The 112,122-nt window shown below is 38.3% G+C and overlaps 4 protein-coding genes and 3 long non-coding RNA genes across 12 annotated transcripts; 3 read left to right on the top strand and 4 right to left on the bottom strand.

Moving 5' to 3' along the window:
• The first annotated feature begins 1,407 nt into the window (after positions 1-1,407).
• Positions 1,408-93,214, top strand: LOC144638891 (uncharacterized). 2 transcript variants are annotated; one of them, XR_013568032.1, is made up of 6 exons: positions 1,408-1,444; positions 1,569-1,639; positions 7,692-7,762; positions 12,392-12,449; positions 21,488-24,756; positions 93,006-93,214. It is a non-coding gene; the product is annotated as an uncharacterized LOC144638891 (long non-coding RNA). The 2 variants fall into 2 exon arrangements; XR_013568033.1 differs by lacking the exon at positions 93,006-93,214 and adding an exon at positions 25,012-27,813.
• On the bottom strand, positions 31,941-109,089 carry LOC144638872 (uncharacterized). 2 transcript variants are annotated; one of them, XR_013568018.1, is made up of 5 exons: positions 50,605-50,830; positions 48,772-48,880; positions 44,409-44,519; positions 41,793-41,900; positions 32,990-33,123 (listed from the first exon to the last, which is right to left on the bottom strand). XR_013568018.1 is itself a non-coding variant. In XM_078498167.1 (3 exons), exons 1-3 carry the CDS (start codon positions 108,856-108,858, stop codon positions 32,780-32,782), a joined length of 462 nt encoding a protein of 153 aa, XP_078354293.1. In that variant the 5' UTR covers positions 108,859-109,089; the 3' UTR covers positions 31,941-32,779. The 2 variants fall into 2 exon arrangements, 1 of the variants encoding a protein (XP_078354293.1); XM_078498167.1 differs by lacking the exons at positions 41,793-41,900; positions 44,409-44,519; positions 48,772-48,880; positions 50,605-50,830 and adding exons at positions 106,864-106,964; positions 108,842-109,089 and having other exon boundaries at positions 31,941-33,123.
• LOC144638814 (tetratricopeptide repeat protein 28-like) lies at positions 51,682-59,333 on the bottom strand. 3 transcript variants are annotated; one of them, XM_078498086.1, is made up of 5 exons: positions 59,195-59,333; positions 58,031-58,096; positions 56,556-56,702; positions 53,028-55,806; positions 51,682-52,488 (listed from the first exon to the last, which is right to left on the bottom strand). In XM_078498086.1, exons 4-5 carry the CDS (start codon positions 55,793-55,795, stop codon positions 52,485-52,487), a joined length of 2,772 nt encoding a protein of 923 aa, XP_078354212.1. In that variant the 5' UTR covers positions 55,796-55,806; positions 56,556-56,702; positions 58,031-58,096; positions 59,195-59,333; the 3' UTR covers positions 51,682-52,484. The 3 variants fall into 3 exon arrangements, with proteins under 3 accessions (XP_078354212.1, XP_078354210.1, XP_078354211.1); XM_078498084.1 differs by lacking the exon at positions 51,682-52,488 and adding an exon at positions 52,775-52,806; XM_078498085.1 differs by lacking the exons at positions 51,682-52,488; positions 58,031-58,096 and adding an exon at positions 52,775-52,806 and having other exon boundaries at positions 56,556-56,621.
• On the bottom strand, positions 60,584-62,322 carry LOC144638870 (tetratricopeptide repeat protein 28-like). Of its 2 annotated transcripts, none has more exons than XM_078498165.1 (2): positions 61,786-62,322; positions 60,584-61,312 (listed from the first exon to the last, which is right to left on the bottom strand). In XM_078498165.1, the coding sequence occupies exon 1, from the start codon at positions 62,311-62,313 to the stop codon at positions 61,786-61,788; it is 528 nt and encodes a 175-aa protein (XP_078354291.1). In that variant the 5' UTR covers positions 62,314-62,322; the 3' UTR covers positions 60,584-61,312. The 2 variants fall into 2 exon arrangements, with proteins under 2 accessions (XP_078354291.1, XP_078354290.1); XM_078498164.1 differs by having other exon boundaries at positions 61,790-62,322.
• LOC144639019 (uncharacterized) lies at positions 72,150-88,180 on the top strand. Its single transcript, XR_013568053.1, has 5 exons — positions 72,150-72,153; positions 72,695-72,746; positions 72,860-72,940; positions 74,855-74,929; positions 87,192-88,180. It is a non-coding gene; the product is annotated as an uncharacterized LOC144639019 (long non-coding RNA).
• On the top strand, positions 83,412-86,228 carry LOC144638883 (uncharacterized). Its single transcript, XR_013568025.1, has 2 exons — positions 83,412-83,704; positions 85,149-86,228. It is a non-coding gene; the product is annotated as an uncharacterized LOC144638883 (long non-coding RNA).
• On the bottom strand, positions 100,384-101,462 carry LOC144638874 (uncharacterized). The gene is made up of 2 exons (XM_078498171.1): positions 101,407-101,462; positions 100,384-101,228 (listed from the first exon to the last, which is right to left on the bottom strand). Exon 2 carries the CDS (start codon positions 101,181-101,183, stop codon positions 100,764-100,766), a length of 420 nt encoding a protein of 139 aa, XP_078354297.1. The 5' UTR covers positions 101,184-101,228; positions 101,407-101,462; the 3' UTR covers positions 100,384-100,763.
• Positions 109,090-112,122: the final 3,033 nt, after the last annotated feature.

Raw genomic sequence — 112,122 nt, 5'->3', positions numbered from 1 at the left:
ATTTATGCACCTATCAATGTTAAGCCCGAGGGGGGGGGGGGGTCGGGCTAACCACGGGAATTTGATCGTGAGGTAGATCCCCAGGGTAGGGATTTTGATCGTACGTGATGGCCCCAGGGTAGGGATTTTGGTCATATATGAAGGTTTGAAGGGACATCTGACCACCTTTCATGGGGATTTTGACCAATTATTTTGTCCCGGGGGTGGGGAATTTGACATTTTTTTATAGAAAATGTCAAAATCCCCACCCCTTGCCCGACCCCCCCCCCCTCGGGCTTAACATTGATAGGTGCATTAGCTCAGTACGTAAGCACTATGTCTGTTTAATATTATGTTTTAAACGCATGTGTTTTCATTTCGCTATAATCATTTATTTATTGTACCGTTATGCAGAGGCGTCTGTCAATTTTGAATACAAAATAAAGAAGGCAAATAAAGGCCGAAAAATGATGTCATTGCAAAAATTAAGTTTTGGTTTATAACAAGAAAACTGAATCAGAACAATATTTCGGCTCTATTATAGAGTCATCAAGGTCTCCTTTAGGTTCTTTAGGATTGCACGTGAAGAAAAGAAAGCACCGTCACACAATGTTGGCGATCTAGACCGTTAAAGCAAAATAAATGATGTCTTTTAGAGGTCGGGATATAAAGCTTGAGCTAGGCCCTAATTCAAATTTTCCAGAGAAGCATCCTCTCCCCACCATTTATATGGGAGTTCCCCCAGGGTTTAATATATTTTAAATGGGAGTTCCCCCCGGGGGGGGTACTCCCTATAATGGCCTATACGGGGAGGCTCCGCCCGAAAGGGGTACCTTTTTCAGACTTCAGGTATATAAAAGGGTAGGATTTTCACGAGTTTAAGTATATGAAAGGGTATGGAAATCTGTCAATTGGCTATTAAAAAAGGCCTTTAATTAAAATACTTCGAACAGACGCAATTTATGGCTGTATTATTTTAATTTATTAAGCGCTACATAAAAATGACAAGAAAACGTCCTATTTTAAGTCCACGCCATGTCTCTTAGGTATATAAAAGGGGTACCTTTTTTCAGTTAAAGGTATACGAAAGGGGTACAATTTCTGTCAAAAATGGTATATAAAAGGGTAAGGGGTAAGAACTTTGGGCGGAGCCTCCCCGTATAAAACTTTTTTGAGTACCCCCCCCCCGGGAGTTCCCCCGAGGTTTAATCGGTTAGCCGGACGCCGTATGCTAGCAATAACAATAAAATTTTTCAAAGAAACTGAACTTCGATTTTAGTTTCCTCGTGAATCGTGAAATGGCTATTTAATTCTGGTGAAACGTGGACCCCCTTTTACCCCCATTACTAACTGGCCCCCATCCACTCGCGTGTGTCACGCGCGAGGTGTAACGAATTTACCAGCATTCTTTGCAAGGACAATTCTGCCATTTTGGATAAGCGCTGGAAAAACACAGGGTTTAAAAGTTAGTAATTATTTTAGAGGGGTTTCTTATTCTGTTTCCGTCATATAACCGTGAAAATGAAAAAATGATTTACTATTTATCATTGCTTATCATTTACTATATTCGCTGATTTCTTCACAAACAGATGGGGAGCAGAGTGATCTGTGCATGTGCAAGAACTCAAGTGTTGCAGAGTTTTAGTAGTTCGGAGTGTAGGTAAGCTTTTATTAGGAAATTCAGTTCCACATTTAATCTATTTATGGTTTTGTGTGTAATAATACCGGTAAGTGTTTCTTTTCATATTGAGTGGTTTCCAGTGTAACTAAGGTCGAACTTCACATGAGTCGAACCTAAATGCAAATGACCAAAAACAATAGCTTTTACTAATTTGCATTAGGTTCGTCTCGTGTGAAGTTCGACGTTTGGCCTGGCCCTAAGCAACCTTAACATTTTTATCGACTATTTTGCTTGTTTAAAAGCAAAATGGAAAGATATAGTGGGGAAGCTTGTCACTCTCTTACCGAATTCCGCACATAGTTGTTAACTCTCAAGGGACTGTTTTAATTTCTCAAGGGAATATTTTATTTTCTTAAGGGATTACTTTCCGCTGTGGGTGATCAAAGCGTCTCACTCAATAGTAGTGCGTCAACACTTTCGATCTCGTAGAAAAAAACGTGACTTGTCAAATTTACAAACGTTGTTCCTGGGCCAAACGTCAAACTTCACATGAGTCGAACCTAATGCAAATGACCAAAAACAATAGCTTTTACTGATTTGCATTAGGTTCGTCTCATGTGAAGTTTGACGTTTGGCCTGGGCCTTATATAACAATTTAAAAACCTGACTAGCCCAAATCATACATGAAATAACCAATTGAGAATGTTAGTGGTTCAGTGCATGAAGGCAACGCAGTTTTAAACGATTTTTAAAAGAACGCAAATTTGTACTGGTACAAGTCTTTCACACACTAAAGCGTTGCTAATAATTAACCTAAGGCATCTAATTTCGTGACAATTGATTATTTTCTGCTGAGTCGCACAATTCAGAATTGCAACATCATTCAATGCAGGTGTGAAGTGATATTTACAAGTGTTTTTGTAGCCTGTTGTGAAACTACTTCCGGTGAAGCAGTAAAAGTTGAAAATTTTTGCTTCTGTTAGAAGTTTTTCTAATGGCGATGCATTAAAATGCATTGCCATTAGAAAAATAAACAGCAACTTTTTTACTGGAAATGTAGCCGTTAGAAATGGCATGTGTAGCTGTAAGGTAAAAAATAATGCGAGGAGAAGCGGCTTTTGGCAATATCCAAACAAAAATTTACTTCTCAATGTGGGGTAGAGATTGCGTGACGAGACAAAAGGTAACTCTGTCCTGCGTAACCTTTATTGGGAACCCAGCATTAAGCCGAGTTGAAATCTTTTTAACTCGAAAGGAAACAACTATTTTGATTAAAGGCCAACGACAAAGTTTACTATTTTTAACCAAGCCACAGTATATGAGTCGCAAAGCACCCAGCCGTCGCGACTGACAAATACAGCATTTCCTTAGCGAAGATAAAGAAAAATGCTTGAACTGAAGTACAAAGAAACTATTACAATAGTTAAAATTCTTTAAAAGACGTTTGAATTCTTCCATGATATGTTCGAACAACAATGCCCAGGATAAACCTTCTATTCATACTTCATGCAAAATAGTTGGTATCTCGAAGAGATCTTTGACTTTTTGTTGAAGTCGCCATGTTGAAGTGGCGGCGGGTGGGGGGGGGGGGCAGTTGGTGGGGTGTTGTTGTCTCTGGGAATTTTTCTGTTTGAATATACGAGGGTATGGATAGGGGTTCTGCAACCTCAGTTAGGGAGGGTTTATCATTAAAGGACCGAGAGCAAAATCAGCACATTGAGTTTTGGCCAAATTGAACATTGTCACAAACAACTCCAAATTTCGCACGCAAGTTCGTTTACGTGTGCTCAACACTGCCCTGTATTTAATTTTGCTAGTCTTTCCTTCCTTTTTGAAAAAATAACACATGCAAAAAGACAAGGTTTTTGCTGGCGGCATATTAAGGAATTTTCTTTGACAAACGATAAACAAAGGAACCCTTTTGTTCCTTAAAACAATGAAACCAGCAAACGTTTTAAGGATCAAACTATAACTCAAACAACTCTAACCCTAAGGTTAGGGTTAACGTTCCAAGTTAGGGTTTAAGCGCTTAACCCTAAGGCAAAAGCGAACCCCGAGGCTCAGGGCTGGGGTTAGCATTTCAAGTTAGGGTTACAAAATCAAGTTAGGGTTAGCGTTTCAAGTTAGGCTAAAGATCTTAGTCAGCCTTAACCCTAAGATCGCACTTTTCTTGCCGTAAGCTTTCACTCCAGTTTGCTTGCAGTTAGCTTTCACTGCAGTCTGCTTGTGGTTAGCAGTTTTTTGTTGTTTGGGGCAACACTATTTTGATAGGTTTTCTCGATAAAGCGCCTGCACAACACTCAACTTCTGTGACACGTGCACCGTTGATCTTATTTAAGGAACGCCAAGTAAATGGCATGGCGAGCAAAATCACATTGTGCTGGTTTTCCAATTACATCTTGCTTTTGCTTTCAGTAAAGCGCTGTTCGCTCTCCCATCTCCAATCCTTACATTATTACATCACACAATCTACAAGACCCTGCGCGCGTAATAAAGACAAAATCGCACGCATGTTTTGACCGATCCATACGTGCATATTTAATGAGGTAGTGAATACAAATTTGCGATGGGAGGTAGCGCTCCGGGCACTCACAAATATCTTATAATTCTAAAACCAGGTCACTTCTCGGCAACTTTGTCGCGGCAGCATCCAAGCGGACACTGCAAAACTCGCGTTGACAAAGTTCCCGGCAAGAAACTCTCGTTTTAGGCTTATTCTGCCTGGCTCAAAACTACCTTGGTTTGTGCAACGTTGTTCTGGAGCGCTAAACAGCGCTGTTGTACGAAACAAAGGCAGGAACATCCCTCAGTTCTTCGAGCGATGCTGTTAACTTACGGGTATTCAGACTTAATGATGTCCTTCAACCACCTGGCAGCCGCACTTACGCTAAAACTAACCAAAGGCTTTGATTTTCAGGAACAAACGGCCATTTTTTTCTCTTTCCTCTCAGATCACATGACATCTATCACATGACATTGCGTCACAATGAAATGTCCAGTCCTTTTCTTAAAGCGAATCCTCAACATGGCAGCATAGAAACTAAAAACATGGCTCTGACACATTTTTCAACCTCCCCGGACAGTTAAATAACACTAGAAGGAAAGATTTACATGCGATGTGTGGAAAAACTCATACTGCTGGCTGATTGTGGAGAACGTAAGCTTTGGAAAATGCCTTTGTTCTTTGCATACGTAATTTCTGAACAACGAAGCTAGATCCAGCCAATTTGAATACAGATCAATGTTTAGCACACGTAAACGAACTTGCGTGCGAAATTTGGAGTTGTTTGTGACAATGTTCAATTTGGCCAAAACTTGATGTGTTGTTTTTGCTCTCGGTCCTTCAATTTATGTAGAGAGGGAGCTATGTTGATTTTAGATTTTTTCCCTTGCATTTTTTGGAAGCCCCCCCATATTATTTGGTGTGTTTTTTCATGGCCCCCCTCATTGCATTACCCACCACCGTGGGCAAAATACCATGCCCCCCTCCAACCACCTCCACCCATGCAAAAAACCCTGAAGATTAAAACAAGACGTTTTTAGTCCTTAAACACATAGTGACAATTGTTTTATCAGCAAAATTACTAATTATTTAACTAATTATTTGCCGAGATGACTTTCAGCCCGGTATTACATGAGCCCGGTTAGCCGGGCTGGCCCGGTTTGCCGAGATGACTTTCAGCCCGGTTTCAGCTAAATGATCAGAGCACGAATGATCTTGATCACCTTCTTCCGGCAATTTGGTGGTTAAATTTTAGCACTTATGCAGCTGGATGGGTTACTTTACCTGTACATCTTATTTAGAAGGAGTAGCATTGATTTTTTCGTCGGATATTGTGCTCGGAAGAGCCAGCCCGCTTAGCCGGGCTGGCCCGGTGAACGCAATTACATGGAAAATTTTCAGCCCGGCAAGTCGAGATCCCGGCATTGCGATACCGGGATCTCGGCAAACCGGGCTGGCCCGGTTGTCATGTAATCGCGAAGTTGATTTTTGTTGTGTTTAACAGACGTGCCGAGATCTCGGCAAACCGAGTCAGCCCGGCTAACCGGGCCAGCCCGGCTCATGTAATCAGGCCCTCAGTTGTAACATTCACCATGCATTCACAAACCATTAATTTTTCGGGGCAGCCTTGCTTTTTAGTCCGTTGATGTCCTGCCTTACTGGACTTGGGATTGCTTTTTGCTGTACTGGGAACGGATTCATTTCACCAAATTAAACAAACTGGAAGAACTTCTTCTCAACTTCGCGAATTTCAAACGAACTTCGGAAACCGTTCGTGAAAAGTTTTGTGAAACACAATGTAAAAAAAGAAGAAAAAAGAAGGAAAAAAATCAGTCTGCACGGTCTGCAGTCTGCATGGTCTGCGTTTTATACCGACCGCGTTGAAAACCACCACTGCGCATCCGCAAGCTCACTGTCAGCCCGGGCTCAAATTGAAAACGCGATTACATGAGGTTTTTCAGCCCGTTTGCCCGGGCTGAGATTTGCAGCCCGGTTTTTGAGCTGTAATTCGGCCCGGGATACTTTCTTCATGTAATCACAGACGTATTTTTAAGAAAATTTGTTTTGGAAGCTGGACTGAAATCTCAGCCTCAGCAGAGTGCGTTCATTTGATGATTTTTTTGTCAGTTCTTGCACGTCTAGCATCTTTTAAGTCACTGTTATTTTCATTAGTTGCAATTTCATGTTATAAACATTTGAATTAAATCCATAGAATTCTTTATTTGAACAAAATGCAGTCTCTTTGGTTCCAAAACACTTATGAACTAGAGGACCTTGAGCTAAAATTAGCCTTTCTTCAACGTTCCTTATAAATATTCAGACCAAAATTTGGGAGACACAGCTTTTATTAAATTAAGTCAGAAATACAGTAAAAAGAAATACACTTTTGTTCTGTTTAATTCCTTGTCATCAGGTGGGTAATAGGCCCAGGAGGAATCCCATTTGAAAGAAAGGGGGATGCTCGTCGTCTCAGTTAGGGGTGTAAATTTCGGATTTTGGTCTCTCTTATGTTATTCCAGGCAAAATGCCGGTACTTTTAGCCATCAAGGTCTCGTTTAGGGTTGCTCACAAAAAAATATAAAAAAATGTATCAGTTTTAAAATGCTCTAAACTGATATCTTTAAGGGGTAAAAAAAACATGAGTAACGGTCAGATTGGTCTCCTTTAGGGGTTTCATTCAAAATTTTCGACGAGCATTCCTATCTGTTTGAAATGGGAGTCCCTCCTGGGGGATAGGGGGGACACTTGTGTTCTACTAGACATTTTTTCCCCTTTTAGATTTATGTCCTGATGCATGACTTACTTGACTTATGGCCATAAGCCCTAAGTGGGCAAAGGGCCGGATCCTGATGCATGGCCGAAGGGTAATTTCATTGCCAAGTGTGACCATCATAATTATAGCCTGGTTATTTGAACACTATTTTGGACTTGGGGATGGGAATTTTCACGAGCAAAGCTTGTCAAGTTCAACTATTCTTGGGTTGCCTGAGTGTTGCCTTTTTGGGGGAGGAGGGGGTTTTGAAGTTTTGTTTTGATCAGTACATATTTACATACCCTTGGTACAATTTGGTATTTTCTTTTGTTTTGGTTTATGGCAATGAATATAAGACAAAGGAAAGTACCAGTTCTACATCTTTATTTAATTTAAACGGTAAAGTCGTGAGACATCACATCAACTTCTATATAATTGTAACAACGATAATATTGAATGCAGAACAGTGATACATGTATCTAACAATAAATTATTATTCACCGAAGTGGAGGTGAATAGTGTTGGATATTTACCGAGCCCGAAGCGGCCACTAAATATCTACCACGTTCACCAACACTGAGGTGAATAATTGTTTTTAATTAGTATATACCACACAAGTTGAATAACTAGCAGACCAAAACATCACTTACGGTAAATGAAGTGACACGCGAATGCAGTTTGTTTCTCTTTTTTAGTGGGGTCAAATCCAGTGCAAATAGGACTTTCTAAATCGAGTTAAAAGGAGAGTTGAGTTACAGTAAGTGAGGTTAAGTTACCACCTGGTTCATTGGTACTATATCCTTTAAAAAGAATTTGTTTTGTTTATTTCATTTCAGATTCCACTGTTAAAAGCATGATTATTGCTGTTGAGCTTGCAACAAAGAGGGCAGCATTATCAGTTTCTCAGGTATGGATATCATTTAACATTAATTTTATTAAAGTCCAACCCTCCAAGTTAAGACCATATCAGTCGCCATGGCGACTAAATTGGAACTGAAGTCGTCAGCCTGGTGACTAAAATTGAGAAAAGGGATTGAAAGAGTGAGCCTGATTTAGCGACTAAAATTTTTCACTGGCGACCAAACTTGAGCAGTTGGTGGCCAAAGGGCCACTTAGGAAAAAAAAAATGAAGGGTTTATATACTGTATGTTTTCCAAAAAAATGGTGGCTTACTACATTTCCACCTAAATTTAAAGTTTTTGTTAAATTTCATTTTGCAGTGTACATTATTTACACTGTGCGTGTACACTTAATTTTTATTGCGGATTTCATTGAAATGCGAACTCTGAAATCAAAATCCAACTAACGAATGCGTTTTTCGCTGCCGTCAATCATAATTACGGCGACAGCAAACGAACCATGAAAAACAAAAACAAAATGGATCGAAATCCACCAATCACAACTGAGAGTTGTGATCTTTTGACCTGGTTGAAGTGAGCTTCTGTTTCCTGAGAGGTCCGCTAAGTTGATTGACGGCAGCAAAAAGCGTAAACCGTTGGTTGAGGATCGAATGTCAGAGTTCACATTTCAGTGAAAACCGCAATAATAGCAAAGTAATTATTTATTATGATCGACAAAGGAGAATGCATTCCTAACTTTGTGTGGTGTCCTGTACACATACTGGGTGTCCTGCATATGTCACCAGGGGAGATTTTGGAGTTAGTAAAAATGCATCACTTTCATGTTATCGGTAAAGGTAAAAGGTAAAGCCTGCTGTCGAGCCAAGTGGCTCATCAGGCTGGAGCTTATCCCGGTTTCTGTAGCATAAAGCGGCTAGGAGTATTGCTACTCCCCCCTGGATGGGATGCTAGTCCATCGCAGGGCTACCCCCCAGCAGTAAATTCGCCGGTACCCATTTATACACCTGGGTGGAGAGAGGCACTATGAGAGTAAAGTGTTTTGCCTAAGAATCCAACACAATGACCCCGGCCAGGTCTCGAACCCGGACCGCTCGATCTGGAGTCCGGCGCACTAACCATTAGGCCGCCGCGCCTCCCATACTTTCATGTTATCAACCTCGTTTAAATGCATATACACACATGGAATCACAGCACATGACATCGCACACATCAAATTGACAAATTAAATTTTACTTACTCTCATTTCAAACTAGTCTTAATGTTGAAAATGGTTTATCAAAGTCTTAGGAATGTATGTGCGATATCTGGTGAATACATCACAACAGGAAATTGTCATTTGTAATGCTGTTTTGGTGAGTCATGTTAAAGAAAGCGCGTCCTCACTCCTGATCAGTCATTGTAAACAGCAGACAACTCGGTATTCTTGGTTTTCATGTTACGTCATAAAATTCTGAAATCAAAATTCACTAGGCCTGCTAAATTTTCGTTGTCATTAGGCGAAAGATAAACTAAAAATAAATATTTTTGCAAATTTCCAGATCGATAGTGTCATTCGTTTTTAAAACAGAGCATTTTGAATATTTGAGTTCTCCGTCGTATGTGACATCAAGCTGAGTGCCGTGACAAAGCTGTTTTGTTTGAAAAAAGGCCTTTCCTTTCCATTTTGTGCAGAATGAACATTTCAGATATAATCAGTGGTGATTATGTGGAAGTGTACTAGCTCTTTAGCCAAGGATGGCCGCTGTTGTAAACAGAATTGAGTTCCAGATGGTTTCTCTGACATCACGGCGGCCATTACTGTGTCCCTCGGCAGGACACAGTTATGGCGGCTCCATACTTAGCTTTATAAATTTGCATGGAAAGGTTCAGAAAATAACTCGCGAACGGTACACCGCACAGACCCGAAACTTGGAGAAAGTGTTTATCTATTTATCATCTATAATATTTGAAATTCATAGCTTCTGTAGTTGAATGGTTTTGAATTTTTTTTTTTTTTTGATTGCGTGACAGTGAAAACCAGCAATAGATTTCTTTCGTGGCACACTTGCAGCCCATATAAACAATTTGGTATATAGGTTTTGAGGCATACTTGCCACCGAGTTAAACCACTCGGTAGATTTATTTTGGAACCACAGGCTGTGATGCAGCGGCAATTGTGCCACAAAATAAATCTACTGAGATGCTTAGCTCAGCGGCATGTGTGCCACACTGTAAATCATTATTCTATTGAATCAATTGTTTTCAGTCTTGGCGGCTCCGCTCAGTTGTGCCATTTCATCATGTGTGATTTTGACACATGCCAAGCCTGTACATTGTATGTCAATTGTGTAAAGCGTAAGGATTAAGGCACACAAGAAGGTAGCTCTGAAAAGATTTGTTGTTTGTGACAGACATTTTGGCAGCCTGAGCAAAGTCACCAGTCCTTTAGAGTTAATTCAAAAGTTGTTCAAGTCAGTTTACGGTGTTATAAACCTGACCCCCCAGTCCTTTATTTGAAACTGATTGGCCTGTCTTCCCAGGGGGGTACTCCGCCTTGTAAATGATGGGGATGATCGAATGGAGGCAAAACTCAGGACCCAAAAAAATCCCTTAGTCTTCCGACATTACCCAAAAAAAATCCCTGGACCAAAAATAACCCTGAAAAAAATCCCTTGTCAAATTACCCCTAAATTGCCAGAAGGGGCAAAAACGCTCGAGTTTGATTATTCATTATACTATAAATACGCCAAGGCACTTTAGTTTGTTCTTAATACCTAAAAAAATCCCCTATTTGAATCAAGTCACCCAAAAAAATACTTGCCAAATTTTCCAACCCAAAAAAATCCCGGAATCGAAAATTTCAAACCCAAAAAAATCCTTCGATCATCCCCGTCATTTACAAGCCGGAGTACCCCCCTGGGCCTGTCTTATCATTGTGCTATATGCTGCAAGACTCATATACAGTTCTTGAACACTGATTGATCAGTTATTAAAGCAACTTTTGATCCATCTGTTGTTATAAATAATTAAGTTGTTGTGTTTGAGGGCCAGTAAATTCGCCCGTACCCATATAACAGTATGAAAGTACTTACACGCAGTGCTGACAAATCGGTAAACTATCAATTTTTAAATTGGCAAATTCAATATTCAATCCCCAATAATTCAAAAACCCCGTAACTCAAGCTGCCTTTCGTTTCCCTTCAGAGTTCAAATCGCCAGGGTTCCACGCTAAACCCTTTGTTTCTATAGTTGTGCTCAATGTCACGCTTAACATGTGATTTAACATGCTAAAACACTCAAAAACATGCTAGAATTTCAACACTAGGAACTCATTACACAAAGTAATTAAAAAACTTTAGCAAAGGAAAAAGAAGCTCTGAGTGTGTGGAGGCAAGCGTGGCCGAGTGGTTTGGGGCGCTGGTGTTATAAACCGAAGGTCCCCGGTTCAAGACCTGCCCCTGCCACTAGCTGGACTTGTTTCTCGGTTGTCCCGAGTTCAAATCCTCGACCACGCTTTGTATATAGCTAACTGGTCTGCCTCCTGCCAGTTGGGATTTTTAACCTTGTTATGTTCATTTAAAATTATTTGTTATTTTTACACGTATTTGTGCTACATTTTCTTGTGTGTGTACATGGTATGATTTTGTCCCTGCTACATGTACAGGTTGTGGGAGGCGCGGTGGCCTAATGGTTAGCGCGCTCGACTCCGAGTCGAACGGCCCGGGTTTGAAGCCTGGCCGGGGCGCTGCATTGTGTTCTTGGGCAAGACACTTTACTCTCAGTGCCTCTCTCCACCCAGGTGTACCGGCGAATTTACTGCTGGCGGGTAACCCTGGGATGGACTAGCATCCCATCCAGGGGGGAGTAGCAATACTCCTAGTCGCTTAATGCTACGGAAACCGGGATAAGCTCCGGCTGTATGAGCCTCATGGCTCGGACACAGAGTCTTTACCTTTTTTTTTTACCTTTACTGTCCATCTGCAGAGTGGTATACAAAAGCTTTGGTAGTTTCCTTTGTTTTGTTGTATGGAAATATATGATGATGTATATAAGAAAATAAGAGACCAGATTGTACCCCTAGCCTGCAAATACAGCCGCCTCTCATTCGCGTCCCGCGTTGCGGGACGCGAATTGTACCCCCAACCTGGGTAAAATTGAACCACAATAGTGATGTAATCCCTGGGGTGGGGATTACTCCCATATATGAGCTATAGGTATGTGGCGCCGTGAAGGGTATGGCTTTGAAGCAGTTTAGTCTTGGAAATGGGTATAGAAATCGGAGAGTTTTGGTCTAGAATATGGTATCATTTGCCAGAAAACTGATCAGTGGTTTCAGGAATTACAGCAAGTGACCACTTTTAATTTATTCACATTCTTTTGTGCAGATTTAATCCAATCAAAAGCCGTGGATAGCTTGCAGTTGACTTCTGATTGGATTAAATCTGCACGAAAGAATGTGAATAAATTAAAAGTGGTCACACATTTGGGCGCCTTGCTGTAAGTTCAAAATTGGAATAGAAACTCAGAATGGAAAGAGACTTACCTAAATGTAGAGAAAATCTTCTTGGGAATGTTGTTAACAATTAATATTTTCCATTTATAACAATCTATGGTCAGTGTAGAACAACTTGACATTAAAGAAATTAAATAATTGAAATCCTTAATTTTATTTATGTAGTTTCTTTCTTTCGTTTCAGATTCCGGCATTGTTGCCAGGAGCATGATTGCTGTGATTTAAGCTTGAAACACAGTCAGGTCAGTGATATCAGTTGCTCAGGTATATATGGAAATCTTTTAACTTTTTATTTATAATAAAATTAATACTGCATGCATGTTTGTTATGGTGGCTCACTAAATTTCCATGTGTAGTACATAAAGTTTGTTTTTGTGCTCTGAGTGCAGGGCCAAAAACATTGCTGGTTTTCATTGTCACACAATCAAAAAATAAATTCGAAATCATTCAACTACAGAAGCTACATGTATGAATTTCAAATATTATAGCCGATAAATAGGTTAACAATTTCTCCAAGTTTCAGGTCTGTCTTTTGTACCATTCGCGAGTTATTTTCCTAACTCTTTCACACAAATTTATTAAGCTTAGTATGGAGACACCATATTTGTGTCCTTCCAAGGGACACAAATATGGTTAAAGAGAAAACCATCTGGTACTCAATTTTGTTTACAACAGCGACAATCAGACTTTCGCTCATAAGCTACTACACTTTTGTACACTTTCACATAAACACAACTTATAATATCTGGAATGTTCAATCTGCTGAAAATGTAAAAACTGTTTTTTAAACAAAACAGCAAACAAGGCACAGAGCTTGATGTCACATACGATGGAGAGTTCAAATATTCAAAATGCTTTGTTTAAAAACAAATGACACTATGATAATCGTTATGGAAATTTGCAAAAATATATATTTTTAGTCTATCTTACGCCTTATAACAATGAAAATTTAGCAGGCCTAGTAAATTTTGATTTCAGGATTTTATGACGTAACATGAAAACCAAGACTATTTACACCCTGGAAGAACATCAACTCTATTACTTTTTTAATAATTTCAGAGGGCATTTAGTTAAGGAATGAAAAACAGTAAGCGATATCTTTAACACTGCCATTGCGAGTCGGCGTTAATTTCTGATTGAAAACTAGGTTTAAAAGTTTACAAAACTCAGCAGAAAACTGCAAAATTACTCAAAACAATCTTTGCTTGAAAAGGAAATTTCAAAATTCTATTAGTAGCAAAGAAATAGGTGCCATTAGAAGTGTTTGAACTGGCAGTTTCGGAATATGCCTGAAATTCAACTGAGTGAGTTTCGCTTGACGAAGACAAACTTACATTCACTTCGCGACCTGAATTCTTCTTTAGTTTCTGTAATTCCTCTTCAACTAGCTGAGAACACTGAGAATTTGCTTCCCCATTCTGTCCTTCAACTATTTTGTCATAAGATGATAAAGCTCAAAAACAGTTTGCAATGCAGATAGAAGTGTTGCGACTCTTATGCCAGCTTTTGCCAGCCAGCAAGAAAACGGGTTGTCCTAAAACCCGGAATGCCGGAAATCCGGATAAGAAAGCCTGGAATCCTAAAACCCGGAATGACCTTTTTTGTGTACGTCTTTTCAAGATAAATACGTGGAAATATGTTATTTTTTTGGGAAATTGGAAGTTTGTTACGAGTTTCCAATTACGTTGCGAGTTAGCGAATCAAATTGTCAATTTCGATACCTGAAGTTCCCAACTTCGGCCCGATTTAGCTAGCTGAGGAGAAACAAAACATGTTGTTTCAAAGTCATGGGCAGGAGCCCATTACTAGTAATGGGCTCCTGGTCATGGCGATATCCGAACTCAGTGATTTTAAAGGATACAAGTTGCAGCGGGAATATTCCAGCGATTCTTGCGGCTCAAGTTGCAAAACACTTGTTTGAACAAATAGTCGACGTCAATAAAAACATTACATTGTTTTTAACTTGTGCAGATTAAAACCTTCTGTAGTTATGTTTTCAATAAGGGCTTTGCTACGCTTAATCGTTGGGAAAAAGCCATAAAAATAAAAATATAAAAGGCTCACAAACTTTAAATCAATGTTTAGCGAGCCGCAAACATGCATGTTGGCGTGACAAATTAGTCGTCCCTGTCGTTTCGCTTCGGCTTCGATTAAAATCAACTTTATGTAAAGATGGGTAAACCATACATCCAGTTTCACCCGGCTATCAAACGCAAAAGACTTAAAAATTTAGATTATACCTCGCAAAAAGCGTAAAAAATATATTTTTGTACAAAAACGGAAAATTTGTATACCTGGCACGAAATTGGATAGAAAATTTTGGTGGAGTTTTTTCTGTATCTCGACTAGCTCGACTTCCTTTACATTAAGTTATTCTGTACGTTATTAGTCCTGTTTTAGTAACATTCCGGTTGATCTGTAAGTACTCAACTATACTCGATTCACTCTCAACCACAATAAAGTCTATTAGACCATCAAAACTCTTCTCACATCATCTTGATTGAACCCTACCACATGATAAAAGGTTTTCTCAATTCTACACAACTACTAACATCACATCTTTACTCTTATCATCTCGAGTAAACTTTTTACTCTTATCTCTCAAGTCAAATATACCACATAACAACTTTTCTCAACTCGTCTCAACTCTACTACACCATTACAACTTTTTTCAACTCGACGCAATACGTGAATACCCAACTGTTGTACCCTTAGCTACTCTGCTGGACACCACTTGAATCTGTTTTACTATCATGTACTCTACTCCCGCATCTACGTACATGTACGCCACTTGACTGAACTCATCTCTACTAGTAAGATTACACTCTGTTCTACTCTACTCTACTAACAATATTCTAGTCGTCTCTACTTTACGATTCTCGATTGAACTGGTCTCTACTCTCAACACTTCTTTATTCGTCTCCGCCACGCTACTGTACGTTAATATAAGCTTATGTGACTGTTCTCGTCTCTATTCCACTCGACTCAACTGTACTCTACTGTACTGTACTCTACTTTGCTCTAGTCTACTATACTTGATTCGAGTCTACTATACTATTACGCTACTTTACTCTACTCTACTCTAGTATAATATACTTTATTCGAGTCTACTCTTCCGGACGCTTCTTTACGCGACTCAACTCTACTCTGCTATATTTGATTCGAGTTTACTCTACTGTAGGCTACTCGACTCAACTAAACTCGACTCGACTCTACTGGTCTCGACTCTACTCTGTACTCTACTTGACTTGACTCGACTCTACTCCCCTTGACTCAACTCTACCCTTCTCCACCCTACTCTTCTCGACTGTACTCGACTCGACTACGGCCCTACGTTTTCATTCTAAACTTTACGATTTACAGCCCTACGTTTTAATTCTTAACTCTAAACTTCTCGGGCCCTACGTTTTAATTCTAAACTTTACGCTTTTACGGCTCTACCTTTTCATTCTAAACTTTACGCTTTTACGGACCTACGTTTTCATTCTTAACTGTAAATTTCTACGGCTCTATGTTTTTATTCCTGAACTTTACGCTTTTACGGCTCTACCTTTTCATTCTAAACTTTACGCTTTTACGGCCCTACGTTTTCATTCTCAACTCTCCATTTCTACGGCCCCACGTTTTCATTCTAAACCTTACGCTTTTACGGCTCTACCTTTTCATTCTAAACTTAACGCTTTTACGGCCCTGCGTTTTCATTCTTAACTGTACATTTCTACCGCTCTACGTTTTCATTCCAAACTTTACGCTTTTACGGCTCTACCTTTTCAATCTAAACTTTACGCTTTTACGGACCTACGTTTTCATTCTAAAGTGTACATTTCTACGGCTCTACGTTTTTATTCTAAACTTAACGTTTTTACGGCCATACGTTTTCATTCTAAACTTAACGCTTTTACGGCTCTACCTTTTCATTCTAAACTGTACATTTCTACGGATCTACGTTTTTATTCTAAACTTAACGCTTTTACGGCCATACGTTTTCATTCTAAAGTGTACATTTCTACGGAACTACGTTTTTATTCTAAACTTAACGCTTTTACGGCTCTACGTTTTCATTCTTAACTGTACATTTCTACGGAACTACGTTTTTATTCTAAACTTAACGCTTTTACGGCTCTACGTTTTCATTCTAAACTGTACATTTCTACGGATCTACGTTTTTATTCTAATCTTAACGTTTTTACGGCCCTGCGTTTTCATTCTAAACTGTACATTTCTACGGATCTACGTTTTTATTCTAATCTTAACGGTTTTACGGCCCTACGTTTTCATTCTAAACTGTACATTTCTACGGCTCTACGTTTTGATTCAAAACTTGTCGTTTTTACGGTCCTACGTTTTCATTCTAAACTGTACATTTCTACGGCTGTACGTTTTTATTCTAAACTTAACGCTTTTACGGCCATAGGTTTTCAATCTAAACTGTACATTTCTACGGCTCTACGTTTTTATTCTAAACTTAACGCTTTTACGGCCCTGCGTTTTCATTCTAAACTGTACATTTCTACGGCTCTACGTTTTTATTCTAAACTTAACGCTTTTACGGCCATACGTTTTCATTCTAAACTGTACATTTCTACGGATCTACGTTTTTATTCCAAACTTAACGCTTTTACGGCCATACATTTTCATTCTAAACTGTACATTTCTACGGATCTACGTTTTTATTCTAAACCTAACGCTTTTACGGCCATACGTTTTCATTCTAAACTGTACATTTCTACGGATCTACGTTTTTATTCTAAACCTAACGCTTTTACGGCCATACGTTTTCATTATTTCTACGGATCTACGTTTTTATTCTAAACTTAACGCTTTTACGGCCATACGTTTTCATTCTAAACTGTACATTTCTACGGATCTACATTTTTATTCTAAACTTAACGCTTTTACGGCCCTGCGTTTTCATTCTAAACTGTACATTTCTACGGATCTACGTTTTTATTCTAAACTTAACGCTTTTACGGCCATGCGTTTTCATTCTAAACTGTACATTTCTACGGATCTACGTTTTTATTCTAAACTTAACGCTTTTACGGCCATGCGTTTTCATTCTAAACTGTACATTTCTACGGATCTACATTTTTATTTTAAACTTAACGCTTTTACGGCCATGCGTTTTCATTCTAAACTGTACATTTCTACGGCTGTACGTTTTTATTCTAAACTTAACGCTTTTACGGCCATGCGTTTTCATTCTTAACTGTACATTTCTACGGCTCTACGTTTTTATTCTAAACTTTACGCTTTTACGGCCCTGCGTTTTCATTCTAAACTGTACATTTCTACGGCTCTTCGTTTTTTTTCTAAACTTAACGCTTTTACGGCCCTACGTTTTCATTCTAAACTGTACATTTCTACGGCTCTACGTTTTTATTCTAAACTTAACGCTTTTACGGCCCTGCGTTTTCATTCTAAACTGTACATTTCTACGGCTCTACGTTTTTATTCTAAACTTAACGCTTTTACGGCTCTACGTTTTCATTCTAAACTGTACATTTCTACGGCTGTTCGTTTTTATTCTAAACTTGACGTTTTTACGGCCCTGCGTTTCATTCTTAACTGTACATTTTTACGGATCTACGTTTTTATTCTAAACTTAACGCTTTTACGGCCCTACTTTTTCATTCTAAACTTTACACTTCTAAAGCCCTACTTTTTCATTCTAAACTTTACACTTCCACGGCCCTACGTTTTCATTCTAAACTTTACACTTCTAAGGCTCTACGTTTTCATTTTAAACTTTGCACTTCTACGGCCCTACGTTTTCATTCTAGACTTTACACTTCTACGGCTCTACGTTTTCGTTCTAAACTTTAGTGCATTTCATTCTTAACTCTACACTTCTACCGCCCTACGTTTTAATTCTTAACTTAACACTTTACACTTCTACGTCCCTACGCCGGTTTTCCTTCTAAACTTTACTCTTTTACGGCCCTACGAGTCGTGTCGAGTCGAGTCGAGTCGAGATGGAGTAGAGTAGAGTGGTGTACAGTACAGTAGTATAGAGTAGTGTCGAGTAGAGTAGAGTCGAGAAGAGAAGCGTATAGTAGAGTGGAGTAGAGTAGAGTGGTGTAGAGTACAGTAGTATAACGTAAAGTGGAGTAGAGTCGAGTCGAGTTGAGTCGAGTCGAGTCGAGGTGGAGTAGAGTAGAGTGGTGTAGTGTACAGTTGTATAGAGTAGAGTCGAGTGGAGTCGAGTAGAGTAGAGGTGAAGTAGAGTAGAGTACAATGGTGTAGAGTACAGCAGTATAAAGTAGAGAGGAGTAGAGTAGAATAGAGTAGAGCAGTGAAGTAAAGAATGTAGCGGAGAAGATTGTAGCAGAGAAGAGTGGTGGTAATAGATCCTTATAATTCTCTCTGTGGACTAGTATTCCTATATCCCTTTTATATAGGCTTTGATTGGCCGGTCGAGTTAGTCGAGGCAAAAAAAACTCCACCAAAATATCGTATCCAATTTTGGGACACATTTGAAAATTTGACCAAATATCTGCCTGCATAAAATTCATTTATCGGCAAATTACTTGCGTGATCGCTGGTGCGAAACATTGTCTGACACTTCAACTGAATTATTGCTTCCATCATCAAGCGACGAATATCGACGGTATTTGATTGATACCCATTTTCGAAAGGACGCGTTCATGCTTAGATGCAATAGACGGTATGTGAATGTAATGCTTCCACTCACTATCAGTCAGAATATTGATCAGAAGGTTGTTATTGCTTGTTCGTCAAACAAATATTGTGCAACTTGAGCCACAAGAATCACTGGAATATTCCCGCCGCAACTTGTTTCCTTGTTCCTTTAATATCATTGAGTTCAGATATCGCCATGACTTTGAAACAATATGTTTTGCTTCTCCTCAACTAGCTAAATTGCGAAGTTCAGTCGGGCCGAAGTTGGGAACCGGAACTTTGTATCGAAATTGACAATTTGAGTCGCTAACTCGCAACGTAATTGAAAACTCGTAACAAACTTCCAATTTCCCAAAAAATAACATATTTCCACGTATTTATCTTGAAAAGACGTACACAAAAAAGGTCATTCCGGGTTTTAGGATTCCGGGCTTTCTTATCCGGATTTCCGGCATTCCGGTTTTCCGGGTTTCCGGCATTCCGGGTTTTAGGACAACCCCAAGAAAACAGTGCGAATATTTGAATGGTTTTTAGTTCCGATTGGCTGGCTCCGTTATTTTCTTGTTTCTGATTTGTCTATGGCAGCAGGCTAATTGAGCCCACCGAATTCTCCATTTTAGCCCGCAAATTACGCCACAATGCCCGATGAAATGATTATAACAATTTATTGCTTTTACTTGGTTTCAGATTTTGTTTCACATTAGAACTTTTGCTTCAACATCAAACATTTAATTACATGTATGCTATTGCCTGACAGTTTGTGAAAAGAAGATTGTCTTTCTTTAATTGCATTTTGATAAAATAAAGCTCATCATCATCATCATCATTGCCTATAGCCACCTTTAGATTGAAATATATTACAGCAATAATTATGATAAGCATAGGCGTACGAGGCGGGGGGCGAGGGGGGCTGCAGCCCCTCCAGTGCCAAAATTTTTCGGGCAAAATGGTTAGAATTCGGGCAACAAGCCTAGGAAAAAATAGAAAATAAGCCGACAAATCTCAACATTATGTTCAAAACGAGTTACATCAACAGAAAAAGTATTGGAAATATACCGAACTTTGTGGTTCAAAAGTTATCTGCTTTTGTTTCCTCTCGAACATTGATCATGTTCGATTTTTCTCGCAAATTCTGCGTGATCCCTCAGTTTGTTTCAGTTTCAATTATTTTGAAGTGAGTGAAAAATTGGCGAGGGCGACCAGAAGTTAGGATTTTCCATAGCTTGAGTGTTTGCGCACGGTGAATCCAGTGTAAGACCTTGAAACAAAGTCGTTACAAATGCGATGAAGCTAATGCTTTTGACTCAAATGTAAGTTCTAAGGACTAGTTCAAAACTTTCGACGAAATGTTTTAACTCATTTATCTCTGAATTTCTCACACGCTTTTGTATTTCTCTCAAGTGGAGGAAAAACAATGTAAAATTGGCTCCCCAAAAATACCTTAATTTTTTTTTTAACTAGAGTGAATAAATAAAATATTTCCGAAGAAAAATGATTCAGTACATTGACATCTTCGGGCAATGCCACGAAATTAATTAAGAACTATCATTTCCCTTAACCAAGTAGGCAAAGTTTGTACACAATTATTTCAATGAGCGTTTTGTTGTCCGTTTTATATGCCTCTTAATTCGGCTTTCAACGCATGTCATTTTTTTTTTTCGGGCAGTTAGGTCTCCCCTAGGTCTGAAGGTGCCCGTACGCCTATGATGATAAGGCAAGAAGATCTCCAAGAAACCACCAGGCTTATAGGGAGGGCCACCTCGGTTAGCAATATGTTAGTAGTTTAGTTGTAATTTTGCCCAGGGGAGGGGGAACTCCGGCTTTTAAATGACGGGGATGATCGAAGGATTTTTTTGAGTTTGAAATTTTTGATTCTGGTATTTTTTTGGGTTGGAAATTTTGGCAAGTATTTTTGGGTGACTTGATTTAAATACATGTAGGGGATTTTTGGGGTATTAAAAACGAACTGAAGTGCCTTGGCGTATTTATAGTGCGATAAACAAACAAACACAAGCGTTTAATTTTTTGTGATTTTCTTTGTGTTATATTATTGCCCCAATTTAGGGGTAATTTGACAAGGGATTTTGGGGGGGGGGGTTAATTTTTCATCCAGGGATTTTTTTGGGGTTATGTTGGAAGCCTTTTTTTGGGTCCTAAAATTTGCCTCCATTCGATCATCCCATTCAGTTACAAGCTAGAGTACCCCCCCCCCCCTCTGGGAATTTGGCCTGGTGCACGATGTCACAGTGTATTAACTTGATCACATGAGGACTGTAGTAAGCCACCTTAAATTCATGTCTATTCAATTCATACTATTGATAATTTTGGGTTCTAGTAATGCTAGTATACTGAACTCTGGATGGTGAAACTTTTGGATAGAGTCTTGCCCAACATTATCAAGTTGCCCTAAAGCCGAGTTAAATTTACATTAAACGCTTTACAGCAATTTGCGCTTAAAACGCTGAAAATTTCATTAACCTGGTTTTAATAAATCCAGCCAGAATTATACAGTCAGGTATTTGTCGTGAACAAAAAATTCTCTGTTTAAGCCCTGCTTAGGCTAACAGTTGCTTATTTATATGCACTAGGCACAAGATAATCATTTTGTCTGAATTTATTATTTCTTCTTTACAAACAGGTGGAGGCAAGCTGTCTCAGGACAAGGAGATGATTATCATCCATTAGAATAATTTATTCCAGTTGATGAATTTATTGCAATCCAGGATCCAGGTAAACACTTGTGTTCTTATGCATTGATCAAATCCAAACTTAACCTGGTTCCTTCAAGAACATCCCTGCAGAGCATTGTAGCCCAGGAAACAGTCAGGGTTTTTTAAAGATCAGGGAAATTTCAGGGGTATTACTGGTATTGATCCAAAAAAATTGGAAAATCCATAGAAAGGTAAAATTATTATTAAAATTTCCTTTTTTTTTCTTCACAGTAACAGCTTACTTTACTCTCTGAACGACTGTAATATCATTTGACTGACAAACCAATACACATTCAAAAACCAGCTGACTCCAGATGTACTGCAACACAATAACATGACCACAACCAATGCTATTGCCTTGTGGACGTACTTTCTTCATGTGCTTGACAAAGCTATTACTGACACACATTTGACTAAACCTTAACTGAAATACTCTGAACTACTGTAACATCATTTGACTGACAAACCACTACACATTCACATTCAACAACTAACTGACTCCAGATGTACTGCAATACAATAACATGCCCACAACCAATACTATTGACTTGCACACATGGTACTTTCGTCATGTGCTTGACAAAGACACAAATTTGACTGAAACTTAACTGGAATATTACTTTTAACAACTGTAACATCATTAACTTACACATTCAACAACTAGCTGACTCCAGATGTACTATGTACAACACAATAACATGACCACAACCAATGCTATTGCCTTGTGTACGTACTTTCTTCATGTGCTTGACAAAGCTATTACTGACACAAATTTGACTAAACCTTAAGTGGAATACTCTGAACTACTGTAACATCATTTGACTGACAAACCACTACACATTCAACAACCAGCTGACTCCAGATGTACTTCAACACAATAACATGACCACAACAAATGCCATTGACAGTGGCACTTTCTTCATGTGCTTGACAAACCTTTTACTGACACAAATTTGACTAAACCTTAACTGAAATAAATCTCTCTATGACTTTTCTATCACTCTATGATTTCTTCTCACTTCTTTCACCACACTGCCCCCCCCCCCCACCCCCTCCACCCAGCCCTTCTTTGCCCAGGTTAAGAAAGTTTGGATTTGGTCATTGCATTGCATGATGTAAACCAAGTTCTGCTTTTGACCATGCAAGACCACAGACATGCTTTGTAATATGAATTTTTTTTTTTGAAATATAACTGTCAGCTTATCAAAATTTTCAAACATTTTGAAAGTGGATGCATTATGTTCATATCTGTTTGTATTCTGAGTCATACCTAATTATCATTTACTGTATTTCCTCTGTTAACCTTCATAGGGGCTTCACTGTATTAAAAGAGTTCTAAATTTGATACCGAGGGGACAACCTCGTTCCCAGGGTCTCTGGGAACGAGGTTGCCGAGGGGAAACTTTTCAGAGGGTTCCGCATGACTGTATTAGGGGAAAAATTGATAGGGTTAAAAATGGATTGGCATCAGGGTTTGGGAGACCCTGGTAGTTTGCAAGTTCGCTGCCCATACCCCTCTCCCCCACCCCCAGGAGCAACTCTCAGATAAAATCCAAACAAGAATTGATAGGGAAAAAAAAATAGGCTGGCATGGGGGTTTGGGAGACCTTAGTAGGTTGCAAGTTCGCTGCCCATACCCCTCTCCCCCACCCCACGGGCACCCCTCAGATAAAATCCAAACAAGAATTGATAAGGAAAAAAAATAGGCTGGCATGGGGGTTGGGAAGACCTTAGAAGATTGCAATTTTGCTGCTAATAACCCCCCCACCCCCCCCCCGCCAACCCACCGGTGCCCCCACATCAAATGCAAACAAGAATTGATAGGGATGAAAAATAGATTGGTATAGGGGTACGAATAAAAAATAGATTGGCATGGGGGTTGGGCAGAGCTAAGTAGATTGCAGGTTCGCTGCAAAGGTTAATACACCCAACCCTCTCTCTCTGTCTCTCTCACCCCCACTGCTAGTGATAGTGATAAAAAATAGATCAGCATGGTGGCAGTGATGAAAAATTTTGATTAGCATGGGGGGGGATGAAAAAAAGATTAGCAGCCCTCTCCTCTCCTCCCCTCTGGCATCCCCCAGATCAAATCCAAACAAGAATTGATAGAGATGAAAAATAGATTGGCATGGTGGTACCGATGATTAGCTTGGGGGCGGGGATGCAAAATAGATTAGCAGCCCTCTCCTCTCCTCCCCTTTGGCATCCCCCAGATCAAATCCAAACAAGAATTGATAGCGATGAAAAATAGATTGGCATGGTGGTACCGATGATTAGCTTGGGGGCGGGGATGAAAAATAGATTAGCATGGGGGAGGGATTAAAATAGACTAGCAACCCTCTCCTCTCCTCCCCTTTGGCATCCCCCAGATCAAATCCAGACAAGAATTGATAGCGATGAAAAATAGATTGGCATGGGGGTTGGGAAGACCTTAGTAGATTGCAAGCTTGCTGCTTATACACCCCCCCCCCCTTCACACCCCATGGAACCCCCCCAGATCAAATCCAAATGAGAATTGATTAAGGGATAAAATAAGTAGATTGGCATGGGTGTAGGGATGAAAAATAGAATGGCGTGGGGGCTAGGGAGACCAAAGTAAATTGCAATTCCCCTCCCCGTCTTCCCGCACCCCCAGATCAAATCCAAAGAAGAATTGATAGGAAAATTGATTGGCATAGGGACTGGGGAGACCTTGGCAGGTTGCAATTTCTCTCCTTATACCCCTCTCGCCCCCACTGGCACCCAGCAGATTAAATCCAAACAAGAATTGGTAAGCATAAAAAAATAGGTTGACATGGGATGAGGGATGTAAAACAGTTTGGCATGGAGGTTAGGACTACCTTAATATAAAGCAATACCCCTCCCCCCCCCCCTCACCCCTACTGGTGCTCCCCAGATCAAATCCTAAGGAGAATTGATAGGGATGAAAAATAGATTGGCGTGGAGGTTAGGGAGACCTTATTAGGTTGCAAGTTCGGTGCCCACACCCCTCTTCCCCTCCCCCACTGGCACCTGAGATCAAATCCAAATAAGAATTGATAGGGATGAAAAATAGGTTGACATGGAATGAAGGATGAAAAATAGTTTGGAAGGGGGGCTGGGACGACCTTAGTATATGGCAATACTCCTCTCCCCCCACCCCCACGGGCGCTCCCCAGATCAAATCCAAAGAAGAATTGATAGGGATGAAAAATAGGTTGACATGGGATGAGAAATAGTTTGGCATGGGGGTTGGGACGACCTTAGTATATGCCAATACTCCTCTCCCCCCACCCCCACGGGCGCTCCCCAGATCAAATCCAAATAAGAATTGATAGGGATGAAAAATAGATTGGCAATGGGGGTTGGGACGACCTTATCAGGTTGCAAGTTCGGTGCTCATACCCCTCTTCCCCTCCCCTCTGGCACCTGAGATCAAATCCAAATAAGAATTGATAGGGATGAAAAATAGTTTGACATGGGGGTTGGGACAACCTTAGTATATAACAAGTTAGCTGCCAATACATCCACCCTCCCCCACTCCCCTCCTTCTTGCCACCTAGACTGCTAGTCTGTAGATACAGTGAAATTGGATGGGTTGTTTGTTGTGGGGCTTAATAGAGGTGGAGGCTACATTGAGGAAATACAGTAATTATGGTTTAAAAAGAACTAAAAAGTAGATAAAATTTTCGTTTGTTGTCTTTTGTTATTTATTTTCGAGCAACTTCTTCATCATTAATTACTTTGAAAAGAGAATATAAATTTGTTCTAATTAAGATAAAGATGACAGCAAAAAAAAATACCTTTTAGGTTGTTTTGAATTGAAATGAAAACTATGCAGTTCAGTTCCTTACATAAATTATTTCAAACATTACTGTCAGAAGGTCAAGAATATTGCTTGGCAAATTTACATGTAAAACCGAGCAGACTGCATGTCAATTAAGCATCTGGCTGTTTATGTCTGCCTATCGATTTTTTTCTCTAGACAACTTAAATATAAGTGAAGGTTTGACCTTTATGCACTACAAATTACAGTTCTTAGCAATTCTTAGTTGCTTAAAATTTTTATTCCAAAAATAATGTTTGCTATCTTTTTCTGTGTACATAATTCATGTTACTCTGTAGTCCTATCCACTTTCGAAATTGATTTTTTTTTCATGTGCGTCTTATGTCTGTTTGGCTATATGCATGTCTGTGGTTCTTGTAGTTACTATACAGTGGCCCATGTGTACAAATATCACTTCTAAATTCCTTAACACTTATACCTTCAGCTTGAGTTTCAAAAAGTTTTGAAATTTTTCCCAAAGAATGCAAATTCAGGAGCAAGGTACTTTTGAACAATTTTGCTAGAACTTCTAAAATAAGTTTTTGTTTCTTTAGTGTTTTGATTCTACTTTCGGTTCAAAGTTCTATTTTTTAATGTTTCACTAAATTCTCATTACATGTACTTCAAAATGTGCTTTATTGACTAACTCGTGCAGAAAATAAATGTGTCTTTTCTCTGCGCTACATGTTTTCAATAGTTTTTAAGGGAGGTTTTTTTTCGAGCCAAGAATGTCAAATCTTTAATACTTCAAAGAAATTTTCGTTTTTATTCCTGCTAAATTCTCATTACTCAATTAAATGAATTATTGATGAACTTATGCCAAAAGAAAGCACAGAAAAGCAAACAAAACAACCAAGTTTGTTTTTCAACAGAGGAATTTTTATAGAGATTTAGTTTAAATCTGTTAAATTACCAGTATTTTTTGGTAACTTTAGCTGAAGGTATCTGTGTATGATTTAAAGAATTGATATTTGTTGTCTTTATTCGATTTAGCTAAAATTTAAATTATTATTTAATAAATTCTCAAGAACTAACCAGAAACTTCAAGAGAATATTTATGTCTAATTTTGGCTTAAGTTTTGTAAATTATATTCCCATAACGAACATGGGCCATTGTACAAAAGCAATGTCTGTTATATCTCTTAAACACAAAGTCGCATTATAAAAGGTGTTGCCTTCTCTAGTCTTGTATACAGTTAATTCTTTAGTTAATATTTTCAGATTGGCTGGAAAATTTAAAAAAAAAAAGACAATTCTTTGCATCTTGAAAATTACTATCAACAAACATTTCCGCTTTTGTCATGTAGGCTTTTTGGTAACACCATTTTGTTGTGTGCTTTTGTGTTTATTACCTCATTTTATTGTTGTATTTATAAGCTACAAAATGTGCTTAGCTGCTCAGATTGAAAATTGTTTTTTTTCGGATTATTTGTTTCTGTATTTTTTTACCGATTCAAGCGTCAAAATGTCAAACAGAATTAGCATTTGAAGATAAGATATCAAAAATGCAATTTTAATATTAAATTTCGTGCGCGTTTTTTCTTTGAATTAGCATTTCTTCGCACGATTTTTTTTTCAAAGAGAAACAGTGAATTGTACAGCGCAAATTTATATCTTTTTCAAGCATGCAGTGTTAGGCTATAGTCCCTGAAAAAGCTGCTTATATTTTCTCAATTTAAATCGACGATCCTAATTTGGTAGTTTTATTCTATGCGTTATCATTTCAATCGATTCTCTTGCCATGTGCGTTCAGCCAAATTTAGCGTGACATGGCGTTGTGTGACAGTTGAAAATTTGAATCCGGGAAGGGCAGTTATATTAAAACTTTACTTCAATCTTGAGCAACTTAGTACAGTTTGTAACTTGTAAATACAACAGCAAAACACGGTAGAGGTAACGTGAAGCTTTTAAAACAGACATTGCTTATTTTAATTGTTGTATTTTTAAAAGCAGAACTTGGTTTGTAGTCCTGTTATATGGTGTAATCTTTCATGCAACTAGTCTCGCAATATTCTCGGAGGCGGTGTGACAAGTGTGTTCCTTGAAACATTGCGCTGTGTAACATGCCGCGCAGAAGACAAAATTGTTACGAGACAGTTCGCTTTAGCGGTTGAAGAAAGTTGAGTTAAGTTTTTCTTTCTGCAGCCGTTGAAGCGTCTTGTTTTGTAAGGGTTTAACTCTTGCGCGGCATGTTACACGGTTTAATGTTTCATTTAACTTGTCACGCCGTTTTCGAGAAAATTGGGGGACAAGTTGCGTGACAGATAACACTGTATAGCAGGACTTTGTCATGAACACAAGTGTTTACCTGGTTTGTTAGGGTGGATTGCTGGTAAAAACGACAACACAAAAACTGCCTCTTTGTCTCTTTATTTTCGCTTTATTGTGTTAAAAAAAATAAAAATCTAGCCGATCTTGTCCCTGCTTATCGGGTTGTTTTCACTCTGCTCTGAGCTAAAGTGTTTCTTCTGTTCCTCATTAATATTCCAACTTTAAAATCCTGGTCTGTTTATCTGATCCGCCATCTTTGATGTCGGCACTTGACGCACTTTAATGATATGGCCGTTTGCTCCCAAGTGGAGATAGCATAATGAGGGAGGTGAGAGTTTGCTCTCCATGCCTTCTCGGTTTCACCCAACTACGTCATAATACCACACATTTGAATTTGGAATATTCATTAGTTTTGAGAGCCGCAATTAAAATGCAAATAAAATTAAAGCCAAAATTATAAATTTCAAGATGTGTGTTTTCAACAAATGTATCTCAAAATTTCCGTTGGAAGACCGGAAAAACCGAAGCGCTAATAGTACAAACCATGTTCAGCACATTTCCATGGACGCCAAGAAAGAATCGAACGCAGAAAACCACTAATCTGACTCCCCGACCAAACCTCCTGCCGACTGTCATCCCACAAACTTCACCAAAAGAACACAAGTCATTTGAAACTCTCCCTTCAAAGCTGATACAAGTTTAGGAGCTGTCTAATTTTGCGGTTTCGAAAGCTAATCGAAGAATTTGTCGAAATAAATCGAAGGTAAATGTTTTGAGCGCAAATTTCAAGCGAAAGAGTTTTTGAGTAAATCTTAGTTAAATATTCAAGATTCAAATGGTATTAAAATGCAACCACGATGGAATTTGGTTTTGAATAGCATCGAACGACGAAGCATACTCGGGAACCGAGGGCAGCTAGTCGGGCAAGACGAAGTTAACCGAGCGGGAAAATCGGCGCGAAGTCTATTTCATGCCGATCTTGCCGCTCGGTTTATATCGTGTCGCTCCGATTAAATGCCGCTTGGTTCCCGAGGATGATAACGAAATTTCAAAAACAAGTTTTAGAAATAAATAAAGAAAAGGGTTTTCTTCGTTAAATTTTGTTTTTGAGTCAACATAAACAATTCGCCTATAAAAGTTTCGTTTCGTTATAAAATTTCGGTGTTTTAGAAATCGAATTAAATATATGCTCTTCGTTTTAGATTGAATTTAAAGCTTTATTGTTTAGGTAAAAACATCGCGAAAGCGACGGGCGATTTTTGTCCGTTTGAACGACCTAGAATCGAGTAAAGTTCGTTTTGAAATCAGTAATTTTTAATCAGTGATAATCAAGTTTAAAAATAAAAGTTTTTTTTTCACGAATTTGTAGTTAAAATGTTTTGCGCCCAAACTTCGAATAGAGAATTTAAAAGTTAACCTTTAATTAAATATTCGAGATCCGAATGACCTTTGAATTCTACCACGGTGGAATTTTAATGTAAACTTGAGTTACCATAAAGGTAATTTGCAAATTTGGTTTTGAATAGCATCGAACGACGAAGCGTACTCGGGAACCGAGGGCAGTTAATCGGGGCGCGAAGTAGACCGAGCGGCAAAATCGGCGCGAAGAATATTTCGTGCCGATCTTGACGCTCGGTTTACATCGTCTCGCCCCGATTAACTGCCGCTTGATTCCCGAGGTTCAAAGAAATGAAAGAAGTACCGAAATAAATGAAAAAGTTTGTTTTGGAAGACAACAATGGAACGGACCACAGTGGAATGGACCACGGAAAATTAGCCTGTGAAATTAAATTGAAATAGTTGCTAATATGTTTTCGAGAATTGTTTTGCAAATCAAGATGAGCAATTGACCAAAGAAATAAAACGACAAAAAAAAAGCAATATTTCGAGGTTTAACTTGAAGATTTGGAAGACAAGATAAACAATTGGCCTAGTAAATAAATATATTCTAGATTTGGTCGCAAAATATCGTTTTCGAGGTTTAGTTTGGAAGTCCGGATGAACAATTGGCTACTTAATTCCGAATTCAAAAGCGAAAATCGAAATACATATTTAATAACGAGGCTAAATTTCTGAACATTTCTTTCCAAAAGTTGCCTCCTTCGCAGCTGTCACGCTGGATCGTCACGCAACACCTGGGAAAAGTGTTGTGTGACAACTCACATAACATATGCGCGGGAGACTTCAGATTAACCGATTTTTATGTTAATCTGAAAATAAAATAAATTGTAATTTCAAAGAAACGATTTTTTATTTTGAGCTCGGAAAAATGTTAATCGATTTTGGTCGATAATTTTGCGTTTATTTTTGATTTTATGCTCAAGAAAGAAGAACCCTAAACAGGTATCAGCTCGTTCAGGAGATTCCCAGATGACTATCAGCTCAATCTAGTGTTGCTTGTGAAATTCCAGTCAAGCCAGATTAGCGACATCCCTTGTTCTAGACTAACTCCAAAATCCAGGAAATGCACCGCCCATGACCTGCACAAAAGCATTACTGTTTTACGTCCTCAACAACAGAAGATTTTAAGAAACATTGATTGAAAACAAACATCTTTGAAAGCCAATTAGAATAAAGGCGTGGTATTCTGACGTAGTTAAGTAAAGCCGAAAAGACATGAAAAGCGAACTCTCACCTCCCCTCATGATGCCTCCTCCACTTGAGAGCAAACGACCAAATCATCAAAGTGTCCAAGTGCCTCCATCAAAAATAAACGGATCAGATAAACTCACCAGGATTTCTCAGTTGGAATATTGCAGAGGAACATCAGAAACACCCAGCTCAGAGCAAGAGTTTCCACAACCCTGCAGGGACGTTGATCGGCTAGATGAAAATCTGACCATTTGTTTTGTGTGCGGGTGTGTGGGCCATCTCAGTTTCTGAAAATAATCTAAAATATAACAAGTTCAGTGGAAAATATAAAATCCACAAAGAAAAAATAGACAAGCTCATTAGCACAGTAAGAACAGAAAATACCTACCGAACTTAATTGAAAACCTATGCCCCTGTACTAACTTAGAAAGAAATTAAAAAATACTAACTTTGCCTTTATAATAATTAGACCTACCAAACCTTGCCTTAAAGACACTTCTTGGAGAAGCGTAGGATTACAAGCAAATTTTGTTCTGTGTTCTCGAAAGAGAAATAGCTAAGATTGCATAAAATAAACATCGAAATGCTAACAAAAATAAATTCTTCATTAGTTTCTTACTAAGATACTGAGAGACTTGTATGCAAGGCTATCTTGACTCAAACAGTCTATTCTACACCCCTAAATTGTTGTCTTTTAAATGCTCGACCTTTAAGTAGTTTCATGTGAAAATAAACCATTTTGCCCATTTTTAACTGAATTAAGGATTGCTTACTTTTGTGCTAATGAGCTTGTGTAGCACCTTTAAACAAAAAAGACGTTTAAAACAAACAGAAAAATATCTAAGTTTGTTTAAAAATAACATTTTGTACGAGATAAATTAAATTGAATTGGCAAAATCCTAGAGATTGGTCCTGAAAAAAAAAATTCTTAATCAGACAATTGAATTAATTGGAATAGTTTTGAAGCTGAAAAAGTGTTTTATAAATCGTCTTTTGTGTTTAAAGGTAACAAAAAATATTGTAGTCTCAAGTGCCATCGTACTATTGAATGATTTGATCCCAAAAAAATCTCGAATTTTTTTAGTGTAAAAAATGTACAAATTAAAATGAATATGGCCCCACCCAGAAAACTGAGTTGAAATCAGTGAGAAATGAATTGGCAGAAAAGGAAATAAGTCAAAAAACAAAAACAAGAAGGCCTAGAGCATGATGAACATTGAGACTACAAAGTTCCTTACCTTGAAAAAGAAATATATATTTCTGTAAATACAGGTATCCTATTGAGCAGTTAATCTCCAAAACCAAAAGCTATTTTGTAATTTTTGAATTTTTGATTATGTCAAGAAAAGTCAATGTTGCCAATTTTGATCAAAGTTAGCCAAAACTAATGCTGTTCAGTTTCAAATCATGTTCAGAGACCCAGAATAAAATTAGAATACAATTTAAAACTGCTCAATAAGAACCTTGTAAGAAGTATGAAATGTTGAACTGAGTTTTCATTAGCAAATAAGTGGCTTTGGAAAGATGAAATTTCCCCTAGCATTCAATTTTTTTTGGAATTAATTTAAATCAAATGGTCTTCAATAAAAGTTGTATGAAAGTTTTTTTAGTCCTAATGATAAAAATAATATAAAATTTGCTTTTGGCAAATAATGTTCTCAGTTTGACATTAATAAAGAGACAGTTTTTGTTTTAATTTAGACAATTGTTGCGTAGAGATTAATTTTTACATTAAAGCCACTTATTTGCAAATGAATGGCACACACCACACACCCTGGCCAGTGAAATACTCTGTTTATATTACCAACTACATGTGCATCAAAGCTAAACATTTAAATTGATTTTTTAAGCCCAGGACTTAGCTCTTTGTAATAAAATAAACAAATGATTGATTAATTGATAAATTGATTGATTGCTAGATTGATAATTAATTTGTTGATAAATTGATTGACTGATAAAGTGATTGATTGATTGATTGATAAAATGATCGATAATAAATTTGTTAATAAATTGATAGATTGATTGATAAAATGATTGATTGATTGAATGATAAATTGATTGATGATTGATTGATAAATTTGTTGATAAATGGATTGATTGTTTGATAAATTTATTGATTGATAAAATGATTGATTGATTCAAAATGCAGTTCAGAGTTCTGTTCCCAAATACCCAGAAATAGATTACTGTTATAACTGTACGCCTATGATACCTTTAAAAATTGAAGTGTCATTTGTAGCAACAGGATTTTTCCCCAATTTGCTTATGACCCAAATAATTAAATAATCTGTATCACTTTGTGCACTTGTAACTTGGTAATAAACAGTGAGTACTGAAAACAAATGTTTACCACGAGGCATGAGAAACAAATTTGGTGTAATTTGGCACAAGACAGCATCGCTGTTAAATCATTTACTTTTAAAATGGTTATTTCGCTAAAACAAATCAAAGTCAAAAATAATATTGAAGTATGCGCATGATTTCATGGTAAACACTTGTTGATGATTCATTATCTCAATATACAAACTATATTTACAGTTTAGCTTTAGTGTCAGTTCCTGAAAATCCCAGGCTTGCTTTCCACAGTGCTTGTTCCTTGGTGTTCTGTCCTTGATCCTCTGTCCTGTGGTGTGGGTCCATGATCCCTGGTCCACAGTCCTGAGTCCATGATCCTTGGTCCATGGTCCAGAGTCCACAATCCTTTGGTCCACTGTCTGGAGTCCACGATCCCTGGTCCATGGCCTGAGTCCACGATCCTTGCTCCATGGTCCTGAGTCCATGATCCATGGTCTACGATCCTTGGTCCACGGTCCTGAGTCCACGATCCTTGGTCCACGGTCCTGAGTCCACGACCCTGAGTCCATGATCCTTGGTCCACGGTCCTGAGTCCACAGTCTGAGTGAGAAAAAGAATCCAGCAATCAATTACTCAATTTATTGCAAATGAGCAGGTGTGGTTATGAGAACTGCGTGGCTGTTAGTGGGGGTTCAACTTTACTGTCTATGATTTACATTATGTTTGTACAGTCAACTCCCACCTTGAGGATACTTATTCTGAAAACCCTGTTTAGTTTAAATCATGCATGGTAAATAAGAATTACCCCAAAATATCTCCCTGCTATACAGACTTCCTCTTTTATGGACACCAAGTGTGGTCCTGAAGGTGTCTGTTATAGTGGGAGTTGACTGTTCTTTATGAAGGAGTTAAATATGAGCGGGAGATCTGTATGGGCATTTACACTGGCGAGCCGAAAGGCGAGCCATTGTAAATGGCCATATACAGATCAGACGCAAATAATTTTTTCTACTTGTGAAATGAAAACAGTAAATTGAATGCAAAGTATTGTTATGCGATTCGGTAGAGATCTGTATCAAAAAAATAATGAACACTAATTAGCTAAGCAGGAGATTATATCAAAAGTTAATTTGATTGTTTGATTTGTATCTGGGTTTACAATTGTGTACATGTGATCTGAATACTGTGCTCCGATTGGTTTGCACCCTCACAAATAGTTAATGAATTTTACAAGCTATTTATATTGTCTCCATGGTGCCTAACGATGTGCAGGTAATTTAAATTAAGTTTTTGTTTTAAGTGATAATCCCAACCTTGTTCAAAACGATGTTCAAGTGGTCAAAAAGTCTATTATTACCTGTATTCCCTTATTAGATGTACCTATCATTAGGGGTCTCTTCATATGAGTTCAGTAACCAAGCTGGCCCAGTTTAGTTAGTGAGATGATTTTTGTCCTAGAACTGTTCATGTAGGAAATTTCAGCCCAGTTACTGAGATAAAAAAATTTGACAGGATTATTCAGGCCTAAAGTTAAAGTGCTACTGCGATGAAATTCACCTGTTTCCTTTGTGACCGTTTTAAAATATTATCAAGAACTCTATATGAGAAGAAAATTGCCGTTTACAGTTTTCAAATATCTCTTTTCTTTCCAAAGATATTCAAGTTTTTAAAATATGCAAATATAACCAGGCATAACTAATCAATGATCAATGACATCAATTGGTAATCAATGAGTAATTGATGGGTAATCAGTTGATTAGTCATTGATTATTGGCGATGATCAATGAGTAATCCATGACTAATCGAAGCCCAAAATTCTGTGGCCTATCGATTACTTATTGATGACATCGATTACTCATTGATATATTTGTTTACCTATTGATGTCATTGGTTACTCATCGATGACCAATCGATTACTCATCAACTATTGTACGGCACACAAAAGACACATTCCTTGCTTTCTTGTACCATTTTTTTGTTTGTGATTTTTTTAATCTATGTTAGTCATATTTTGCTTTATAACTTCACAAAAGGTCAAATAACTTTCCGGCATGTCAAGACGTGAAGGGCTAATCACAAATACAGATGATATTTCAAAGACTATTTCCTGTTACGTAGCCAGGGCGACAAGCAACATGTTTTTAATCAGAGATGCACAAGATCGTCTTTTACTGACATTATACTTCCAAACATTCATTTAGATGTCGCTAAAAAGTTTTTTTATTATCATGGTGCATCCATTTTTAATTGTCTTCCGACAAACATAAAGACTATGCAGCCAAAGGAACGTTTCCAAGCTATCTCTGGTTTTTATTCTTAGGTTATTTTAGATCATTTTTAATTCGTAATTTATTTATTTTTATGAGAACACTAGTACTTCTTTTAAACTTTTAAACTTTTTTTTAGCATTTTAGCGGTATCTTTTAAAAGTAGCTTTTATAGATAGATAGATATTTTATACATACTCTCTTTAACTTTAATTTTGTTTTATTTTACATAGGGCCCCCGTTGATACCAGTCCTGCGACTGAAGGGGTCACCCTGTTAAAATATCGATTATTATTATTATTATTATTATTATTATTATTATTATTATTATTATTATTATTATTATTATTATTACTTTACCCAACTCTTAATTTAATAACAAAACAACTGAACAGGAAAACCAACCAGTCTGAAAATGAAACTAACAAGTACGGAGACAAGAATCAACTGTGTGGTTAACTTATAGATTTTGTTCCGTGGATGTTTGTCAGCAAAGTAGACCTGCTTCGGCTTAGGGAGACAGCCGTCATAAGTACTTACATTATCCAGGCATAACTAATCGATGACATCAATGACATCAATGAAATCAATGATTAATCAATGAGTAATCGATGGGTAATCAGTTGATTAGTCATTGATTATTGCCGATGATCAATGAGTAATTGATGACTAATCGATAGGCCACAAAATTTTTGGTCATCGATTAGTCATCGATTGCATCGATCAGTCATCGATTGCATCGATTAGTCATTGATTGCATTGATTACTCATCGATATAGTCTCGTGATTGAAAACCGGAACTTGTAAAAGTATTTCATACTCAAGCTTGTACACACCATAACAATCTAACAGTATCATGGTTACACGTGAAAAAAGTACAGAAAGTAAATAGAGATTACTTCATGGAAAGTCCGCGCGTACGATTTTTATTCACGAGTTGATACGTATCAGAAAACTCACTCGTTCGCTACGCTCACTCGTTCGTTTTCTGACACTACTCAACTCGTGAATAAAAATCGTACAAAGCATTTTCCATGCTGTAATATGTTTATTTCATAGGTACTGAGATTTTCTTTTCCGTGCTACTGAGTAGACAAATTTATTTGCACAAATAAATGACACTGTAAAACCATTCAAGTGCTCAACAACTGAGTAAATCAAAGATCTGCAGCATTCAAAATTTTTAAGTTAAGTCAAATGTCTGTTAATAAAGGAAGCCATGCCAATAACAAAGTTAAGTCAAGAAGATAAATCACAATTTATTTCAGTCAATTTATTTTCCGTCGGTCGCAAACATTTTTCGGCGGTACGGTTCTGACATCGCTGCAGTCTGATCCCGTTCTAGTTTTTGTTTGTCTTTCATTGAACTCCAAGTAATCGACTCCGCTTGCCGTTTTCAGTAGCTTACTCCCTAGCACATTTCACGATGTTCTTGGCACCCACAGAGTCCGAAGTGAAGAGTGTTGTTTAGCCAGAGCGTGTTTAGAAGTGCCTCGGGACTACACATACCGAGCAAACCCTTCTCGCACAATATTCGCTTGTCAAAGCTACCGACGCTTTCGTTTTTTTTTCTTTTCGTTGCTTTTTTAGCTGCTTTTGTTTAGACTGTAGAACTTTCCTGGTTTTCTCAAACACCAAGTCGTTAATGTCCTAACAATAGAATGTCCTAACAATAGAAGAGGCCCAGGGCTATGGAAGTTCAACAACTCTCTTTTGGACGATGAAGAATATGTTAACTTAATAAGAGGAAGCTATTTTTCTATTAGTGGAAAATACGCTGGACAAGAAGACAAAAGGCTGAAATGGGAACTAGTTAAATTGGAACTGAGAGGCCTTACAATCCCTTATTCCAAAAACAAGGCGAAAAATCTTCGTAAAAAAGAAAAGGATCTTCAAACGAGACTGAGTGATTTAGATCAACTCATTTCTAATAGTGTCGACAGTGCCCAGGTTAATTATCTGGAAGTGGAATATTTCAAGTTAAAACATGAACTTTGTCTAATCTACGAAAATAAGGGAAAGGGCTCAATCGTTCGCTCAAAAACAAAATGGACCGAACAGGGTGAAAAACCGACAAAATACTTCTTCAACTTAGAGAGACGGAATTATAACCATAAAAAGATCAGGGAGTTAAAGTATCCGGATGGTACTTTAGTGACCAAAGAGGACGAAATACTAAAGGAAATTGAAATATTTTACAATGATCTCTATACTTCTTCTACTAGTGTAGAAAATGCGTTATTCCAATCTTTCATCGCAAATTTAGAATTACCCAAACTTGAGGACTCGGTGAGTAGTGAATTAGAAGGTGAGATCACTCTAAGGGAGTGTAAAGATATTCTGTGCACATTTAGTAGCGGGAAATCACCAGGCGAAGATGGATTTACCTGGGAGTTTTATAATTGTTTTTTTGATCTACTTGGTCAAGATCTTGTCGACTGTTTTAATGCTTCGTATAGAGCAGGTGAAATGTCACTCTCCCAACGGAGAGGCGTAATAACACTTATACCGAAAGAAGATTCGGACCTTTCTACACTTGCTAACTGGCGGCCGATAACGTTATTAAACCTAGACTATAAAATTGCATCAAAAATTATTGCCAGGAGACTAGAAAAAGTTCTAGCTCTTCTAGTCAATCCTGACCAAACAGGCTTCATTAAAGGAAGATATATTGGACAAAACATTAGGTTAATTAATGACATCCTTGAGCAAACAAAGCTTCAGAACATTCCTGGTATATTATTACAGCTTGATTTTAGAAAGGCTTTTGACACAATTGAATGGGAATTTATACAAAGAACAATTGCACTGTTTAATTTTGGGGAATCCATTCAACGTTGGATCTCCATCTTTTACTCTAACACAGAAAGTGCAGTCTTGAACAATGGCTTCTGTACAAATTATTTTTCTCTCTCAAGAGGAGTAAGACAAGGTTGCCCTTTATCCCCATATCTGTTTGTTTTGGCAGTAGAACTGTTGGCGTGCAAGATCAGACAAGATAAAGGAATACAAGGTATAAAAGTTTTTGGTAAGGAGCTAAAATTAAGCCAGTTTGCTGATGACACCACCCTCCTTAACAGTAATTGTAATTCGGTAAAACAAGCAATCGCTGTGCTAGATAATTTTGGCGATATCTCCGGCTTGAAACTGAACCCGTCGAAAACCAAAGCTTTGTGGCTGGGATCATGGAGACATAGAAAAGACAAACCCTTTGGATTTCAATGGCCTGAAAAACCAATCCGTGTGTTGGGTACTTTTATTTCTTACAACGAGAAAGAAAATGAAAAATCCAATTTTACGTTAAAACTGCAAAAATTGAAGACCATCTTTGACATTTGGAACTGCCGGAATCTTACACTATTTGGGAGATGTCTTATAACGAAAAGCCTTGGCATCTCGCAACTGGTACATACAATTTCTAGCCTTGATGTCCCTCGAGAATACCTTGGGGCGGTAAATTCAACCATTTTTAAATTCATTTGGAAAAATAAAAAGGACAAACTTAAGCGTAAATTGATGATCTTAGATTATGACCAAGGTGGTCTGAGGGCTCCTAGTATAGATGTCTTAGCAAAATCATTAAAGCTAGCTTGGATTTCCAGACTTCTAGACGATGATCCAACCCGCAGGGAATCTTGGAAGTCAATTCCTAGTTACTTTTTGGAAAAATGCGGCGGCTTAAATTTTATATTACGATGCAACTACAACAAACACTTCCTAAAGCAGATCGATCTGCCCCAGTTCTACAAATTAATTCTCTTGTATTTTCTGGAAATCAAGGAATCCTTTCCAAACCAGTCCGGTCAGGAATTAATTCTATTCAATAACAAAGATATTCTAATCAACAGTCGCACTATTTTTTATAGGGACTGGTTTAATCGAGGCATTTATCTCGTGCGAGACCTTCTAAAATCAGATGGAAAATTCCTTTCTTACACAGAATTTGTTCAGAAATATGATCTTAGATGCAACTTTCTCATTTATTTTCAAGTAGTTTCTGCAATTCCCAGGCATCTTGTAGAACGTGCGATGTCATACCCCGTAGACAGAGCAGGTTTGTTGTCTAGCACTATGTTTCACCTCTCCCCAGAGACCTCCATCAACTTAACCAAAATGAAAAACAAAGATTACTATCGGCTCCTCGTAAATAAAGAACAAATTGAACCGAAGGCTACCTCCAAATGGGAAAGAGACTTGCAAATTGGTCAAGCATCTCTACAACCTTTTTTTAGTCGCGTAAGAAACGTATGTAGAGATAATAAGCTTAGGGAATTTTATTTCAAACTCTTACACAGAATAGTAGTCACCAAAAAGGAATTATTTCTCTTTGGTGTGGCAGAGGACGCAAAGTGTCCATACTGTGATTTGAATGACTCCATAATTCACACTTTCTACAACTGTAATTGGAGCCAATTATTCTTCGCAGAGGTTATAAAATGGTTTAATAAAGAAAATGCCACCTCTCTTACCCTCTCTCCAACTGAATTAATTTTTGGTAAGGACAAGGATAACATAAACAAAGAAATAGATATCATTAGAAAGTTAAACTTCACCTTTTTATATGCAAAATATTATGTATACAATCAGAAATTATTGAATGGAAAGCTGTCATTAAATGAATTCTTAGCCAATGTAAAATTTAAATACATCTTCGAAAAATTTAATTGTAGTTAAAGCGAATTATTTGAAATAAGAGTGTACTGTAGGATGAGTAATAGCGTGTATTAATATTGATGATGTATTTATGTATTGTAATTTCCAATTTAAGATCTAGTGTGCTAATAACTATATTATACTTGTAAGTTTTCTTTCTTTTTTTCATTTATTGTACTTATTTATTTTTACGTTATTCTGTGTGTATTTTTTTTTCTATTGAAATGAATAAAAAAAAAAAAAATAAAAAATAAAAAATAAAAAAAAAAAGTCGTTGATTATGCTTACAGAATAGCTCTTTTTCTTCAGATGTCTTTCGAAGCTAGCCACTAAACTTCGAAGAGAAGTCGGCTCGTATTTATTTCCATCTTTGGTGCGGACGGCAATGATGAATTGGCTGATGTATTCATTCAGCTCAACAGCCGGAATATCTTCTATTTTTCTGTCTTCGTTCTTCGTTATCAAAAATCTTTCAAGCAATTTTACATCTCGTTCAGTTTTTTGAGCGGTGTTTTTGTTTTCCTGTTCTAAAATGAATTCTTCAACTGAAGAAACAGAAGCAAACCTTCCCTCGGTCATTTTTCAAAGCGCGGGTTTTCTTGTCGGCAATGGCTGTGGGATGACGTTTCCTTCAATACATTCATTCATCACCAGTGAAAATTCGTCGTTCGCGTTGCTAATTCGACGAACGATATTTTTTCACAGTGAAATTTTGTCGTTCGTGCTCCTGATTGGCTAAGCTCTGAATCAGTACGATTTTTACTCCCTACGATTTTCATGAGTAAATCTCAGTACCTATGAAATAAAAGTGCTTGCAGCTGTTCCGGTGCGTAATGTAAGTGCGTATGACGGCTGTCTCCCTAAGCCGCGAAGCAGTTTTACTTTGCTGACAAACATCCACCGAACAAAATCTATAACCACGTAGTCGATTCTTGTCTCCGTACTTGTTAGTTTCATTTCCAGACTGGTTGGTTTTCCTGTTCAATTGTTTTGTTATTAAATAAAGAGTTGGGTAAAGTGAAATCTTGAAATATCATCTGTATTTGTGATTAGCCCTTCATGTCTTGATATGTCAGAAGGTTATTTGACCTTTTCTGAGGACGTAATTTCGTCAACAAGAATGCCAGTTATAAAGCAAATATGACTAACATAGATAAAAAATCACAAAAAAAGGTACAAGAAAGCAAGGAATGTGTCTTGTGTGCAGTATGATATTTGATGAGTAATCGATGGGTCATCGATGAGTAATCAATTACATCAATGAGTGCGTATGATTAGTTATGCCTGGATATAAAGATAGTGATATCTCAGCCAATTTGTATCGGCACTCTCTGATTTTTTGCAGTAACACTTTGCTAGTTGTGATTCACAATATGAACTTAACAATTTGGTTGCCATGGCAACAAACTAGGTTCCAGATCCCTCAATGCTATTAAGGCTTTTCTGGCCAATTCTGGCATTTCTTTTCGATAGTTGCCGATGATACTTCCCATGCATGCTCTGGCAAGCATATGAATGGATTAAGCAGGCGTCTTGGCTGGGTTTCAGTTTTCCGAACTGAAAAATTCTAAAACATTAAAAGCAAATTGGTGGGGACTGAAAATGAGATAGTTGCCATGGTAACATAATTTTATTAAGTGTGTAAGTGTATCACCTGCAGAACTATTAGTCTGCCAAGTTGAATTGGTCTCTGCAGAAAAATGACTGAGAAAACTCAATTTTTGTACTTGCAATAAAATTGGGTTGAGTAGATGATGTTATCACTCCTCTAATTTGCATATTTTATGATTTTTTAAGCTTAAATATCTCTGGAACTAAAAAAGATATTGGAAAACGGAAAACGCCATTTTGAATCTTTCGTTAAATACTCTATGAAATACCTAGTAAAATAATATTTCAGGAGGTGAAAATTTGATCATAGTTTTAATAGAACTACTGAAAAGTGTAGATGATATTTTTTGTTGCTGTACATAATTAAGTCTGAAAACTCTTGAATGACTGAAAGAGGACTGGTCTAGGAAATTGTGGAAACATGCAGTTATAATAATCTAGTAATGGTCACCCTTTCATGGAAAAGATTGCATGTTTGAAAACAAATTGCCATCTCAGTAACCAGTATGAAGTGTTCATATAGCAAAATTTCTATCACGGTAATGGAGACCTTGGCCGTAAAAACCGAGATCTCAGCAACCAGGCTAGCATGCCTGCTCGTCGAAATTTTTACAAACGATATAGTGGTAAGGCGCGATCTAAGAAACCAGGCCAGCTCTGTTTACCAGGCTCATATGAAGAAGCATTTAGTATGTATTTACCACATTAATAATGGGACCATCAAAAAAATACACTCACCATGTCTATCTGAAGTCTGGTTTTAATCCTTCATGTGGTTTTGTCTGTCTTGGTCTGTCCCCTTTCTAATGTTCTGCTCTTGTCAGGAATAATCACGGTATTAGGTTCCTAAAAATAAAGGACACAGTGTTAAGTCTAAGTCTAAGTTTTAACCACCTGGCTTTGTTACACATGAACATTGCAGTTAAAAATCATTTTCAGGGTTAAGGGATTTCAAATTACATGTACACCGAAACAAGTCGAGCCAGTCTTGATTAAAAATTCCTGTAGCCTTTTTCATGAAACATGTTTACTAATTTAATTGTTCCCTGTAGTCAATGCAGTTCTGTACACAGTGCTAAAAATTAACTTCAGTGCTTGGTCGCCATAAAGGCCAGCATCCCCAAATTCTTAGAAGAGAAAAAAAGTGACTTTGTTTTTATGTAAGTGTCTCCTCTTGAAATTAATTTATAGGGTATGAGAATTTTACGGACTGCCTTGAAATTTGGTCTGAAGATTCCCAAGACATTTAGCAAAAATAAAATTATAACCGTGTGATGGATTTCTATTTTTTGAAATAGATCTCACGCCATGGCTCTTCTCGTTACACGTACATGGGTAAATTTTTTAAACCAAAATTGACAGATAAATTGCGAAGCAACCAATTGGAATATTGCTTAAGCCTCTAGACTGCAAAACAGTCGTTTTTTTCTCTTCAAAGACCGAGTGGAATCGCAAAAGATGCAACTGTTTGCAGTCTATAAAGCCTTACACGGTTTTGAAGATTAACTCCTTGTGACTAATATTATGCAGAAGTCCGAATTCGATACCTGATAAATTCACTAGAAGCGACACCAGTCATTTTGGGTTTCTGGGCCGTTCTTTCCGTGCAGTTAAATAGAATTGGAGCGAAATAATTTTTATCAGATAGTACAGTGTATTAGCTTTATATTGATATATAGTTTACGGTGGCTGAGTGTAAAGGAGCGCGCTTACAATTTTTTGGCTAAGGACACCCATGAAGGTATATGGTAACCTTTTAAAAAACACTGTCCTTTAAATTAAGCTTTAAGTGTAAATAACTCAAAAATGAGACCAGTGACCCTCATTTTTTCGACTCTTTTGCTTGTTTACAAGCGAAAGTAGGAGAATAGCAGTTATGTGGTGCAAAATTTGGAACCACATTCTTGTTTACTCTCAAGGGACTTTTTTAATTTCTCAAGGGACTGTTTTAATTTCTCAAGGGATTACTTTCCGCTGTGGGTGATCACTTGCGATCTCGTGGAAAAAACGTGACTTGTCACATTTACAAACGTTATATAACAATTTTAAAAGTGACATGTCAGCTTTCTTATCTCAACGCACGTGTCTGAAAGGCGATCTATAAAAAGCGTCGCACAAACAATGGATTGCGTAACTAACGCTAAAACACGAATAAATAATCACTAGCACTTACATCGTTTAAAAATTACAAACGTCAAAAATAAACCATACCAAAAAACTCGCTCTTTTCAAAGATATTATTGAAGTTAAAACAAATGCAAGAGATGGGGGCTTCTTTTAGCTTAGGAGCGGTTAAAAATTAGGCCAAATTTGGCCGCTACAAGCGCCATTCTATTTCCTCATCAGCCTAGGTCGTTAGGGACGTGACCTCGTGTTGACAGCAATGTTGCATGAATCGGCTTTACAACATGCGATCGTATCTACGCAGTTTGAGTGGAATTTCAGTCAAAGACAGCAAAATTCTTTCGTATTTCATATTCAAATATAATTCGAAAGCATTCACTGTATATATGGCTTTTGTTTTTAAACAAAAGCCATATAAATTTGTTTACGCCGCAATTATATGCGCAATGTTTTCTCCGACAGTAGTCGGAAATATCCATATTTTTTTCGTGCTTTTTCGTGTAGCAATCGTAACGATACGGCCTTGAACACATTGAACAGCGGTCTACCTATAACAATTCAAATATGGCGTCGCAAAAACAAAGCGTCAAACGCATATTTTGCTGTTTCATTTGCTAATTTCGCTGCCGTAATCGACTGCCTCGAAAGGTCCTTGCAATTTTAAAGTATAGAATTGTCAGTTCTCGGTGAAATTTGCACTGTTTTTTTGTGTAATGTTGAGGAATATGTGTATAAATACCCGGCGCGGACAAGCCATTTTTGACAAAATCACATGGCTGCATTTTCTCCGCGAAGATAGGAAATTGTTAAACTAAACTACAAAGCAACTGTAATGATAAGTTCGAAGAACAATGCACAGGATAAACCTCCGACTCATACTTCATGCAAAAAAGTCGGTATCTCGAAGAGACTTTGATTTATTACTGAATAATGATCAGCATGTCAAGATAAAACTTTTTGGAAAGTTAAAAAATTTCTCTGGAGCGGTTTCAGAGCCACCATAAATGTTCGAAAATTGAAAATTGGGCAGTTGTTTGATACCATTTTTGTAGAAGTAACTGATAATTATTTGTGGCACCGACCCATCAAAGTATGAGAGCTGGAAAGTGGAAATTGTTGTGAGCCTCCTTAAGCTTTGTTATGCTTCTTGTTAATGTTATTCTTTTGTATCATATTACTATGTCTACATGAATGTATCTAAAGCAACACGATAATAAATTAAATACTTACCACTTTCATCAAATGCGTAGCCTTAATCCTCCATCTGGTTTGGTGCATGTTGTTGGTCTCTTGTCTTCCAGTGTATATTTATATGTCCTCTTCTTGTCAGGAATGCAGGTCCTTGAAGATAAAAATAATGCATAGTCTAATTAGTACAGGTGTATGTTCAATACTTTGACCGTAATAAGTATTAATTTTGTTATTTGTAAGCTGCCTGTGGGAGCAGTATAGTGCGGCAGCTCTGATAACTTTGTAATTTTACTGGTCCTCTAGTGTAGCAGTTGCTGTTGTTTTGGGGCTAGGGACATTGTTCCTGTTGTTTGTTTTATTGTTCTCTTTTCTCCTGTAGTGTAGGAGCTCTTGTAAGCTTGTAATTCTACTGGTCCTCTAGTGTAGCAGTTGCTGTTGTTTTGGGGGCTAGCTAGGGGCATTGTTTCTGTTGTTTGTTTTATTGTTCTCTTGTAGTGTAGTGAGTCATACATGTGAGACCCTGTGAGAGCTGCTACCCAACCCTCCCTCCACCCAGCTGTATGAATCAAGACTGGTTGGACAGTGTAGGAAAGTGGGTGCAGGTAGGTACAAATTATAATAGGCCTTATGCACGATAACGTCATAAGCTCAAAATTCACCACCAATTAGCCTTGTTTACGCAAATTATTCGCAACCTTTCGCCACGTTTATGCAGTTTTCATGAGGGTATTCTTTTCATCTTTGCTGCTTTGGGAATTTTTTCATGATAATATTTACAAGTTTGAACTTTGAAAGCGGGGCTTGGTGGTGAAACTAACCGGGTTCAATGACGTAAACATGCATATTTCAAAGGGCCTTTAATTAAAATATTTCGAGCAGATGCAATTTATGGCTGTATTATTTCAATTTATTAATCGCTACATGAAAATGACAAGAAAACGTCATTTTTTAAGTCTCTTTCAGGTATATGAAAGGGGTACCTTTTTTCAGTAAAACGTATATGAAAGGGGTACAATTTCTGTCAAAATGGTACAGTATTGTGAAAAAGTAATGCAAACGAAATGCGCGAATTTCGTTCTTTGTTCTCCCGAACTTTCGCGCGAAAGTTCGCGAAAAAATTCGTTGCGAACTTCGCGACATTTCACGACATTTCGCGCGAACTTTCGCTGGAACAAAGAACGATATTTTCTAGAACTTTCGCTGCCTCACCGATAATTCGCGAAATTTCGCTAGGTGAGACAATAAATTTCGCTAGACTTTCAACAATAGTTCGCTTTTCTACGTGCAGACTCCGCTACGGGATCGTTCGGTCGGATGGTCATGTAACATACACGAAAGATATCTTTGTTGTGCTCGCAAATGCATGCCGAATTTAAGTAAAAATGGTACGTATTGATCATTAAGCGAATAAAGCACGCAACTAACATAATAAAGGGTACTCACGTGGCATTTGCGAAAGGTTTTTACGCAATTTCGCTGGCTTGGCTCGATTTGACATACAGTGCTGTCGATGTATACATATTTCATCTATAAGCCGAGCGATCATCGATAAAGAAAATTAACAAGCATTTGTTATTAATTCTTGTTCATTACCTTTTATTTAAATGGCGGCTCCTAAAAAGCCATTTGGTTTAGTGAAGAAAAGTTAAGAATGAAGTTTTCATTCGTCTTTCCTTCGCTATTTACTGGTAGGCTGGAACTGCGGTCATCCATCGGCTCGCTCTGGAATATTATTTTGTCGGCGTGCGTGATCGTCTTTTGAGCGGTCGAGATCATTCAAAATCTTGCATGTATTGAACAATTTCCTCGCAATCTCTTCCACAAGTAAATTTCTGCCTGAGACTGTTTCTTTTCCTTCAGCTTTTTAAAAGTTTTATGCAGAATCACCGCTAACGTGACACTTCAAGAGAAGAAAGAAAGAATCGATTGTTTTGACTTGCTTTGGCGACGTCAGAAACTGACCAATCAGAAGCGGCTGTTCTCACGCGCTTGGCAAACATTGTAACACGATCTATCAGAAAGCGGCTGGCCACTGGCTAGATGTAATATTTTTGTTCAAAACTACAAACTTTTAATACCACGACTTCTTTGCTAAAAGAAACCACTTCGAAAGTTTGATTGAATTCAGAATACTCGACAAATACCGACAACAGCATGGCGTTTCGTGTTGATAACATCTAAAGTTCATCCGCTTTATCTGCTCACTGGCGACTTGTGAAATATTTTGCAACGAACTGAACAGTATTCATCCCGTATTCTCTGGCAATTTTGCAGTTGTTTTGAACGGTCTCTACCTCAGCAACAACTTTCATCGGAAGATTTAGTTGTTTGAAAACTAGTAGCTTTTGGTATGATGATCGATAACCACTAATTCTTCAGAAGAATGCGTGATTGTTTGAGATGGGATTCTAAACTCAGGTGAATTTTTTGTCACGCGTATGTACAGATCTAAATAAATTCACCATTTATTAGTAATTTCTTTTTTGTTGTTTTTTCGATTGCATACATGTAGTTGTGATTTAACAAATATGTTGATTTGCTGCACGTGGATTGTTTTGTAGTTTGAAGGAAAAACTGGGTCTCGGCTTATAGCCGAGTGTTTTGGGTTTATTTTTTGTCAGACTCGAACTGGTTTTGAAAACCGAAAGTTTAGGGTCTCGGCTTAATATAGCCAGGGTCGGCTTATAGCCGAATAAATACGGTAGTAGCAATAAACACAATTTCGCGCGGGGACAAGCACTACAGTGGGAAACATTGTGTGTTTTTACACGACATTCATATCGTTCTCGGTAGTTTTTCTCGCGAATGTGAACTTTTCGTCATGAAACTTCAATGTTTTTGTCATTTGGGAAGAAGTTTATATTTACGTTTTCTTCGTGCACTAACGAGGTAAGTTTAAAGAACAATTTTACGATGCAATTAAGAATTTATATCTGTAAACACGCTTTCTCTGTGTTTCAGGCCGGCACAAGAGAACGATTGAGAGGGAAGATTCACATTTACATCATAGCGAACTTTGCTCAAAAAGACTCGAAACTTCGCGGGAAAGTTCACGAATTATCGCACGAAAGTTCGCGACAAATTACCGCACACAGCGGAAAACTGCGCGAAAGTTCACGCAAATCGAAACAATAGACGTCGCGAAAATTCGGCGAAATGTCGCGAATTGTCGAAGAGATTTCGTTTCAAGCGAAATTTCCTCGAAAAGCCACGAAAAGCGCGAATTTCGTCGAAATTCGTTTGCATTACTTTTTCACAATACTGTATATAAAAGGGTAAGGGGTATGAGCTCGAGGCGAGGCCTCCCCGTACAAAACTTTTTTGGGTACCCCCCGGGTCACTTGAAGCATGTCTTTCCGCTGTGTTCAAGAAAGCACAAGATAAACGCAATTACTCACAAGGCAAATGGCCGACCGCTTCGCTTTTTTATTGACCTTCACAGCAAATACATTTGCTGGATTATCAAACTCTTATTCTACATGAAGTTTTTACCCTGTTGCGGGTAGCAGTTTCCAAGAATCTTGAAAACGTGGTTTCTTTCGAAGAAAGTGCCGCGATGTTTTTTTTTTAATGCCCAGACTCCTCTCTACGTTTCAAAGCTTGGCTACTAAGCATTCATCATTCACGTACGATTTGGACGAATTACAAGTGTTTCAAGAGTGTTTAGAAGAGATAATCTCGAAAAAATGATATCAAGAGAGCATTCAAGTTTAAGATATTGTGAACTTAAACTAAAAAGGAGGTATGACAAGTGAAATTTCGCTTTCGTAAGACTTAATTTATATTAAACATTGCAACAACCGCCATGTCAGTGTTTTGAAACCGTGTTAAAGGCCCTTAGCTTGTTTGTTTACCAATAGAACTTCACTTGAACTTCAAACTTTATTGTCTGTATTTTTCCCCCAAAATTTGAGCTTCCAAATTGGGGGTGCGGCTTATCTACGGGTGCGGCTTATACATGGAACTTTACGGTAACTAAAAGTAATTACAGACTACCTCTATTGAGGCCTTCCAAGGGGTAGTCATGTCACAATATCCCGTGTGTCTGAGAAGCGATGTCGCCCTATTGTAGATAGATACACTTGGGATAGATAACTTTATTTTAAATGATTGGATAGAACACAGTTGCTAGTTTACAGGTTCTCCATGAAATGCATTGTGTGGCTGTCACATTTTAGTGCTGTAATGATGTCGCTTTTCACTTTTAAAAATCAATGTTCCTGTGTCCCAGTATTCAGGACCTGTCGCTTGTCGCTTTAACCCCTTAGAAGGCCTCTCTATTGAACGACCCTAGCCAAAGAGGCTGTCTAGGGTCCAGTCTAGGGTTCTAGTTTACACAAGTAATTTTATGTGACAATTATTATCACACATGTAATAATGACAACACAAAAAATAAACTCACCATGTTCATGTGACAACGTCTGGTTTTAATCCTTCATGTGGTTCTGTCTGTCTTGGTCTGTTCTCTCTCTGATGATTGTCCTCATCTGGTCAGGAATATAATCTGACTCCTGAAGATCAAATTAAAAAAACAGTCACAAGTCTTATTAGGTCCATTTACAAAACAAAAAAATATTGGCATGGCTCAGGTAAAAATGGTGTACGCAACCCTCCAAGTTTATATTTTTCCTTAGTGGCCATTTGGCCACCAACTGCTCAAGTTTGGTCGCCAATGAAAAATTTTAGTCGCTAAATTAGGCTCACGCTTCCAATCCTTCTTTTCAATTTTAGTTGCCAGCCTGGCGACTTCGGTTCCAAGTTACATGTAGTCGCCAGCTCCAAACTTTTAGTCACCATGGCGACTAAAATGGTCTTAACTTGGAGGGTTGGTACGGGTACCAAAAAAATTGGTTCCACACGGGTAAATTTTATCATGTAGATGACTTTTCCCCACCAAAACAAACATTTTACCTGTGCTTGGACCTTGTCAAGAGTACAGTCCCATGCAGCATGGATAATTTTTATTTTTTTTTTACTTTAATGCTTCAGAAGACTTTCACTACAATACAATACATTCTTATAACCCTACATAATTTATATATTTACATTACACAGTACATTATATTATATTACACAAACATATTACATTACTTACGTTATACGTTACAAAAGTAATTACAGTACACGTTAAACACCTACCGGTAATCTCCAAAAAACTTAATAATCTTAAACATTATATTAAAGAGAGTTGATAATTGGCTTCCACTTTTCAATGTGAGTTTTTAGTTTGTTATTTTTTAGGGCAATGAATCGCTCAATTGATTCAATGTATTTTATTTTTATGATAACATGAGGCAAAAGGGGTAGAATATTCTTGAGCCGGTTAGAGTAAATGACCTGTTTACCAATAATAATATGATTTAGAAGGGTCCAATTGAGATTCTTTTGAGCTAGGCTGAAAATGATATCGTAATCATTTAAAAAATCAATATTTATGTCTATGGATTTTAGCCAAAGAACAATGGACTTCCAAAAGGCTATGCTATGTTTGCAATAACAAAAAAGATGCTTGAGAGATTCCTCAGACGTGTGACAGAGAGTACAAAGAGGAGAGCTGACTATTTTCATTTTGTATAGATATTTGTTGGTGCACAGTATCTGATTGAGCATGGATAAAATTGGTATGGTAAATAACAAAGATCGTAAAATTTAAGCTCGGTAATAATTAATGAAGATGAAGTGTTCAGCATGACACAAGCATGGGACAAAGAATAATTCTGAGTCCCCGATGGGAATCGAACCCATGGCCTCCCAGATACCGGTCGGGCGTTCTAAACAACTGAGCTTCAAGAGACTCGTTGTGAGCTGGGCCATTTACTAGGTTGATAAGTGACATGTGCCCTGCATACTGCAGTGATCAGCAGTATGCAGCAGCATCCTAGCAGTATGCAGGACGTGTGTCACTTATCAACCTAGTAAAAGGGGGGGGGGCTTATAAGCGAGAGAGCTTATAACCGGAATTTAACGGTATGTGTTTTAATTCATTTGAATTTGGAACACACTTCATTGTTAAGTAGTTTTGACCTTTGCTTAAGAGTTTTGCAAAAAGGTGTCAGACTTGTCGCGTTTTTATACGAGCACGTGTTGAATTAACCAGAAGCTTACAGATATTTAGTGTCATATTTATTCAAGCTTACAGTTAGTTCTTTTTTGTACCTAAGCATAAATTAAGTTCCCGAGAATCATTTCTTTAGTGCACTTAAACTATCTAAAGTAATAAACGCTGTTAACTCACCAAAAAAAAGCTTAAAGGTTGACGCCGTGAGCTTCATGCTATGACACCAAGCAGACGTCGTCTGGACACCAAGTAAAGCTTCCAAAACAGAGCGCCTTGCAAGCCGTTTTCTCCAAACTAAACGTCCCAGGCGTTTAAAACTCACCAATTAAAGGACTATTTAAGACATGAAACCTGTATTCCACAATTGATAAATCACTGATAAATGGTCGGCCATCTTTCTTTCCTGCTTGCCTCGGCGCCAGTGTTGCACGCGGACATCGGTCGGTTTGGGGGGTGGGGGGAGAGGGGGGAGGGGAATGCATATTGTTCGGGGTGGAGGCGGGTTGAAACTGTTTGACTATCTACGAATTTTTTTTTTTTTTTTTTACATTTGTTTATTCATGGAGCGATTGCTCGGCGTTTCTTACTTTTCCTCCCAATTAACTTGGCGCTAAATTTAGCTCGCTACTCATGGCTTCATAATTTGAGCTAAAATGGGGACTTCTCAAATACTTATTTGCGCTGAAAGGGGTGCAACTGACAGAGTCTGATTCGGCTAATATCGACATTTGAATTATGCCAATTAGAGAACAATAGGGGACTTCCACGAAAACTGACCTTATTGGAGGTAGAATCTATCGTTTAAATACTGAAATATTCGGATGCAAATAATAGCCGATCTAGAATAGGTGTGAACTTGACACTTTTACTCAATTAACAGAAGCTAACAGGCGTTCACACTCTCTCTAATACATACACATTTTACGGCAAATCCCCCTTTTATAATTTAGAAGAGTTATTTAGGCTTGAGTGAAAACTAAGCTGGCCAATCTTGTAGGTGTAGAAATGGTGTGACTTTGACGGTTGCGCACAAGAAGGGTTGTGACTACATGTGCAAGTGTCAAAGTCACACCTCTTTTAGATCGGCTAATATTTGCTACCCAACTTAAAAGAGAAAAGCTAACTAGTTATTCGAGAACACTTCTATTTCTTGTTATATTTGTGATATTTATTTTAAACTTTTTAAAAGTAGTCAATTGCTTTAATACACACATGAACAAAAATAATAATAATTAAGATTTATATAACGCGAACTTCTATATAAATATTCAGTTGCGCTTTACAATGAGTTACACCGAATAAGAATTGAAATAAAAACTAACTTAAGAAAACTATTTACACTCTTTAAAAACTATGTACACTATGCTATTTAAAAACTAATCGGATTAAAACTGAATGAAGAACGATTTAAAAGCTAAATTAAAAAAATGAGTTTTAACGGCAGTTTTGAAATCGTCAAGTGTCTTTGTATTGCGAATAACAGCTGGCAGTTTATTCCATTCCATTGATGCAGCTGACTGGTATGCACGATCGCCGAGCGTAGATCGGTACTTAGTACTAGGTGCTACAAGTAACGGAGCCTTATTTGATGTTAGGAGTTAGCTACATGTAGTTATATATATTGCTAGTTTAATTATGTTAACATTGTATTACAGTTTAGGAAGGTCAAGTCTCTCCGTTTGTTAGTGTACACACGCTTTCTCTCATGTGTCGCATGCTTTAATCAACGTTAGTAGTCTCAATTTTGAGCTAAACCTTAACTGAGTAAACTGCATCGAGAAGTCTTAAGAAAAACAGTTTTTCTCAGAAACATCTCGTCATGCGCACAGCTATACTAGAGCAGATGTGCATTCATGATGGGTGCTTAAGAGATACTTTTTAACAATTATCCAGCGAAATCGTACGCAACATCGCCTGATACTTATATCATTTTTGCTTAATTCACTGAGGCAAACGAGCAAACTTAATCGTCAAGTTATAATTATTGTGTTTACAACAAACAGTTGAGTCAAATCGGTTTCGTGTTTAGGTCTTCACTTGATGCAGCACTGATCAAATTACCTAAAAGAGAAAACAAAATACAAATCAATAATAAATAAATAAATTCGAAATCGCGAAATCTCGCATTCTCGAACCGGTTTTCGGTTCTCAACTTAATTAAACTCAACTCAACTTTATTTGTCCTAAAGGCTCGAGAAATCGTAGCCTGCGTAGCTGGCGGTTTTGTAGGTGTTAACGGGCGCGCGAGCAAGCGGCGAAGTCGCAAGAGGCCCCTTGCGGTTACACCGCTTGCTCGCGCGCACATTAACCCCAACAAAACAGCCAGCTACGCAGGCTAGATAAATTAGGATTCTACTGTATCTCAACCACTAAGGAGACCTTTACACGGAAAGCAAAAAAGGATTTAAGACCCATCAATTAAAGTGCTGAATAGAAATTTTATCTCTCATGAAAAAAGTGGAACCTGTGTAAATAACTTAATAAATCTGTTGTTAAATTAAGACTTTCAAGCTCTACTATATAAGTAGCAACTCTAAACAAGAAATAAAAGGTTGTTACTTGTCAGAAAAAAAATTGTTCTTTTCTTTTTTGAAACTTACTTTGTTTTTCCAAAATCAAAGGTAACGTTATCACCCATCAGCATAAAAGGTGCCCACTGTCTCACTTCAGAATAGCCGTTACATCTCATCCACTTCATGGCCTCGTGAAGAGATTCACTGGCGCTATCCCCACCAACAAGGTGCTCGTAGAAACGATTCATGAACTGCTCTGTTGCACTGTCTTCTAGAGCCCACAGTGCCACTAACACTGAACGCGCACCAGATCCTAAGAATGCTCGAGCGATTCCAACAGCTCCCTCGGCTCTAATCTGTCCACGTCCACTGTGACAACAGCTTAGTACTACCAGTTTAGCACGCAGTTGAACTTTTGAAATATCAGACATTGTCAATAAGTAGTCTTCTTCTCGTGGGATCCTGTTAAGAGTACGAAGAGGGGAAAGGGCAATCTCTCCTCTTTCTGCATCACCGTGTGCAGCAAAATGTATCAGACTCACTGAATTTATCACTTGAAGTACTGCTTGCTTAGTTGCCTGCTTTCCTAGCAACGGCTTGACACCAAGCTTTTCTCCTATCATGTTCGCTTCGCTTTCTGCACAAGGCAGTCGTGAAATGAATTTAAGACGTCCCTTGTAGCGCACCTTACCAACATCAGGATTTCCCACTATCAGAGCACCAGTCTTACTGTGATAGTCTGCTGGGCTGTCCTGAATGAGCTTGAGAGTCGTCAATGAAGGAACGACGCGGATCCTGAAATTCTCTGATAAGTAATTTCCACATTCATCAGGTAACGCGGCAAATGGAATGTTGTATAAAGAGCGTTCAGGAACAATGATGATTTCAGGACCATCTATTAAGTCCGCCGCAGGAGCGATGATCAATTTATGACACAGAGAAAGATTTCGTTTGAGGGTATCCTGGTTATCTTTTACATCATTTCCAATTCGCGACGCTTTACGGATATCTTCCTCACAAGGTTTCCGTTGAAAATCGTTCAAAGATCGGTCTTCGCATTGTTCGTCTGGTAAAATAACTAAACTTCTGAAGCGTTCGTTAGAAAAAAACTCGTCCAAATTTTCGATCAATCCCTCTTGAGCAATGATTTCTTTTCCATCCACTTTTCGAAAACGCCCGTCTGTTTGTCCTTTCAAAGGAATCCATAAATATACATCGCCGTGAGAAAAATAAAAAATGTATAGGCAAGTAGACCTTAGTTCTTTGTCCATGACGTTTTCAATGCCAACACATGATTGAGGATTTGCTGAGATTGGATTCTCCATGGAGTACTGAGCTGACATTAAATCTGCCAGAGCTCTGGCCCGACGAAGCTCTGATACGTACAGAGCTTTGTTAGGATTTCCAGCGGAACAGAAGTATTTAGTGAGTACCGTGTAGGCATAAGCTTTTTCGTGAGAAAAAGATATCTTAAATTGATCGTTGTCTCCTAGAAAACCTCGCAAATCCTCGCATTTCTGAATACTTGGACGGAGATACAATAGAGCTTCCTCAATCTTTCCTGCTCGAAGCATTATCCATCCAAGGTCGCCAAGCAATTTAGATTGTTTGCTAATGTCTCCAATTTCTTCGCTTATTGCAAGCGCTCTCTTATAATATTCTTCCGCGTCGCCATATTCACCAAGAAGTTTAAAAACATTCCCAAGATAACTATAGTTTGTAGCTTCTTCGTGTTTGCTGCCAGTCTTTTTACTGATCGTAATTGCTTTCTCTAGATATTCTCTAGATTTCTCATAGTCACCAATTGATTGAAACAGACTTCCAAGGTCTGTGTATACACTGGCTTCTTCGTTTTTGTTACCAACTGTTTTACTGAGGGCAAGTGCTTTCTGAAGATATTCGTTAGCCTCGGCATATTTACCAAGAAAGAGGAACAAAGCCCCGAGGTCTCGACAAACAGCTCCTTCCAATTTTTGGCTATCAATTTCTCTGCTGATAGCAAATGCTTTCTCGTAATATTCTTTAGCTTTGACATACTCACCAACACATTGAAACACGTCTCCAAGGTTTCTGTAACATCTGGATTCCCTTTCTTTGTCGCCGATTTCTTGTTCGATCGCAAGTGCTTCCTCAAGATACTCTTTCGCCTTCTCGTATTGTCCAAGGAATTTTAGTACGGTTCCGAGGCTTACACAAGAGGAGGCCGTTCCATTTCTGTTACCAATTTCTTTACAGATCATAAGTGCTCTCTCGCGATATTCCTTCGCCTTCTCATATTCTCCAACTGACTGATACACCGCCCCAAGGTTTCCGTAACAGATAGCTTCTCCGATTTTGTCACCAATTTCCTTATTGATTGCAAGCGCTTTCATGTGATATTCCTTCGCCTTCTCATATTCTCCAATTGACAGATACACTGCCCCAAGGTTTTCGTAACAGAGAGCTTCTCCAATTTCGTCCCCAATTTCTGTACTGATTAGTAGTGCTTTCTCACTGTGTTCTTTTGCTTCTACGTACTTACTCTGATGAAAATACGATTCCGCTAGCATTCGGCTTACCGTACATTCTTCGACCCTGTCACCGCATTCTCGGAGAATGGGGAGAATGTTTGTAGCGTATTTTATTACATTTGTGTAATCATCGATGGACAAGTACGCCATTGACATTGCCCAATATATCGCCTTGTAAAGCAATTTAAATGTTTTCTCTTCTGTTATGAGTGGTGTGTTGTCGAGGATGAACAAACATTCTTTGCATAACTCGATGGCTTTTGGAACTCGACAGGTGTTGATAAGGAAATCGGCAACAATGAGGCCGATGGAGATGGTTTGTATAATTTCAACTATGTTTTCCATGTCGTGCAACTCTGTCAAAATAAGAAGGGAAGGAAATTCATTTAAGTTTAAATAGCCCGTTTATAACACAGAAAGAAAAATTGTCTTATTATACAACTGATATTTATTGCGTTTCTTACCATTGCTGGTAAAGCTAAGTGCACTGAATTTCAAAATAATCGTAAGGGCAGTTCGTATTCTATTTGGAACAGACAATCTAAAAGTTTGTTTGAATTCTCAAAACTACCCTTAACAAAACATTTACAGAACGACTGTCTACTGTGAATTAAATAGAGCATTTTTCAGTAATCGCTTTGTGAACAGGTTTTTAAACATTCCCTTGACAAAGGATTTATTGTACTATTTTTCATTCTCTCTTTTCAGAAAAGTCAAACTTAAGATAGACCTACTAAAGGCAAACATATTTTTTCTTCTTTAATTTACACCACTTTTATTTTCTAGCCGCTCATAAGTTTAGATTGAAATCTGGCCAGTTGTACTCTTGTGCAAGTATGTTTTCATATACGTGCAAAATTCCAGCCGTTTTTAAAGAAGCTACGTCACGGTCATTTTGTGGATTCTTGGCATAAACTGTTCTGACATTAGTGGTAGGCAACTAAACCCGTGATAAACATTATCTTTGAACATGTGAAGGAAGATATAACCTTAGCTTGAGGAGAGAAAACAAACCACAGCTATATAAATATCGATTTTTTTAAGACGCGCAGAAACAACTTGAACTGTTTAGCCTAGATGCAAATCAAATTAAGTTTGTACTCACCACTTCCCTTGTGCCGTGTGGAAAGAATACAAAAGTAACAGCGGCAGTTAACAACAGGAACTTTGTCTGCACCGGTTTATTTATGACATCTGGCTTGTCTAGAATGCTGCCATATTTTCACTTGCTAGATAATCCTTGATCTCATCACTACAGAGTAGTTGCGAAAAATATAATAAATGTTAAGGAACGCTACAAATTGCTTTCTATTTCATCATATCTGAAAAGCGTTTCAGCCTGAATTTTTTCTATCATACAAAACGAGTGGGTTGAAAAATTTGTAAGCCTGGGCCTATGGGCCTATAGGCTGGCTATGAACCTGTATTTGGTCTCCACTTTGGAGAAGAGACGATGATGGGCATATTGGCTTTTGTTGATTGGCAGATATGGTCTCGATGTCAAAAGTGATTGATGTCTACACAGCTATTAGAGTGAGTTTGTTAAAATTTTTGTCTTTCTAGCTCCGACCCTAAATACTGGGTATCGAGAGATTAGCTGCAAGAGATGACACATAAGCCGCAATTTTTTTTCTTGTTTTTGCCTTATGCTTGCGCTTGTGCTTGCGTCGCTAGTGAAAACCAGGCTTAAACCAACAGGTCCTTTCAGAGAAGTATTACGTTAATATAATATAGCATTATCTTTTCATCTTAAGAACTCTGGAATTTCACGGTGAAACAACACGAAAAAATTATTTTCCGGTTCTTCTACCTTCAAAACATAAAATCGTCAGAAAGTGAAATCAGGACTGTCACGTTCTCAGCCTCAATAATTGTTCGTCTTTAATCATAAAAAAGGAGTGCCATTTATATTGTCTTATTATTTAAGTAAAATTGTCTCGTTCAACAACAGCAACAAATAAAATAATATATGCTACCGCACGTTTAGTGAATGTTGCTATGAGGTAACCATATAAACTAGAATTGTGACCTTTATTCACTGTGAAATGTATATTGTGTGGACAATTACAACTGACAGCAAGATATTCGTTTGCTAACAGGAATCTTTAATCTCTTCAAAGTCACGATGCCGCATGTATTGGACACTTCTTACCTATCTTTCAATTTCGACTGGAATCTTTTTAACATACAACAGTATTGAGGAACGAAATCTGAATTGGTTTAAAATCTCTGTTACTCGTCAGAATTTTAGAACATATTTGGCTAAACTCAAGAGTTAATAAGAAAATTAGTCTTGTGCTCACTTTGCAAAATCACCGGCGGGGCAGATTACATTCATGCATCTCTTATTCAGAAAGTGAAATGTTTACCACTTTTTACAAAGAAAAATGTCATTTTATCGTGAAATTATTCCGGCTCAGTCTAACATCGTTATTGATAACCGATTAGATTTCTTATTCTTGTTTTTCTTTTGGGGTAAAGTCAATAATAACACACTCGATTGTAATGTGTTTCAGATTTATTCAAGAGTAGCTGTATGAACCCTTGCTTAGGTGCAAATCAATTTAAGTTTGTACTGACCACTTCCCTTGTGCCGTGAGGAAAGAATGCAAAAGTAACAGCGACAGTTAACAACAGGAACTTTGTCTGCAAGATAACCAAAAAAACCCGCACCGGTTTATTTATGACATCTTTGACCCACGCTTTATATCAGGGACGTATCGTAGCCAACTTTTTAAAAATTGTAGGCCTGGTCAATGGGCCCTGAAGGGTCGCTTTTCGAAGGGTTTGCGGCGGAAGAAGTTTTTTTGGTTCAAGACCCTCGAAAATGCTTTCTCCTTCACCTTCTGTGGATGTTGTGCGTACTTCATAGCACCGATATTGTAACATTTCATACGAAGGAATTGCGCCAGTTTTCACTCATTACAAAATAAACGCACGTGTCTGTTAACGATGCATGTCATTTTACGTTTGTCTATCACCTGGATTTCACAGCGGTCAAACGCAAAAGTTGACGTCACATCCGGTCTTCGCCGCCTCGAACTTTTAACTCAAAAGTGGGCAAGCTTTTGTAAGAAAATGTTAAGAAATAGTACGGTGAAAGAACAGTTCAAGCTGGGACACTCAGTGAAGATGAATTATCAAATTTCCAATCCATAACGGCGTATAAACCTTAACTTTCCAGGGACGGCGTTAACTTTTGGCTTTAAAGCGAAAGTTTTCGGAGAGGAAAATTTTGGCGGGAATTACACAGGAACTGCGCACGCGCGCTGCGTTTGACCGCTGTGTGCACCTGGATAGTCTTAAGGGTTCCCGAGTTTGCACTTGGGGTCAAGATGAGTCTTGATCCCATCCCGAAAGGGTAGTTGCGAAATATATAACGCTAAGGTACGTAACAAATTGCTTTCTATTTCATCTTGAAAGCGTTTCAGCCAAAATTATTTCTATCATACATCTTAAAAATACGAGTGGGTTGAAAAATTGGTAAGCCAGAACTACGGGTCTATAGGCTGGCTACGCCTCTGAAGTCAGGCAGGAAACTTAGAATGCTACAGTTTTAGATAATTCCTTTTATTATAACACTACTGCCTGTCTAAATTACACCAAACTATATGATATGGCGAGATATACTCTTGTGCGTTCCAATAGACAGAATAGATACACAAAGTGAACAGGAACGGTTACACCGATTCAATACTGAGAAAATTAATGACAAACTCTCGTGAAACACAACAAAACACCTACCTTTGCGAGGTCCTGCGAGATGCGTATTTCTAATAGTTACAAACGCTAGATCGGTTCCTGTCTTCTTATAAATGGAATAAACTTCGCCAATTAATTTGGATCAAAGCTTGGGTTAAATTTCCTGTACGCACCGCTCTAAGAGAAGTTCAAATCGAAATGATAAAATCCACGTTAGCCTGCGTCTTTTAAATTAAAATTGTGAACTTCCTTCAAAACTAACAATGACGCAAGTTGAATTATGAAATTTTCCAACAATGACATCACTTTTCAATTTCGACTAGAGTCGTTTCAATACACTGTGACAATAAAAGTATCAAATTTAAGAAAATTTAAGCTATGCTATTTAACTTCTTCAGCACAGCGACTACACACTAGCAGAAATTTCCACAAGTCCATAACTTAATCTCGTCACTGAGTTTGTGTCATTCAGGCGAGTTTGAGCAGTTTGACGTAGTGCTATTTTTGCATATTATATTATCTGTCATTGCTACACTTAGTCTCACATATCTCACTTTCCCCTGTGTTTCAGTTTTCTTCGCATTAATTCAAGTCACGACACAAAATCTTGTTTATGACACAATCTTTTATCAGTTTATGATAATCCTTCCCTTGCATTTTCAAGGTCCTTCACTGCGGAAGGAGGAAAAGAGAAAAGATGAAGCAACGTCATCTTTGTCCGTTTATTTTTTTGACCACGTGACTGACTCTTGTCACTTTTGGCAGAGGGGCGTAGCCAGCTTTTTGAATAGTTGTAGGCATGGTCAATCGTCCAGTAAGGGCCGCTTTCCGAGGAGACTTGGGGCGGTGGAGGTCCGCCGAGGAAGTTTTATTTTGGATCAAGACTCTCGAAAATGCTTTCTCCTTCACTTTCTGCTCTAGCTATGTGTATTTTACCATGGATAGTAAAAGGACATGATTTTACAGCACCGAAATTATAACATTTCATAGGAAGGAATTGCGCCAGTTTTTACTCATTCATTTTTGCATATTATATTATCTGTCATTGCTACACTTAGTCTTACATATCTCACTTTCCCCTGTGTTTCAGTTTTCTTCCCATTAATTCAAGTCACGACACAGAATCTTGTTTATGACACAATATTTTATCAGTTTATGATAATCTTTCCCTTGCGTTTGTAGATATCTGGGGACATGCTTTTTATACTTCTTTGAATCCCTTCCCCTAAATATTTTGATATCAATAAGCTAAAAAAATAGCAATCTTCAACAATAGCTGGACTTTAAGTTACAAAACAATTTGCAACCTTACTCCTCCCTCCTTACTTTAAGCCAGTGTGTCGCATTTGGATCCCGGGGGGAGAGGGGTGGTGGAAACGACAAACGATGATGCAAAGGTCTGCTTGGAGGTGTCCTTTTATGAACGTGACTAAGCCTTGGTACTTGTGGTCTCAACTTTGAGGAGGAGCCGATGATGGGATTGTTGCCCTTTGCTGATCAGCAGATATCGACTCGATGTCAAAAGTGATTACTATGTCTACACAGCTAGTATTAGAGCGACTTTGTTATTATTTTCGTTTGTCTGACTCTGAGCCTAAATACATGGTGTTGTAATAAGACTGAGATGAGACAAAACCCGCAATTTTCCTCTTGTCTTTGCTTTCGTTTTCAAACCATGTCAGGTGTATTCACTGTTAGGTGTATTCAGCTGTACTCATTTCCAAAAAGAAATATAAATGCAGACCCAAAATTTGTTCAAAAAAAATTCTTTATTATTTCATCAGTACTCATTACAGTTGTTTTCTAAGGAAGTGCTTACATTGCTACAGTTGCTCAGTGGTCGCGTACGGTCACCTATAAGAGGTTTCCACTAATGACACTAAATTTATTTGACAAGAAAAATTTTATTATTTTGGAAAAGCTGTCGCCTAGGGGAGGTGGTCGAACAAAGAGGGCCGAGTCTATTAAAGAAAATAAAAAGATCCATGCAACATATCTCTTAAAGTCGTTCCTGCCCGAGGCATTTTCAAAAACGTGCAAAAGGCGATCGTCAAGTTACAATTATAGTGTTTACAACTCAACACTAGCGAGTAGTCTCTCAGCTGGGTCAAATCAGTTTCGTGTTTTAGTTCTCACTTGATGGAGCACTGATCAAGTCACCTAAAAGAGAAGACAACAACAACAAGAAAAAAGTTATTACGATTACGCGAACTAAAAGTCATTTCCCTTTCTTAGTCGAAGAATGCAATTTTTCCCTCCGATTTCTCGCACTATGCAATTTTCTGTTCTCTTAGAGGTTAGAGAAATCAGGGTTGTACTGTATCTTAAACACTGGGGACCAAAACAAGGATTTAAAAGGACTTGCGATATATACCTATTCAAAAATTACAACGGGGACTTCCCTGAATTTTATAAAGTTTAACTTTCCGTTGTTGACTCAGCATAGATTGTACACTAATAGTTTTGAATGATAAACTTATATGAAATACATCAATAGCTACAAAAAAATAAAACCTGAAATATTATACAACATAACCTAATCTGGGAAGCTCAACCTCTATGAGTGGAGCCCAATAACGGATTTTTTTCTTTTAATTGTTAGTAATTCTTATTTTCTTATATCTTTTTGAAACTTACTTTGATTTTCCAAAATCAAATGTGACGTCATCGCCAATCAGCATAAAAGGTGCCCACTGTCTCACTTCAGAATAGCCGTTACATCTCATCCACTTCATGGCCTCATGAAGAGATTCACTGGCGCTATCCCCACCAACAAGGTGCTCATAGAAACGACTCGCACTGTCTTCTAGAGCCCACAGTGCCACCAACACTGAGCGCGCACCAGATCCTAAGAATGCTCGAGCGATTCCAACAACTCCCTCGGTTCTAATCTGTCCACGCCCACTATGACAACAGCTTAGTACTACCAGCTTAGCTCGCAGTTGAACTTTTGAAATGTCAGACATTGTCAATAAGTAGTCTTCTTCTCGTGGGATCCTGTTAGGAGTACTAAGAGCCGGAGCAAGAGCAATTTCTCCTCTTTCTGCATCACCGTGTGCAGCGAAATGTATCAGACTCACTGAATTGATCACTTGAAGTACTGCTTGCTTACTTGCTTGTGGTCCCAGGAACGGCTTGACACCAAGCTTTTCTCCTATCATGTTTGCTTCGCTTTCATCCATGTCCAATATACCCGAACTGTGTCGGGTCGACAACGGTGGTGTCGACCCGACACGGATCGGCGGGTCGCCAACGTCGTGACGATCCGTGACGATCCGTACGGATCGTAACCACCCGTCAACCGGAGAGCTGAACGGAAGTTAATTTTAGTCACCGGAAGTGACTTTGTCATGAGACTTGCCCCTGAATAATTTCGGCGGTTGGTGACGATACGACACGATCCGACACGGATCGCCGGGTCGTCAAAACTGGTGACGATCCGAGTCGGGTCGACGACCCGTCACCGGAAGTGATTTTGTCTTCAGACTAACCCCTGAATAATTTCGGCGGATCGCGACGATCCGACACGGATCGCCCGTCGTCAAAACTGGTGGCGATCCGTGTCGGGTCGTAACGACCCGTCATCACAAAGTAAAGTCGACCCATCACACGTCGCGAGACACCAAAAACCCGTAAAACGGTGAAGCGAATGCACGACAATAGAACGGACACTAAACAATATCACGAATGAACCAAGCAAATGACTATATATATACCTCGTTCTCAAAAAAAAGGGGTCGCAAACACTCGTATAAGTGCGTAATAGTTTCGAAATAGTCGCGAGAGACTTTGCTTAAATACAGGGAGGATATGAAGAAGGGTAGAAATAGTCCCGGGAAATAGTCCGACTCTCCTCGACTTGATCGAGTCGTGACGACTCGTCTAGCAAACAGCCGACCCGACTTTACAAGAATTCTATTGGCGAGAGACTTATCGTAACATACAAGTAAGGTTACGAAAATCCAAACAAGCAAATCTAGGCATAGCTAGGTATGATACAAGCCCAACTGCGTGTATTACTCGTTCTATAAACGTGTGTAGATACTAATTGGTACGTTTTAAACGAAACGCGCGATATTCGGTCTGATTCTTTCGACCCACACTCGAAGTATCAACCAACAACATAAATCATGAATGCAAAGCACAAAAACCGGCGAGCAAACCCGGGCGTGACACAAACCATGCTATGCATTACTCGTTCTATAAACGTGTGCAGATAATCGGTACGTTTTTAGCGAAACGCGGAATATTCGGTTGGTCTGGTCCACGCTCGAAGTATCAACCACCAACATTAATCGGGGGGGGGGGACAGGGGGGGTCTGAACCTCCCGCCTCCCGTACCTTTAACTCCCGCTTCCCGTACCTTCTACTCCCTGCCTCCCGCCCCTTTTCTTAGCTGTTCTCTCCTGTCTGCTCCATGTCTATTGCGAAATATAATGAAATGTTACGAGATTTCACTCGTTTTCTCCCGGTTCCCGCCACCTTAAGAATCCCGGTTCCCGCCCTCCCTCCTCCCGCTTCCCGCCCCTTTTCTCCCGGGCTCCCGCCCCCCTGTCCCCCTCCACTTAATCATGAACGTCAAGCACAAGCGTGTGCAGATAATCGGTACGCAGTTCAGCGAAACGCGGGGTACCAACATGCCATGTATTACTCGTTCTATAAACGGGCGGCAGACGATCAGTACTTTTTAAGCAAAACGCGGAAATCGGTCTGATTCTTTAGGCTCACGCTCGAAGTATCAACCAACATTAACATCACGCATGAATGTAATGCATAAAAAGCCGCAAGACACTTCATTAAAGAAACGTCTTCTCACCTTTTAATATGCCAATCATTGTATTAATTTACAACAAACTGTCGGCTTCTTTACCATTTATACCACTATCCTCTGTCCTTTTAAATTTTATTGTTTAGAAACTCTTTTGAGAGTTTCTCATCGCACCTTTTAAACAAATTCGCGTCACGATTCGAGTTGAGTCGAATCGAGCTGCCGATTTTTTGTAATCACACTGATAACTGACTTTTCCTTATTTTACACAAATAGGCCATTCGCACTTGCGGACAAGTTTGGTAACAATAAATCCAAAGCCCAAAAAAGAAAGCCCGATTAAATGAACAATAAGTTTTAATTGTCAGGGGTTATATTTTAGTCGACATAACAAAACGTAACTTAACGAATTAAAACATACACAACAGGTTCCAGTTTCAATAATGAGCGCACATTTCATTGCTTTTCTCATTGTGTACATTAGGTCATCCCAATAAAATGTTTCGTTTCCCATCGCCCGACCGACCCATTTTTTTTCGAAAAGTAAAAAAAAAAATTCCAGGTACACTATTCAAAGAAGCAAGTACTTCAATTTACAAGCACACGATCTTGTTTTATTAACACAATTGGTATGATGTCATGTCTTTGTCTTTGTCTTCTTCGAGTTGACTTTGTAATCAGGCTTTCTTAAGTAGCAGCCCGGCCTTTTCTGGAACCCAGATCCCTTCAAGTGTTCATTCATTATTTCGATGGGAAACGAAATATTTTATTGGGATGGCCTTAGTTTATTGATTGCATTCAGTTAGGACATATCTTCTTAAAGAAGTCAGTTTTTAACAAGTTATTCGGTTTCTTCCAGTTTCCTTTCAATGTGAATCAAATTTGATTAAATTTGCCACAGAAAATCAATAAAGGATATATTACAAAACGGATTAAATTGCATTATTTAAATAGCTTAACCTTAAAGTGACTTAGCTTTTTTGTAAGAATATCGTGAAATGACTTCCGGTTGGCGGGTCGACTCGACCGGTGTCGGATCGACCCGATCGAGTCGATCCGCCGCGTTTCTACCCCCCTTCATGGCGTTATATTGAACTTTTTCTAAGTCTCTCGCGAAATGACATCCGGTTGACGGGTCGACTCCACCCGTGTCGGATCGACCGGATCGTGTCGATCCGCCAACATTTCTACCCCCCTTTCATCACGTTATGGTGAACTTTTTCTAAGTCTCTCGCGAATTGATATCCGGTTGACGGGTCGACTCGAACTGTGTCGGATCGACCGGATCGTGTCGATCCGCCGACATTTCTACCCCCCTTTCATCACGTTATGGTGAACTTTTTCTAAGTCTCTCGCGAATTGATATCCGGTTGACGGGTCGACTCGAACTGTGTCGGATCGACCGGATCGTGTCGATCCGCCAACATTTCTACCCCCCTTTCATCACGTTATGGTGAACTTTTTCTAAGTCTCTCGCGAAATGACATCCGGTTGTCGGGTCGACTCGAACTGTGTCGGATCGACTGGATCGTGTCGATCCGCCAACATTTCTACCCCCTTTCATCACGTTATGGTGAACTTTTTCTAAGTCTCTCGCGAATTGATATCCGGTTGACGGGTCGACTCGAACTGTGTCGGATCGACCGGATCGTGTCGATCCGCCGACATTTCTACCCCCCTTTCATCACGTTATGGTGAACTTTTTCTAAGTCTCTCGCGAAATGACATCCGGTTGACGGGTCGACTCCACCCGTGTCGGATCGACCGGATCGTGTCGATCCGCCGACATTTCTACCCCCCTTTCAACACGTTATGGTGAACTTTTTCTAAGTGTCTCGCGAAATGACATCCGGTTGACGGGTCGACTCCACCCGTCACGGATCGACCGGATCGTGTCGATCCGCCGACATTTCTACCCCCCCTTTCATCACGTTATGGTGAACTTTTTCTAAGTCTCTCGCGAAATGACATCCGGTTGACGGGACGACTCGAACTGTGTCGGATCGACGCAAAGTTGGCGACCCGACACAGTTCGAGTGTATTGGACAACCCTCTTCGCTTTCGGCACAAGGCAGTCGTGAAATGAACTTAAGACGACCCTTGTAGCGCACCCTACCAACATCAGGATTCCCCACTATCAGTGCACCAGTCTGACTGTGATAGTCTGCTGGACTGTCCTGAATAAGCCTGAGAGTCGTCAAAGAAGGAACGACGCGGATCCTGAAAGTCTCTGATAAGTATTTTCCACATTCATCAGGTAACGCGGCAAATGGAATGTTGTATAAAGACCGTTCAGGAACAATGATGATTTCAGGACCCTCTATTAAGTCCGCCACAGGAGCGATGAGCAATTTGTGACACCGAGTAAGATTCCATTTGAGGGTTTCTTGGTTATCTTTATCATCATTTTCAATTCGCGACACTTTACGGATATCTTCCTCAAAAGGATTTTGTTGAATATCGTTCAAAGATCTGTCTTCGCAATGCTCCCCTGGTAAAATGTCAAAACTTCTGAACCGTTCGCTAGCAAAAAATGCGTCCAAACTCTCGATCAATCTCTCCCGAACAATCATTTCTTCTCCGTTCACAGTTCGGAAATGCACGGCTGTTCTTGTTTTAAAAATCCACAAAAATATACGCTGAACAAAATAAGAGAAGTATATGAGGCAAGTACACATACTTTCTTTGTCCATAACACTTTTAATGCCAACCCATGATTGAGGATTTGCTGAGATTGGGTTCTCCACGGAGTAATGAGCTGATATTAAATCTGCCAGTGCTCTGGCCCGACGAAGCTCTGAAACGTACAACGCTTTATTGTGATTTCCAGTGAAACAGAGAAATGCAGTGACTGTCCAGTAGGGATAAGCATGTTCGTGAGAAAAAGATATCTTTAATTGATCGTTGTCCCGAAGAGAGACTCGCAAGTCCTCGCATTTCTGAATACATAGAAGGAGATACGACAAAGCGTCCTGAAACTTTCTTGCTAGAACCATAACCCGTCCAAGATTGTGAAGGCATGTAGATTGTGTCTTAACGTCTCCAACCTCTTCGCTTATTACAAGCGCCCTCTTATGATACTCTTCCGCCTTGACATATTCACCTAGGTGTTGAAAAAGAGCTCCAAGCATTTCATAAATTGAGGCTTGGCTGTGTTTGTTCCCAAGTTTTTTAGTGATTGTTAGTGCCTCCTCTAGATATTCTTTAGCTTTCTCGTAGTCACCAATTAATCGAAACATAGTTCCCAGGCCTGCATAAACACCGGCTTCTCCGTGTTGGTCACCATTTTCTTTACTGAGAGCAAGTGCTTTCTGAAGATATTCATTAGCCTTTGCATATTTACCAAGAGACAGGTGTTAAAGAACAAAAATCGGAACTTTGGTAATACAGGTACAAAACGCGCGAAAATAATGTGGAACGTGATCAATAATATTTATGTAAATTGAGTTTTAAAAATAGAGTTGTAACGTTGTCGGTATCTTTAGAATTTTCTTTGATTGGTTTCGCATTGGAAAAAGCAATTAACTTGTTCTACGGATTGACCAATCATATCCTTTCACTGACGTATCGGTAACACATTAGGTTATTTTTCCTAGGTTGTTTATTCGATACAATAATTTCTGGTATTGTATTAAAAGATTTCGTAAGTTGTTTTTACCGTTAGTTCTGTTTTCTTATTTCAAAATACGCCTGTTTTCCGAAGCGAAACCATACCAAACCATAACAAACCATAACAAACTTAATGACTTATTCTTTTTATTATCTTCGGTTTCTAAAGATTGTACATCGATATTTACACAAGTGATTGTTCTTTTATGTTGAATATTGTTAAATAGTACAATACAACTTGGAATTTATTTGTACACCAGGAACTTCTGGTAACACCTTAAACTGGACCTAAACTCGTAAACAACTTAGTATTAAAATATGTATTTGGGCGTAACTATGCTAATCCGAAGAACGCCCCTTCTTCTCCGAAATCTACCTTAGAGTTGTTGTTGGTTTGTTTACATTAGTAACATGTTTAAGTTTGGATTTTTCGTACAACCTTGTAACTTAAGTTAACGACATTCTGTGAAATCATTCTTTGTAAATTTTACCTTGCTCGCGCGGTTTTAATTGGACCAATTAGGGTGTGCACGTTAGTTAAAATTACAGAAAACCAAGTCAAAATTCGCACCTTTTAATGTTTTGGAAAGAAGACCTTCCCGTCCTGACACCTTCTCGTGGCGTGTTTTGCGAATGTCATGACATAGGATTTAATCAGTAATTTTGACATTTTGGATGAGTGATTGACAGCTAAGCTGGTCCCGTAAATACGCGCGTGCAAGAATTATCGCTCAGAACAGAGAGAATTGTGAAATACTGTGAGAGTACATTATAGTAACCAGAATAAAGACAAGTTAAAAACGAAGCTGCTGATTCATTGCTGAAGCCGTTTAAAGAAGAAGCTAGTTCCCCCGAAAACGTGCTTTAGCACAGGAACACATTCCCGAGGTTTACACAAGCAGCTCTTTCCCAATTTCTGTCACCAATTTCTCTTTTGATCACAGTTGCTTTCTCAAAACATTCTTTAGCCTTGATATACTCGCCAACACCCTGAAACACGATTCCAAGGTTTCCGTATGAGCAGGCTTCTCCATCTCTGTCGCCGATTTCTTTATCGATCGCAAGTGCTACCTCAAAATACTCTTTCGCCTTCTCGTATTCTCCAAGTGATATAAGTACGGTTCCAAGATTTACATAAGAGGATGCTTCTCCTTTTCTGTTACCAATTTCCTTATTGATCTTGAGTGCTTGCTCGTGATAGTCTTTTGCCTTCTCACATTCACCAAAAAAATGAAAGACAGTTCCGAGGTTTTTATAACAACGGGCTTCCCCGTTTCTGTCCCCCATTTCCTTTTTTATTCTAAGTGCTTTCTCGTGATATTCTTTCGACTTCCGATATTCTCCAACAAATTGAAACACATTCCCAAGGTTTTCGTATGCAACAGCTTGTCCATTTCTGTCACCAGTTTCTTTTCTGATGGCAAGTGCTTTCATGTGATATTCTTTCGCCTTCTCATATTCTCCAACTGACCGATACACCTCCCCAAGATTTCCGTAACAGGAGGCTTCTCCATTTTTGTCACCAATTTCTGTACTGATTAGTAATGCTTTCTCACTGTGCTCTTTTGCTTCTTTGTACTTACTCTGATTATTATGCAATGTCGCTAGTATTATGCTAATGCTACCTTCTCCGAGCCTGTTGCCGATTTCTCGGAGAATAGGGAGAATTTTTGTGCCGTATTTCATTACATTTGTCCAATCATCGATATGACAGTACGCCAGTAGCATTTTCAAATATATCTCCTCGCTAATTAATTTCTTCTTTTCTTTTATGAGTGGTGTGTTGTCGAGGATGAACAAACATTCTTTGCATAACTCGATGGCTTTTAGAACTCGACCGGTGTTGATAAGGAAATCGGCAACAATGAGGCCGATATAGATGGTTTGTATAATTTCAGCTATGTTGTCCATGTCGTGCAATTCTGTCAGAATAAGAAGAGAACGAAATTCATTTAAGTTTAAATAGTCGGTTTCTGTCTGTATTACGTTCACTGAAATAAAAATCGTTTAATTATAACACTGATTGCGTTTCTCACGGCATTGCTGGTAAAGTGCACTGAATTTCATAATGATCCCAAGAGCAGTTCGTGTCCTTATTTGGAAAGGGCAGGAGACGAGCTAAAAGTTTGTTTTTTAAACTACTCTTAACAAAACGTTTACAGAACGACTGTCTGCTGTGAATTAAATATTTTTCAGTAACTGCTTTGTGAACAGATTTTATGAACATTCCGTTGACAAAGCATTTATTGTACCATTTTTCATCCTCTCTTTTTCAGAAAAGTCAGACTAAAGACAAACCAACGAACGCCGAACGCCGAAAACTTTTCTACTAAAGGCAAGCATACAATCTTTTCTTTAATTTACACCACTTTTTCTAGCTGCTCAAAAGTTTTGTGTAAAATTAAATCTGGCCAGTTGTTCTCTTGTGCAAGTATGTATTCACAGACGTGTAAAATTCCTGTTTTTAAGATTTGTAACAATTTTCCAACCACCCCTGATCACGAAACGCAAATTTGGTACCGTCTAGCCCGCGACGTCTGCGCATGTCTTCTTAATAATTAACTATGACTTGGTATGTTATCAACTTTCGAACCTTTCTTCCGTCTTGTGTTGTTGATATAGGGAAATAAGATGACTGGACCAAGAGGTCCCCTCAGAGAAGTATTACGTTTATATCAGACATTATTATCTTGAGGACTCTGAAATTGCATAGTAAAACGACACGTAAAATTCTTCTTTCGTGTTTCTTCTTTCAAAAAATAAAATAGTCGGAAAGTGAAATCAGGACTGTCACGTTCTCAGCCTCAATAGTTGTTCGTCTTTAATCACGAGAAAGGAATAACATTTTTGTTGTCTAATTCTTTAAATACAATTGTCTCGTATAAAAGCAACAAATGATTAAAAAACCCTTTACGTTACCTCAGGTTAAGTCAATGCTGCTACCTTTTCAGTCTCGCATGAGTCCTTTATTAGGACTTTATATGCAAGGTAACCATATAAACTAATATACAATTGTGACTTTTATTTACTGTGAAATGTGTATCGTGTGTAAACCCACAACTAAAAGCAAGTCAAGATGGTGCATGTATTGGACACTTAATTCTTACCTATCTTTCAATTTTGACTTGAATCTTTCTAACATACAACAGTATTGAGGAACGAAATCTTAGTTGGTTTTGTGTCTCTGTTATTCGTCAGAATTTTGAAACATATTCGGCTTAGCTCAGGTCAAAAGAAAATTAGTCTTGAATTCCCTTTGCAAAATGACAGGGGCGGGCAAATTACATTCATCTGATCTCATCTCCAGAAAGTGAAATTCTTACAAAGCAAAATGTCATTTGATCGTGAAATTATTCGCAGTCTAACATCGTTATTGATTACTATTTAGATTTCTCATCCTTTGTTTTTAAAAAAGTAAATAATAACATACTCAACCGCACGATGTTTCAGATTTATTCAAGAGTAGTATGAACCCTTGCCTAGGTGCAAATCAAATTAAGTTTGTACTCACCACTTCCCGTGTGGAAAGAATACAAAAGTAACAGCGGCAGTTAGCGACAGGAACTTTGTCTGTAAGAAAACCAAAAATCGCACCGGTTTATTTATGACATCTTTGGCCCACGTTTTAACCAATTTTACTGAAATGAGAAGTCTAATTTTTCCCGTTCATTCATGATATTTTATAAGATCAGGCAGGCAAAGGAGAATGTTTCAAAATTAAACCACAGAAGTTGGTGATTTCCAATTTTAGAAAATTCCTTAACAAATATTGTAGAACTTGTGGCTTTTAGACTTAACTCAGTCTCGGTTGGGTCAAAATTAGACCAAACCATATGATATGGGGAGCTTTACTCTTGTGCAGTTCAGTAGACAGAATGGATACAGAAACTGAACAGGAACGATTTTACGAATTACCAATACTGAGAGAAAATTAATGACAGACTCAGTAGAACATAATGAAACACGTACCATTGCGAGGTCCTGCGAGATACGTATTTGAAATAGTTACAAAACGCTAGATCGGTTCCTGTCTTCTTATAACGGGAATCTACTTCGCCAATTACTTTCGATCAAAACTTGGATTAAATTTTCTGTACTGACGTACCGCTCTGTAATAAGGCAAAATCAAAATGACAAAATCCGCATTAGCCTGTGTCTTTTAAATTAAAAATGTGAGCTTCCTTCAAAACTAACAATGACGCAAGCAATTATTCAATTTTCCAACCATGACATCACCTTTCAATTTCGACTGGAGTCTTTTCAATAAACTGTGACAATATATAAAGATATCAAATTTAAGGGAAGTCAAGCTAGTCTATTTCACATCTTCAGCACAGTGACTACACACTTACGGCAATTTCCTCGAGTCCGTATCGTTTTTTTTGTCACTGAGTTTGTGTCATTCAGGCGAGTTTGAGCAGTTTGACGTAGCGCTATTTTTGCATATTATATTATCTGTCATTGCTACACTTAATCTCACATATCTCACTTTCCTCTGTGTTTCAGTTTTCTTCGCATTAATTCAAGTCACGGCACAAAATCTTGTTCATGACACAATCTTTTATCAGTTTATGATAATCCTACCCTTGCTTTTGCCATGTTCTTCTCAATTACGGGGGAATGAGTAAGGCGCCGCAGGGAAAGGGGGAAGGGGCGAGGGTGTTTGCGATTAGATAGATGCGTACATGCATTTTTTTACCTCCTTGAATCCCTTTCCCTTTCCCTGATATCAAGGCCAATGAAGCGAATTTGCGTACTATGGGGCTGGAGTGGTATGAACGACAACAAATAATGCAACGTTTCTGACCACGTGGGTCTTGGCGATTTTGGTTTCAACTTAGGTGAGGAGGAATGATGGGCATATTGTCCCTTGTTGACTGGCAGATTTTGAAAGTTGTTGCCATATTAACCTCTAGAGAACTCACTCAAGACCTAAAGGACTGATTTTGGACCATTTTGGTCAAGAGAATTAAAAAAAAATTATATAGGCATAAAATTCATTTATCGCCGCCTTCGTGATCGCCTTGAGCGAATGATGTTTTGAAAAAACCAGGTCCACCTACGGCACTGAAATCGGCTGAAAACAGCTGTCCGCTTTCACTGGTCGCGAACTCGCGTGCGCCGCGCGCGCGAGCTTTGTGAAAGTTCCCAGCATTCTTTGCAAGGACAGTTTTGCCGCCATCTTGGGGGCGCTTGCGTTAAATCGCTTACTCCAAGGTTAGGAATTTAGCTTGGTTCTTTATTCCTGTTGTCATCCTTTAATCGTAAAAATTATTTACTATTTATCGTTACGTTTCATTTTTCTATATTCGCTGTTATTTCACCAACAGCTGGAGAGCTAGAGCTGTGTTCAAGTGTCCATGTGCAAGAAGTGTTCCCTGTCGGCGCGTGTTTGGCAACTCGGAGTGCAGGTAAGCTTTTATGAAGGAAATCTAGATCTAAATTTACTTTATTTAGAGAGCTGACTGTGTTAATAAGGGTTTCTTTCTCTTGTTGAGTGTTTTCCAGGGTAACTTGCCATGTTTGAGAAGTGTCTTTCGAGGCCGCCATAATTGTTGTCTGTTTACTAAGGGGGTAGGGGATAGGGTGCGTTGGGGGGGGGGGGTCCTTTGGGAATTTGTGTGTAGGAGTGTAAAGGGATCTGATAGGGTTTCTGAAATGTCAGTTATCAGTGGAATTTTTTACGATTTGTCAGCTGACCATCTCTGAGCCATGAGTAAATTTGGTAGCCTGCGATGTAGCCAGACATGTCACAAAATTCTTTACTTACGGTCGCCTTGTTTGAAATCCCGTTTTAACAACCATACAAACTCTGTATTTTTACATTCTCGTAAGCGGACATTCCCGTAAGCGGCCGCGGACACTTTCAGAGATTAAGTCTTAGACTTTTTCTTTGTTTTTAAACTCTCGTAAGCGGACACCCCAAAGAAAATCCTATTAACAACCTCTGTATCTTGTGTTTATCAATCAACTGCACATCGCCGTTCGTCACAATGATTTTAAAGTAATTACAGTACCATATTTCAGTGCTAGTTTTGTTGTCATCCACGTCTGTCCGGTTATTGTTAGCAGGGCAAGCTTCCTTAAGCGGCCATTTATCCCCTACACCTCTAGTGGCCGCTTACAAGAACCATTCTCATAAGAGCCAAGTTCCAGTTACGGACACTTTTTTCGCTTCCCGAGGGTGTTCGCTTACGAGAGCTTCGACTGTACAATTATTGTCCATCTGGACAATTATTGTGATACAGTTTTAAAAAAGCAAGTCTGGGATAGGGATGTAGGGATTTTCGGATTCTACAGTAGTCTAGTATAGGGTTACAAACTAGTGGTAACCACAGGTTAGAAAGTGCGGGCCTTGACGCACTTAGAAAAGGTACTGGTACGAGAGTGCGTAATTTTAGATGGCAGTGTCGATAAATAAATGATAAAATGGACAAAAGACAATTATCCCGAGTAACGCATCAAGCAAGGAATGCATGTTTTTATCGTTTTGGGAAGTGTAATCGAGCACGCGGTGTGAATTAAGATGTGATTTTTCTCAGTCGGTAAACTCGCTATGTTGTGCTCGCCTTTTATTAACGTGGCGCGATTAATGATAAATCACTGGACAAAAGACAATTATTATTCCGAGTAACGCGTCACATTTAATTGCCTTGAACCGGCCGCGAACCAGTCAGCGTTGTTTTTTGATTGACAGTTTTTTGAAGTGTAGACGAGCACGTGGTGTGAATTGAGATGTGATTTTCCTCGGTCGATAAACTCGCTATGTTGTCAGTGTTATAACGAATTTCTCGAGAATAACCGTTGTTGGAATCATTCGCTTTGCCGTGGTTTATGTGTGATACAATCAGAGCAAATTTTCTCAAAAGCAACACCTGTAATACAAGTCTGCAAATTGTAATGTTTGCAATCTTCCATGTGACGGGAGCCTAGATCTTGTGTGACAATCGTTCTTGGAGAACAGATTTTTCTCTTCCGGTGTTACGACAAACTGTCGTGATTGACACATTTTTCGCATCCCGATCGTTCTTAGTGGAAGAACTAAATTTTCAACTTCCGTTTTCTGATTGCCTTTTATTAACGTGGCGCGCACGCGTAAAACGCAATCCGCTGGTCACTGTCAAGATTAGGGTTGCGGGCCTCTCTTGGGCTCGCAAAAAGGTAAGGGTTGTAGAGTCCCAGCTGCACATCACCACCCAAAAAATAATACAGAGAACCCCTCCCCCCTCTGGTATAATCATCTAAGGTCAGTGTAGAGCAACTTGACATAATAAGAAATTATCATAAGCAATCCTTAATTATTTGTTTTATTTCTTTTATTTCAGATTCTGGCATTGTTCCAAGAGCATGATTGCTGTTAAGCTTGAAACAAAGTCAGCTCAGTGATCTCAGTTTCTCAGGTATGAAAATCTTTTACCATTTTATTTAAAATAGATACTGCATGCATGTTTGTATTGGTGGCCTACTACATTTCCATGTGCAGTACATAAAGTTTGTTTTTCTACCATGATTGTTTGTGTGGTGTCAATAAAAATAATAAAGTTCTTCCACATGGACTGGTGCAAGAAGTCACCGCAGTATATTAACTAATGCTCACATGAAAACTGTAGTAAGCCACCTTAAGAGGGACCTGCTCTTAGGATCACCTGTACATATGCAAGATAAATAAAATCGATTTTTTCATACTTTGTTAGGATAAACTCTTTTACTAACTTGTTTCAAAAATGTATCTTTGAGATTGTTTCGATTTTTATTTTTTTTCGTCGAGACGACTCTTCGGATTTGGCCGCTCGAAGCGCCAAATTCGGCTCTAAATTACCACTTTTTTCGAAGGCGAGCATAAAAAAAATAATCCGTAGCAGCAAAAGCTGGTACATAGTATTAAAATATCATCTTTCAACAGTTATTTAACGCTCTCAGATCCGAATAAAATTTAAATCTGAATTTTTATCAAATTTTCAAAATTATATGCTTCGGCCATGTTGCATCACGCTTAAATTTAGGTCAACTTCGTGAGCCAAAAAGTCAATCTGGTACATGGATAAGGCTGTCAAAACTATTTTTCTGAATAAAGGTATCACTTCATCTTCAATTTTATCCAAAAACTAGCCTGGGTAAATAAAACGGAAAAAATCGAGAGCTGCTGGAAAACTTGACACTTGAGCTAATTACTTGACATTTTGACCTTTCATGTTGCGATTGTTATCGCACAGATTGATCTAGAAAGTTCGACTTTGGGTCTTATTCCCCGTCAAATAGTATTTTTAGTCTCCCAAATAACCGAGCGAAATCATTTATTATATTTTACAGTAAAAATAAGCCTCAAATGAACATTCTTAGCACGTTTATTTTGAGTTACAAATTCTGCAAATTACATCTGGCGGTTTGGCGAGGTCCGACAATGCACGCAATGAAAATATCAGTTTATAAATCACCACCGAGATAAATCTTCCTTAAAACTCGAAGAATAGATAGTAAACTAAATTAATAACACATTTTCCTACCTTTATCGAGCCTATTTTGACGAGAAGTGGTAACGTAAATGCGTCCATTCTACGAATCCATAAACTGTCGGCGAATGTTCTCAAGTTACATATTAACCACAGACACAGGGTACCCAAGCACCCCTTGAAGACTGGGCCGGGAGGTGGGGGATGGGTTTTGTACAATGTGTAAAGAAAAACGACTCAAAAAAAAAGAAAACGCTAAATTTAAAGGCTATAAAGCAAGTTATAGTGGACATTTTGCTTTAACAATGAAAAAACTCTTTGCTTTCGGTCACTTTTCTTGTCCCCAGTTCTTTACTCTAAAAAGGTGCGACACAGGATAATATTTATAATGATAATCATCCTTAGTTTAGTTTTCCTTTTTTCTTTCCACCTGACACGATTGTGTTATCTTTGCCTTCAATAAATTAATTCGCATCTTGGGCAAATAGATACCTAACAAACTGTAGGAAAAATACCGCCGGTATTGGGAATTTTACATGCGCGTTCTCCGTAAATGCATTTTTTTCTCTTTAACATGATAGATATCCTAAAATCAAGGAAGCATGTTTGTCCTCTTGTAATTTCAAACACGCATTTCTTTGTCTAGTATTTTGAAGGCAGTAACTGATTATTCTTACTTTCACTAACATCAGAAGCACAACCTTTTTTAGTACTGGAAATTTTTCATGCTTCGTTCAATAAAAGATTTTTTCGCCTTACACACAGGGGCCTGGGGACAAGTCAGTTTAACATATTAATTCACTTACAACAGTCACAAGCGAGGGCAAGCTCACTTAAAACAGCAATGTACTCTGCTTTGCGCTTGGAATTAAATCCCTCTGTAGAAATGTCAAAATAAATGCACACTGTATTGAGCATTGCAATACTGAGTTGCTTCAGCCGCTTTTCCCTGTACATGGCACAAATATCAAGGTTGTCATACACGATGGGATGCCGCAACTGCACTTGTTCAAGTATAGCTTGCCGTGTGTCGTCCATCATCTGCTTTTCTTCTGCTGCTCTGATGTCAAAGCCAGGCATTCGTGCACATCATTGAGAATTCCTTACAAGATTCCTCTGCAGTTGTACGCATCATGGAGCACACTCTGAGCACACTAAAATCCGAGCATCCCGAGATAACATTTGCCTTTATTCGTCAGGACTATGCTGGGTGTTACCATAACTCAGTCTTGCTGGCAACATGCAGTTTAATGCAGACCAAAACGGGTGTAAGCGTTCACCGAGTTGACTTCAGCGACCCCCAAGGCGGGAAAGGTGCCTGCGACAGAAAGGCGGCCACAATTAAGGCCCACATCAGACGACACATCAACGAAGGCCATGATGTGCAGAACGCCAAAGATTTCATAGACGCCATGTTGTCTAACGGAGGGATAAATGGTGTACGGACTGTCCATGTTGATGTGGGCGATGAAGGAGGGTGTATTCCTCCCGAAGTAAAGCTAGCTGGAGTAAGTTGCCTGAATAACTTTCAGTATAGCGAGCAAGGAGTAACTGTCTGGAGACCGTTTGAAGTCGGACATGCGAGACTAATCGATCAAAGCCAAATTGAAGGTACGTATAGCTTGCACGGCGTACCAGTAATTCAAGATTTTTGGTGTTTTAATTTTTTATTCTTGTAATGCCCAAAAGAAACGGTTTCTATTTGTTATTAAATTCCGATGGCTAGAATAGTTATCTAACATATGGTTACGCTGTAATATTCACAACAAGGTGTTTGAGAAACTCTGATAACTCTGAAAACTTTCAATTTGCTGGCTGAATGACAACATTTTTAATAGCTGATCTAGTTCCTGAGTTTAAACCTATTTATCAGCACTTTTTGCCTGACTATACCGGTAGATGATTGATTGATTGTTTTAGCAAGATATAAAGTAATTAACATGCATGCCTTATATCATCTCAGAAACGAGATTTCAGGTCAGTTGGAGAAAATAAATTAATATTTAGAGAGTATTTTCTTTAACTGAGAGGCGCAGTGGCCTAATGGTTAGCGCGCTCGCCTCTGAGTCGAACGGCTCGGGTTCGAGCCCTGGCAGGGGTGCTGCGTTGTGCTCTCTCCACAAGGTACATCTATCCACCCAGCTGTATAAATGGGTAACGGCAAATTTACTGCTGGGAGTAACCCCGCAATGGACTTGCATCCCATCCAGGGGGAGTAGCAATACTCCTAGTCGCTTAATGTAACAAAAACCGGGATAAACTCCGGCTATTTACGGGCCACTTGGCTCGGACACAGACTTTACCTTAACCTTATTTTCTATAATGAATCCTGAGTTTGAAAAAGTTTGTCAACTTACAACTTTCAACGCAAACTAAACGCAGAGTACATTGCTGTTTTAAGTGAGCTTGCCCTCGCTTGTGACTGTTGTAAGTGAATTAATATGTGAAACTGACTTGTCCCCAGGCCCCAGTGTGTAAGGCGAAAAAATCTTTTATTGAACGAAGCATGAAAAATTTCCAGTACTAAAAAAGGTTGTGCTTCTGATGTTAGTGAAAGTAAGAATAATCAGTTACTGCCTTCAAAATACTAGACAAAGAAATGCGTGTTTAAAATTACAAGAGGACAAACATGCTTCCTTGATTTTAGGATATCTATCATGTTAAAGAGAAAAAATGCATTAACGGAGAACGCGCATGTAAAATTCCCAATACCGGCGGTATTTTTCCTACAGTTTGTTAGGTATCTATTTGCCCAAGATGCGAATTAATTTATTGAAGGCAAAGATAACACAATCGTGTCAGATGGAAAGAAAAAAGGAAAACTTAACTAAGGATGATTATCATTATAAATATTATCCTGTGTCGCAACTTTTTAGAGTAAAGAACTGGGGACAAGAAAAGTGACCGAAAGCAAAGAGTTTTTTCATTGTTAAAGCAAAATGTCCACTATAACTTGCTTTATAGCCTTTAAATTTAGCGTTTTCTTTTTTTGAGTCGTTTTTCTTTACACATTGTACAAAACCCGTCCCCCACCTCCCCAGTCTTCAAGGGGTGCTTGGGTACCCTGTGTCTGTGGTTAATATGTAACTCGAGAACATTCGCCGACAGTTTATGGATTCGTAGAATGGACGCATTTACGTTACCACTTCTCGTCAAAATAGGCTCGATAAAGGTAGGAAAATGTGTTATTAATTTAGTTTACTATCTATTCTTCGATTTTTAAGGAAGATTTATCTCGGTGGTGATTTATAAACTGATATTTTCATTGCGTGCATTGTCGGACCTCGCCAAACCGCCAGATGTAATTTGCAGAATTTGTAACTCAAAATAAACGTGCTAAGAATGTTCATTTGAGGCTTATTTTTACTGTAAAATATAATAAATGAATTATCTCGGCTATTTGGGAGACTAAAAATACTATTTGACGGGGGATAAGACCCAAATTCGAACTTTTTTAGATCAATGCGTGCGATAACAATCGCAACATGAAAGGTCAAAACGCCAAGTAATTAGCTCAAGTATCATATTTTCAAGCCGCTCTCGATTTTTTCCGTTTTATTTACCTAATCTAGTTTTTGGATAAAATCGAAGATGAAGTGATACCTTTATTCAGAAAAATAGTTTTGAAAGCCTAATCCATGTACCAGATTGACTTTTTGGCTCACGAAGTTAACCTAAATTTAAGCGTGATGCAACATTGCCGAAGCGTATAATTTTGAAAATTTGATAAAAATTCAGATTTAAATTTTATTCGGATCTGAGAGCGTTAAATAACTGTTGAAAGATGATATTTTAATACTATGTACCAGCCTTTGCTGCTACGGATCATATTTTTTTATGCTCGCCTTCGAAAAATGTGATAATTTAGAGCCGAATTTGGCGCTTCGAGCGGCCAAATCCGAAGAGTCGTCTCGACGAAAAAAATAAAAATCGAAACAATCTCAAAGATACATTTTTGAAACAAGTTAGTAAAAGCCTTTATCCTGATAAAGTTTGAGAAAATCGATTTTATTTATCTTGCATATGTACAGGCGATCCTAAGAGCAGGTCCCTCTTAAGGTAGTAGAACTGTTCAAACGTCAAAAATAAACCATACCTAAAAACTCGCTCTTTTCAAAGATATTAATGAAGTTAACACAAATGCAAGAGGTGGGGGCTTCTTTTAGCTTAGGAGCGGAAAAAATAAAGGTGAAATTGGTTACTACAAGCGCCATTTTGCAATGTTAATGATTAGCGCTTTGCAATCCGAGTTGATATGACCTCACATTGACAGGGATGTTACATGAATTGACTTTCCAACATGCGATCATATCTACGCAGGTGGAGCGAAATTTTAGTTAAATACAGCAAATTGTTTTCGTATTTCATCTTCAAATACAATTTGAAAGCATTGACTAAATATATGGCTTTTGTTTAAGCCTTCTAAAGCCCACGAAGAAGCTGTCTTGATATCCATTTTCGCAGTTCTAATCCAGAGAAAACGCAGCGTGATATCCAAAATGCAATTGCAAAATCTGGCATCGCTACGTGTATCGTATTATTTTGTTCACGCTGCCATGTTTTCTCCAACAGTAATCACAGGGCTCGATCAAGACTAACTTTTTAACTCACTGGTTAATTGGCTAGTGACATGTCAGATTTTACGAGCCACAAGGGATTTTTCACTAGTCAGATTTATTAATTTCTATCAAGAACTGTTAACTTTTCTAAGTTTTTCACTAGCTAAAGTAGCTAGTAGGAATGTTAAACATGGTAGCCAAAACCTAAATTTTAGTAGTCTTTGGCTAGTTGGCACCATTAGTCTCGAGCCCTGAATCAGAAAAATCTGAGTTTTCTTGTGCTTTTTCATGCAACAATCACAACAATGCGGCCTTAAACACATTGAACAGTAGTCTACCTATGAAATTAATTCAATATGGTGTCGCAAAAACAATTAAAGCGTTGAATGCACATTACACTGTTTGCATTCGCTATTTCCGCCGCCGTAACAGACTGCCTTGAAAGGTACATGTACTTGCAATTTTAAAGTGTAGAATAGTCAGATCTCGGTGAAATTTGCACTGTTTATTTGTGTAATGTTGAAAAAACTGTGTATAAATACCTGGAGTGAACAAGACATTTTTGACAAAATTATGGCTGTTCAAAGTTGAGGCACACACAAAAATGATTAGAACGCTCTTTCTCCAAAAGTATTAATGCCACCATACCCCAGGTATTTCTAGGTAATTGAATGTTTCTATCATAAATCAGCTCCAGTTGAAATTATCTTTGATCTGCAAAGGAAAGCCGTAAATGAGCAATTTTTGTGTTTTGCTGCAGCCGCAATGGCTGCAAGCAAAACACATTGAGAGCTGAAGTTTGTGCCGTAAGTGCCGTAAGGTGTAAGTGCCGTAACAGAGGAGAAATCTGAACTACCGATGTCAATCAAATCCATGAACAAACAAAATCGAAACCAATGAACCGTAGCGCTGATCGCATTCGAAGTTACGGGCCAAAGTATTCGAACGCAAACCACGTTGGACACGTTGGAAAACAGAAAACCGATTTAAAAGTATATCGCATTGGGAAAGAAAACAAACTGTGGCGCGACCACTCCAGTTTTATGAGAAAATTATTCTGCAGTTTTCATCATTTACGAAAAGAGCGAAGACTTGGAACCTCGCCGAAGGTCATAAATATTTTCTCCAAAGGACCGGTTAGTGCACAGTTTGTAAACTTTCGCTTTGAAAATAAACTTACCCTCACCTTGTCTACACTGTCTACAGCATACTAGTACTGTATTAACTCTGAACTTCATATTTTAAAATAAAATGTATGAACGTGTAACTTGTCACGCAAAGACAGCTGGAAAGGAATATACCATGCTGGTAGGCTGCACCGCTAATTGTAGCTGTATTCGAGCTATATAAAAGACAGCTAGAAACGAATTAATACTAGTAACATCACAATGGGAAAGAAACTTATTCAGTGGTGCACACCGTCGAAAACAAAGAAATATTAAAGGAAGTTCTCATTCACCAGATTCACTGCATCAGATGCAACATTCGTCAGTTCGTGTTTAAATGCGTGGCGACCAGTTTGTTTACTAGTTATTAAAAAATAATACGGTCTTCATTTAATAAACAGTTCATCCTTAAATTTCAGCTTTTCTACGACTGACAGGTAGGTACTATAGTATAAGCCCCGCTAAAATAGCTGGAAAGGGAAAGTTTTTTGAAAAATGAATTTTTGACTGCCAGACGCGCTGGCGCCACATGTTTATTTTGTGAAGATTAATTAAACGCCGTGAAAAATAGAATTTGATGTCCAGCGAGCCACTGCATCTTCGGCTACGCAGTCCTCAGTGAATCCTCCAACTTCACAAATTTCTAAAACTTTAAGAAAACGAACTTTCGCAGAATCAAAAATTGGTCCTTATCGATCTTCCGATCTTGTTGTGAAGACACTGAAATTCGACGAGTGTTCATGCGTGAAGGGATGACTGACGAATGATAATAATTATTTGTAAACTTTCGCTTTCAAAATGAACTTTGCGTTACGTTCAACGCCGTCTTTCTGTTGTTGTACGCCGGTGCGCGTGCGATTATTTATAATTTCTGAATTTTGCATATTTAACTCAGGGTGACACAACAAGTTTGTTAAGAGTTAGTTGTTCCAGTGTTTAATTTGGGTGAAAGTGGTTAAAGAACCACTGTCTTGTCACTAATAAATATATCACATTGAGTTCTTATAAGGTCAATAGATTCTGTCTTTTTCGTTGTTGTTAAAACGCTACCATTGTGACAATGATTCCAAATACAACTAACGGTAACCAGTGAGATAACGCCACTAAAAGAATCACATTGAGTTCATTGAGATTTTTTTATAATGTTAAGAGTTACTGTTTTTTATCAAAGAGACAATCATGTCAGACATTACGTTAACTTACTAGTAATTAAATTATGTTTGCTGTCTTTGATTTCAACATAACATTGATCAGTAAAATTATCAGGATTGAATTAACACAAAGTGACTACAATATAGTGCAATTATTAACCTGCACACAAGTGACAGACAATAAAAGACGTTGGATTTCAATCTCGACTCACTTGTCTTTCATCAACATGTTCCCTAAGACTTTGCTCTAGCAGCAAAACACATGGACCCATTGGGGCCCTATTTTTCAAATTCACGGGGCTGCGATTTTACCGCGAATTCACACCTAAGGTGTGAAAATTGACAACTCGTATATCAATATCCTGAAAGTCCAGGCCTTGGTTAATAAGCCTTTGTAACTTTATTTCAAAAAGATGTTTAACTTTAAAGACAGTAATTTTTAAATTGGACATGTTTTGAGCAGTTCTACTACCTTTGCATGTCTATTCAATTTATACTTACCTATACTGATAATAGATTCTGGGTTCTAGTAATGCTAGTACTGATCTCTGGATCAGTTCGGATGTATTCCAATTCTGGAAGAAAGCGTGACGTCACTTTTCTATTGTTCTTGCGAAAATATGCAAAAATCGACCAAAATAATAGAGAGAAATTGGTGCCTTATACATAAAGTTGTCTACCAGTCTCTACGCGCAATATCCGGGAACTTTGAGCAGCAATTCCAGTGAAACAAAGATGGATGCCAATTCGGTCGCATTTGGACGAGAATAGAAGGTTTGAAAACGGCAATTTAAGCAACGAAAAGATCGCGGATCGTGGAGACCGCCGCCATGATGGCGGACGTGAAATGTAAGTACCTAGATTTATGTTCTGTTTTCCCTGTGATAGAGAATTTGTAGTCGAAGTGAACAATTTTCCTCGAATGTGTCGTTGTTCATTGTTGTTTTTCTAAAGTTTCGTCGCTGGTAACCACCTAGGAAAAATGGTAACACTTTTTAAAGTTGATCGCTTGGATGCATTCCTTAGTGCGTCGCTTTGATGATGAGCAGAGACCTAAAGTTCGCTCCGATAATAGCGAACGGGGCAAATGTTTTGGCATTTTTACGGCATTAGTTCGAAATGAAGACTCGTTTAAGCACATCTGAAGGTGTGAAAAAATCATTCAGAGTACAGGGACTTGGTTTTTACTTTTTCTACTTCGAAATGAACTTGAAAGTGTTTCTCAAATCGCTGGTTTAAAGTTTACTGATGAGTATATTTCATGCTCCTTGTTAAATGTTGTTACGTTTGTGTTGATTCTCTCTACTGAACTTGTAAGGAATGGAGAATCATTCTCAAATTGTAGAGAACTACATGTAGAACTCTTGCCGCATATAACCAGATATAACATGCAGACTCTTCCAACAGCAAATATCCCTACTGTGGCAACAAAATGTGGTTAATAAAGGGCTGAAAATGTTAAAGAAGGAGGGGAGATGTATGTGCAGATTGGCTTGCAAAAAAATTAAAAAAAAATGTGCAAGAGAAGTAGCCACAAGATGAATTGCCATTTTAATTTTTATCATTTTCCCAGTGCTCTTTGATCAATTATTCCAGGCCATTATATGCATGTTAGGGACAGGGCAGTAAAATTTCTTGTTTAGTGAATATAGTCTCTGGGTTGTGTGCCGCTTATTGTTTGAGAGGTTGCCTATTTACCGAGTTAGGATTTCGAGTTGGATTTTGAGTTAGGATTAGGAGTTGGATTTCGAGTTAGGATTTCCAGTTGGATTTTGAGAGTTGCTTACCGTACTCAACACTCAGGTTAGCCGACTATACACGCCGGTTAGCCTACTATGCACTCCGGTTAGCCTTCTACACACTAGTACTCCTGTCAGCCTACTATTCACTTTGGTTAGCCTACTTTGCACTCTGGTTAGCCAGTTTAAGTTTGGCTTTCAATAATTGTAATGTGTTTTGCTTTGTCAAAAAAAAAAATCCTGACTCGAAAATCCTAACTCGAAAATCCAACTCGAAAATTCAACTTGAAATCCTAACTCGAAAATCCAACTTGAAAATCCAACTCGAAATCCTAACTCGGTTGTTAGTCTGTCTCAAGTCTTTTCACAAAGCTTTTTTCTAACTTTGTATCAATGTATAACAATTCATTGTTGTTTTTATATTACTATTTTTGTTTATAAAGTTGAGTGTTTTTAAAAGTCCATTTATTCCTTCAGAACTAAAAATTAGGTCAATATATGCTCAGTTATGAGTGCAAGTTAAAGTTAAAACTGTTTTTGTGATTTGTTTGTAGGTGGATGGAGGAACAAAGAGGAAAAAGGAATTGTAAACTATTGTTGTTGAATAAAACACCAGTGTCCTGACACATTCAAAAGGAAAATACTTTCTTCTCTCACATGTGCAGTTTAATGTAGACAACAAGAGCAAATTTGCTATTCCCAGACTTAAATAAACTGAATTACAAGGATTTTTCAATTTGTAGTCGAAAAAGACCCTCTTGCACACCCTGGAATCTGTGAAAGAATTTTAAAGAAATATTTTGCTATGGAAAATGTTCTGCTGGCATGAACATAAAGATTTTTTCATGTTCTTTACCCTTTGGTAATAACTTGTATATTAGCACAGAATCAAATTCTTTCGGTTCAGAGGGGAATAATTCGTAGCTGCAAAACAATTTCAATGACCAACATTTATTGTACCACCATGACATTATATTATTGATTAAAGCATCGGTAAATAAGACTGCAACACTGGAAGTAAACTGCATTTTTAATATCAAGCTCTTTTGCTCCTTTTCTGGCCGGGCAATACAATGTACAAGATATAAACCTTAACACAATAATATACATAAAAACTACGAACGGGATAAAAGTTTATAATAGTCAACTCAACATGGGCCAAACGAGGTCGGTCAAGAGCGACGCGTTCGCGTTTTAAAACTCAATCGAATCTCTCGGCAAGATTTGAGCACGTTCAACGTCGAGAAAAGCGCAAGAGTTTCGAGAGAGAACGGGATTTTAGGCAATACGCGAGCAAAAGTCTGTTGACAATATTAATTTCCCTCGATATGTTCGCGCTTACATGATTAAAGATTAAATAAAACGGAGGACTTACGAGAAGAGACAGCGAACTACCGTCAATTTTATGGAGGTAAGAAGCTTGTTTATATCGTCAAAGCCTCAACCACGATGAAGAAGAAGTCTGCGGCATGAAATTTATAAAAAAATCGATATATACTTTCCTTGCGGTTGTCCGCCATCTTGAATTTGGCTACCGCGAAACATGTTATGAAATGCGATCCACTGTTTTGATCAGTGGCGTTTCGTGACGTAAAACAATTGTTTTCGTTTCTTCCAGAAATGGAATCCAACCGAACTGTGGATGGCGTAACTACTATTCCTTTTGGATAGATTCTTGCTCAATCGGCACATTATCAAGTTGCCCTAAAGCTGAGTTTACATTAGCAATTTTTATAGGACAATTTTTATTTGCTTGTGTAGATTAAAAAATCTGGCCAATTTGTATGTCACAAATATATTTGTTGACAAGCTGGAATTAATGTTAGCTTGTATATGACAAAATATGTGTTGTCAATTAAAAAAGCTGCTCCTCTAGATGACGTGTCACATAAAAATATGTGGAAAATATTGTGTCAGCATATGTGGCCCCAATCCCCCACTGGGGACTGTGCATGCATATCTCTGCTGTCCAAGGTTATTACTGGCGCACTAAACTTTGGACTGCTGACAAATAATAATTTTTAGTGTTTTCTACACAATCAAATAATTTAAACTCATCAACAATAGATGAGCTTGGGCGTTGGTGCCACAAGGTTGGTGGAGCCCGGCGAAGGACTCAGTGGAATACTTACCAACCTACCACGGGGCTCTAAGACCTACCCGAGGGAAATGGGGCCGAGCAAAAAATAGCAAAGCTTGCGAGCAACTGTGCTAGCGAAATGAGCTTGCAAATGATAGCGAGCAACACGCTGTGTGAAAGGTCATGCAGAGCCCCTGCGAAGGCCCTTGGGCCACCCTGAGCTCTAAGCGGCCAGCGGTAACGGCCTACTGCGTATAGGCGTCACAGAGTGCCCCAGCGAACCGCCAAGGTTGCAGGCGGGCTTCGTGCATCCAAAGGTTAACGTTGCTGGAGAGCATTGCTTCGAGGTTAACTTAACCTAAATTACATTTAGCCATATTATACAGTCAGGTATTTGTCACATAGAAATTTCCCGTTCAAACCCCGCTTAAGCTAACAGTTTGTTGCTGCTTATTTATATGCACTAGGCACAAGATAATCATTTTGTCTGAATTTATTTTTTCTTCTTTACAGACAGGTGGAGGCAAGCTGTTCCAGGACAAGGAGATGATTATTATCCATTAGAATAATTTATTCCAGTTGATGAATTTATTGCAATCCAGGAGCCAGGTAAACACTTGTGTTCTTATGCATTGATCAAATCCAAACTTAACCTGGTTCCTTCAAGGGCATATCCCTGCAGAGCATTGTAGCCCAGGAAACAGTCAGGTTTAATTTAAAGATCAGGGAATTTTCAGGGGTATTACTGGTATTGATCCAAAAAAATTGGAAAATCCATAGAAAGGTGAAATTATTATTAAAATTTCCTTTTTTGTTCTTCACAGTAACAGCTTACTATACTCTCTGAACTACTGTAACATCATTTGACTGACAAACCAATACACATTCAACAACCAGCTGACTCCAGATGTACTGCAACACAATAACATGACCACAACCAATGCCATTGCCTTGTGGACGTACTTTCTTCATGTGCTTAACAAAGCTATTACTGACACACATTTGACTAAACCTTAACTAAAATACTCTGAACTACTGCAACATCATTTGACTGACAAACCACTACACATTCAACAACTAGCTGACTCCAGATGTACTGCAACATAATAACATGACCACAACCAATACTATTTACTTGTACACATGGTACTTTCTTCGTGTGCTTGACAAAGCTATTACTGACACAAATTTGACTAAACTTAACTGGAATATTACTCTGAACAACTGTAACATCATTAACTACAAACCACTACACATTCAACAACTAGCTGACTCCAGATGTACTACAACACAATAACATGACCACAACCAATGCTATTGCCTTGTGGACGTACTTTCTTCATGTGCTTGACAAAGCTATTACTGACACACATTTGACTAAACCTTAACTAGAATACTCTGAACTACTGTAACATCATTTGACTGACAAACCACTACACATTCAACAACTAGCTGACTCCAGATGTACTGCAACGCAATAACATGACCACAGCCAATGCTATTGCCTTGTGGACGTACTTTCTTCATGTGCTTGACAAAGCTATTACTGACACAAATTTGACTAAACCTTAACTGGAATACTCTGAACTACTGTAACATCATTTGACTGACAAACCACTACACATTCAACAACTAGCTGACTCCAGATGTACTGCAACGCAATAACATGACCACAACCAATGCTATTGCCTTGTGGACGTACTTTCTTCATGTGCTTGACAAAGCTATTACTGACACACATTTGACTAAACCTTAACTGGAATACTCTGAACTACTGTAACATCATTTGACTGACAAACCACTACACATTCAACAACTAGCTGACTCCAGATGTACTGCAACACAATAACATGACCACAACCAATGCTATTGCCTTGTGGACGTACTTTCTTCATGTGCTTGACAAAGCTATTACTGACACACATTTGACTAAACCTTAACTGAAATACTCTGAACTACTCCCCGGGGGGGGGGGGGGGACTCCAGATGTGGCCTACATAGGTATGTGCCGCCCGATAGTATGGTCTTCAGGTTCTCGTTGCTTGACTAAGATACAGATTTGCTCCTTTCTGGAATGTTTGCGGTGTGATCCTTAGTTACACATTCTATTAGCTGAAATAAACGCCCAGCTAAACGAAAAAAAAGATATCTTGAACGAATTTTCTGTCAGGTATTGGAAAAGCGATTTATAAAATTGTGTCCTGCCTGCGCAGCCATTATTTGGCTCGTCACAACGTTCTCCGTCCCTTGAATAGGGTGTATTTTTCGGTTTGGGCCTTAAAAAGGGTATCAATTTTCGCTTTCTTTATCCTTAACTAGGGTCAGGTTTAAGACCCTTCCACCCTATCCAAATTTATGGCATACCCCCCCGGGAACTACTGTAACATCATTTGACTGACAAACCACTACACATTCAACAACCAGCTGACTCCAGATGTACTGCAACACAATAACATGACCACAACCAATGCTATTGCCTTGTGGACGTACTTTCTTCATGTGCTTGACAAAGCTATTACTGACACAAATTTGACTAAACCTTAACTGGAATACTCTGAACTACTGTAACATCATTTGACTGACAAACCACTACACATTCAACAACTAGCTGACTCCAGATGTACTAAAAAAAAAAAAAACCAAGCAACACAATAACATGACCACAACAAATGCTATTGCCTTGTGGACGTACTTTCTTCATGTGCTTGACAAAGCTATTACTGACACAAATTTGACTAAACCTTAACTGGAATACTCTGAACTACTGTAACATCATTTGACTGACAAACCACTACACATTCAACAACTAGCTGACTCCAGATGTACTGCAACACAATAACATGACCACAACCAATGCCATTGCCTTGTGGCACTTTCTTCATGTGCTTGACAAACCTATTACTGACACAAATTTGACTAAACCTTAACTGGAATAAATCTCTCTACCACTTTACACAACTCTACCAACATAAAATCACTTCTTCTCACTTCAATCACCAATAACAAATTTTCCCCACACTGGGGCCCCCTCCCCCCCACCCCTTCTTTGCCCAGGTTAAGAAAGATTGGATTTGATCATTGCATTGCATGACGTAAACCAAGTTCTGCTTTATTTACCATGCAGACCACAGACATGCTTTGTAATATGATAAATTTTTTTGAAATATAACTGTCAGCTTACAATCAAAATTTTCAAACATTTTGAAAGTGGATGCATTATGTTCATATCGGTTTGTATTCTAAATCATACCTAATTAGCATTTACTGTATTTCCTCTATTAACCTTCATAGGGGCTTCACTGTATAAGCCCCGCGGGGGGGGGTGCGCCCCCCCTCTCCCCCCCCCCGGGCCCTCGGGGGGGGGGACTTAGTAGGTTGCAAGTTGGCTGCCAATACCCCCCTCCTCCCCACCGGTGCCCCCAGTTAAAATCCAAGCACTAATTAATAAATTTAGGATGAAAAATTGATTGACATGGGGGTAGGGATAAAAAATGTATTCTAAGCGCAGGGGTTGGGGAGACCTTAGTAGGTTGCAATTTTGCTGCCAATATCTCCCCCCCCCCCTCACCTATTCCCCCGCATCAACCAAAAAAAAATAAAAAGGAAAAAAAAAAAAAAAAGGGGGGGTTTGGGAGACCTTAGTAGATTGCAATTCTGCTGCCAATACCCCTCTCCCCCACCCCCAAGGGCAACCCTCACATCAAATCCAAACAAGAATTGATAGGGATGAAAAATAGATTGGCGTGGGGGTTGGGGAGGGCTAAATAGATAACAAGTTGCTGCGAAAGTTAATACACCCAACCCCCCCTCTCTCCTCTCTTTCTCCCCCCCCCCCACCCCTGGCACCTCTCAGATCAAATCCAAACAAATAGTGATAAAAAATACATTAGCATGGGGGAGGGATTAAAATAGACTAGCAGCCCTCTCCTCTCCTCCCCTTTGGCATCCCCCAGATCAAATCCAAACAAGAATTGATAGGGATGAAAAATAGATTGGCTTGGTGGTACTGATGATTAGCTTGGGGGCGGGGATGAAAAATAGATTAGCATGGGGGAGGGATGAAAATAGACTAGCAGCCCTCTCCTCTCCTCCCATTTGGCAACCCCCAGATCAAATCCAAACAAGAATTGATAGGGTTGAAAAATAGATTGGCATGGTGGTACTGATGATTAGCTTGGGGGCGGGGATGAAAAATAGATTAGCATGGGGGAGGGATTAAAATAGATTAGCAGCCCTCTCCTCTCCTCCTCTTTGGCATCCCCCAGATCAAATCCAAACAAGAATTGATAGGGATGAAAAATAGATTGGCATGGTGGTACTGATGATTAGCTTGGGGGCGGGGATACATGTAAAAAATAGATTAGCATGGGGGAGGGATTAAAATAGACTAGCAGCCCTCTCCTCTCCTCCCCTTTGGCATCCCCCAGATCAAATCCAAACAAGAATTGATAGGGATGAAAAATAGATTGGCATGGTGGTACCGATGATTAGCTTGGGGGCGGGGATGAAAAATACGTTAGCATCGGGGAGGGATTAAAATAGATTAGCAGCCCTCTCCTCTCCTCCCCTTTGGCATCCCCCAGATCAAATCCAAACAAGAATTGATAGGGATGAAAAATAGATTGGCATGGTGGTACCGATGATTAGCTTGGGGGTGGGGATGAAAAATAGATTAGCAGGGGGAGGGATAAAATAGATTAGCAGCCCTCTCCTCTCCTCCCCTTTGGCATCCCCCAGATCAAATCCAAACAAGAATTGATAGGGATGAAAAATAGATTTGCATGGTGGTACCGATGATTAGCTTGGGGGCTGGGATGAAAAATAGATTAGCATGGGGGAGGGATTAAAATAGATTAGCAGCCCTCTCCTCTCCTCCCCTTTGGCATCCCCCAGATCAAATCCAAACAAGAATTGATAGGGATGAAAAATAGATTGGCATGGTGGTACCGATGATTAGCTTGGGGGCTGGGATAAAAAATAGATTAGCAGGGGGAGAGATGAAAATAGACTAGCAGCCCTCTCCTCTCCTCCCCTTTGGCACTCCCCAGATCAAATCCAAACAAGAATTGATAGGGATGAAAAATAGATTGGCATGGTTGAACCGATGATTAGCATAGGGGCGGGGATAAAAAGTAGATTAGCATGGGGGAGGGATAAAAATAGACTAGTAGCCCTCTCCTCTCCTCCCCCCCTTTGGCTTCCTCCAGATCAAATCCAAACAAGAATTGATAGGGATGAAAAATAGATTGGCTTGGTTGTACCGATGATTAGCTGGGGGAAAAATAGATTATGGGGGAGGGATTAAAATAGACTAGCAGCCCTCTCCTCTCCTCCCCTTTGGCACCCCCCCCCCCCCCCAAATCAAATCCAAACAAGAATTGATAGGGATGAAAAATAGATTGGCTTGGTTGTACCGATGATTAGCATGGGGGCGGGGATGAAAAATAAGGGGAGGGATAAAAGATTAGCAGCCCTCTCCTCTCCTCCCCTTTGGAATCCCCCCCCCCCCCCAAATCAAATCCAAACAAGAATTGATAGGGATGAAAAATAGATTGGCATGGTGGTACCGATGATTAGCTTGGGGGCGGGGATGAAAAATAAATTAGCATGGGGGAGGGATTAAAATAGACTAGTAGCCCTCTCCTCTCCTCCCCTTTGGCATCCCCCAGATCAAATCCAAACAAGAATTGATAGGGATGAAAAATAGATTGGCATGGGGGTTGGGAAGACCTTAGAATAGATTGCAAGCTAGCTGCTTATACACCCCCCCCCCCTCCACCCCATGGGACCAATGAGAATTGATTAAGGGATCCAAACAAAGTAGATTGGCATGGGTGTGGATGAAAAATAGATTGGCGTGGGGGCTATGGAGACCTTAGTAGATTACAAGTCCCCTCCCCCTCTTTCCGCTCCCCCAGATCAAATCCATAGAGGAATTGATAGGAAAATTGATTGGCGTGGGGGCTAGGGGGACCTTATTAGGTTGCAAGTTCTCTCCTTACACCCCTCTCCGCCCCCACTGGCACCTGCAGATCAAATCCAAATAAGAATTGATAGGGATGAAAAAATAGGTTGACATGGGATGAGGGATGAGAAATAGTTTGGCATGGGGGTTGGGACGACCTTAGTATAAGGCAATACCCTTCCCCCCTCACCCCCACTGGCGCTCCCCAGATCAAATCCAAATAAGAATTGATAGGGATGAAAAATAGATTGGCGTGGGGGTTAGGGGGACCTTATTAGGTTGCAAGTTCTGTGCCCATACCCCTCTTCCCCTCCCCTCTGGCACCTAGAACAAAAAAAAAAAAAAAATAAAAGGGAGAAAAAAAAGGTTGACATGCGAAGAGAGTTGAGAAAAAGTTTGGCATGGGGGTTGGGACGACCTTAGTATATAACAAGTTAGCTGCCAATACACCCACTCTCCCCCACTCCCCTCCTCCTTGCCACCTAGACTGCCAGTCTGTAGATACAGTGAAATTGGATGGGTTGTTTGTTGTGGGGCTTAATAGAAGTGGAGGCTACATTGAGGAAATACAGTAATTATGGTTTAAAAAAAACTAAAAAGTAGATAAAATTTTCGCTTGTTGTCTTTTGTTATTTATTTTTGAGCAGCTTCTTCATCATTAATTACTTTAAAAAAAATTTTTTTTTTTTTTTTTTAAAAAAAAAAATTTTTTTTTTTTTTTTTTTTTAAAAAAAATTTTTTTTTTTTATAAATATTTTTTAAAATAAATTTAAAAAAAAAAAATATTTTTTAAAAATATATATAAAAAAAGAGAGAGTATATGAAAAAAAAATATGGTTTTTTTTTTTTTTTTATATATTTTTTTTTTTTTTTTTGGCCCCTTTTTTTTTTTAAAAAAAAAAAAAAAAATAAAGTTTTTATTTTTTTTAAAAAAAAAATAAATTTTTTAAAAATTTTTTTTTTTTAAAAATTTTTTTTTAAAAAAAAAATTTTTTTTTTTTTTTTTTGAAAAAAATTAATTTTAATTAAAAGACCTATTCCCTTTTAAAAATTAATTTTTTTTACATGTGTGTCTTATGTCTGTTTGGCTATATGCATGTCTGTGGTTCTTGTAGTTACTATACAGTGGCCCATGTGTACAAATATCACTTCTAAATTCCTTAACACTTATACCTTTAGCTTGAGTTCAAAAAGTTTTGAATTTTTTCCCAAAGAATGCAAATTCGGGAGCAAGGTACTTTTGAACAACTTTGCTAGAACTACTAAAATGAGTTTTTGTTTCTTTAGTGTTTTGATTCTACTTTCGGTTCAAATATCAAAAGTTCTATTTTTTAATGTTTTACTAAATTCTCATTACATGTGCTTCAAAATGTGCTTTATTGACTAACTCGTGCAGAAAATAAATTTGTCTTTTCCCTGCGCTACATGTTTTCAATAGTTTTTAAGGGAGGTTTTTTTTTCGAGCCAAGAATGTCAAATCTTTAATACTTCAAAGAAATCTTCGTTTTTATTCCTGCTAAATTCTCATTACTCAATTAAATGAATTATTGATGAACTTATGCCAAAAGAAAGCACAGAGAAAGCAAACAAAACAACCAAGTTTGTTTTTCAACAGAGGAATTTTAAACGGTCATTGTTTAAAATTTTTATAGAGATTTAGTTTAAATTCCCAGTATTTTTTGGTAACTTTAGCTGAAGGTATCTGTGTATGATTTAAGTGTGTGTGTTCTGTGTATGATATTGTTGTCTTTACAATAGCTAAAATTTCCCAAATTATTTAATAAATTCTCAAGAACTAACCAGAAACTTCAATAGAATATTTATGTCTAATTTTGGCTTAAGTTTTGTAAATTCTATTTCGACGAACATGGGCCATTGTACAAAAGCTATGTCTGTTATATCTCTTAAACACAAAGTCGCATTATAAAAGGTGTTGCCTTCTCTAGTCTTGATACAGTTAATTCTTTAGTTAATATTTGCAGATTGGCTGCAAAATTGAAAAAAAAAAACAATTTTTTGCATCTTGAAAATTACTATCAACAAACATTTCCCCTTTTTGTCGTGTCAGTTTTTTTTCGGCAACACCATTTGTAGTGCGCCTTTTTGTTTATTACCTCATTTTATTGTTATATTTGTAAGCTACAAAAGGTGCTAAGCTGCTCAGATTGAAATTTTTTTTTTCGGATTATTTGTTTCTGTATTATTTTATCAATTGAAGCGTCAAAATGTCAAACAGAATTGGCATTTTAAGATAAGATATCAAAAGCACAATTTTGATATTAACTTCCGCGCGTGTTTTTGTGTGTGTAAATTAGCATTTTTTCGCACGATTTTTTGTTAAGAGAAACGGTGACTTGTACAGCGCAAATTTATATCTTTTTCAAGCATGCAGTGTTAGGCTATAGTCCCCGAAAAGGGTGCTTACCGGTATATTTTCTCAATTTAAATCGATCAAGGGTCCTAATTTGGTAGTTTTATTCTATGCGTTATCATTTCAATCGATTCTCTTGCCATGTGCGTTCAGCCAAATTTAGCGTGACATGGCGTTGTGTGACAGTTGAAAATTTGAATCCGGGGAGGGCAGTTATATTAAAACTTCACTTCAATCTTGAGCAACTTACTACAGTTTGTAACTTGTAAATACAACAGCAAAACACGGTAGAGGTAACGTGAAGCTTTTAAAACAGACATTGCTTATTTTAATTGTTGTATTTTTAAAAGCAGAACTTGGTTTGTTGTCCTGTTATATGGTGTAATCTTTCATGCAACTAGTCTCGCAATATTCTCGGAGGCGGTGTGACAAGTGTGTTCCGTGAATCATTGCGCTGTGTAACATGCCGCGCAGAAGACAAAATTTCTTACGAGACAGTTCGCTTTAGCGGTTGAAGAAAGTTGAATTAAGTTCTTCTTTCTGCAGCCGCTGAAGCGTCTTGTTTTGTAAGGGTTTTGACCTTTGCGCGGCATGTTACACGGTTCAATGTTTCATTTAACTTGTCACGCCGTTTTCGAAAAGATTGCGGGACAAGTTGCGTGACAGATAACACTGTATAGCAGGACTTTGTCATGAACACAAGTGTTTACCTGGTTTGTTAGGGTGGATTGCTGGTAAAAACGACAACACAAAAACTGCCTCTTTGTCTCTTTATTTTCGTTTTATTGTGTTTTAAAAAAATAAAAATCTAGCCGATCTTGTCCCTGCTTATCGGGTTGTTTGCACTCTGCTCTGAGTTAAAGTGTTTCTTCTGCTCCTCATTAATATTCCAACTTTAAAATCCTGGTCTGTTTACCTGATCCGCCATCTTTGATGTCGGCACTTGACGCACTTTAATGATATGGCCGTTTGCTCCCAAGTGGAGATGGCATAATGAGGGGAGGTGAGAGTTTGCTCCCCATGCCTTCTCGGTTTCACCCAACTACGTCATAATACCACACATTTGAATTTGGAATATTCATTAGTTTTGAGAGCCGCAATTAAAATGCAAATAAAATTAAAGCCAAAATTATAAATTTTAAGATGTGTGTTTTCAACAAATGTATCTCAAAATTTCCGTTGGAAGACCGGAAAAACCGAAGCGCTAATAGTACAAACCATGTTCAGCACATTTCCATGGACGCCAAGAAAGAATCGAACGCAGAAAACCACTAATCTGACTCCCCGACCAAACCTCCTGCCGACTGTCATCCCACAAACTTCACCAAAAGAACACGAGTCATTTGAAACTCTCCCTTCAAAGCTGATACAAGTTTAGGAGCTGTCTAATTTTGCGGTTTCGAAAGCTAATCGAAGAATTTGTCGAAATAAATCGAAGGTAAATGTTTTGAGCGCAAATTTCAAGCGGAAAAGTTTTAGAGTAAATCTTAATTAAATATTCAAGATTCAAATGGAATTAAAATGCAACCACGATGGAATTTTGCTATTGTCGTATGTAAATTTGGTTTTGAATAGCATCGAACGACGAAGCATACTCGGGAACCGAGGGCAGTTAGTCGGGCAAGACGAAGTTAACCGAGCGGGAAAATCGGCGCGAAGTCTATTTCATGCCGATCTTGCCGCTCGGTTTATATCGTGTCGCTCTGATTAAATGCCGCTTGGTTCCCGAGGATGATAACGAAATTTCAAAAACAAGTTTTAGAAATAAATGAAGAAAATGGTTTTCTTCGTTAAATTTTGTTTTTGAAGTCAACATAAACAATTCGCCAATAAAAGTTTCGTTTCGTTATAAAATCTCGGTGTTTTAGAAATCGAATTAAATATATGCTCTTCGTTTTAGATTGAATTTAAAGCTTTATTGTTTAGGTCAAAACATCGCAAAAGCGGACGGGCGATTTTTGTCCGTCTGAACGACCTAGAATCGAGTAAAGTTCGTTTTGAAATCAGTAATTTTTAATCAGTGATAATCAAGTTTAAAAATTAAATTTTTTTTTTTCACGAATTTGTAGTTAAAATGTTTTGCGCCCAAACTTCGAATAGAGAATTTGAAAGTTAACCTTAATTAAATATTCGAGATCCGAATGACCTTTGAATTCAACCACGGTGGAATTTTAATGTAAACTTGAGTTACCATAAAGGTAATTTGTAAATTTGGTTTTGAATAGCATCGAACGACGAAGCGTACTCGGGAACCGAGGGCAGTTAATCGGGGCGCGAAGTAGACCTAGCGGCAAAATCGGCGCGAAGAATATTTCGTGCCGATCTTGACGCTCGGTTTACATCGTCTCGCCCCGATTAACTGCCGCTTGATTCCCGAGGTTCAAAGAAATGAAAGAAGTACCGAAATAAATGAAAAAAATTTGTTTTGGAAGACAACAATGGAACGGACCACAGTGGAATGCACTACGGAAAATTAGCCTGTGAAATTAAAATTGAAATAGTTGCTAATATGTTTTCGAGACTTGTTTTGCAAATCAAGATGAGCAATTGACCAAAGAAATAAAACGACAAAAAAAGCAATATTTCGAGGTTTAACTTGAAGATTTGGAAGGCAAGATAAACAATTGGCCTAGTAAATAAATATATTCTAGATTTGGTCGCAAAATATCGTTTTCGAGGTTTAGTTTGGAAGTCCGGATGAACAATTGGCTACTTAATTCCGAATTCAAAAGCGAAAATCGAAATACATATTTAATAACGAGGCTAAATTTCTGAACATTTCTTTCCAAAAGTTGCCTCCTTCGCAGCTGTCACGCTGGATCGTCACGCAACACCTGGGAAAAGTGTTGTGTGACAACTCACATACCATATGCGCGGGAGACTTCAGATTAACCGATTTTTATGTTAATCTGAAAATAAAATAAATTGTAATTTCAAAGAAAAGATTTTTTTATTTTGAGCTCGGAAAAATGTTAATCGATTTTGGTCGATAGTTTTGCGTTTATTTTTGATTTTATGCTCAAGAAAGAAGAACCCTAAACAGGTATCAGCTCGTTCAGGAGATTCCCAGATGACTATCAGCTCAATCTAGTGTTGCTTGTGAAATTCCAGTCAAGCCAGATTAGCGACATTCCTTGTTCTAGACTAACTCCAAAATCCAGGAAATGCACCGCCCATGACCTGCACAAAAGCACTACTGTTTTACGTCCTCAACAACAGAAGATTTTAAGAAACATTGATTGAAAACAAACATCTTTGAAAGCCAATTAGAATAAAGGTGTGGTATTCTGACGTAGTTAAGTAAAGCCGAAAAGACATGAAAAGCGAACTCTCACCTCCCCTCATTATGCCTCCTCCACTTGAGAGCAAACGACCAAATCATCAAAGTGCCCAAGTGCCTCCATCAAAAATGAACGGATCAGATAAACTCACCAGGATTTCTCAGTTGGAATATTGCAGAGGAACATCAGAAACCCCCAGCTCAGAGCAAGAGTTTCCACAACCCTGCAGGGACGTTGATCGGCTAGATGAAAATCTGACCATTTGTTTTGTGTGCGGGTGTGTGGGCCATCTCAGTTTCTGAAAATAATCTAAAATATACCAAGTTCAGTGGAAAATATAAAATCCACAAAGAAAAAATAGACAAGCTCATTAGCACAGTAAGAACAGAAAATACCTACCGAACTTAATTGAAAACCTATGCCCCTGTACTAACTTAGAAAGAAATTAAAAAATACTAACTTTGCAGTTATAATAATTAGACCTACTTAACTTTGCTTAAAGACACTTCTTGGAGAAGCGTAGGATTACAAGCAAATTTTGTTCTGTGTTCTCAAAAGAGAAATAGCTAAGATTGCATAAAATAAACATCGAAATGCTAACAAAAATAAATTTTTCATTAGTTTCTTACTAAGATACTGAGAGACTTGTATGCAAGGCTATCTTGACTCAAACAGTCTATTCTACACCCCTAAATTGTTGTCTTTTAAATGCTCGACCTTTAAGTAGTTTCATGTGAAAATAAACCATTTTGCCCATTTTTAACTGAATTAAGGATTGCTTACTTTTGTGCTAATGAGCTTGTGTAGCACCTTTAAACAAAAAAGACGTTTTAAACAAACAAAAAAATATCTAAGTTTGTCTAAAAATAACGTTTTGTACGAGAGAAATTAAATTGAATTGGCAAAATCCTAGAGATTGGTACTAAAAAAAATTCTTAATCAGACAATTGAATTAATTGGAATAGTTTTGAAGCTGAAAAAGTGTTTTATAAATCGTCTTTTGTGTTTAAAGGTAACAAAAAATATTATAGTCTCAAGTGCCATCGTACTATTGAATGATTTGATCCCAAAAAAATCTCGCATTTTTTTAGTGTAAAAAATGTACAAATTAAAATGAATATGGCCCCACCCAGAAAACTGAGTTGAAATCAGTGAGAAATGAATTGGCAGAAAAGGAAATAATAAAAAAAACAAAAACAAGAAGGCCTAGAGCATGATGAACATTGAGACTACAAAGTTCCTTACCTTAAAAAAGAAATATATATTTCTGTAAATACAGGTATCCTATTGAGCAGTTAATCTCCAAAACCAAAGCTATTTTGTAATTTTTGAATTTTTGATTATGTCAAGAAAAGTCAATGTTGCCAATTTTGATCAAAGTTAGCCAAAACTAATGTTGTTCAGTTTCAAATCATGTTCAGAGACCCAGAATAAAATTAGAATACAATTTAAAACTGCTCAATAAGAACCTTGCAAGAAGTATGAAATGTTGAACTGAGTTTTCATTAGCAAATAAGTGGCTTTGGAAAGATGAAATTTCCCCTAGCATTCAATTTTTTTTGGAATTAATTTAAATCAAATGGTCTTCAATAAAAGTAGTATGAAAGTTTTTTTAGTCCTGATGATAAAAATAATATAAAATTTGCTTTTGGCAAATAATGTTCCCAGTTTGACATTAATAAAGAGACAGTTGTTTTTTAATATAGACAATTATGGGTATGTTACATCTTAAGATCCCTGTTGCGTAGAGATTAATTTTTACATTAAAGCCACTTATTTGCAAATGAATGGCACACACATCACACACCGGCCAGTGAAATACTCTGTTTATATTACCAACTACAATGTGCATCAAAGCTAAACATTTAAATTGATTTCTTAAGCCCAGGACTTAGCTCTTTGTAGTAAAATAAACAAATGATTGATTATTAATTGATAAATTGATTGATTGCTAGATTGATAATTAATTTGTTGATAAATTGATTGACTGATAAAGTGATTGATTGATTGATTGATTGATAAAATGATCGATAAATAATTTGTTGATAGATTGATAGATTGATTGATAAAATGATTGATTGATTGAATGCTAAATTGATAAATTTGTTGATAAATGGATTGATTGGTTGATAAATTTATTGACTGATAAAATGATTAATTGATTGATTGATTGATTCAAAATGCAGTTCAGAGTTCTGTTCCCAAATACCCAGAAATAGATTACTGTAATAACTGTAGGCCTATGATACCTTTAAAAATTGTAGTGTCATTTGTAGCAACAGGATTTTTCCCCAATTTGCTTATGACCCAAATAATAAAATAATCTGTATCACTTTGTGCACTTGTAACTTGGTAATAAACAGTGAGTACTGAAAACAAATGTTTACCATGAGGTATGAGAAACAAATTTTGTGTAATTTGGCACAAGACGGCATCGCTGTTAAATCATTTACTTTAAAAATGGTTATTTCGCTAAAACAAATCAAAGTCAAAAATAATATTGAAGTATGCGCATGATTTCATGGTAAACACTTGTTGATGATTCATTATCTCAATATACAAACTATATTTACAGTTTAGCTTTAGAGTGTCAGTTCCTGATAATCCCAGGCTTGCTTTCCACAGTGCTTGTTCCTTGGTGTTCTGTCCTTGATCCTCTGTCCTGTGGTGTTGGTCCATGATCCCTGGTCCACAGTCCTGAGTCCATGATCCTTGGTCCATGGTCCAGAGTCCACAATCCTTTGGTCCACTGTCCGGAGCCCACGATCCCTGGTCCATGGCCTGAGTCCACGATCCTTGCTCCATGGTCCTGAGTCCATGATCCATGGTCTCGGTCTGAGTCCCCGATCCGCGGTCCACTGTCCTAGTCCTAGTCCATGATCCTTGCTCCATGGTCCTGAGTGCACGATCCTTGGTCCATGGTCAGGAGTCCATATCCTTGGTCCACTGTCCTGATCCACACCCTTCCCCCGCCCGATCCTTGGTCCACGGTCCTGAGTCCACGATCCTTGGTCCACAGTCCTGAGTCCACAATCCTGAGTCCACGATCCTTGGTCCACGGTCCTGAGTCCACAGTCCTGAGTCCACGATCCTTGGTCCACGGTCCTGAGTCCACGATCCTTGTCCACTCCTGAGTCCACGATCCTTGGTCCACGGTCCTGAGTCCACAGTCTGAGTGAGAAAAAAAATCCAGCAATCAATTACTCAGTTTATTGCAAATGAGCAGGTGTGGTTATGAGAACTGCGTGGCTGTTAGTGGGGGTTCAACTTTACTGTCTATGATTTACATTATGTTTGTACACCTTGAGGATACTTATTATGAAAACCCTGTTAATAAAGACATCAGTTTAAATCATGCATGGTAAATAAGAATTACCCCAGAATATCTCCCTGCTATACAGACTTCCTCTTCTATGGACACCAAGTGTGGTCCTGAAGGTGTCTGTTACAGTGGGAGTTGACTGTTCTTTACGAAGGAGTTAAATATGAGCGGGAGATCTGTATGGGCATTTACACTGGCGAGCCAAAAGGCGAGCCATTGTAAATGGCCATATACAGATCAGACGCAAATAATTTATTCTACTTGTGAAATGAAAACAGTAAAATTATTGAATGCAAAGTATTGTTATGAGATTCGGTAGAGATCTGTATCAAAAAATAATGAATACTAATAAGCTAAGCAGGAGATTATATCAAAAGATAATTTGATTGTTTAATTTGTATCGGGGTTTACAATTGTGTACATGTGATCTGAATACTGTGCTCCGATTGGTTTGCACCCTCACAAATAGTTAATGAATTTTACAAGCTATTTATATTGTCTCCATGGTGCCTAACAATGTGCAGGTCATTTTAATTAAGATGGTTTCCACACAATTTTTGAGCAATACAGGCAAAAATAAAGTTACTAAAAAGACCTCTTAGCATGGCAACAGTTTTAGTACAGCTAACAAAAACCTGCCAAAAATTTAGCACTCAAGCTGACCCCGCGAGAGAAAAATGGATTTGAAGTTGTCTTTATTTCAGTTAAAACGGACGTCTTGCGCCAGTTCAAAACAAAATGGCGTGCGTTTAATACATTTTTTCGAGATTTGACTTTAATTTTCTCGAGAATGCTTTAGAATTTAATTGCGGGGTCACTAAGACAAATAAATTTCAATGAGATCTTTTAAATAGTATACAAAATGTTGCCGTGCAATGAGTAGATTTTTGGTACTTAATTGTCGCACCCATTGCTCGAACTTTCAGCGGAATCCATCTTAAGTTTTTGTTTTAAGTGATAATCACAACCTTGTTCAAAACGATGTTCAAGTGGTCAAATTTAAGTCTATTATTACCTGTATTCCCTTATTACATGTACCTATCATTAGGGGTCTCTTCATATAAGTTCAGTAACCAGGCTGGCCCGGTTTAGTTAGTGAGATGATTTTTGTCTTAGAACTGTTCATGTAGGAAATTTCCGCCCCGTTACTGAGATAAAAAAAATTGACAGAATTATTCAGGCCTAAACTTAAAGTGCTACTGCCATGAAATTCGCCTGGTTCCTTTGTGGCCGTTTTAAAATATTATCAAGAACTCTATATGAGAAGAAAATTGCCGTTTACAGTTTTCAAATATCTCTTTTCTTTCCAAAGATATTCAAGTTTTTAAAATATGCAAATTAGCAAAGTTGTGACGTCATGGACTCAACCAAATTTTGACCAAATATAACCAGGCATAACTAATCGATGATCAATGACATCAATTGGTTATCAATGAGTAATCGATGGGTAATCAGTTGATTAGTCATTGATTATTGGCGATGATCAATGAGTAATCCATGACTAATCGAAGCCCAAAAATTCTGTGGCCTATCGATTACTCATTGATGTATTTGTTTACCTATTGATGTCATTGGTTACTCATCGATGACCTATCGATTACTCATCAACTATTGTATGGCACACAAAAGACACATTCCTTGCTTTTTTGTACCATTTTTTTGTTTGCGATTTTTTTTTATCTATGTTAGTCATATTTTGCTTTATGACTTCACAAAAGGTCAAATAACCTTCCGGCATGTCAAGACGTGAAGGGCTAATCACAAATACAGATGATATTTCAATATTTCACTTTACCCAACTCTTAATTTAATAACAAAACAATTGAACAGGAAAACCAACCAGTCTGAAAATGAAACTAACAAGTACGGAGACAAGAATCGACTACGTGGTTAACTTATAGATTTTGTTCGGTGGATGTTTGTCAGCAAAGTAGACCTGCTTAGGGAGACAGCCGTCATAAGCACTTACTGTACATTATGCACCGGAACAGCTGCAAGCACTTTTATTTTCTTTGCTTTTTTCACTTGTAACCATGATATTATTGTTAGATTGTTATGGCGTGTACCAGCTTGAGTATTGAATATGTTTACAAGTTCCGGTTTTCAACCACGAGATTATATCCACGAGCAATCAATGTAATCAATGACTAATCGATGCAATCGATGACTGATTGATGCAATCGATGACTAATCGATGACCAAAAGTTTTGTGGCCTATCGATAAGTCATTGATTACTCATTGATCATCGGCAATAATCAATGACTAATCAACTGATTACCTATTGATGACCTATTGGTTACTCATTGATTTCATTGATGTCATTGATGTCATCGATTAGTTATGCCTGAATATAAAGATAGTGATATCTCAGCCAATTTGTATCTAGGAACTCTCTGATTTTTTGCAGTAACACTTTGCTAGTTGTGTTTCACAATATGAACTTAACAATTCAAATTGTATTTAGAACATTATGTTGTAAACCAACTTTGTACTTGTACTTATATGTAGTGAAATTGTGTAAATTTTTCTTTGTATTATCAATATTGTATTTTTTTTCTTTTCGTCTTCTTTTTTAATAATTAATATTGTAAAGTCTACTAAATTATCTTCAATAAAAAAAAAATAAAAAATAAAAAACTTAACAATTTGGTTGCCATGGCAACAAACTAGGTTCCAGATCCCTCGATGCTATCAAGGCTTTTCTGGCTAATTCTGGCATTTCTTTTCGATATTTGCCAAAATAACTTCACATGCATGCTCTGGCAAGCATATGAATGGATTAAGCAGGCGTCTTGGCTGGGTTTCAGTTTTCCGAACTGAAAAATTCTAAAATATTAAAAGCAAATTGGTGGGGACTGGAAAAGAGATAGTTGCCATGGTAACTTAATTTTATTAAGTGTGTAAGTGTATCACCTGCAGAACTATTAGTCTGCCAAGTTGAATTGGTCTCTGCAGAAAAATGACTGAGAAACTCAATTTTTGTACTTGCAATAAAATTGGGTTGAGTAGATGACGTTATCACTCCTCTAATAAGTCTTTTAGTTTTGGCTCAATAATCGAATTAGGGAACATCTCGAGCCGACACTTGAAGGCTTAAGCGCAAGAAACGCACTTTGTGTTTTGGCCAAATTAAAAAATTGTCACAAACAACTCCAAATTCCGCACGCAAGTTCGTTTATGTGTGCTTAACATTGATCTGTATTCAAATTCGCTGAATCTAGCTTCGTTTTTTAGAAATTACGTATGCAAAGAACAAAGGCGTTTTGCAAAGCTTACGTTCTCCACAGTCAGCCTGAGCCAGCAGCATGAGTTTTTCGACACATCGCGTGTAAATATTTCCTTCTAGCGTTATTTAACTGTCTGGGGAGGTTGAAAAACGTGTCAGAGCCATGCTTTTAGTTCCCAGCCACCATTTTGAGGATTCGCTTTACGAAAAGGACTGGATAACACATTGTGACGTGAGGTGACACGTAAGAGGAAAGAGAAAAAAAAAAGGCCGTTTGTTCCTGAAAATCATTTGAAGCCTTTGGTTAGTTTTAGCGTAAGTGCGGCTGCCAGGTGGTTGAAGGACATCATTAAGTCTGAATACCCGTAAGTTTACAGCATCGCTTGAAGAACTGAGTGATGTTTCTGCCTTTGTATTGTACAACAGCGCTGTTTAGCGCTTCGGAAAAAACGTTGCAAACAAGGTAGTTTTGAGCCTGGCCGCATAGAAGGCCTAAAACAAGAGGTTTCTTGCCGGGAACTTCGTCAACGCGAGTTCTACAGGGTCCACTTGGGTTCTGCCACGACAAAGTTGCCGAGAAGTGACCTGGTTTTAGACTTTAAAAAATTCTTTATAGGTTTGGCAGTGGACTCCCCCCTTGCCAAAAATTGTTCTGTGCCTCATTAAATATTCATCAATCAATCTATCGATTCGTGCGAACGAAAACCTCATAAGTTTATCTTGTTTTCGCTGGATTTTGTAGATGTGTGATGATGTAAGGAGTGGAGATAGAAGTGAGAGCAAGCCAGCGGCACTCAACTGAAAGCAAAACTAGTATAATGTGACAACACGAGCAAACGTATCCAATCAACAATCAGTCTTTATTTCACTTTCACCTCAGCAAATTACAGCTAACGGTAACAGAGTAAAATAGTTTTGCCCGAAACAACAAAAACTAGCTAACCGCAAGCAGACTGCAGAAAAAGCTAGCTGCAAGCAAACTGACGTGAAAGCTTACTGCATTAAAAGCGCGATCTATAAAAGGTTGAGGCTGACTCTGATCCTAAACTTAACTTGAAACGGCTTAACTCCCTAATCCCTTGGGGTTAGTGTTAAACTTTTTTTTTTTTTGCGTTAGGGCTAGGCTTTTGCGTTAGGGCTAAGTCTGTAACCCTAATCTGAAACTCTAACCCCGACCCTACGGCCTTGGGATTACCTTTTGCGTTAGGGCTAGGACTGTAACCCTAAAAATTTAGCTGACTTCATCGTCTTGAGAAACAAAAGGTTTCCTTTGTTTATCGTTTGTAAAAGAAAAGTCAAAAGACGCCACGCAAGCAAAAACCTTGTCTTTTTGCATGTGTTATTTTCGAAAATGAAGGAAAGACCAGCAAAATTAAATACTGGGCAGTGTTGAGCGAAATTTGGAGTTGTTTGTGACAATTTTCAATTTGGCCAAAACAAAAAGTGCGTTTCTTGCGCAATTTGCATATTTTACGATTTTTTTAAGCTAAAATATCTCTGGAACTAAAAAAGATATTTGAAAATGGAAAACACCATTTTGAATCTTTCGTTAAATACTCTTAAACACCTAGTAAAATAATATTTCAAGGGGTGAAAATTTGATCATAGTAGCACTTTAACGAACAAGTATTAATAGAACTACTGAAAAGTGTAGATGATATTTTTTGTTGCTGTACATAATTAAGTCTGAAAACTCTTGAATGACTGAAAGAGGACTGGTCTAGGAAATTGTGGAAACATGCAGTTATAATAATCTAGTAATTGTCACCCTTTCATGGAAAAGATTGCATGTTTGAAAATAAATTGTCATCTCAGTCATCAGTATGAAGTGATCATATAGCAAAACTTCTATCACGGTAATGGAGACCTTGGCTGTAAAAACCAAGATCTCTGACGAAAAAAATGAAAACAAAATAGTGGTAAGGCACGATCTCAGAAACCAGGCCAGCTCAGTTAACCAGGCTCATATGAAGTTCTAAGCATTTAGTATGTAATCTATTTACCACATAAATAATAAACTCACCATGTCTATCTGAAGTCTGGTTTAATCCTCCATGTGGTTTTGTCTGTCTTGGTCTGTTCTCTTTCTGATGTCCTGCTCTGAGCTGGAAGATGTATTGGTTCCTAAAGATAAAGACACATGTCTTAAAGGGACTTTGTCACAGGGATTTCACTAAACTGTTCTAAAATAAGTAGTAGGCAATTTGACCCATGAAAAACATTATCTTTGAACATTTAACTGAAGATGTAACCTTTATTTGGTGATAGAAATCAAATTTTGGTTACAAAATTTATAGCCAAAATTTGATCGATATTTAATATCGATTTTTTTAAACAACTTGAAAACATTGCCTAACGTTTTCAAATTGCAATCCATTTCCATCTGAGCCATCCGCAGCCAAATGCACTTTTAAACAGTTATAGTGCTCTAAAAAAGGAATGGCTAATAAAAATGGACCATTATTTTTAAGCTTTCTAATTTTGGGTGTTCAAAAATCTGTTAAAATCTGTGACATAGTCCCTTCAAGTCTAAGTTTTAACCCCCTAACTTAGTTTATTATCCATGGGTTGTAGTTTAAAATGATTTTTAAGTTCAAGTGATTTCAAGCTACACTGAAACAAGGCAGTCTGGACTAAAAATGCATGCAGTCTTTGTTATGAAACATGTATTAAATTGTTTCTTGAAGTCAGTCCCTGGATTAACCCCCAGCAGTAAATTCGTCTGTACCCATTTATACACCTGGGTGAAGAGAGGCACTGTATTAAAGAGTTAAGTGTCTTGCCTAAGAACACAACGTAGCACCCCGGCCAGCAGGCCTCGAACCTGGGCCATTCGACTCGGAGTAGAGGGCGCTAACCATTAGGCCACTGCACTGCCAACAATCTAAAATAGGGGCTCCTTTTTATTTTCAAAATTTAGGTTTTCTTTAAGTTATGATGATCACTATTAACAAATGTGTTGACATTCCAAAAAATATCCCCATGGAAGGTTTTTTTTGGTTTGAATCCTCCCACCCCTTCAAAAACTCTAGTTAAGCTCCATAGTTCCTTTAAAATATTTTGGCTTTTGAGACTCCCCACCCCCTTGGAATTTTCAATGACTTTCCATGGGATGGGTATGGATATTTTCTGGAACTGCACATATATTGCACATATGTAGCTGACTAAATGATAATTCTAAAGAAGAGGAAGTACATCCCTGGCTAAAATGTACCCATGGTCACAAATCCATTGCAGAATTCAAGGGCAAAGGTTTATCATTCTTTTTTTATTCTCTAGCCACACAATCACGCCCTGCAAGCGACGGCAAGTGGCTCGTCGTGTCCCCAGTGAAACGATAAAACAATGGAAGAGACCTGCATCCATTTTTGACCCGAATCAGCTTGGTACCGGTAACCTCATTATGTTGGCAAACAAAGACTAGCTGGGGTACTAGACCGCAGTTTGTCAACCAATCTTCTTGTTACACCCAGAGTCCCCTCAGGTAGAATCTACAATACACCATTGTCTAAAGCACCCAATCAAAATCATGCAGCATCATGTTTACGTGTGCGATATTTTTGCAAACTCGGAGAAAACCCAGGAATAAATTTGCCCAATAAAAGTATCAGTGACAATTTTTCCCGTTAAGATGTGATCGCTGCAATTTCATCACTGACAGTTTTATTGAGAATTTTCACTTTTAACTACCTCCATGGACGCCTTGTAGAAAATCCCATACAAACCCTTATAATTCGGCGCTATATTGTGTTGTTTATGTGGTTTAAAGTGAGAGCTTGGCTGCCTGTGATGAGAGTTGACAAAAACTCTCATGAGAGTAAACTCTCATCCTCGTTTGGCCCGGGCTTAAATTGTTGAGTTGAGCTGAGTTGAGTTATAAAAGCTTACAGACTTTCAGTTTAAATTTAGGTTACGTTTTCGTGCATAAGCACAAACTTAGTCCAGAAGAATTTTTCTTCATTATATTAAAGCTCTGTGAGGTAAATATTCTTATTACTCACCTTAAAGGTTGGCACATGTACACTACAGTGAGCTTCAAACTTCATGCTGTTGAAACCTTAGTAGTTGAGCTGCCCAAAACAGAACACCGTGCTTGCCATTCTCTACGAACTAAACATGCCAGACGATAAGAACTCACCAATGAACCATGCAAGACAGCAAAACTGCATTCCACAGTCAAAAATGGTTGCACAGTCAATAAATTGAAGGGCTGGTTGCAGGACGTTTTTCAAAATGTCCGCCATCTTGTTTGCTGCGAAGTCTCGGTACCAGGATTCACGCGGCCATAACTTTACTTCCTGGTAGGGGACGGGGCGGGGAGTAGAGAGAGAGAGTGGGGTTAGAGTCGGTGGGGTGGGATTTTCTACTTCTTTGTTGGTCGCTACATTTTAAACATACATCGTTCCTGAGGTCGTTTTAGGTAATATTCCAACTGGACTTACTTCAAAATAACTGCTGTTTTCGTCTGGTTTGTTGAAATATAAAAATAAATGCATGAAACTGTGACACATTTTTAACTATTTTGAACAGGTGAATAAGTAGAAAACGTGGGAAAACGTCGTAGTGGAAGGAAAAAAAACATGACCCGTCACCTCTACGATACAGATGCAGTGCTCTTACCAGCTGAGCTGAGAGTCGGTCTCTTTACGAGTTCGTAATATACAAAAGAAAGAAAACTCCAATCCAAAGAAAACTCCCCTGTGTAAAAACGTAAAACGTCAACGTCCAAGCATGGGGGGGGGGGGGGGGGGGTACTCAGGATTTCAAGTAACGGGGATGATCGAAGGCACTTTTTGGGTTTGAAATTTTCGATTTCGGGATGTTTTTGGATAGTAAAATTTGGCAAATATTTTTTACGTGGCTTGATTTGAGTAGGGATTTTTTGAGGTATTAAAAACAATGTAAAGATTTTGTGGTAGTGCCTTGGCTGCATAGTTCTGCGAATAAAGTACAAACACAACGTGTTTCTGAAGTTTTTTTGTGTTATAACTTCAGATCATTCCCCCTTTCTGAAAAATTTAATGGGTCAAAAATTTGGCATGGGATTTTTTTTTTTTTTTTTTGGGGGGGGGGGTTGAATTTTGGTCCACGGATTTTTGAGGGTGTTTTTGAAAGCCCTGGGGATTTTTTGGGGTCTTGATTTTTGCTCCCATTCGATCATCCCCGGCACTTGAAATCAAGAGTACCCCCTGGGAGCTCAATAGAACCTCTGCGAAGGAGGCTATTCAGTTAGTAGAATTACGATTTCTCAAACCCCCGAGTTCTCGAAACTCCCCATTTTTCGAACCAATTGTTGTTACCATTGGATAGTACTTCTATGTTATTTTTCCGCCGATTTCCTGTTTCCCTTGGAAGCTCCTAGAGGTTCGATAGTCGTGATTCTAAGAACTGTGTATTAAATTGACATTCCGTCTCAGCTGCGACCCTGACTATGTATTTCAACAAAACATACATCCGATTATAACCCCCCCCCCCGGATATAAGCCCCCCTCTGCCGGATGACAGTACTGAACAGGGCTAAATGTTGCCTTATTATATTATGCGTTTTTAACTTAAAAACGTATTTCGATCAACATTCCTGTGGCTCGTTTCCAAACGTTTTTTTTATTCCGCTAATAAGCCCTCCCGGATATAAGCCCCTCCGCTTATAAGCCCACACAAACCCCTTACAAAGTTGTGTACGCCCAGGGCTTGTAACCGGAATTTTGCGTGGACGTTTACATTTATATGACGGAGCGTCTGTGGTTTGGTGACCAGCCGAAATTTTGCATAATCACTGATCAATCCTCACAGTTTTATCTGAAAAATTGTTTCTGTTATTTCATTTTACTGACCATGAAACGTTGAGCAAGGTCTTTTTGCAGTAGTGTTTCTAAAAGACCGTTTAGATTTCCCATTGATTCCCATAGTTCGATCGGTAACCTCAACGTTTACGTGATTGGCTGCCAGTGAATGTGATATCGGTGCATTGCTTAAGAAACTGACCTATCATGATAACACAAGGAGACCAGCTCGTAGTTGGCTTGATAGCTCAGTTGGTAGAGCACTGCACCGGTATCACAGAGGTCATGGATGTGAATCCCGTTCAAGCCTGAATTTCTTAAGTGAGCTTTTTTAGTAACCACTTAATGTTACTGAACTTCTGCCAGTTAGAATTTTTAACAAGTTTCTGTTCTATTTGTAACGTTTGTTTATTTACAGTGCCTACAATTAGCACAGCAGTGCTAATTAATACTTTGATTGTTTAAGAGAGTGATTCATTGATTGACGATCGTTCACGTGTTAGACGCTAGAAAAAAAGGGATAACAGAGATGAAAGCGGTTGTATTCTAAGGCTCGAAAGATGTAGCCTACGTGCAGCCGTTTTTCTATATCCTCACGGGGGAAAGGGACCTTTTCCGCCAAATTAAAGGAAGGAAACTGGAAACTGAGAGCTAAGCTACGGAAGATGCTACTAAATTACTTTTTTTTCTCTTGATTTTCTTGGATAACAAGCCATCAACAACGACAACGACAAACATCTTATAAATGAATTCATTTATGTCTACATTACATCACCTCATTTTCCTACTAAAGTATTTATTCTGTTTCTACCCTATTTGAGGCAGACACTTCGCATTTCATATTACGGAAACTCTGTGATAGTGGCCAGTCAAAATACTGTGGACGTCAGTGTATTGACACCTCAATCTCGTCCTCCGAGTCAGCAACAAGAACACAGACTCTGGCCAATTTAAAAGTCTGCAATTCACAGACTTCCGGTCGTTGTGAGCAAACTCTGAGTTTATTCGGTTCAAAGCATTCTCGTCCCCAGAGCTCTTGTCTTTTGCACGTGATGCGCAAAAGAGAAGTGCTCTGGAGCCGAGAATGGGTTTAAAGCTGATTGGCTAACCGTTCCTTCATAATTAACTACTACTTATTCGAAGCACCAGTTTGTGTTGCTTTGGCTAAGCTCTAGACTGTCCACAGCATTCTATTTTTTCGATTTTTTTTTCGATCGATGAGCGCGCGGTGAGAACGGCGAGGGAACTGGACGCCAGCGCAAAACGGAAGTTTCCTTCGCTCGCTTCCCGCCCCCCTCACCCTGTGCGCTCGCTTCGTTTGCTTTTTTGCGTTGAAAAATCGAGAGGCTGTGGACAGTCTAGCTAAGCTCTGTTTGCTGGAACAAATCAAAAATACCCATTTTGGGATCTTTTGGCCATGGGTGCGGCCGTTTATTAACATAACAATGACTAAAAGATCACATTACAAAATCATAAAAAATATCAACCCAGCAAAGGTG

The sequence above is a fragment of the Oculina patagonica genome, chromosome 14 (assembly GCF_052425735.1).
Source record: "Oculina patagonica isolate OP01 chromosome 14, crgOcupat, whole genome shotgun sequence".
Lineage (NCBI taxonomy): Eukaryota > Metazoa > Cnidaria > Anthozoa > Scleractinia > Oculinidae > Oculina > Oculina patagonica.
The sequence above is the reverse complement of the archived record's forward strand: the minus strand, read 5'-3'. Positions and strand labels throughout refer to the sequence as shown.

Coding starts and splice junctions, on each gene's coding strand:
- LOC144638814 (XM_078498084.1), bottom strand. CDS start 55,795: ATGGAAAACATAGTTGAAATTATACAAACCATCTCCATCGGCCTCATT.
- LOC144638870 (XM_078498165.1), bottom strand. CDS start 62,313: ATGATAGGAGAAAAGCTTGGTGTCAAGCCGTTCCTGGGACCACAAGCA.
- LOC144638874 (XM_078498171.1), bottom strand. CDS start 101,183: ATGGAGCAAGGATCATGGACTAGGACTAGGACAGTGGACCGCGGATCG.
- LOC144638872 (XM_078498167.1), bottom strand. Junction 33,124..106,863: donor CCAGACTTCAGATAGACATG/GTGAGTTTATTA, acceptor TTTCTCACTCAG/ACTGTGGACTCAGGACCGTG.